We start from the raw sequence: 121,896 nt of genomic DNA, 5'->3' as shown, positions 1-121,896 counted from the left end.
GCAGTTGATTTCATTATCTCAGATATGCAAGTGGCTGCCACCTGCCTCTAGCCACTTTAGCCCTAGCTAATTTTTTAACGGGGGGAGAGGGAGATTTTAGGTGGAGAGCGGTAGTTGAGATTTCATCTTTGAATTCCACTCTCCGATTTTGTTCCCCTTTATGTATTCCCTTGTCTCAAAGCACTATTAGTTTTGTATTTTCAGAGCGCCCCCTGGCAACAGAGCAGCTTGGTCGGCTCCCGATCATTCTGGAGTCGCAAAGTACAGAAAGGGAGAAAAGTTCACATTCAGCTACGCAGAGTGTGGTTGGCCTGGATTGCTCAGGGACAGGTGAGTTACACTTGCCAGGGTTACAAACGAGCTTCAGGAGGAGGATCCGGTCCCTACATTAGCGTCGGTGGATGGGTAAGGAGGGGGGTGGGTGCTCAGGTCGGCCTTGGCAACTTGCCTGGGGTCTGGAAGTGCAGGGAGACATTTTAGCCCGGGCCGCCCACGGGCGCTCCTCTGACAGAGAAGAGGAGGAGGCGCGGCGTAGGGAAGGGAGGACCCACTAGGCGTCCCGTCCGGCCAGGAGTCGGAGCAAGGAGTCCTCCTGGGAGTTTCCAGCCCAGGCGGCCAGGACAGCGGTCACGCAGCAGCCAAGAGACGCGCGCAGTTGCTTCTCCATCCTCCTCCCAGCGCACTTAGGCCCACACCCCCGGGCGCCCCGCCCTCCGCGGCCTTATAGAAGGGGCCAGCACCTCGCGCGCCTCGGAGCGACAGGCTTCCCGGAGCCGACGGCGCGGCTGCCTGAAAGCCCAGGCGCCGCGGCCAGAGGAAAGAAGTGAGGCGGCGGCTACGCCCCGCATCATGGAGGGCAGCCCAGCCCTAGCCCCAGTCCGGGTGGACACCGACCTTCACCGCCGCCCGCGCCCCGTCCGCCAGCTCCCGCTGCTGCTCTCCGGGCGCCGTCCTCTCCTCACCTCGAAGCCAACATGAAGGAGACCCGGGGCGACGGGAGCGCCCCTTTCTGCACCCGCCTCAACCACTCCTACCCGGGCATGTGGGCGCCCGAGCGCTCCGCCGCGGCGCAGGGCAACCTCACGGGTTTCCGGGACCCCCGCGAGGACTGCGGCTCGGTGTCGGTAGCCTTCCCGATCACCATGTTGATCACCGGCTTCGTGGGCAACGCGCTGGCCATGCTGCTCGTGTCGCGGAGCTACCGGCGGCGGGAGAGCAAGCGCAAGAAGTCGTTCCTGCTGTGCATCGGCTGGCTAGCGCTCACGGACCTGGTCGGGCAACTGCTCACCAGCCCGGTGGTCATCGTCGTGTACCTGTCCAAGCAGCGCTGGGAGCATCTCGACCCGTCGGGGAGGCTGTGCACCTTCTTCGGTCTGACCATGACTGTCTTTGGGCTCTCCTCGCTCTTCATCGCCAGCGCCATGGCCGTCGAGCGGGCGCTGGCCATCCGGGCGCCACACTGGTACGCGAGCCACATGAAGACGCGCGCCACCCGCGTCGTGCTGCTCGGCGTGTGGCTGGCAGTGCTCGCCTTCGCCCTGTTGCCAGTGCTGGGCGTAGGCCAGTACACCATCCAGTGGCCAGGGACGTGGTGCTTCATTAGCACCGGGGGAGGGGGCAACGGGACTAGCCCTTCGCACAACTGGGGCAACCTCTTCTTCGCCTCCACCTTTGCCTTCCTGGGGCTCTCGGCGCTGGCCGTCACCTTCGCCTGTAACCTGGCCACCATTAAGGCCCTGGTGTCCCGCTGCCGGGCCAAGGCCACGGTGTCGCAGTCCGGTGCCCAGTGGGGTCGGATCACCACCGAGACGGCCATCCAGCTCATGGGGATCATGTGCGTGCTGTCGGTCTGCTGGTCGCCGTTGCTGGTACGTAGTTCCGGCGAGTGCGGAGGTCAGGGTGGGCGTGCGTGGCGGCGGGCAAAGGAAACCTCTGGATGTGGCAGCACCTGCAGGGTGTGTTTGCAACCACAGAGGACTGGAGAGGCCTCTGTCCCCCTACCTTGGTTGTGGCTTCAGAGTTGAGCTACTCATTTATTTGCTGAGCACCTTTCAAGTGCCAGGCATCGTATTAGGCTTTGTTTATGCACAACTGGAGACCACCGGGCTGCTCACATTCTAATCAGAGAGAGTAGGAGGATGCCCAGCTGTCATTTCAATGCACGTGCAGAGATACGGGTTTCTAATAGGTGCGGTGGGAGCAGAATGGCTATGACAACCGTAGCCTGGTGCTGTGCGTTTTCTCATTTCAAATATCTTTTGCAAGCCGAGGCGATTTTCAATCTGCGGAAGTACCCTACGTGCGGCAGCAGGCAGGCACAGCCGTCTCGCAGCTTCTGAGGCAGTGTGCACTTGCCCAGCAGAGCCCGGCTAACCTTTCTTGCAGGCTCACTCTTGACTGGAAACGGGAGAGGGAAGATAAATCTTGCTGCTGCAGCCTGCCTCGGCCCTTTGGAATGGTGCTGTACCCTCTAGGAGTGTTTGAACCGACATTCAGTCAGTGGGACCCCAAGGCCTGGGAATTCTCTGACCAGCCTTTGCTTGTCCTTGTGCCAAACATGCAGGGCTGTGGCAAGGCCAGTCCTGAGATAGGATGGTAGGAGTTTCTGTACTTTCTAGCTCCTCACAGAGGGGCAAAGCTTGGGAACAAGTGATGTTTACACTTGCTCCTTGTGTAACACCCAGTCTTACCTGGTACTTTCCAGATTTTCCTCTGTGGTACTTTTAGCTAGAGATTTCTGTGACTAAGTGTTGTTTAGAAATACCTGATGAATGGGTATTTGTTTAGGTTCCAAGCAGCCTGGCTTACTAAGGAGGTATTGCAGAAAGAGTGACCTGGTCATTGTGGCAGAGTTAGAGCAGATTATATATTGGACCTGGAAAGTTATTAGACAGTTGTGAAAAACTTCTGAGATCCATGGACACGGACTCTCCTATAGCTTTTCTTTTTGGTGATGAAGTATACATAACATGAAATTTACCATTTTTAAGTGTGCAATTCAGTGGTATTAGGTATATTGACATTGCTGTACACCGCATTTAGTTTGAAATTCCTTGTATTTAAAAACAGAAACTTGGTTCCTTTTTCCTTCCCACTCTCCCCTGCATTTGACAAAGCAGATATTCTAGAATACCTGTGTTTAACTGGTGTAGTATATTTAGAGCACAAGTCTCGGCTTCAAATCAGGGACATGCGGTGACAAGGAAAGTTATGTCAGGACCTAGCTGCTCATAAGTCACTGTGTGGTCACGGTTCTGCGTTCCAGGAGCTGGAACTCAGGCTGATGTCATCACCATGGCTTATCAAGACCAGCACCAATTTTAGGCATATTTACTTGTATGGTTGAGGAATGGGGTACATAGGTGGCCAAACGGAAAGGGGAAAGAGTTCTAAAAAATAAACATTTATTAATGTGGTAATTAACATAACTTTAAAGGCAAACAGAGTATCTGAATTTTTCACAGCTGTCATTTGAGCCTGAGTTTGCTCTTATCATACACTTTATATCTTTGAGTTTGCTCTTTGAGTTTGCTTTTATCACACACTTTATATCCAAAAAGAAATGCAATTAAATCATATGAAGAAAATGCTTACCTATATAGTTAACCAGATGCAGAGAAACTATGTAGTGTGTTTTCATTTCAAAATTTTGATTCTAATGCCACGGGCATGGTAGCCCTAAGAATTTAGATCAGTTTTGAAAGTTGTAAGCTAGGAGGGCAAAACTCACTCTCTTAAGAAAGACATATTTGGAACTAGTCCTATTTAATTTCTGCATTTAAAAAATGTTAATTGGTTTGCAACTTTTTATCAGACACTCTATTGATTTGGTTCTCATAAAAACAGTAAATTTAAAATGAAATAAATTCAACATGTAATCACATTAAAGAGGAGAAATTCATGGTTTCCAAAGTAGACATTTTAAACCAAAGGAAATGGTTCTGTCTTCTGTTTTGTGCACCATTGAAGTTAAACCTTCAAATATCTTCAGAAAGATCCGCAGTAAAAAGTTATTGCAGAGGAAAGAAATTGGCAAAACCACTTTCTTAATAGGTTAGGGAATTTAAGAATAAAAACACTAGAGCTTAGTGAATTGAATTTTTAATGTATTAATGTTGAACTGAGAGATCTTTTTTACACCTGTTTTTTTTACACCTGTTTTATAACTATAGAAAAATATAGATTCCTTATTAGCTTTTGTTGAGTTGGGCATAAGATACTGATCTAATTATTCAAACTCCTTACTTAAAAGGACCCTGAGTATATCTTATTTTGAAGACTATCACAACTATAATAATATTCAATGTTACTGTTGGAAAACTTAGCAGAGAAGAGATACCATAATAAGAAAACGTCCAACCTGCAACAAGTTTCTGCTACATAAATACTTAAATAGAGCTTTATCTATGGAGCAAACAAAACTTTTTTACTTTTTCTTTTTCCCAGAAACTTCACAAAATACAATGCAAGATGTGAAATTGAGAATAGAGTGGGAAATGATGTCTCTGTGATGGATGACCTACGATTCAGGGTTGCTTTATCTTTGTGTGTGGCATCAAATCCTACTGGAATCAACCAGTTGACTCAGCAATGCAATCTATTTGACTTTTTATTAGTATTTTATTTTTCTATGAACCAAATTCACCAAATAGTCCACTTATTAGACATGATAGCCAAGTTTCCAGAAACAGGAATCACCTCAAAGTATAATTCACCAAAAGCCATGAGTACATTTTGTGTTTGTGTAAACCTGATCACCCCCCGCAAACAGGTGGAATGTGGCTAACACTGTCACTCTCTTAAAAATAGTAAATATAAACTAATACTGTGAAAAGTGAGGCTTGAGGAACAAAGTTTATCTTCTATGACTTTGGAACTGGGTAAAAGCAGCCGTAGAAACTTTTGCCTTTAGTCTTGAGCCTGTGAATTCTGCTCAGTATCCACAAATGCAAATAGGGATGCTTCTGTTCAAGAAGATACTTTACAGCATGGATGTGACTTCTTTTAAATGTAAGGAATCACTGATGTATTTTGACAAATGAAACTTGCCTTAAATATACCACATATGATAAATATATGTGATAGATTATTTACAGAGGTAACCCGGTTTATAGTACAGAAAAGTATCATGGAATTGCTAATTTTCTCTGCCTGTAAATTTCTGCCTTATTTAGGATATTGCTTCAGGGACAATGATTGCACATGTGAATTGGCATTATAGGAAAAATCTTCTCTAATTTGTTTTTATGAGAGTTGAGATTATTCAGAATTCTTTACTTTTTTTGTTTAATACATTTTAGGTACTGTGGAAGGGATATTAAGTAGAAATATTGAAAACTGGTCAAAGAGCTATAATCTGTTCAGAGAAGCAGAATCCCCACGTTTATGAGTGAAACAATTAGAGAACAATGCAAGATCTGATGTAATTAGTGCCTTTGGTTCTGGAAGGAATGTCCATCTGAATTTAGCAGAGTAGACTTCAGGGAAGAGGAGGGATGGCAGAGCTTGACCTTGCAGCTGAGAGTGAGTGTGCCCAGAAACCAGAAAAGAGTGTGTCCACTAGAACCATGGGGAAAATGCTTTGAAAAAGTTTATGGAATCAGATTGAGGTTGTTAGGATGAACATGGGATGAGGACAGCGTTCTTTTGCCAGTAAACCATAGGACCTCTATTTTGGGTTTCTGAATAGGGAAGAGAGTTTTTAAAAGATTGATAGGGCTGTGGTGTGTGGATAGATTTGGGCTGGAAAATGGGAAAGAGAGATCAGTTATGAGTTGTTTTTGCAAGTCAGTTAGGGCTTTAGGGTAAAGATAGTGGGAAGAGATGAGTCAGAGAAGGAAAGGTAAAAGAGAACTAAAGTTATCAGAAATGGTTGATTTAAGGAGTGATTGACTGACAAATATTTCTTCTGAATCTATCCTCTTCATTGTGGTTAATATTTCACATCCATTATCCCACTTAACTGCATCCTGTAAGATTGTCACTATTTTCTACATCATTCAAAAAATGCAAGTATAAAGAATATTAGAACTAGATTTCATTTATTTTCAGTTTTTATTGTTGTTGATTTGTTTGTTTTTGCTTAGATAGAGGAAAGGAGTTCTAGCTCTAATAGTGGGCCCTGGGCAACTTATATATCTTCTTATTTGTGAAGTATGGAGGTAGAACAAATAGACATATAAGGTATTTTTCCCATTTATGTTATTCTCAAGTTCTCTTACTGGGAAGAATGATGGTTCGATGAACAGGAATGGGAAATTTGGAAAGGAGACTGGATAGCCAATTGGGTTTTTGTTTTGTTTTGTTTGGGGTTTTTTTGGTAAGAAAGGGCTCCTGAGTCACTGGGGTTTTAGACAGAGTACATATGGTGATGGTGGATTATCTAAATGATATATCTAGAAACCAATATAACTTGAAGATTAATGAGATAAATCAGGGCTTAAAAAAGGCAGATTTTTTATTTTAAGCATAGCAGAGAGTGCCAAGAATTAAACAGTTCTTAAGCCGTTCTATTTGAAGAAATTCAGATGGCCTAGAGTTGTAACATAATTGTGACTCATTGGCCTTTCTCTTTTGAAAAAGGTGTAAAGGTCAAGAAATCAATTATGAAAGTTTCCACGGGTTCAGTTTTCTGGGAATAACCTTCAGGAATATGTGCTGCACACATTTGTAACAGATGATGATTCCCCTTGGGGTGCTGAGGGGTGGTAGTGAGGGATTCCGGGTCATGTTTCAGTTTCCAGTTCTGGCCTTGCATTGTAGGGAAGCTGGGAGGGAAGTCTTCCCTTAAACTCATTACATTTGTGTAGTATTTTTTAAAAAGATTTTATTATTTGAGTAACAGAGAGCGGGGGAGGGTCAGAGGGAGAGAATCTCAAGCAGACTCTGTGCTAAGCATGGACACCAACACGGGGCTCCATCATGGGACCCCGAGATCATGAAGTGAGGACCCAAATGAGCCACCCAGGTGCCCCACATTTGTGTAATATTTTTTCTATTTCACCAGTGTTCCACATTTGTCTCACTCATGCCTTAAGTCTCAAAGGTCTACAACTGTAACATGTCAAAGTTTGACTACCCCATTTTCCTCAATTCCTTATCGTAGAGATAAGTAGGAAGTTAGTATTTCAATTCCCGCCATACTTCTTGAGGATTATTAAATGGCCTCTCAAGTAACCTTTTATCCTTAGAAAATTCCAACTTCCACAGATTAAAAAAGGTAACCAAAGGAGCCTGATTTTCCTTGGGGTTCCCCTTCTGTCTTGACCCCTAAGTATATGTCGATATTTTACTGTAAACATAGTAATTCATTCGTATGCAGAAATGCCAGTTGGACAGTGAATGACTTCTTTAGCAAGGTGAACACCACACTCACACACCTACACACACACACACACACACAGAAGTAGCATTATGGAGTGCCAAGAAATTCTCTGTGCTCTTTACTCAGAACTCTCGTCTCTCCATTTTTTCATTGGCTACTTCACCCTGCGGTCAACTGACAGCTGCTGAGCAGTCATCCTTCCTGGATTGCCCAAGGTGTCAAGTTAGAAATCACTTTATTGGAAAAGGCTTCCTTGATCCTCTCTAGACTTGGTTGGGTGCTCTGGCCCTTTGGTTCCATAGTACCTACCTTGCATTTCCCAGTCATAGTCTGAGTCACACTTCATTGGACATATTGGTTAATTGACCTCCTGAGGCGAGGTACAGTATCTATCTTGTGTCTTGTTCGTTTCCCTGAAATGGTCATAGTTACATGCCATACAAGGTATGCCCAATATATGGTTATTGTTTGAATATCTAAGCACCCAAATCAGAAGACACTACCTGGTCCTAGTTACATAAGCAATTAATTGTGTGACTTTAGACAATTTACTTGTTATCTTTGTGAACTATTTGCTTTTCTTTGGCAAAGTAGGAATAAAAATATCTACCCAGCCCATTTCATAGGACTGTAACAAAAACCAACATAAATCTATGTGAGAATAATTGAGAATATCCCTTTAATATTACAAATACTACTATGATGTTTTACTGGATAATACTGTTGATTTCTTGTGTTCAGATAGACCTTTCCCCCAGGAAACTGAAGAAAAGAGACAAGTGATGTTTCACAACTCTATTGGTTATAGTTCCCTGGGGGTAAAAGATGTGCGGTGCAGAATGGAACTTTTCAGAAAAAAAATACAATAAAAATGGTAAATCTCAAGTACATAAATTTTTACAAGGTATTATAATTCATCCCTCCTCCACTCCCCATGCCACCGTCTCTCTTCTGCATTTTGTCAGCTCTGGAATCCTTTCCCCTTTATGGCTGTCAGTTAATTAACTCTCTAAATCTAAAACATGCTAGGTTCCATCTCCCCTTTCCCTAAACCTGGAGGTGTAACTACTACCTCACCCTCTGAAGACCTCTGCCACAGGTCTAGAATGTGCCCTCTGTTTTTCCAGTCATACACTTCTTTGTATATTCTTCTCTGTCCTCACATAAATGTTTAGGTCGAATTAATTGTGCATGTCATTATTGTCGTTGGTCAGATTGTTCTGCAGACTTCTTAAGGGTAGATCTGGTGACTCAGTTGTCCTCATCTCTTCGCAGATGATCACTAATGTGAGGCTAAACAGAATTTCCACCACTGACTCAAAGCCTAAGATTGAATTTACATAATCCTTAAATGAGGCCCAAGTGTGAGAATTGCAGAGTTGTAAATTGTCTCACAATTTGACCAGGTCCTGACAAGACATTAATATTTTCTGTAGTCTACAAATAGCACAGAGTATGATTTTCCCATCCAGTGGCCCTCCTAGATGGTCTCTTGGGCAACATTCATAAGAAAGACATTTCATTGAGTGATTTTGGCACTTATTAAAAATGTATAATGTTATTTTACCAGTACCTATTTTTATGATAGGAAATTGAAGAACCATAAATCTAAAAATGAAAGATAGTGGCAGAGATGGAAGAGGAGGCTTGATTTTTCATGCTTTAACTCTGCTAGAAAGAAGGAAATTAGCTAATTTAGGTAAAAGTTATATAATAGAAGTAAAAATAACAGTACTATTTTTTTAAAATCTTGAAAATACAAAAATAGAAGGTCAAGTTAGAACTAGAAGCCTACTTAATTTAAGCAATTACTGAGCCTCCAAAAAGTCAAGTGTAATTTAAAAGATATAGTTTTCACAAATCTTTTGATATTTCTAAAAAAAAATGTTTGTTTCCTGAAAGTAGATTTGATCTTTTCCCCCTACTTTCTGAACTTTATAACTGTCATTTTCTGTGGTTGAGGATATGCTTCTATTGGTGTGACTCAGGAAAATTTGGAAAAAGAAATATGTTGTTAATGTGGAAAATGCTGAAAGAGAGATTGTAAAACATAAGAAGCATGTGGGGGAATTCACCAGATAGTAGGGTAGAGCTTTCACCATGGTCCTGATGTATAGAATTTCCCTGATAATGTCCTGCTGCCGACCACCGTGCATGGGTCTGGTAGAACACGAACATCTGCGTTCCTCTGCCTCAACAGTCTTAAGGCACGAGTGACAGTTAGTGATGAAATGCCCCCTGACTCGTGAGCACTCCTCTCTGATTCATTAGAACAGAAGAAGGTGACTCGAGAGCTAGGTGAGGGCCACAGAGAGAATAAGGCCCTGGGAAGCAAAAGACCGGAATTCTGGTGTAGGCTTTACCACCACATGATAGAAGTCACTTTATCTTTCTGGTTTTCCCTTCCTCATCAGTAAAATAAAACCATTATCAACTCTAACCTTCCTTTCAGCTCTGACTTCCTGTGGCTTGAAATAGATAAAACTGTCCCTCGTGGACATACTGTTTTAGATGCATGAGGGAAGACACCCAACAACTTCCTCGAAAGAGGCAGGGAAATGTATGCAAGTGGGCAAAGTATATCACACATTCTTTTATACGGTCATTCTATAAATATTTTTTGAGGGCTTTCTGTGTGCCTGCTATTCTGCTCACCCTGGTGGTACCGTAGTGACCAGGGCTGACTCATATGATTGTACGTGTTGAGCAGTTACGTAACTCTAGGGGGCACTGTTCACATTATATTCTAGGTGAATGACCCTTGTTAAGCAGTGTGCAATCTGTGCTATACAATTTTCTTTCATGAAGCTTTCAACCTCCTGAGGTAGCAGACAGTGAAGAAAAATCATTCCAATAAATAAATGTCACCAGTCTCATGGGTCATTACCACGGTTGCTCTCACTGCCACATGGTGCTGCTGGGGCAAATGGGCCTTGTCTGGGACCAAAGGCAATGCTACTGGTCTACTGCCATTCTGACACCCTGCTGGAGCATGTCTCTACCCAGGCTGTAGTAGGTCTGTGCTTGGGTGCCATTGTCAGAGAGCGCAGTAATTCACACCCGTAACTACAGCCATAAAGCTCAGCAGTAATTACCCAGAGGATAACCACAATGCTACGGTTTATGGACCCAGGGGGCAGCTGGCCTCAGGCCACATACTGTCTGGAACCAGCCTTCTTGGGTCTTTAGTCTCTGGGTTGTGCTCAGATCACCTCCTGACAAGTTTGCCTTTCCGTTCCAATGAACTTCCTTTTAAGACTTTCCATGTCTTGGGACACCTGGGTGGCTCAGTCGTTAAGCACCTGCCTTCGGCTCAGGGCGTGATCCCAGCGTTCTGGGATCAAGTCCCGCATCAGGCTTCTCTGCTGGGAGCTTGCTACTTCCTCTTCCACTCCCCCTGCTTGTGTTCCCTCTCTTGCTGGCTGTCTCTCTCTCTCTGTCAAATAAATAAATAAATAAAATCTTAAAAAAAAAAAAAAAAAAAAAAAAGACTCTCCATGTCTTTTCCCTTTACTGAATGTAGCCAAAGTCACTCTACTCCAAGTTTCTTAGCTTCAAATCTTGGGAGGAGAGGTTAGGTCTGCCAGCCCCTCCCCTTTTTTTTCCCAGAAAGCATGATGATTTACCTCTTCCTAAGTGATCAGGGGTGTGTACCAAGAGTGTTATGTGGATTTTCTTGTTATACCAATTTCTACTATGCCAACCTACTCATTCTACATTTACCAAAGTAATTGCTTCTTATTCTGTGAGGTCTGCTCCAATGTGACTTGCTCTGTCCACCTGAAGAGAGAAATGGGGGGTAGCTTCTGTATCCCCTTACATATATTACTAAAACAATAAGCATGTTATGAAGGCAAGAAAAAGGTCCTTTGGCAGAGTGTCGAAGAGGACTCTTTCTTCATCCCTTGGTGAGGTGTGGGGTGGCTAAGGAGGGTCTGCTGAGAAAATGTCACTTATGATGAATCTTGAGGGATGATGCTTTGAGGAAAAAAGAGCAGTGTCTGAAGTTATCAGTATGGGAAGGAGCGGAAGCATCAGAGGAATGGACAGAAGGCCAGTGGACATACTGGAGAGAGAGAGCCTTTAAGGTGAGGCCAGGGAGGCGGGTGGGGCCAACTATGCAGAACCCTGTGGGCTCTGTTTGGGCGTTTATATTTTCAACTTAAGTGTGATGGAAAACAACTAAAAGGTTTGTGTGTGGAAGTGAGTTGATCTGCTCTATGTATTAAGAAATATTGCTCCATTTTTGCTTCCTGAATTAGAGAGGCAGGGTGTCAGAGCCCACAAATACTAAGGTCAGATGGAGACGTAGAGTCATTAGTAAAGAAAATTTCTTTCCCCCAAGTGTTGCTTAGAACGAAGGGAGGGACATAGTTTGGCACAGAATGGAGAGGGGGCAGAGTCTGTGCAGGTGCATAGAGGAAAAAATAGAATCAGGTGTGCTAGGAATGGTAAGAAAGTCTGTTTTTACTGGGTGTTATACACAAATAATGACTCATGGAACATTGCATCAAAAACTGGGGATGTACAGTATGGTGACTAATATAACAAAATAAAAATTATTTAGAAAAAAGAAGTGTGGAAAATAAATCCAAGCTCCAAAAAAAGTCTGTTTTTATTGAAATATGTCTGAGAATATTAAGAAATGTTATGAGTCAGGGGCGCCTGGGTGGCACAGCGGTTAAGCGTCTGCCTTCGGCTCAGGGCGTGATCCCAGCGTTCTGGGATCGAGCCCCACATCAGTCTCCTCCGCTATGAGCCTGCTTTTTCCTCTCCCACTCCCCCTGCGGTGTTCACTCTCTCGCTGGCTGTCTCTATCTCTGTCGAATAAATAAATAAAAATCTTTAAAAAAAAAAAAGAAATGTTATGAGTCAAAAGGGATTGAGGGATGAGGGAGACAGAAGTGCTTTGGTAGATTCTCATGAAGATTAGAAATAGGAATTTATATTTCATCTTGGGCAAGTTGTATTGCTTTTCTACACTCCTGTTCCATATTTGTAAAATAAGAGGGTTCCCATTATAAAATCTCTTGGCTTATGAAGGTCATTTAGTAAAACAACTCATCTAATGTTTGACATCTTTCTAGAATATTCTTGGTGAGATAGTTTAAGCTTTGAACACCTTTACTTCCAGGAAATTTGTTGCTTTTCATAAGGCACTTAGAATTCTCTTAGAGCCAAATACTATGCTGGGTTCTATCTTACCAACAGTTGTTTGTTTTAATTTCTTACAGTTACCCTAAGAGGTAGGCATTACTGGCTCCAATTTACAGACAGTGAAGAAACGAAAGCTGAAAGAGGTTGTGATTCATTTAAGATAACAGAGCTAGTAAGTGGCCAAGCTGGGAGTCAAAGGACAAGCTCTTTTCTCCAAGCCATGGTGCCTCAGATAGCTCAATTCATCTTGAGTTGTTCTTTCTATTATAAAAACTTCAATTCCCTTTTGTTGGTTGAATTGGAGTATTGATGATGCTAGTTCTTGGTTTATAGGGAGCAATACTAAACTTAATTAGAAAATTTTTTAAGTTATATACTTCTGTTTTAGGTATCAAGGAGTTCCACTAAATTTATGAATGGCAAAATAGCATGAATATATCTAGACAATGTCAGGGGCAGAAGCCATGATGTATCAATTAATTTAAGTGACACTTTGTTGAATATCAGTTGTGTTCCAGGCACTGTGTTACAACCCGACGGAACGATGGCATGCCCTTTCCTCAAAGAAAGCATGGAATGTGTTGTCTGCTGAGTGATTCCCTAGAGAGACTTGAGGTTGTGACTAAAAAGGCATATTATTTTCCATTGTCAATTTTGAACATAGGATCAAAGTTGAGGACCATATAGAATTCATTTATCCATTTGCTCTCAGTGATTGTTGAGTATCTACTATGGGTTAGGCACGGTACTAGATGCTGAAACTATAGTAATGACATAGACTAGTTCTCTGCTCTCAAGGAACATGCATTCTAGTAGAAGAAGAAAGTCAATCCACAGATGCACTAGAAGTCAGATTGTGATAAACACTGCTAAGAAAATAAAGCAGCGTGATGTGATAGAGGAAGCCTAGGGAACTTTTGTAGATTGTCAGGGAACAATGCCTCTGAGAGGTAGCATTTAAGCTGAGACCTGAATGAAGGAAAGAACCAGGTATGGATGATCTACAGGAAGGGCGTTCTAGGCAGAGGGAACAGCAAAGGCCTCACCTGGTGTGTTGGAGGAAGAGAGAAGGAAGGCTCGAGCAGCTAAAGGCAAGTGAGAAGGAGGGAGCTGGAGTGCTGTAAATTGAGGTCAGAGACTGTGCTGGAGGCCAGACTGGATCAAGCCATGCTAAGGAGTTTTGATGTTTTTTAAGAGAATACTGGAAGGTTTGAATCATGGGAGTAACATTATTGGATTTATGTTTTTAAAAGATCCTGGGTTACAGAGAGGCAAGAGTAGGCACAGGGACACCAGAGAGAAGGTGCTGAAGTTGTCCAGGTGAGAGACGATGACGGGGGGGGGGGGGGGGGCTGGAGAAGTGGATGTATTCACACAAAGGGTTTTGAAGATAGAGTTTATAAGACATTCTGAAATGCCCTGTGACTCTGACAAGAAATAGGGTTCTCTCTTCCTCTCTGGGCCTCTGGTAGTAAGGTGGCTCTCTTTCCACAAAAGGCTTTCCCTTTGGCTCCTTAACAAGGAAGTGACTGCTGCAAGCTTACACAGCTAATAATGGGCAGAGTCAGGATTAAGTTCTATCTACTGGGTGCTATTTTTTCCCCAGAGACATAAATCAGAGTAGTCACCCAGAGAAAGAGAAGTAAGCAAGTTTGCTTATGAAATGATAGGATGTCATCAGAATCATGATCCCCAGAAGAAGATCCAGACCAAGCTAAGCTTAAAAGTAGAGAGAGAGACAGGGAGAGGATTGCTTGATTCACATAAATTGCAGGAGTGTCAAGGTTGGAGGTGGCCCTCTGGAAGACTAAAGCCAGGACTGTCTCTTTCTGTATCTTTGACTTCTTGCCATGTGTCAGAATTCCCAATTCAGGCTCTTCTTCTAAGGAATCAGTTTAAGACATAGCTTTGCAGCTCATTGGCCCAGTCCTATGTTATTTTGTTTCATTTTTAAGCTTTTGGTTAATAGGTTTATATTTACAGTCTGCATGTGGGGTTTTCATTTCGCTTTCATAGCAATACAATATTTTAGTGATTATGTCATCTCAAAGTACTGTTTCAACATCTTTCTTTCGTCTTTATTATAATTTTGTTTTGTTTTGCGAATACAAGAAACAGTCATACATGACATAAAGTCTCAGGACCCAGCTTCATCCTCGAAGACTAGTTTTGTTAGGCCACAATTAAAGATTTAGGCTCAGAGAATTGTCCAGAAGTGAGTGAAGAGGGTAATGTGAGGTTTACAATGGAACAGAGGTGGCCATATGAGGCTCTGAAAACTCACACGCTATTAACACTGTAGCGAGATGACCAGTGAAGAAAAGAGTTCTTTCTTGATTTTGCCATAAAGGGTGAGTTGTAGTCTGGGTTTGATGTTAATCTGGCAACTTTCTCTTTATTAATCGGTAGATGTGCTAACGGCCAACATGCTGGGTGGCAGATTTTGAATTTATTAATGGTAGTCATTTCCTCCAAGAATAGACCGAGGATTTGCCTAGATCCAGAAGTAAATTTCTAAATATTAGCTTTTGTTCTATAAAAGACATTAGGGAACATTTTGAATTTTTTTTTTCCAGTAGCATCTATTTCTAATTAAATTATGCTGTAGATCAGTTTCAGGAAGCATGGGAATATCTTCTGACTTCAGAGCTCCAGTCTCCTTCCTAAACTTGCTTCTTGGTCACAAACAACAGACTCTGACTCCAAGCACATGGGGCATATAGAAGAAGGATATCAAGGGCTCATGGGGCCTTTAAGAAGCTGGCGGGCCAGGTTTGGAAGACAGGCAGGGCCCAAGCTATTCTGGACGCTGAGCATCAGACCACACTGCCAAGGTCGTGCTGCAAGACGGTTTGCTGCATGCCACTGGGATGAATCCGCCATCTCAGAGCTCCCTTCTCTGTGCCGCTCTCTCAAGACTCAGAGTTCTGGGTGCAAACCTGACTGCTATAGCTTAGGATTTTTACCCCTTGGCTCTATCGAGAGGTCACCAGAAGAAGGATCAGGCACTCGCAGCATCTTGTGTTGGAGGTAGGAAGTGACAGTGGGAGGTTAAGTGCTGGGATTTCTCTCCCACTTAGAACATGCAGAAAAAGTTCTTCAAACTTGAGGTATTAGTAAGAACAAGTAAGGGTTCATTGTTACCATGGAATTCATTTTTAGAAACATTGTGACAGTAATGCTGTATATTTCAAGCCCTGCGTGTGCCTGCATGGATGTGTGTGCATGTGTGTGTGTGTGTGTGCCTGTCACTTACTGAATTGGAGTGGAAAGGAGACTGGGGGACAGGAAGCCGAAGAGATGCACAAAACAAAAAGACATATTTCCAGAACGCCTGCGACGTGCGAGTTCTTGAGAATTACTGTGTTAAACCCCTTATGATATTATCTAATTTAATCTTCACAACAGTTTATCACTGTGACGTTCTTCATCCATGTTTTTCGATTGCACATTCTAAGATTCCAAGGATTATACAACTTTCCCCAATTATACTCCTAGAAGTTAGTAGACACAAGGCTTTTTTGTGCTGTGTTTTGTTTCATATTGGTTGTCTCTACTTTTATTGGTTTACAAAAACACTGTCCTATTACTTCATTGAAATTGTAGAAAAAGGACAGATTGAATGAGAACAGTCAAAAAAATCACACAAATCGCCTGGGTCAGATAATCACAGGGATTAAGGATTTCCTGCAGAATCTCATTGATCCATTAACTCATTGGCCTTCTTAGGAGCTTGGGTTTCTAGAGAATACTGTGTAAATCCCTGTAGAAGGTGAGAATTTTCACTTGTCCTACAATAAACTCTTAAAAGGTTCCATTCAACACGATACCTACAATGTAGGAGGTGTTTTCCATAAAGGTGCGACATCAGTTGCATCCAGTGGTCTGTCTTTTCAGGCTTAGAACACTCACATACAGTGATAAAGTTTCACTAGGCAAACATTTTCCAGCTAGTACAATTCACAAATATTATTCTTTTCACTGAACTATTTATAAAACAAATAAAACTGTTTATTGAGTTCTTTTTGCTTAGTGGGAAAGTGTTTGACTACAGTCAAAATTAGAAAATTTGTTTGGACAGTTTTAAAACTTGCAGCATGATATAGTGCAATTGGGAGTCTTGCAAACCTGCTTTCATCTTTTTTTCCCTTATAATTGTGGAGAAGAGAAAGAGCCCTGGAAAAGAACTTCCGTGTGCTCACTGGGACTGTTTCACAAGGAATTCAGGCATTTTACTGTCTAGCACCCTCTCACCCAGATTAGAAGGCTTCAGATTCCTTAGTTTAATCCTTAGGATCCTGGATTTGGCCACACTTACTACTCATTTTCTACCCCTCTCCCAGCATCCTTACCTTCATTCATCAAGATCAATCTGCAGTTCCTAGGATGATTCACACAATTTCCCACTCAGCAGTAGGAACTCTGTCTTTCAAAACTCTCCAGAAGTATCTGCTATTTTAGGGGGCAGTGCTTCCCTGATCCTGGAGACAGATTTAAATGCCCTACTCTATACTCCATAGTGCCTGTGTATACCCTGATCACTTAATGATGCACAGTTGTATTTACAATTGTCATAATATTTATTATGGCAATGAAGACAATTGTCCACAGCAGACAAATGCTTACTTTACAGGAGGCACTGTGCTCAGCATTTCACAGACATAATCTCATTTCATTCTGTCAACAACACTCTGAAAGGATACTGCTCTCTCCTTTTTCAGATGAGGAAAGCAGTTTCGAGATGTTAAGTAACTTTCCCAGATCACACAGCTAACAAAAAACAGGGCTGACTTTCAAATCCAGATTTGTCTGATTTTATAGCCACTGTGATAAATGACTAAACTGTATGGCCTCCCTCTTGTTAATATTCATTTATTTGTCTGATTCACTGCACACTGTAAAGTGCTTAAGAACAGAGACTTTGCCTTATTAGTCTATAAATTGTCCTGGCCCATAGCAGCCACTCAATAAGTGATTATGGGACAAATGAAAAAAATGAAACTGTAATGAAGCGAAAAAGACACTAGATTTGGAATCAGAAAATCGATGTATAAATCCTGGCCTTTAAAGTTTTATGTATATTACATGGATTTCATCTTCATATAAATCCTTCAACGTGGATGATATCTCTTTATTTTATTTTACTTTACTTTCTCACTTGCTGGGGAAGCAACTTGCTTTAAGGTCCAGAGTTGTAAATGGTATTGAGCAAATCAAACCCAAGTATTTTTAATGCCAGAGCCACCAAGACAGCTGCGTCTCATGAATATTGTGTACTATTTATGACGTGCAACTTGTGAGCATTTTAGAAAATGTACCTTTTCCTTTATGTTTTACTTTTATTGTTTCCATGTTGTTGTTAGAAAGATTAAAAACTACCTTCAGGATAGACAAGAACGGGAGACACAATGTTGTTTTTGTAATGGAAGAGAGAAGTTAATTAGAAGCAGTGGGTGGAAGCATTAGAAACCACTACTCTAATGTCTGGTGTCCGAAGCAGAAAAAAACAAAAAAGGATGTTTAGGGAGGTGCCCTGAGGATAACAATGAAAAAATGAGGAATTTTAGCAACAATAGGGAAACAGTAAAAATAACAAAGAAAGGGGTAAACAATGCTTCAAAAGATGCTCAAAAGTTTCAGTGTAATTATTTTGCCCTCATTTGTTAAGAGAGATGATATAATATACTAGCTTCAGAGTAATTAAATATAACTGCAAATCCAGAGTTAGGGCAGCCTTCAGAGTCGGTTAATCCAGAATTTAGCATTGTCATCAAGGACCAAGGCTTGTCCTGTTTTTGGCAGTCTGCAGTGTTGACCTCATCCCATTGATAGCTGGTTCCCCTCAGGTTTTAGGATGGTCGGTAGTATAGCAACCTTCCCTCCACCTCGATACACAGATTCACTTTCCATGGTTTAAGTACACCGTGGTCCAGAAGCAGATGATCTCCTTCTGATGTATTATCAGGAGGTCAGTAGTAGCCTAACAATACGTCACAAGGCTTACATCATTGACCTCACTTCATCTCATCGTGTAGGCATTTTATCACCTCACATCATCACAAGAAGGGGGATACGTACAACAAGGTATTGTGAGACAGAGAGCCACATTGACATAACTTTTATTATAGTATGTAATTATAATTATATTTCATTATTAGTTATTGTAATCTCTTACTGTGCCTAATTTATAAATTAAACTTTATCATAGGTATGCATAAATAGGGAAAGCACTATATGTGGGGTTTGGTACTATATGTGGTTTCAGGTACTCACTGGGTATCTTGGAATGTATCCCCTGTTTATTATTGGAGACTAGTGTACATGCTTTCTAGTTCACTTCTAGCGGGAGTAAGAAGCTGTGTTTTTCTATGGCTCACTCCTAAAAATGTAGAAACTTTTCCCCAGATATCCTCAGGGAACGTCTTCTTGGATCTCATTGTCTAGTAGGGGGTCACATCATCATCATGGATCCAGACACATTCTAGTATTTAGTGATAAGGTCAGCTCTGGAGTACCTAGACTCCAATAAAAATACACGTACTGATAAGAAGGGGAGGTGGAAGAATGGATGTTGGGTAGGCAGCCAACAGTAGACACTGCATGATGAGACCTATGCAGTTTAATTGAAAGAATATAGTGAAGGACCCTCAAAAAGTATAAAGCCCTAGGGGTGCTTGGGTGGCTCAGTTGGTTAAGTGTCCGACTCTTGATTTCGACTCAGGTCATGATCTCAGGATTGTGAGATCAAGCCCTGCATTGGTTCCATGCTAAGTGTGGATCCTGCTTAAGATTTTCTCTCTCCTTCTCCCTCTGCTCCTCCCTCCCCGGTCATGCATACACGTGCACTCTCGCTCCCTCTATCTCTCTAAAAAAAAAAAAAAAAGTATAAAGCCCTAGACCTACATTGTCCATTGTGGTAACCACTAGCCACATGTGGTTATTGGAGACTTGAAATGTGATAACTCCAAATTGAGAATGTAAAATACACATCAGATTTTGAACATTATGTACAAAAAAGTAAAATATCTCAATAATTTTTATATTGCTTACATATTGAAATAGTATTTCAGATATATTTGGTAAATTAAAATATATTGCTAACATCAATTCTACATGGTTTTGTTTTGTTTGCTTCTTTTAAATGTAGTTACTATAAACCTTAAAAGGATACATGTGGCTCTTGTTTGTGGCTTGAATTATATTTCTTTTGGACAGAGCTGCATTAAGCCATCAAATTTCCAATTGTTTCAGCTGGAGAAACTATTTAAAAAAGTCTCTTTAGAGAAACAGACAAAAACAGAACTGCTCTGGTCCAGTGGGGTAAGGATCTGGAAATGCCAATAACAGCTATTCACCAATTCCTGCAAAAATGTTTTTGAAAATACTTACATCAAATATAGATTTTAAAATGAAATAATAAAGTCCCTAAGATAGTAAGAGGAATAATTTTATAATTACTTGCTTAAGATCTTCCCTAGGAAGCTAAATAGTGCAGTAAAAATACTTTTATGGAACTCACACATTAAGAAGAGAGGGAGCTGATGGATTCAGATGTTGGGATTTGGTTATTTTCTCTTAGAAACCTATAGTCTTCATAGGAATTTGGCTTCTGAGTCATGGGAAAAATTGATTTCTTCCTCATGTTTGCTTTCTTCTGGTTCCTATTAGTTACTGTGCTGTTGGACCAAATGGTATGAATCCAACTAAACCAACAGATGAGACGAAAGCAGCCTAAGGGTGCAAAACATGGAAGATGAACAGGTTACAAGTTTCCATTTTTCTACATCCCATGTAATGTGAATTCAGTCGTCTTTAAACTTTCCTCAAACCTGGTACAAAATTGTTTAAGTGCTAACTGTACTTTAAGTGATTTGGTAAAGTCTGATTTTCTGAAAACAAAAAACACAGTCTTTTCAGAAGAACAGTTTGAAAAATAAAGCTTATCATTTGTAATGTAAATAACACATGGCACTTGATAGTTTTCACGCGACACATACATGGTGCATGAAAGGGAGGAGTGATTGTGAAGGTGTATTACAAGGCTGCTACATAAATCTCAAGGAACAATGGGGTTAAAAAGGGAGCTGTATCTCTATGGACATAGCAAGTTACCATTTTGTGGTGTCATAGCCACATTCTTCCTAATTAGAATCCATGTACTTAGGAGACAATAGTGAGTGGATCTTTTATGCTTCCTTTTATTACACTTAAATCTGAAGAAGAAGAAGAAGAAGAAGAAGAAGAAGAAGAAGAAGAAGAAGAAGAAGAAGAAGAAGAAAAAAATAATATTGATATAGTACTTAGTATAAGTCAGTAAGTCTGAGTGTTTCACCATTTACTATATACCTTCATACCTGTTAATGCAGCAGAGCAGTGAGCTCAGTGGGCTGCAGGAATCCATGTTTTCAGTGCTGCTACTTGGTAGACCCAAAAGGAAAAAGGGTCAGCAGGAATGTTTGGTTGCAGTTTTTTCACACAAGCAGTAACAATGCAGGTTAAACTCAGTTAACACAATTCTCTTTCGAAAGGTTGAGGCGTTGGAGATTGACCATCCTGTCATGATTGGGAAATCACAGAATGTTCTTTTTAAAGTCAAAGAAAAAGTGATGCCAAAACATGACACCTTAAGCCCCTCCCGTGGTGGATCTGGCACTGCACAATTACTTAGCCCAGGTTTACAGTCAATACCACAAGTTAACTATAAAGAAAGCTGGTAAATTTTATGAGGATGTGTTTTGTATTAGAAAAAAGAAAATGAATTACGCATAATGTTAGGAAATTCCTATGCTGACACTGACTTGAAGCCTAACATTGGCAGAGAATTTTACAAGTAAATTAAACTATTATTGATGTGTTATCTGTTAGACTCTGAAGGGTATTTTAAATACTTATTATAATATACATATAAGATACAGTCTCATATTTGTGGGCAAGAATTCTATAAGCAAGGAACACTAGAATCCCATGTAACATTTTTATAATAATAAAAGAACTTTTGACTTACTATGTATTATAAATTGACGGCAAATAGCCTCGTTAAAGACGGTATTGATATGCATGTCTTATTTTGGTTTTGTCTTGAAGTATATTTCTGGAAAAACTGTTATTAAATATACAACAAGAATTTTCCCTTCTTATAGATTCAGTATGTTTTATTTCAAACATTTGCTGCTCTTGTTGATTCTACAGCCCAGCTCTCCAGCTTCCTCCAGGTTACTGCTGTAACTATAACATTCTACTTAAAATCATGAGTGATAAGAAGGTGTACTTAAAGTCCATTAGGACCTAAATTGAAGCTGTTATCCTGGCTAATTACAATAACAGAAACAACAAAAACAACAAAAAGACTTGAATAGGGATAAATATTTGTGGATTTGTACATTAGATAAAAATTCTAGAATCTGGTACCCCAAATGGGAGGTGGTACCCTTTCAACCATTCCTTCATTGGTTAATTCAAAAATATTTGTAAATCTACAATGTAATATATTCTGTGCTGGGTGCTTCCTCAGATACACCTAAAAGGACCGAAATAATCCCTACTCTTGTAACAATATTTATCTATGAAGAGAGACTGACATTAAAAACAAGCAGCAATATAAAATGTTTAGGGGTAATAAAGGAAGTAGAGAATTTGGGAAGTCCATATTAAAACTTATCCACTAGGCTTTTGGCAAGGGAAACATCAGATAAATTGACATTTCAAGTCTACACAAAAAATAAGTTGAAATTAGTCAAGTAGAGAAGGGAATAAGAGTTATAGACCTAGGGACCCAGATTTGTAAAAGTTCAGAAGCAAGATGAACTTTTAAAGAACTCAGAGAAGTTCAAGGTGATTGGAATATGGATGTGAGAGTAAAGAGTGGTGAGAATTTAGGCTAGTGAGCTCAGCAGGGGCTGAGTGGTGATGAGCCTTCAACGTTCATTTAAAGGCTTTACTCAGGGCAATGAGAACCTATTGAAGAACTTTTCAAAATGGAATAGCACAGTAAAATTTACGTTTTAGGAATATCCTTTGTAGGCAGCATGGAGGGGTCCAGAATGGAGGGTAACAAATGATGTAGTAGACTTTTGTGGTAGTTCAGACGAGAGATGGTGGTGGTCTGGGTTTAGGGTCAATGGGAGTGGAGATGCGAGAAATGATAGATTTAAAAACTATATTAGGAAGCTAATGGGAGACTTTGTGATTGATTGGACGTGAGGAATATGGATAATGAGGCAGAATGGATAGAGAAACGCAAGAGAGAGACTCAGGGAAATGAATCAAGATGAATCTAGCGTCACTCTTAGGTTTCTGTTTTAGAGAGCTGGGTTCACTGAACTAGGGAAGATTGGTGGAGATCAGCTTTGAAGCAGATAATAATGTCAGTTTTGAGCCTGTTGAATTTGATGTAAGGCATCTAGGCAGAGCTGTGCTATAGGCAGCCAGATCAGTCAGTCTGGGGCTTAAAGAGGTACAGCCTACAGTGCATAGATGGATTTGGAAGTCATGAGGGTAGAAGGGGTCATCCACTGAGTTTATGCACAGCAAGAAGGGGAGGCAACCTCCCATTATTTAAGATAGAACCCCAAAATGCTGACATTTTCAAGATAGGTAGAGAAACAGGAGCCATAAAAGAGACTGCGAGGGATCACCCAGAGAGGTAGCAGGGAAATTAGTAAGAAACTCAGGTCAAATGGCAACTTGAATATTTGGGAAATGGCAACCTGTATCTTTGGCAACCTGAATCTTAGGGAAGAGAATGTTTCAAGAAAGACTTTTAAGTGTCTAGTGGATTTTGAAACCTTGTTGGTGGCCTTGGGAACAGCACTTCTTGAGGATTTGTGGGCACTCAGGCCAGGCTGTAGTAGGTTAAAGAATAAATTTGAAGATAAGGAAGGTAGACAACTCTTTGGAGAATTCAACTGTAACTTGTGGAGCACTATATGTAGGGAGGTGAGAATTCTGCAGAAGATTTTATCTTCTCAAGATAGGAGAAATTTAGATATGTTATTATGATACTGGGAAAAAGCCAAAAGTTAAAGGTAAAAGAAGGAGATAATTGAAAAAAAAAAAAAAAGCCTTTGACATTCATGCTGGATAAGATTCAGTGCGCAGATCGAGCATTAGTCTTAGATAGGAGATGGGACACCTCTTCTATTTGAATAAGAAGCAAGGAGAAATGGTTAGCTACAGATGCCGAACTTGGTGGTAAGAAGGTGAGAGGCCCCTAGACAGCTTGTTTTCTCTGTGAGGTGAAGGACAGTGGAGAATGTATGAGATAGCTACTGCGGTGAATGAAAGAGAGAGAGACAGAGAGAGAGAGGTGACTAGGGAGTGAGACAAGGTTGGAAGGTTGGGGACCATGAATTGAGAGAGACCCCAATCTGCCCATATTCACCCAGTGTTCACCCCAAGTACAAGACGTGTCTGTGTGGATCCCCCTATGAGATCCAGTCCTCCCACAGCATAGCTCCAGAAGAGAGTGTCATTTGGACATGAGATCAAGTTAAATAAGAATTTATCATATTAGGTTAGAACCACAATCAGCCTGCATCACATACAAGTTGTGGTACAGGGAAGGAATCTTTTGCATATGGTGGCTGTACTGTCCATGAATCACAGAAGCCAGTAACTGATCACTAAACATCACATTCCCTTTAATAAGCCATAATGAATTGATGATTAAGTTAAATGCTTTGATCAATTACAGAGTATCCGACTGTTTACCTATTGGTTGTTAAATTATGCACACATCGACTACCTAAGAATTCAAACAGAAATGACCATGTGATGGTTCCAGGATGGATGGTGACACTAACATTTCACCAATAAACTATTTAATAGGTTATTGTTTATATTGAAGCTTCCAACTACTCTGCATTTAATGCTTCTTTTGTAAGTGTGCAAATAACATGTTTATTGTGGAGAATTTGGAAAACAAAGAAAAAATAGAGAAGAAAATAAAAATTGCCCTAATTCCCACCTGGAGATGTTTTTAAAATTGGATTATACTACATAATAAACATTTGTTTTTAGGTTTAACATTCCTGAATATTTCTTCACGTTATTAAATATTTTTCAAAAACGTCATTTTAAATGGCAGTGTTGAAATACATGTATATTATGCAAATCAGTGGATGTGCCATAATTTAAATTGTGCCCTGTGCTTTATTGTTAGCCTTTTTAGTTTTACTAATTTTCTTTAGAGGTGACTGTCTCTGCACACAAAAACTTAGCCCACATCTCTGATTCCTTCTTCAATCATTTAGCTACTCTTAAAAATTTATTTTTGAGTATAGTTGACATACAATGTTACATTAGTTTTAGGTGGATGACATAGTGATTGGACAAGTTTATAGGATACGCTATACTCACCACAAAAGTAGCTACCATCTGTCAGCATAAAACACCGTAATTGTCACTAACACTGTAGATCTCTGACTGCGTGATAGGATTCAGCGTTCGGGGTTTAAATGAAACTGTACTTTGGCAGAAAAAAGAAAACTATCTTAAATCTAAATATTTGCAAGGATGAATGTTCTTTAAACCTTGACAAAGACATATTTTCTAAACTTTCACTTGACACCTGAGATATAAAGTTTTGAAATGTAATAAAGATAGCCTTTCTGACATGTATATCACAAAGCTAACTTATCATCTATAATCCAAGGAATAAATACTTTTATATGGTAGGTTTTGCCTTGCCCCTTTCAGCGAGAATTTGAATACTTAGTTACTGATATTTTTTGACTTCTAATAGAAAGGTATCTATCTAGGCATAACATTTATAATGAGCTATACTGAGCCAAATTACACAGAATTTACAATTCATACTACTTGAAAGGAGATGGTAATTCTTATGTACCAAATAAAGTGGTGGCAGTTTGCAGGCTTCTTTACGATATGGAGGGATATGGAAGTCCCCTATGCAGCTACTGATGAATGGTTCTGCATTACCAAACATCTTTAAAGTTTAAGTTTTTTCTTCTAAAAAAACATTACTAGGTAGGAATTTAAGAAAAGCAGACATATAGATAATAAATTTATTTCCTAGTATTCCTCAAGCATCCACTGGTCTATTCCTGAACATCAGAGCATTCTCTTCTGGAAGCCTACGCAATAGTGCAGTAGCCCGGGGCTTGGGAAGAGGTAGTCTATATATCGAAGACCTTAATTATTCTCATCTCATTGTAATTTTTGCAACTGCATTACTAGATGGAGAAGATATTCGGTAAGCATGTATTAATCATGTTTTAGAGAAGGGAGAAATTAAGATCCAAAGTCAGGTAACCAGTCCCCAGCCTAGATGCAAAGCTGAACCAGATTTATGGTGGGTCTCTAACTCTTGGTCAGCGGGTTTGCCAATGTCAGCTACTTCTAAAAAAATCTTCCCAAAAAGCTTTATGAATCGAGGCCCTTGTACTATTCATTTATCCATTTTCTAACTTTGTAATTTTCCTCTCTCCTCTGTTTTCCAAAAGATACATTTGGGGTTTTCCTGAAGAGGAATTTTGTCTTTTGTTTGTATCTTTTACCTTTCGGTTTCTTTTCTTTCTCAAATTAAATCCTTATTCATTTTCCAGCTTTGCCGTAGAACTCATATAAGAAAAACCTTAACCATAGATATAGATATAGATATAGATATAGATATAGATATAGATATAGATATAGATATAGATATAGATATATACCATCAGCTCAGGGCGTGATCCCGGCGTTATGGGATCGAGCCCCACATCAGGCTCCTCCGCTATGAGCCTGCTTCTTCCTCTCCCACTCTCCCTGCTTGTGTTCCCTCTCTCGCTGGCTGTCTCTATCTCTGTCAAATAAATAAATAAAATCTTAAAAAAAAAAAAAAAAAGAGGCCTTCCGGACCAGCGCTTTTGTTTCCTAGTAAGTTTACTAAAGCATAGAGAGTAAGTGGCTTGCCTAAAATCACACACGGTGGCACTGCCAGCAGTCACTGTTTTGAAAAATTTTATAAAATTACATAATAGTAAAGATGAAATAACACGACTTCTAGTAATTTTTTTTAATGTTCATGAGCTGTTTATTTTCAGCTTTCAGATTAGATAAGGCAGGAGAAGCTTCCGAAACAGTAGAGCATAGAACGCTGAGATGATTTGGCAACTGGAGAACAGAGTTGTAACCAGACTGGAAAGACTGCAGTTATTTCTGAAATCTACAGTGGAGCTTCTTCCCATGATAATCCTTCAAATTATGTAATTAAGTGATTTAAAGGGCCCAGACTGGTTTCAGTGTATTATAATGTAGTGCATTTATCAAATGATAGAGGGAATTTCCCGTGGAGCAGGTTATTCTCCCTTAGCCTAACAACAGAGGATTATGAAAAACAAAGCATCATAGCTACAAATTGGCTGTGAGGAAAGTTCTCTTACACACTTACATGAGGAATAAACAGGAAATGCATAAAAGCTGCAAAATGGAGCCTAAAGGCAAGTAAACAATTTTATTTCCTCCCCCACAAGTTAATTTTTCTGGGTTTACTCATTTATCATCTTCAATCGATATTTATGACCTATAACTCAAGGTATTTTTGAATTAAGAAGTGAAGTACCAAAGACTTTTAAATGTGTAGTTATAAATCCTGCTGCAATAAAACAAAATCCAAATGCAGAATATTGAGAACTGTCTCCTTGATTAGTGCTTTGCACATTTAAAAGATCGTTATCACTGGAAAAGAGAGAGATCGGTTCTTTCCTTTAGGTGGGACAATGTGGTTGCCCTTGACCCTAGGCAGGGATGGAGAATTTAGGGGACGCTGATATAGTTGTGTACCTGGTTAGCATGGGTACAAAAAGAGCTCTCTACTCCTGCTGGTAACCAGGGAGAGGCAAGAGCCCTCGGAGAGTCACGGGGAGCCTGGGGGAGATGCCGGCAGAAGAGCTGCCTCTCAGGGCAACCAGAATTCATCTTACCATTCCCTTGACCAGATCACTGAGAGGCTGGTCAGAAGGAGCAATCATGCAGAGTATTCATGCATTTGCTAAAAAAGTCTTTTTTTTTGTTTATTCTTTTTTCCTTGTGTAAGCTATTGAATTGGACTATTAGGAAAAATCATTTCTACTAGAAATCTACAGTCATGTCAAAGGTTTTCTTTCAGTCTGAATGTCTGAAAAATATTTGCAAAAATTGTAATCGCTGTTTAGCTCCTTCAATATTGGGAAATCAACAGATGGATGTTAATTTGCGTTTATGTTCAAGATTAGATGGATTTGGGAGACCTATTTCCATCCCTGCTGCCATTTGGAAATGACAATATCATGCTTACAGCCTCTAATTCTAGTTATTGTCATATTTTGCATCCCGTGATTTCCGGGAAAAGCTAGAGTGTCTCTCCCCATGCGCCAGCTATTGCTTACAGAGCTTGGTTTTATAATTTCATAATCACTGTACTGTCCATAGTAAATTATGGGAAATTACAGAGGACTAATCAATGTAAGGCATATGAAACCTATATTAGCCTAATAATAATATAAGATTATTAGCCCCATAAGAACTAATTTTAAAATAATCAAGGAGGACCGTGTAAAATGACCGAAATCCCATTTTAATTAGCGATTTTAACTTTCCTGATTATAAAAAGTTGGAGAATTTCAATACTTTATTAAAAAAAAGAAAATGTTATTTGAGTTTGTTGGGGTTTTTTTTTAAGATTTTATTTATTTATTCAAGAGAGAAAGAAAGTGAGAGCATGTGAGTGGGAGGAGGAGCAGAAAGAGAGAGAGAATCTCAAGCAGATTCCATGCTGAGCGTGGAGCCTGATGCAGGGCTTGATCTCACGACCCTGTGATCATGATCTGAGAAGAAATCAAGAGTCACACGTGACCGACTGAGCTACCCAGACATCCCTAAGTGAGTTTTTAGATCATTCTAGGCCAGGCCCAGAGCACTTCCTGGAAGAGGGTAGGCAGTCAAATATATTTAACTGTTGAATGAGGTTAGGGTTTAAAAGAGCAAAATACAACCTTTCCAATAGCTTATAAAAGTGAGAAAAAAAGGGGCGCCTGGGTAGCGCAGTCGTTAAGCGCCTGCCTTCGGCTCAGGGAGTGATCCTGGCGTTTTGGGATCGAGTCCCACATCTGGCTCCTCCGCTGGGAGCCTGCTTCTTCCTCTCCCACTCCCCCTGCTGTGTTCCCTCTCTCGCTGGCTGTCTCTCTGTCACATAAATAAATAAATAAAATCTTTAAAAAAAAAAGTGAGAAAAAAGAATTAATAGACACATGTTTTTCTTAAAGGAAAACTATTGAAAATATGATTTTATACCTTTTAATCAAACACACTGAAATTTAATTGATGCTACTAGAATAACAAGAGTTCATTTTTACATGTTGCAAACTTAGAAATTGAGATTATTTATTTATTTTTTTTTTTTTAAAGATTTTATTTATTTATGTGACAGAGAGACAGCCAGCGAGAGAGGGAACACAGCAGAGGGAGTGGGAGAGGAAGAAGCAGGCTCACAGCGGAGGAGCCTGATGTGGGACTCGATCCTGGAACGCCAGGATCACGCCCTGAGCCGAAGGCAGACGCTTTTAACGACTGCGCTACCCAGGCGCCCCAGAAATTGAGATTATTTAAACAGGAGTTGGGATGAAGTTCACTTTTACTTAATGTTTAGGAAAAAAAAAAGTTTCCTAAGAAAGTGAACAAAGTAAACAAGCTTGCTGAGATGTATCTATGAGAGACGGTAAACCATTTTCAAACAAATTCCTCCCCATCCCCTCTCCACATCTGTTGAGAGTTCAATCTGTAGGTGTGTTAGTTTTCTTTCTTCCTTTCTCTCTTCCTTTTTCTTTTTTTCTTTCTTTCTTTCTTTCTTTCTTTCTTTCTTTCTTTCTTTCTTTCTTTCTTTCTTTCTTTCGTAGATGTGTTAGTTTTCTTTCTTCCTTTCTCTCTTCCTTTTTCTTTCTTTCTTAATTTCTTTCTTTCTTTCTTTCTTTCTTTCTTTCTTTCTTTCTTTCTTTCTTTCTTTCTTTCTTTCTTAGGTGTGTTAGTTTTCTACTGCAGTTCTCTAACAAATTTATTAACTTAGTGGTTTACACAAGACCAATTTCTCTTACAATTCTGTTATAAGCCTGACATGAATCTCACTGGGTTAATATCAAGGTGTCCCTGGGGCTCCATTCCTTTCTGGAGACTCTGAAGGAGAATCGGAGACTCATTTCCTTACCTTTTTCAGTTTCCAGAAGCCATCTCCATTCCTTAACTCATGGCTCCCTCTCTCTATGTTCAAAACCAGCAACGTTGTATCTCTCTGACTCCCTCTTTCTTACCACAGCTGGGTAAAATTCTCAGGTTTTCCAGAAAAATCTCCCCATCACAAGACCCTTACCGGGAATCACATCTGCAGAGTCCTTTTTGTCTCGCGTGATAACATCGTCCCAGGTTCTAAGAACTGAGACGTAGATCTCTGGCGGCCATGTGTGTACACAGGGAGAGGTAGCCTTCAGTTCACAGGACCATGAGCCCGCATCAGAAGATACTGATGTAGATTGACTTATTTTTTTAAAAATTGGTGTGTAATAAATCATATTTATTAATGAAAGCAATTATCATCAACTTCCTTTAAATAAAACTTTCATTAACTGAAATGCTTTTATGTACATACAGTTTTTAAAATAATTTACTGATGGTTTAATGTTAAGTTATTGTTTAATAGTAATAAATCCATTGCCTTCCACAAGTCTATGTATTTCACATAATTTAATGATAATAACAATATAGCTTTATATACACGAACTTATATTCTGTTTTCACCCAATTCTTAAATATACCACTATACAAATAAACCATATTTTATTAAGCTTTACTCCTAATGTTAGAGATTTATGTGTTTACAGTTTCTTACTAATGTAGATATTGATTCGCTGAACATTGACTTATTTATACAGCCATTTTTGCTTTTATTGAGTACATCCCTTGGAAAAAATTCCTTAAAAAAAATTGCAGAGTAAGAATATATGACTATCTGCAGGTTGTATACACATTCCCTTCTTCTTATTTGTTTATAGAACCATAATTTTGTTCAGGTATTGGGTGGTAAAGTGGTCAAGGACCATGGTTTAAGTCCTAGGGGATGAATTTGTGCTATAAGTGAAACCTGGAAATTTCTATGTCCTTTGCCAGTGATTGATTTAAGAATCTGTGGGTCAATTTTGTCCAAAAAGACCAAGCTGAAGTTCTTGTAGCTGGTGAGGGTTTGGTCAGAGCTGGAATTTAGTTCGGATGCTGAATCTGTGATGTGTTAACATCTGTACACACCATCTTGATGTCTATCAGAACTATAATCCAGGGGAGTGGTGGAGCTGAACTAGGATGAGGTTGGAACAAGAGCAAAAGGCATTGAAGAGGATGAGGCAAAAGAAAGATTCAAAGACAACTGACATGTTGGGCCAGGATGACTATACAAGAAGCAAGTGCCATTGTTGGGATTGTGGGTTTGTGGTCCAGGGTGTTCTGGATGTTTGGGGATGTTGACTTCAATTTAAGGTATATGACCTAAGGACAAACATCCAAGTAAGTGTGGGCCTCAAGAGAGACCTTGGGTTCAATGGAATGTACTGTGAGCAACAAATGCAAGCTCCATATATAATTTCAGATTTTCCAGTAGTGACATTTTTTAAAAAGTAAAAAAAAAGAAAGAGAAGGAAGCAATGCAGATTTCAGTAATATAGTTTATTTGATACAGTATACCAAAAATATTATAATTTCATTATATAGTCATTATATATTCCAACATCTTAATTTGTTCTGGCCATATTTCAAGTGCTTCATAGTCGTGTACAATTAGAAAGATGAATTTAGGAGCCAGTTATAAAGTCAGCACCTTTGTTTGCTTGCAAATGTGAACCTGTATGTGTTTGGCTTATTTCTGTTTTTTTGTTTGTTTGTTTGTTTGTTTTCTGGTTGCTGTTGTAACACTGCAATGAACAGTCATATATACAGCTCCTCGTGCAGGAAGTGAGGATGGTATGTTCCTAGGCATAGGACGGCTGGCTGATGAAATCACGCTCAATTTATTCTCCAAGGTGGTTGCTCCAGTTCGCATGACAGCTAGTGGCATGTAGAAGAGTCCTTCTTGCTCCACCCCCATACTAACATTTGGAAAAGTCTCATGTCTTCATTTTTGTCAAACTAGTGGGTGTAAAATGGTTTCTTGTTTTCTCATAATTTGCATTTTTCTAATTATTAATGAGCTTGAATACCTTTTCAGAGGTGTATGAACCTTCATTTTTTCCCTCTTCTATAGAAATCACAAACATTTATTCATTCAAATATAAATATATTTATATTATACATATGTCACATATTCATATATGTGTTATATATTTATTCACAAATATTTTTGAGCACTATCTAATAAGTATTGTTCTAGGTATTGGGAATTGTACTCGTGGGGGGGAAAAGAGTCCCAAATCTTGCCTTCCAGGGGGTTACATTCTAGTGTGTGTATATGGTGACGAGGAAGAGACAAAAACAACAAAACAAGTGAAGCGTATGTCAAGTGTTGTTAGTGAACCTCGGTTAAGTCCGGCTCAGCCATTTTACGTCAAGGCTTAATTTGGCTTCTGCAGTTGTAAAAAGGAGATGGTAAAAATACCATCTTCATTGTTTATTCAATGCCTATGGAGAATTTGACACAGCCCTGGCAAATAGTAAGGATTCAGAAAATGCTAATAATAAGTATTATTTTCCCCTTTTTTGCTTTTTTTTCTGAAATTTCTTCTCAGAACTACTAAAGTTTAAGGTTAAACATGTTTTGGTTTGTGGAAGTGTTGGTTTTCATCAGGGCATCAACCTATGGATAATTTCAGCGACAAGACAGAGGACTTTAGCTAATTTTGAGATGTGTTTTTGAGATTTTAAGCTTCTTAAAGCCCAAGAACCTGAGAATGTGTACTTTTTAAAAATCTGCATCATGTCAAATGCCAAAAATGTGGGAAAATCTGTAGGAATGCCTTGTATTCATTCAGGGCTGTGTCCTGTGAATGTAAATTTTGCCTGAATTAATCATTTCAATCTCACAACCAATTTACTGTAAACCCTGTGCAAAGTACTGTAGAGGAGGTGCGTGTGACCTTGTTAATCTTTGGAACAATTATTTGTCCCTCTTTCTTAGATAATGATGTTGAAAATGATCTTCAATCAGACATCAGTTGAGCACTGCAAGACTCACACTGAAAAGCTGAAAGAATGCAACTTCTTCCTAATAGCTGTTCGCCTGGCTTCACTGAACCAGATCTTGGATCCCTGGGTTTATCTGCTGCTAAGAAAGATCCTTCTTCGAAAGTTTTGTCAGGTAGCAAATGCTGTCTCCAGCTGCTCTAATGATGGACAGAAAGGGCAGCCTATCTCATTATCCAATGAAATAATACAGACAGGAGCATGAAAGAGAACACCTAATCAACTTGCATGTTCACAGCTTTTGGCAAAAAGTAGCCATAAACCTTACTGTGAATTTAGGCATCTCTGGCATGCCACTGTTTATGCATTGAAGGAGAAGTTTGATATAAGGCTAAATGGTCTCAGAAGCATAGATAATCCCCTATGTGCCAAAAGTATTGAAACACAAACAAAGGAAAATATATTATTAACAGTCTAGTGTTTTTGGGTCTCTGCCATTGGAGCTGAATATGTGATTATTTATGAGATGAAAACACTTTTTTTATAAATGATCTTGGTCTGTGGTGGGGATGGAGTGGGGAAAGTTAATATTCCAGTATACTGAGTACATGGGGGATTGAATCCATAGAGCATGAGAAATAGGCAAAAATTTGTTTTTGTTCCAAGATCTTGGTCTTCTATATTCTCTTTCTTTCTCTCCATGTCACTCTTTTCCCCTTACATTTTTTTAAAAAGTTGCATTAGGATTAAAAAAAAACACAAAAAGTTGCATTAGGATAAAAATATATCCATAATATTCAGTGGTACTGATGTAAATATTGCTCATAAATTATGCATAAATAATCTGCTGAACTTATGAAGTTTAAAATTTTGGTTGTGTTGGTAATTAGTTTTACTCATTACCTAAATAAGAGCCAATTCCATTTATTTGAAATGTGACAGGATTTGTGGCTATCCAAATTACTATATGTTCTTCTTTTTGAATACATTCTTTAATTCCTAAAAGCCTGGATAAGATTCATGAATCTGATCTTGAGAGTCAGTAAAGTGATTTTTCAAAATACTATTTAAGAACTGATTTGAGAACTAAAGATAGGTACTATGGTTAATTATCTTCCCTGATCGTTCCACCAAATGTATTCTCTAATCTTCTGGATATTTAAATACTAACTCTGTTTCCAGGACCAATAAATATTTTGAACGTTCCATAAAGATTTTCCATAGTTTGGCCTATTTATAGGATAAGAAAATTAATAGTATTGACCCCTCACAGCACTGTCTCTGTTCTGTCTTCAAAGTAGCTCTATATCTAAATATTTATTATTAACATGTTTTTCTTATACTCTACATGTGTACAAACCTTGATAGCTAAGCTTGATATCTTTTTGGCACAAGTAGATTATTACACTAAGTTTTGAGAGCAGCCCTTAAAAGAAAACCTCCCCAACAAATATAGCAATCGTTTAAGTGAGACCTATACAAAATGCTCTTTGTATCCTTTGGAGCATTCAGTTTGCAAACTCATTCACATCTTCTCACGAAGATTTTAATTTACAGCTTACCTTATTACATTCCTAGTTTTAAAAAATTTGAGATTTATTTTATACTTCTTCATAGTAACTCCTTTTTTCCCTGTGTTTAGTAGGCATTTGAGGAATAATTGATTTTAATGGGTATGATATATCTATTTGATTAATATATAAACCATCCTGGGTCAGGCAGGAATAATCAATTTATTATTATTATTATGAATAACCATGTCAAACTGAGTGGATAAACAAGATCTGCTGAGAGTGCTTATGTAATTCATGATGGTTCCACTAGCCTGCATTTTAGAAAATATAATGGTATATAACCTAATACTAAAGCCCTGTTATAAAATCTCTTTACACTATAGAATTAGATTATCCCACAGGTCACTCATGAAGAATTAGACAAAACTACCTCCTTTTTCCAGAAAAAAGAGCGCACTTAAGTGATGTTACAGTAAAGAGGCTTTACCTCTTGAATGGTCCTCTGGTCCCAGGTCATAATCAGACAGGCACACACACAGTATGGATTTAAATGGTACGAGTGTGTTTGGGTTTTCCCTGCCAACACCTAGTACAACACTTGAAATGTAGGAAAAGTTCAGTATTTATTCAATGAATGAATGAATGAATGGCTGCCAAAACCGAGGGTGCATTGGTGAGGTGCCTGCCTTATGATCGAAAGACCACATGCCTTTATAGTCCTTCAAGCTGATAATGTGAATGATTTCTGCTTATTTAATTACAGAAATATGAATTTATCTTCAAATGTGTAGTAGCATATTGCTGTACAACAGAGTGTTTTATCTGTATCAATAATTTAAGGGACTGACACTTCCAAATTGTAATGGAGATTACTGTCCAAGAAGTGCCACTTTTCATCAAAGCACAGAAATACATGAAGACAAAACAACCTGAAACTTATCCTTAAGTACAAAATAAATTTCTTCCCAGGTTTACATGGCAGGACTGGACAAATGGCAGTTTTTCAACAAGGTGGAAAAGGAATTGGAGAAGGAAAAAGTATGTAAATGGCATGTGCTTTGTTATCCAGGCAGCCATTTGTTCATCCAGGGCAAATCTGATAAGAAAATCTGATAAGTCCCACTTGATTCCAGCCTTTGGATGATAGTTGAAGTTAGATTTCAGAGGTGTTGTGCAGAGGCCCTAGATATGGTCAGGAAGTGGGCATCTGAAGTCACTGCAGAAGAATCTGTGTTTCCAAGTTTAAGTTTATTGGCCTTTAAATTCATTCTCACACACTTTGTGTATCTATTCATAGATCTAAGCAGGAAAAGAATATGTGCACATAAATTATGATGATTCTTAACTTGACAGTATTGGTTTAAAAAAATAGAGGCCTAGAAAACCACATGGGAAGAAGTGAGTGAGTGAGTGAGTGAGTACAACGTAGAAATTAAGGTACAATCAGCTACTGTAGATTTTACAGGTCGGGGCTGATTTCCTAAATAATGAATTTTTGCAGCTGAGCTGTGTCATAGAAGAGAAGGATGACGTGCTATCCAATAAGAATGTTTTACTTTTCAAAGAAAATTGGTGCAGCGGATATCTCAAAACTACTTAAAATAGAAGAAACAAAATGTGTTATCTTAAGATTTAGCAAATTTGCTTAATGCTGTATATATACCAAGATATTTTAAGTAGATGTGTTTAATCATGACAGATTTAAATGGCTATGAAACAAAATGTGCACATCTATTTCTACTTAACACTTCTTATTATATAAAAGATCTCTCGACTGTTATAGAATAAAATTGTGGAAGCTCGTGTAAGTTAACTGTAAGAGACCCTGGGACCATGCTGGCATTGAGATCAACTAGAAACTCTCAAGACAAAACAGTATTTTTCAAAGGTGGTCAATCTGTGACAATATTCTAATAATAGATTTTCAAGTGAATTAGACCTTTTATTTACTGATACTTTTTATATATCTGTTGGCTTTGAGTCCAAATTTTTGATTAGCTTTCAATCTTTCCACGTCAACAATCACTTAATGGTTCTTTTGTATTGGGATTAAATTAGAGACAAAAAGTAGAAAAAAATTTATCGTTGGAATCTTAAGTACATATATTCCTGCTTATTTTTAAATACTTAAACCCCAAAAGCTTCTCTTGAAATAAACAGGATACCGGAAGATGAGTGACACAGAAAGACCTCAGAGTATTTATTCCTGCGAACATACTAAAAGCTTAATGTGGAAAAATTTAAATTTCTATCATTTACCCATGTGAAAAGTTTAGACCAACACCCATGCCAAATCTTCAGAGATATTGTTTATTGCTGGTTTTGTGCTCACATATGTCTCAAAATCTGCTAAAATTGAGGTTTAAATAAATGTGCACAATTGTTCAATGAGCGAGATTATATCATTTTAAAAATGAAGACTAATACTGTGGCTACGTCCTGAGGACTGTTATCTGGGTTACATAAAATTCTGGTAAGAGGTGGCATACACCTGTGCTGTTTCCTAACATAGACTGTGATAGAGCCAATTTACAAAATTTGAAAATCAACCTAAAACTCACACTCACATTTGTTAAAGAGCTGTTATCAGTTCAGTATTTTAAGACAACTAACTGGTGGTGATCTCATATGAAGCATGAAACAGAGAATTAGGGAAAATGTTAAAATTAAAACTCCATTAATTGGCATCATTTATATAGATACTGATCTCATAAGGAAGTTCGTATTCAGTGGACTTACTCCCACCCAAAAGGTTTCAATTTTATGAGGAATTCGTATCTATGGTTACCAAGTAAAATCGTTTACATGCCTTCTTCCCCGAATGCCTTTTTTGGATTGTGTCCACCTTGAGTAAAACTAAGAAAGTAGATAGAATACTGCAGAGTGACCTTGTTCTCAAAGTGACAAAGGGAAAACTGAACACTATTCCTCTCTCAGAAAGACTTCCACAAGTCTAGAATTAAGGAATGTTTTTCACAAGGAGATCAACAACTCATGTTAAAGTCAGATGGAAAGATATCTTCAAACACGCTACTTACATTTTCTTTCTCACTTGTCTCTCTTTCCTACTCTTTTAAGGAACAAAAGAGCACAGAATTTTTATTTTATATAGTCTCTATTTTATGATTCCTAAACTGAAGACTCTATTTAAAGGTTTATAATTTACACAAGTTGAATTGTAAACCATTACATGATGATACCATAAACTGAGTACATTTTGATTCTCTGGAAAAACAATTCAATCAGATATACAGCATATTCATTTGTATACCACTCATTTTCTTTATTGAGAATCGAAATTCTTTCACTTTCAGATGTTTTAAATCAATCAGTTTAATATCAACAATCTAAATATTTACTGGATTACATATTTCTTTATTAGGAACGAGACTGTGACCCCAAAACCCTTGCCTCCAACCTGTTTATTCATTTTCTCAACAGAGAGAAAGTAACAGAAATATTTACTGTTGGTAAAACTGGGATTGTTTTTAAGAGGAAAGAGAATAGCTTCATATTTCTAGCATGCTTATGCCTTACTATATGAAACAGATCAGAGTCTGTTTTTTTAGTAAGTCTGCTTTGATGGGACGATTTTATTATGGGAGTAAAGATAGGAAGGAAAGAGATCATCATGAGAAACAAAATCAGGCTTTTCAAGCTTTTTGAGCATTGTGGAGATGATTCTACCTCTGAAGTTATTTTCAAAAGTGCAGCTCTTAAATTCTTTTGCCAATTGCTTTAGAAACAGAATATTTTGGCCTCTTAATGAAAGTGAATCAGATATCTAGACAAAAGGTAGTCAATTACCAAACTTCAATAGTTATTTGAAAATAGTTTCTTTATATATTTTTCTGTTTGTGTAGAAGTCAAAGCTGTAATGTTAAACAGAGAAAAATGCATATGACTTACTGATACACTCCAACGTTCTTTCAACTTTTGAAAAGGTACTTATGTGGAGTAGGCAAGGGAAGGGGGTGTAGCGAATATAAAGAAAGACATGGAGGGAACCTTGTACATTTGCAACTTGTTAAAATTCTTCACCCTTTTAGGCCATTCCACAGAATCAAAGAGAGGAAGGGACCACATTTATTTTTATGCATGGGAGTGTCAGTAGGGCAAAGAAAGGAGTGGTCAGTATTCTTTTCTGCAAGAGCAAGTGTTAAGTTCACTCAAGTCATCACTGACTGCTAAATTCTCTTCCTTCCATATATATATATGGAATTTGTATGAAATATTTTACTTTCTCCCTCTTCTTTTGCCAAATGTGTATATACGAATAGCATAAAGTTGAACATTTCTTTATACAAACAACTTAAAAATAGGCACTGATTATCTTCATCTGTTTACAATAAATGAGTGTAAGTCCTATATGTGGTATATTTAAGGGAGAACTGAAATCACTGGCACTTTAATCAATAATATAGAGCTCAGCATAGAAAGCATGTGTTTCTCCATCTTTCCTATTCAGCCTCTTATCCCTACACACTTGGTCAAGTGGAAAGGTATACTTTTGTCATCTCTGTGTAAAGTTTTTTTGGAGTTATCCTAAGCATAGTTAAACACATATTCCAGTATATTTTAAAGGCTGGTCTTCAGGATTGTGGAGACAAAGAGTAAAAGAGACTTTGAAAACTACATCTAAATTTTGATGGCATTCGAGTCATAGCTAGTCTGTGTATTTAATAAATGTATGTTTTTCATGTTGTGTTTGTCAATGGAAAATAAAGCTGAATGTTCTGAAATGTTCCTGTCTTTTTTTCCTGATGCCAACTCATGTCAGGAATATTTTACTTATAATTGTGTTAAATATTTTGCTGAAATCCTATTTGACACGCTTTGTCAGATAACAGCACAATGGAATAGTCAACAGCATTATGCTATCTGGATGATTATACATTTTGTTTTACATTGCATAATTGTGTACTGTACAAATTTTTACTGATATGCTTAGATCTGCGGTGCTCTTTTTCCGATTTTCAACATGATATATCTATTCATGTTATAATCCCAGATTTTTTGCTTTTAATACAAAAGCACATTTATAAATTATTCTCAATTTAGTTCATCTCTTTTGTAGATTCTAGTGTAATCTTTAGGCAACCAATCAAGGAATGTCTTTGCTTGTAGTCACTCCCTTTGATAGATTCGTACCTGGGTATTGGTGTGAGCAGATTACTGGCAGAGACACATTTTGGGCTGCCCCAATACCCTGTTCTATGTGCTCATTCAGGTCAATCTACCTCTTCTTCTTTAGTGAAAGGAGACAGGCTGCTAAGCCGAGCTCAATAAAAGTAGCACATCACGATAGCCCCTCTTCCTCCTAAGAGAAGGTATTTACGGAGAGCTCTGACCATGGCTTCTCCACGAGGTCCTAGGTTCCCAACCAGCTTTTATGGTCTCTGTGGTCTTTGCTCTGCCTCATCAGGTAAACATCATGGTGGTACCTTCTTGTAGACGAGAAATGCCACCACGATGTTGTTGAACCTACATACCATAAAATGAAGCACTGCCCAGTTTCAAGTCCTTAGACATCCTTAGATATTCTTGGGGCTTGTTGTGCTCAGCCAGACCAGTTTCGAGCAAATCCAGTTTGGAGGTTGGATACTTAGAATCTAAGCCAGTCCTCCAGGCTTGTTCTTTCCGTTGACATGTATTCGTTGTTGTACTTACTATGTGCCAAGCATTCTGGCAGGTGTTAAGACACAAGGATTTTTTTCTAAAAAATAAGCTTTCAATGAATGTATAATCTGGTAGGGAATAGGAAATAATTTGATCAGAGCTGTATTAGAGTAAGCATATAGGGGAGGCGACGCTAAAATAGGAAATCATTTCCTGTAGAAGATGACAGTTAACCTGCATTTTGGAGAAAGGAATGGGTGTTAGTTGGAGAGGGGAGGGCATTTTAGGATAGTTTTTCACTTCACACTGTCCCAAATTATCATTTCCAAGGCATTCAAACTGACTAATTTCTAGTGGCCCTGTGAGAAGTATAGGTCTAAATAGGACATATATCTATAACCTCTCAGAATGGGCCAAAGTGGCATGGCCTTGGGGCAGAATTTCTCCACCTCAGCCCCTTGGAATATTGGGCCAAATAATTCTTTATTATGGGGGCTGTCCTATGCATTGTAGGCTGTTTAACAGTATCCCCGGCCTCTACCAAGAGTAGAGTAATACTTCCCTAGCTGTGACGATCAGAAAAATGTTCCCAGACATTGCCAAATATACTGTGGGGGACCTAACTGCTCCCAGTTGAGACCCTCTGCCTTAGGGCAAGGGCCATGGCCATTGAGAGGGTGCTATGTGTCTGAGGGTTTGCAGGACAAGGCCATCTGTGGGATCTTGGATGTGAAAGGCACCATTCTGGCATTTCCTGAAGCGGCTGGCGCTAGACTGCCAGTGTGTGTCTGACTGCACAAAAATGTGGCGTTACCACTACAACAATGCCCGGATCATCACGGGCCCTGATCCACTTCCGTAACCACATAAACCTATTCACAAATGAGGAGGTACAGTTTCTTAGAAAGTATCATCTTTCTATTGATGTCTCCAATCCCTATTTTGTTCTTGATAAGAGGCCGTGGGGTTATATGTCTCTCAAAGGGATATCTAAAGGGAATGAGTCCATTTCTCCCAGGATGTTTAAAGATCTGTTATATTTCCTCTTAAGTTCGCATTTCTTCCTTTTTTTTTTTTTTAAGATTTTATTTATTTATTTGAGAGAAAAAGAGAGAGAGAGTGCAGGAGTTGGGGGGGGGGAGCAGATGGAGAGGCAGACTCCCAACTGAGCAGGGAGCCCTATGCGGGGCTCCATCCCAGGACCCTGAGATCATGACCTGAGCTAAAGGCAGACGCCCAACGGACTGAGCCACCCAGGGGCCCTTAAGTTCTCATTTCTAAGCTAGGTGCCTTAGTAGGAGAGAACTAACTTACCAAACTCTGTCTTTTATGGGATTTTGGCATATTTGGTCTGTGTACCAGAACTGCATGCAGCAGCTTTATTTAATCTGAAAGATGATTTTTATCAAGGAGCAGTCCAACTCTGGGCAAATGTCTCTTTACTGGCCCGTGTTTTTCTGAGCTTATGCCAGTCTGTAGTGCCTCAAGTATAGAGCTATTACCACACATTTTGAAGACAAAGTTCAACTCATGATCTCTGTAACTAACACTTAAGGCTCTGGTTTCTATGAAATGGGAAGCTGAAAAACGTAAACCCCAAATCTGACCCAAATTTAGAACAAGGATACTCATTGATCTACTATAAATTTCTGAGGCCAAGTAAGAAAGGTCTATGGATAATCAGTGTTTATGCCTAACATTCTTATGCAGTTTTTAAAAGAAGGCCTGGTATATAATATGCAAGGTTGTTTGAATTTGACTTTGAAAAGAACATTGGAAAAACATAATTCTGAAACAATTACCACCAATTGGGGTCTTTTCAAATTCGATTTAACTAGAACATACCTGATAGAACACCGGCTTTTAGTCACTTTGGGCTCAGAGACCCCTCTGGTCATCAGAGGAAAGGCATGGATCCCCTCCTCACAAAAAGCACAGACAATTTTTACACAGCGTCAGAGACTGTACCGCCCTCCTGAATTCTGTCTGTGGACGTCTTGGAAATTTACGGACACAGGTTAGGAATTCTCACTGTGAGAGAGTCTTTATGATTCAAGGAACCTCACAACTTTCCATGTTCGGTTAGGAAGCTGAAATCTAAACCGGGAGCTAAGTCAGCACAATTACTTCCCTGCGGATGCCAGAATTCCCTGACATCGCATTATACGCCCGTAGTAGTAAAGCAACAATCAGCGACAGAATTATTAAAAGAGGAGCTGCAATCATGTAAAAAAAAAAAATGCCATCTCTTGGGGAAAAGAACGGTGACTAACATAATATAATAAAAAATGATTAAATAAAAAAAAATAAAAAAAATTAAAAAAAAAAAAAAGACAAGAACACAATCCCAACCAGAAGAGGGGCAGCATAGGCTACTCACCAACAACAGGTCGAAAGTAAAAGTACGATATATTCTTTTAATTACAAGTAATTCAGTGGTGCATTTGCCTTACAACAAACAGCTCGTTTCAGTTTTCCCTTGTGCTGAGCCAGCAACAGAGATTTAAAACAAAGCTATTTAAAAGTCAATTAAAAAAAAAATCACCCTGCCTGAAGAATGCGATGTCCTGCACACAAAAAACCTAAATGGTTAGAATGTAAGTTTCTGTTACTTTCTGTTACATAACTTTATGTTATGTTACATGTGTATATGGATACATACAAATGTACACCTCTGCATGTTCTATGTCTTTGCCTTCAATTTAGAAGGAAGGCAGCAGGGACGACCTTACTGATTGATTCTTTCAGTGAGAATGCAAGGCATACACTTACAGATCTTGTTACAAATGTAAAATTAATGATGCTTTACGCCAACACTTAAAGCTATTAGTAAAATGCTGTATTGATGTTTATAGTTTGTGTTTCTCTACAGGGAAAAGTCTGGAGCAATTAATGACATTTGTCTTTGCATTTTTCTAGCCTTATTGAGGAAGATGGAAATGAGATCTTAAAGCACTGAAGTATTTGTCTATCGGAAACAACTCTTTTATACCAAACCATCCTACTTTCTGGATGCGTGTACATGAATTGGACAGCTGTTTGAGGTGTGCATAAAATTGCAAGCCGATTTTCATGAATCAGTGGTTTGGAGTCTTCCCCCTCAGAAGATCCATGAAAAGCCATTTTTAGAGGAAAAGCTATTTGTTATTTTCAACATTCCTTGATGATTTAAACATTTTTTTTGCCTGCATTTTTAAGAATTGTGGTGACAAAATTAATTTTTAGTTCAAAACTTTTGGAGAAATAATGTTGATTTATTACCAAGCTCTGACAAGGAACCACTGCCTTAAATGTTGTGCTGCCCTAATTGGATATGCATGGCCCTTATCCCAGATTTTCTCCTCATCGTGGCAATTTGGAATATTCCTCTTACTATGCCTTCAGCAGATTTGTCATTGAAAGCTGAAATACTTTGTTAATTAGATTACTTAACACTGACTGCTCCTAAGATATTATACATTTAAAATATTTTAAAGCATTTTTTAATGAAATCATTTCTTCAAAATGCTCTATAAAATTTTTGGGGTCATAATGAAAGAGAAAAATTTCCAACATTGGGAAAGGAGTTAGAACACTTATGTCCAATTATATGATTTGCTGTTCACTGGTTATTTGTCCTTAGCAATTCAGTAAACCTCTCTGCGCTTGAATTTTTTCATCAGCACAAAATTATTAGGATTAAATAAGACAATGAGGGTAAGGACGCTTTTGAAAGCACTGTACAAGTAGTTGATGGTTAATTTATTTTATTATTATTCACCTCATTGCTGGAACAACATTGAAAATTAATTATAATATTCTTATCTTAAGCAACTATCGCACAGTCTTGCTAATTTAGTATTGGGCATTCGGCAGAACATATAAGTGATATTTGAAGACAGGTTCTGGTCCCACAAAGGGTGTGTGTGTTTGGAAAACATACATAGCTTCTTTTAAATTTAGTTGCCTCATCTGTACGATCAGGGTTGGTCTATCTGTGTGGTATCTTCTAACTGAAAAACATGATTCTCCAGTCTCTCTGGAATGTCATGCAGCTAATCTTGTCAACTAAACACAGACAAGATTTTTTTTCTTTTGAATCTTGAAAAACAGCTCATAGGAAACCTCTAGGAGACAGAGATAGCAAGGCCCATAAAATTTCTATTGCTTTTTTCTCTAAAAAGAATTTTTAGGTTCCTGTTCTCCCTCTCCTTTGAAATTGTTCTCTTTCCTCAACCATATCACGAGATCCTTGAATATAGAGGCTGTGTCTTCTACTCGTTAAGGTCTGTTGCCTGCTTTCCCTTTGCTTCTCATTCAAACTTCCAAATCCTAGTTTTTGTTGTTATGTGATGGATCTTATTTACTTCTTATTTTTGGCTCAGTAAATATCACAAAGAGTAGGTCATGTAGATTTTCATACATTTGGGGGTGTGTGTGTGTGTGTGTGTGTGTGTGTGTGTGTGTGGGTATCTCTTTGTGTGTGTGTGTCTGTGATGTCCGTTATATATCAAATGTGTATTCCTTTAAAAAAAGTTTATTAAGTTTTTTATTTTAATTCCAGTGTAGTTAACATACAGTGTTGTATTAGTTTCCAGTGTACAATGTAGTGATTCAACACTTCTACACATTACGCAGTGCTCATCGTAAATTTACTCTTTAATCCCCATCTCCTGTTTCACCCATCCGCCCACAGTCTCCCCTCTGAGAACCATCAGTTTGTCCTCTATAGTTAAGAGTCTGTTTCTTGATTTGTCTCTCTTCTTTTTTTCCCTTTGTTTTTGTTTTCATGTGTTTCGTTTCCACTTATGACTAAAATCATATGGTGTTTGTCTTTCTCTGACTGACTTATTTTACTTAGCATTATACTCTCTGGCTCTACTCATATTGTTGCAAATGGCAAGATTTCATTCTTTTTTATGGCTGAATACTATTCCCATTGTGTATATAGACCCCATCTTCTTTATCCAGTCATCTGTCGATGGACACTTGGGCTGCTTCCATAATTAGGCTGCTGTAAATAATGTTGCATTAAACATAGCAGTGCATATATCCTTTTGAATTGGTGTTTTGTATTCTTTGGGTAAATACCTAGTAATGGAATCACTGGATCATATGGTAATTCTATTTTTAATTTTTTGAGGAACCTCCATACTGTCTTCAACAGTGGCTGCGCCAGTTTGAATTTCCACCAACAATGCAAAGGTTCCTTTTTCTCCACATCCTCCCCGACCCTTGTTTCTTACGTTGTTGATTTTAGCCATTCTGACAGGAGTGAAGTGGTGTCTCATTGTGGTTTTGATTTGTCTCTCCCCCATGATGAGTGACATTGAGCATCCTTTCATGTGTCTGTCGGCCATCTGGATGTCTTTTTTGGAGAAATGTCTGTTCATGTCTTCTGCCCATTTTTTAATTGGATTATTTGGTTTTTGAGTGTCGAAATGTGTATTTATTTTCTTAAATACATTGTGTTTTTAAATCACACTGTTATGTGCATCCCTTTAAAAGGTCAGATAGTGTAAAGAGGCTCTGTTCTCGGTCTAGCCGGGCCCTCGGCACTCTGCTTTACAGAAGTCACTTTCAGCTTCTTATTCAACATTTCTTCTAGCGTATACAACCATATTTCTAAATAACATCCTTGTGTTGCTATCTCTTACTTCATCAACTTTAGACATTGTATGTTGATTTATTTTGCTGGATTTAGCTCTCTCCTCACACATCTTCCCATTACAGTTATAACACAATTTTTATTAAATCAGTTTTCAGTGTTTGCGTTTTTCTGACAAGGCAGATAGCCCTCGCTGCTGAATCATAGTACTGTGATCACATTTCCTTTCTGGGACACATTTTTCTTTTTCCTAGAGTTAAGAACTTATTGAGTTAAACTTGCTTATTAGCTTTCTTTGTGTCAAAAACTAAACCTTAAAGTTTTCGACGTGCCCAAGCCTGTGTGGTCATTGGAATCCTGGGTTTCTTGCCATTGATCCTTTCGCCTCTTTTTTATTAGATACCATGTTTTCTAGATCCTGTGTTTGGAATTATTTCTTGAATTATTCACTCATTTTGAACACACCTGCTTTAAAACGGGCTTTTTAATAGAAAAGAAAAAGGAATCAAACTCCTAGAAAAGGAAAGAGAATGGTTTTAAGTAAGTATAAACACTAATAATAATGGTGATAATAACAATAGTGGCAACTATTTTTTTTTATGAGCAACTATATTTTATGAGCAACTATATTTTGTCATCAAATTCTCATGCCAATACCACAAGGCAGGTGTTATTATCACCACTCTCCAGATGAAAAGGCTGGGGCTCAGGGAGGATAAATCACTCCACCAAGTCCACCAGCTAGTGAGAAAGTGAAGCTGGGGTTCTCACCTGCTGCCAGGTCAGAATAAACTTGGCCAGTAATCCCTGAACAAAGAATTGCTACCGTGATTATTTCCTGTAGCTTCAGGTTTACCTTGGAGGGCTCCACGAAGGCCCCGTGAAAGAAAGGTTTTAACTATCACGATGCCTGGGCATTTTCAAACAGCCACAGACAATCTTGGGCAGTAGTGGGGGAGGCAGCTTTTCCAACATTACTGATTAGAATCAGCTAACAAGATTCTTAGCAAAAATCTGAAAGTCCATATGCCCAACCTGGGCATGTGCACAATCCTGCAAACATTCTGACCCTTCCTTATTAGAGATGGAATTGCTCCTGCAGTGGACGGAGTATCAGCTGCCTGGCAGCAGATGGTTGCACAGAAAGGCTGCTTTTCCACTTCCTGTCCAGGCCTGTGGGTTCTGCAGACTGCCAGTTTATCACGATTTAAGTTACTAAGTATACATCTCGGTGAGCCCCTTTGTCTTTGTTTCTTTTTTGTTGTGGTTTTTCTTTCCACACTTCTCCTGCTTATAAGGTAGCTCAGGAGAAGCCTTACTGAGAAGCTGAAAGGCAGTAAGTACTTTCGCTTCCTAATTATAGGGGGCCTCCTGGAAGAATATGTACAATTCAAGATGGAAGAGAGGGAGAACAGGCCTTTGTCAGGAGTGAAACCATTCTGCTTATCATCTCCCCTGCTTAATTTTGAGGTTTGCTCAAACTTCTTCCTGCAAAATATAGTGCAGTTCCAGAGTGGAGAAGATTTTGTCTTTAAGAAAAAGAAAGACTGCCCCCTGTTTTTGAGTCTTCCTTCCCTTGCTGCTAGCAGGCAAAATCTATTTGGTATATCTGACATTTTATTCATTCAGCAGTATTCGCTTCAACTAGCTGCTCTGATTTCCACAGAACTGGTCAGACTGATTAGAAAGGGTGCAGAATATTTTGCTCAAGGGAATAAAACCTTGACATCTCCAAAACTTGAATTCTGTTATCAGGAAATGGATTCAAATGGCAACCCACCAACAGCTGTATAACTTGACAAATCGATACATCTTGGAGTTTATCTTTGGCCTAGTTTTGCATATTATCTCTACTATTTCAACATAATTACAGTAGTCAACAATTCTCAGGCATCTCAGGGATCAATTAACATTATTCAGAATGGGCTCAACCCAATTACATGTAAATCTTTACTTAAATTTTTTTTTTACTAATTGGTGGTTAATTAAACCAAATCAAATGAATCAATGCTTAGGGCAAATGTTTGAAGGGTAAATTCCCATTTGTCTGCCGTCTTTTATGTAATTTGCATGAGAAATGGAGCCTGGAGATTTTCAGATAGTTTGTTATTAATATAATTCAAAAAATAATGTAGTAATTTATGGACCTCATTTCATGAGAGTAAGTTTTAATATGAGAATGCATTTAAAAAATTAAAATAACAATGAATGATTACATACATTACTTGAAGTTCCTTAATGGGGGACAGCATTCTCCATTTCACTGGATGAAGAATGATCCTCTCAAACTTAGGGGATCTTTCTCAATTGCCCAAGACAACCATTTGAAAGGGAGAGAGGGATGTTCTTGGAGAAAGGCAAGAGACAACTAAAATGTCAGCTAGATAAGTAGGATACTCATTAGGAGATGAGTATCCTATCTATGGGGACCAGGGTGGCTCAATTGGTTATGCCTCGACTTTTGGTTCTGGCTGAGATCATGATCTTATGTGTCATGAGACTGAGCCTGGCATCTGGCTTGAGGATTCTCTCCCTCTGCCCTTCCCACCACTTGCACGTGTGTGCTTTCTCTCTCTAAATAAAGAAGTAAGTAAATCAATAAATAAATCTTAAAAAAAAAAAAGAAGAAGAAGATAAGTATTGTGGTCAGATTACTAGCAAGGGTATCAAAGTATGTGTTTTGGGTACGCCTGGGTGGCTCAATCGGTTAAGCATCTGCCTTCAGCTCAGGTCATGATCCCAGCATCATGGGATCCAGTCCTACATGCTGCTCCTTGCTCAGCAGGGAGCCTACTTCTCCCTCTACCTGCTTCTCCCCCTGCCTGCCACTCCCCCTGCTTGTGCTCTCTGACAAATAAATAAATAAAATCTTTGAGAAAAAAAGAAAGAAAGCATGTGTTTTTGAGTCAGACCTGGGATCGAACTTTGGTTTAATACCTATGGAACTTGCAAGTAATTCCTTAAACTCTTTATGATTTTTGTATATGAAGAATTGGGATTTTTGCACTTACTGCATAGAGTAGCTATGAGAATTAAATATGTAAATATTCCAGAAGAGTGATGGGTACAATACATATGTAGGGGGCATTGTTATTGGTGTTGTATCAGTAGTGATAATAGTAGCCACAGTAGCAAATCAATTGCTTGAGGAGTCCATAAACCATACTGTAAAGTGGCAAAAGACATCCTGATGTCTGTACTCATTCCTTAATATTATTTTGGGAGACCAAAACATAGAGCATTGTGTTTGAGAAGATGGGAACCAAAAAAGAAGACTACATTTGGTGACACAGCCGTGTTCTGTTAATTTATTAGAGGACTAACCTTAATCAAATTAACTTAACTTTTTGAGGTGCCTGGGTGGCTCAGTCGGGTAAGCGTCTGACTCTTGATTTCGGCTCAGGTCATGATCTCAGGGTCCTGGGATGGAGCCCTGAGTCTGGCTCTGCACTCAGCAGGGAGTCTGCTTGAGGATTCTCTCTCCCTCTCCCTGTCCCTCTCCCCTTGCATTCTCTCTCTCTCTAAAATAAATAAATACATCTAAAAAAATTAAGCTTTCTAAACCTTAGTTCTTCAGCTACAAATGAGGATAATAATTTTACCTAAAGTTAACAGATCATTTTGCAGAATGAAATGATTCATGCAAATGCTTACCTAGTACCTGACACATTAATAAGACTCAATAAACGGTTAGTTATTATAAATTATTGTTATTAATATTAAAAGGAAGCTCAGAAGACTTAAGTTGACTCAGTTTTTGAGGCTGAATGCCCTCACAAACATACAAATTTTATCCAACCTTCTCAAGTCTTAGGGTGAGAAAATAAGGATGTGGGTCAACTTCATAGGAAGAGGAAGAACTTAGAAGAAACAGCAAAATAAAGAAATTTAAGTTTTCTTTATGGCTTAGTGTATGTCTTTGTGAGATAAGGAAATGGTTCCAGTAGTACAGAAGAGGTTTTGTGGTTTATTTATTTATTTATTTATTTATTTATTTATTCTCCAGTTTTACTGAGATATAATTGTCATAGAACTTTGTATTCATTTAAGCTGTACAACATAATGACCTGACACACACACACACACACACACACATTGCAAAATGATCTCCACAAGTCTAGTTCACATCCATCAGCTCACATACTTACAATTTTTTCTTATAATAAGAACTTTTAAGATTTACTCTCTTAGCAACTTTCAAATATACCATACAGTATTGTTAACTATAATCATCACGCCGTACGTTACATTCCCAGGACTTAGTTATCTTATAACTGGAAGTTTGTACCTTTTGACCATCTTTACCTATTTCCTCCACACTCAACCCTGCCCCCCACCTCTTACAACCACCAATCTGTTATCTGTTTTATGAGCTTGGTATTTTCAGATTCTATATATACATGATATCATACAGTATTTGTATTATTTTACTTAGCATAATGTTTGCAAGGCGAGTTGTTGCAAGTGGCAAGCTTTCTTTCTTTTCATGGATGAATAAACTCCATCCCATTATATATATGGAAACAACACTTAGGTGGTTTCCATGTCTTGGCTGTTATAATTAACACTACCATGAACACGGGGGTGCAGATATCTCTTTGACATAGTGCTTTTGTTTCCTTCAGATATATACCCAGAAGTGGAATTGCTAGATCATATGGTAGTTCCATTTTTAATTTTTTGAGGAACCCAGAAGAGGTATTTTGAAAAGTCCCCACGATAACATCGTCAAGTGAAATCCAGTAAAAATAAATAATAAAGCATACAAGCAGAAAGGTGAATCTGAGTATGGTAGTTCTTGTCCGATCTGGTAGAAGCAGTGAATGCTTTCTTACCACTATCTAATGTAGATTAGTTTGACATATGTCTGCCACCTCAATTTCCTGACCTATTAAGGACCATGAGGTAATAATTTCTAGTTTATAGGGTAACTGTAAATACTAGAAGAGATAAGGTAGGTAAACCACTTGGTATTGTTGCCCTTAAAAATAAAACAGTCATTTTACTGGCAAAAATTGATTTATTTGAGAATAGCAGAAAATTGCAATTCAGGGCCAGCAAATTATGGCAAAAACCATAGGCTAGTCCAACAAAAGAGGTGAATGTTATTTTATGGAGAAGGAGGCAGTTGGGAGGGGATTCTTTGAACAAAACTCCATTGGAGAAAGGCAAGATTCAGGGCGATGACAGTTTCTCATTATCTGAGTTGCTGGGGTAGTCAATTCTTGTAGGAGATGCAATGCACATTTTTTCCTGTTGGGGCCTGTGACCGATGATTCTTTCCTGTTGACCTCTCTTCTGTTGGCATCTGTAATAGACAGTTCTTGACCTTGAGTGGTATGGCATGAGAGTTCCCCTTTCTGTCCTTCCTACTCCTTTTTGTGTGGAGTATAATGGAGTGGATACTCCATTATAGTATAAATTTTCACAGTATACACACCATGTTCCATCATCATCATCATCATTTAATGTACAAAATCCTCATAAATTTACTAAGGCCCAGAGAGAAGAATAATTTATTTCTGGGTACCTTCAGGGTATTTGTTTTTCTCTAGTTATAAAGTCAGTAGAAAATAGAACTGCCAGAGAACTTTTGGACTGTGATGCGGTGGAGAAAACACACAATAAAAAAAGTTTAAATTAGGATGGAGGTGTTCTTTTTCCTCTTAGTACTTGGATTGAGAACAATAACAACTTGGTCATTAGTACCATTACTTCTTCGGTGATGACTGTATATATAAGAAAGAAACGAGGATCAAACTATTTGTATTGGATATTGATAGATTTTGATCACTGATGAATAATTCGCTGGATTTATTTTGTCACTGATGCATCTTTAATGAAACCCTACCATGTGGATCTAGGTGCTGGCGAGCCTGATGTTTATCAGATTCCAGATTTAAGATTCTCTGATCCTTCAAAGCGAAGTATCAATTTTCATTCATTACATTTAGGACTTACATATTTTTCTCAAGCAGTGGAGAAGAACACAAAGACCAAAGGAAAATTCCCAATACTCCGCTACTCAAAGTTAACCACTGTAAATGTTTTGATTAATATTCTTTCAAATATTTGTCTTTACAAGTTTCTCCTCAACCCTAGCTTCATGAAGAATTATGGTGAGATTCTCTCAAATGTTTGAAGGAGTATCACATGAAATATGAAATAATATGTCTTGTAGGGTGAACTAAGATTTACGGGAAGTAGCTACAGAGAGAAGGATTTTTGACCCATAGGTGGAAAGGCCTATCTTAGAGAGTAATGAGTTTCCTACGGCTGCAAATGTTCAGACGAAAACTAGGGAACCACTAGGGAGTTTGCTGTAGAAGCAGGAACTCCAAATATCCTTTGAAAGTCTTCTTCCAACTCAAGATTCTATGATTTTATGCATCAAACTAGTTGTAAATTGGTTACAGTATTTGAAATGGCGTAAAAAGATGGCTGAATTAAGCTGTTGAACTTAGTGCTCTGCTTTAAACCTCTTTTTTTTTTTAAAGATTTTATTTATTTATTCGACAGGATAGAGACAGCCAGCAAGAGAGGGAACACAAGCAGGGGGAGTGGGAGAGGAAGAAGCAGCCTCATAGTGGAGGAGCCTGATGTGGGGCTCGATCCCACAACGCCGGGATCACGCCCTGAGCCGAAGGCAGACACTTAACTGCTGTGCCACCCAGGTGCCCCTGCTTTAAACCTCTTTTTAGTTGATAGTCTGTCTCATATGACACTAGTTGAATTGTTGTTGGATCTAATCTCAAAGCTAGCCTTCAGGGTCTCTATGCTCATCTTATCAGTTTATAGCTTTTTTGGAAAATTTTGCTAGAAAAACAGCAAAAATATTATCAAAAAGGGCTACTTCAATTATTTTCCAATTAAATCAGAATATCTGGTGGCCTTTAATATCAAGGACTTTATTAGCTGGGGTATCTGATAGTCCTTACTGACTGTAAAAGGCTACCAAGAATATGAATTTGGTTAAACTCAGCTTATTATCCACTCCGATCATGTTTTACTATGTATAAAGCATATATTTTAGGAGAATAAACCAGGACGAATAAGATTTATCAAGTTTTTGTACATTACCAACTCTATTTCGTTTAAGTTTCATGACCAAGAGAAAAGAGAAATATACGTTAGACTATAGACACAAATGATTCAGTAAATGTTTAAGGAGGGCTTTAAAATTTGAAATAAGTCTAAGGAACCAATACTATTACATAAATAGGGAGGGTTTTGTTTGTTTTTTTAATCAATAGGGGATTATTCTTCAAGAAAGACATTTTTTCATTTCACTGAGTGGGGCAAGTTTTCCAGTTAAATTAAGCCTAAAGAAAACATGTTACTTATTTATACAACATGATCCTTTAAAGTGTTAGAAATAGTTACCTCTCTTTAGAAGCACAGAATCAGATGCTGACATCCTTGCTGCAAGCGTTGAAATTGTTGGCGTCAGTCATTGCTCTCTGAAGGACAAGGCAAGCCACTGCAGTCTGAGATGCTTCAACATCATCAGTGGGAAGGCAGCACTGGGGGGCCTTATGGAAGAGTCTGGTGATTTGAAGACATAGATTTGCAACTGGTTCTTGACTTACTAGCCGTGTGAATGGGCAGTTTTTAAATCTCTTTCTGACCTGGTTTACTCTTTATAAATCGGAGATAATGTTACCTATATCACGAGTTAGTGAAAGGAAATAATATATGTACAAAGCACAGTAGAAACTCAATCATTTATAGCCACTATTAACATTAAATAGCCTTACTTGCCTTTGCAAAAAGACATTAATATCACCTTCAGGAGTAACATTAGTTGTAAATGTGATAACTTAGTATCTAATAATCAACAGTTGTAGAATTCTTTGATAATTTCTAAGGCATTTTAGTATCTGTAGTTTTATTTGATCAAATTGTTCAAATAGGGAAGGAAGTATTGTGATTATTCAAATTTTATTGATAAACAACTAAGATTAGGTGGGTACAACTCCCAGTTGTAAGTGAGTAAGTTGTGGGGATGTAATGGATAGCATGGTGACTACAGTTAATAATACTGTATTGCATACTTGAAAGTTGCTAGACAGTAGATCTCAAAAATTCTCATCACAGGAAAAAAAATTTGTAACTATGCATGGTGGTAGATGTTAACTGGACTTCCCGTTGTGATCATTTCACAACATATACAAATATCAAATCATTATGTTGTGCACCTGAAACTAATATAATGGTATATGCTAATTATATCTGAAAAAGAAAAAAAAAAGGACTAGGTATAGTGTTCAGACTTAGGGGTTAAACTTCAGCTCTCTACTTGGCCTAGGAGCAAGTTTCTTCCCCTTCTGAGCCTCGGTGTTCTCCTTTGGAGAGTGGATATAGCAGTGGTGTCCTCGGAAAATTTTGGTGTTTTCCCAGTGGGCACTGAATGCTTCACGTATTCAAAGCTCTCAGTAAGCTGGTCCCAACCTACTTTTCCAGTGTTATAGACAAGATCCCAGCCTTTCGGAAATCCTTTCCTCAAACACATTATGCACTTCCATAATTCTGTTCCTACTCTTTTCTTTGCTTGAATGTTCTTCTTAATTGAGAAAATCCTACTCTTCATATGGCCCACTGTAATTAGACCTACTTAAGAATTCTTTGCCAATGCCTGATTTGGAATTAACAACTGCCCCCTTGTGCATCCATAATAACTTATTTATGCCTCTGTGATTATTTCTCACTGTTTGACTTGTATGAGAGTCAGCTGCACATGTTTCTAGCTCCCCCACTAGGCTCTTAGTTCCTTGAATGAGAGACCACATCTTTTTAATCTTAGTGCCCCAGACCCTCCCATTTCCTCTCCTCCCCACAGCCTCCGAGCCAGTGAAGACTGAAATATAGACACATAGTAGATGTAGAAATATCTTTTAAATTTACTTTAATGACTGCAGTACAAATAGTATGAATAAAAAATGTGAGATGTCCAAGAAGGGGTTTTAGTTGAAAATTTTAAGGCTTACAGAACTCATCACAATGCTAGATATATAGTATATACTTCAGCAAATAGTTGTTAACTACAGTTAGACTGAAATTAGAGATGACGGCGCCCAAACTTTGGGCATACATGTCACTCAAAATGCCTCGTATCCCTTCCCAGTGAAGGTCCCTTGGTGCCATCACTGAACAACATATTAAATTGGATGTAGTATTAAATTATTAATTTAAAAGTATTAAATTAGTCTCATTGAATGCAACACTTTTTACACTCACGTTAAGGTTCTAAGGTAACGTGAAGGGAGAATCTCGTCTATGTTGATTCCTCTGTCTGTAGGACGGCCTTAGGTAGGGGATGGGCCGTCACGAGGTGATCTCTCAGGCTGGCAGAGAGGAGGGCAGCTGTGGTTAACAGGATGATCTGAGGAGCAGAACTGCCTTTGGCCACAAGGTCTGAATAACTGGAGCTTGGGATCCCACAAGCATTTTCCTGCTCTTTCAGCAGCACCACTGTGGAGTCAGAGGCTGATAGAGTGGAAAAACACTTCCCTTCCAAGAACTGAGAACATTCAAGAGAAACAAATTCTGTCCACCTCCTTTTGACATGTAAGCAAACTGAACGGAGAACTATCAGCACAGCTCCCAGGTTTTGATAGGTTAACACTTGAAAACGCTTTTTTGCTTCCCGTCAGGTGCTCCTATCACTGGACCACAGCTTCCCCATTCGTTCTAGCTATCTCACTCAATCTTCCATTCACTCACTCAGCCCCGCTCTGTCTGCCATTACTGTGCTGGGCCACACAGGGATACAAAGCGCCCTCCAGGAGCAGAGCATGCAACTTAACACATTTCAAAGACTGAAAAACTCAAAAGCACCCCTGAGCAGCCTCCCCAAGTCATTCTGGAAGACTCCCTTCTGAGCCCTAGAGAGCCTGCAGATGGTGCTTCCACTAATGCTCCTGGCAAGAGGAGAGTCCAACGTGTCCACTATTTTAGTAAGTTACAAAACATAGATTTCTGCCTACAGCAGTTCACTTTTCAGTGTGTAGTGAATTTCTAAGAAAGCAAGCAGAGTGGTAGGGTCCTCTAGCCCTGGTACCAAGAGCCCCCGTCGCAGAGGCGTGGCCACCAGCATCCCAAGTGCAGGCAGGTGCGTAACAGAGCAAACCAAAGACTGGGGGATCTTTCTTGGTCTCTCTAGACCCTTTAAGAAGGACATCACCTGTTATAACTTGTGCTTTTAGGGGGAATAAATATCAAGATGGGGCCAGGATACAGAAAAGTAAATGAATTAAAGATAAATGTGTTCCACTGTGCAGTAAAGGGAGGACGAGGTTTTTAAGAGATTATCTGGAGGTGGGAAGAAAGCAAGCTCATCCCGCTCTACTAGCCACATTCAGTGTTAGAAGAGGGAGGAATTTGACATCCAAGAGCCTCAATGTACTTTTACTGAATTCAGAGGAAAAGTAAGGTCAATGGAATTTATTTTCAAGTATCTAATGGAATTAGTCTCAAAGAGTTCTGCCCAAGTAATGTAGTTATTTATGTTGTGAGTCTCAGACATATTTTTGCTATAATACTCAATTCAGTCTCAGTGATCATTCATCAGATGCTTCCAAGATGCCAGTCGCTGTGCTAAGTGCTTAAAAGCTGTACTTCTTCTTCTTGTTTCTCTGAGGGAGATTCATAGCAGGGGCTGAGGATTTCAAATCATATTTCCTTATTTTCTTGAGCCCTAAAGGAAATCAAGTGAAAGAATGGCTTGTTTCCCTGCTCTCTTTTCTGACTTTAAGTTAGGCTATTTCCACTTCAGAGCACAGTAGAGAGGAGGTCATATTTTGATATTTTACTCCTGGGTGTGTCTAAACAACTGATTACATAGAATCCTACTGCTGGAAGAGACAGTAGAGACCATTGAGTCAAGAGGATTTTAATTGGATTCAACAGAGCCCTATCTGCAGAAGCTGCTCTCTGTGTGTGTGTGTGTGTGTGTGTGTGTGTGTGTGTGTGTGTGTGTAAAGTGGACTTAGGGACAAGGGTGATCGGTTGGACCTTGAACAACACAAGGCCAGTATTAGTATAGCCTGGGCTCAAGATCTCCTTTCTATCTGTCGTGTATATCAGGCTTCTAATTGGAATTTCATTTAAAGAAATAGTTCTGCTTTTAAAAGGACACTGTTTCTTCTACACCCTGCTCTCCACACTTCTGACACCAAACATGTGGGCTTTCCCCACACCAACCAATCTTCAACAACAGCTGGATGTCCTACAATTCAATTATTCAGAGTTCGTGCAGACCCCCAGGTTAAGGGCTCAGTCTGTCAGACACCCCCCTGCTTCAGTTGCCAATTACAAGTCCAGGCCTCCTGGACTTCTGACCAACAGGCCATATAGCAGAGGTTCCCAGGACCCTCATCTTGCGTTCAGGAATTTGCATGAATGGCTCACAGAACTCAGGAAAACAGCTTACTTACTAGATACCAGTTTATTATAAAAGGATACAACTCAGAAACAGCCAGATGGAAGAGATGCATAGGACAAGGTGTGCAGAAGGGGAGTAAGATCGTCTGTGTCCTCTCTGGGTACACCTGCTTCCCAGCACCTCAGTGTGTTCACCAGTCTGGAAGCCCTCTGAACCCTCTATGTTAGGGGTTTTTTATGCCTAGGTTTTAATGCCTAGGCATGATTGATCATTGGCCATTAGTGATTGACTCATCTCCAGTCCCTCTTTTCCCCCCAGAGGTTTTAATGCCTAGGCATGATTGATCATTGGCCATTAGTGATTGACTCATCTCCAGTCCCTCTCTTCCCCCCAGAGGTCAGTGGGTGGGATTGAAAGTTCCAATCCTCTAATCATATGGTTAGTTCCCTTGGCAACCAAACTCCCATCTTAGGGGCTTTCCAAACTTCACCTCATTAACACAAACTCAGATGGGGCTGAAAGGGGCTTCTTATGAATAAACAAAAGATGCTCTTTCACCTCTATCCTTCTGGAGCTTTTTCAAGAACTAGAGACAAAGCCCAAATATTATAACAACACCTTTATCACTCAGAACTATCTCAGGAGGTGGGGATGAAGACCAAAACATATATATACTTTTTATATCACAATATCATGGTATTCGAAAATTGTAAGAACATAAACCACAAATTTCCTTCAACCGAGACTGAGTTGAAGCGACTTGTCCAAGGTCACACAATTTCCTAGAGACAGAGCCAAGACAAGTACTCATACCTTCTTCCCAAGCTAATTTCAACCTTGGTGTTTTGTTTTGTGTTTTTTTAAGATTTTATTTATTTGACAGAGAGAGACAGAGCACAAGCAAGGGGAGAAGCAGCAGAGAGAGAGGGAGCGGCAGGCTCCGCGCTGAGCAGGGCACCTTATGCGGGCTCCACCCCAGGACCCTGGGATCATGGCCTGAGCCAAAGGCAAATGCTTAACCGACTGAGCCAGCCAGGCGCCCCTCAACCTTGGTGGTTTTCTGACAGCCATCTAGACGGCTGGTTAGAAGCGGGGGTTCTGGAGCCGCACACTTGGGTTCAAATCATAGTTCAACTACTTACCAGCTGTGTGACTGTAGGTAGAGTACCTCCCTCTCTGTACCTCAGTATCTTAATCTGTAGTCAAGATATTAGTAGACTCTTCCTCTCAGACTGTAATGAGCATTCAAAGAGCTAAAATATGCATTTAGAAAAGTGCTTGGTTATTTACTTAAAAAATTATGTGTTGAACTATTATTCTTTTTTAAAGATTTTGAAAATCTCTCCTGATCCTAGAGTACCCACCATAAGATCTAAAATCCTAGAACTAGTGTTTTTTTAAGCAAGGACATGGAAGACTCCTTTTAGAAAGTAAATGCATTTTCTGGGTAAAAATAACCCAGTAAAGCACCGCCACTTTCTAATATCCCAGAAACAATATTTCTGTTAGCTCTAGCCACTTAGTAGGGCCTTACAAGAATGAGACATAGAATAGTTAAGCTTTAGTGATGAATCTGGGATGAGATTTCTTTATAGAAATCTTAAGGAAAGGGTGAAAGCTGAAAAGGGGATAAATCTGGAAGGAGGGTACTAGTATCATAAAACACGCCTGAAATAAATTGGCCCCTTTCAAAATTCTCTTCTGTGCCCACATCAGAGACTGAGGCACAGAACGAGCCTCCGTAGAGTCCCTGGAAAGGATTGGTGCCAGGGTCTCCTTGAGCTCCCTTCCTATGCATTTCTCTCCTCCCTTCTCATTCCATACACATTCGCTATTCCCTCACCTTCTGGCTCAGGTAATATATTGAAGATAGCAGTGAAACGGGAGAGAAATCAAGTAAGTTTATAAGGAAAGACTGAGAGTTTGGAGAGGGAACAGGAGAGAGGATGTCCCACCAGTTGGTCTTGCTGATAGGAGCTGCAGGGGGTTGGGGTTTTTGAGAAAGGAGCAGGGAGCAGAAGTCCAGCATCCATCAGGCAGGTTGCTCTTCTCCCACATGTTCCCTTGTACTGTCAGCTCTAAAGTGTGGGACCACAGCCAAGGCCCACTTTCATGTCCTTGTAGAGTATCTCACTTTTCAACATCCTATTAGAGAAGGCACGTTCCAATGGTGAGAGTAAGTGAGAGAGAGACACACACAAGGAGGGAGAATGACAGAGACAGAGAAAGAGCAGAGTTGAGGTGACTTTTATTTCTAATCACATGGCAGCTCCAGGTCACTTAGATATGAATCAGAAGGGAGTCTATGAAATGAATCCCTCCCCAGAAGGCAATTCTCTCTTATTTATTTATTTGTTTGTTTGTTTGTTTATTATTTGTTTATTATCTACCTGCCCAGCATGGGGCTCGAACTCACAACCCTGCGATCAAGAGTCATGTGCTCTACCCACTGAGCCAGTGAGGTGCCCCAGAAGGCCATTCTTAACAATGAAATTCTAATAACCTGCTTTTGTTTGAGCAAGAAGTTCAATCTCACCCTCGCTATCTGTGAAATAGAATTCTAATCGTTGTTATTCTCTTCAGGTAGACACTTCTCAGATAATCCAGTGTTTTTATTACTATGAACCTCCCTGTGATAAGCAAGACTGTGGCCTGGCACACCATAGTTAGTGAAATACTTTGGTTCCATTACTGATGATATGTCTTTAGTAATTCAGAATATACGACAATATTGTGTAGGTCCAGAGTCATTTTTACGACCATTGATAATTGTGCAATGCTGTGAAAATGAATTCTGCCATGTGAAATGTCTGGAGGCTTAACTCCAGCTTAAAGGGAATTTGCTGCACACAACATTTAGATTTCGATCAGCGAGTGACATATTCTAACTGCCTCTTCTAACGTAGTTAATAAATTTATTTTTATTTTCAGTGTCTGTCCACATGTTTCTCATATGCTGGTTACAAAAGAAACAGCTGCAAATTAGCCACATACTCGTTCCCAATGGTATTCTTTTAGCCTAAATACTTGAATACATGTAGCTCATAAAAACTCAAACATTATACAAACAAAATTCTTCTACAGAATCATGAAATTGAGATATTAGGGAGAAGAATTTAATGTGCAAAGGAGTCACTTTTTAAAGGTAATTATCTCAGAAAGTTGAAAACAAAGTTCCTCTCCCAGTGAAACATAAGTGAGTACACCAAAATGATGTTAATAACATTGATAACACTTTGACATAACATATTTATTTCATTTGATTGTCTCAACTTGTCTATGAAAGGAAATGGAGCCAGTGTTATCATTATCCCCACATCATAAAGTAATTGAGATTTATAAAATTTAAGCAAGCTTGTCCAGGTTTAAAGTGAATTAAGATTGAAGTCCAGCTTTTATGATCGATTTCGGAGCTGTGTTGTAGACCCAGTATGGGGAGAGAGCAGATTTGTATTACATGTGGTCTGATGCTATGCCACTTCTCTTTGACCATCCAGAAATCCTGTACACATCTGGGGAAAATTACATGCAAACAATCTGAAGTCATCTTCAACATGACCTATGTTAGGGTCCCCCAAACCAGTCTCCTTATGTCAAATCCTAAAGCCTCAAGGATTGTACATGTTTGGTAATCGATTTATTGTAAGCTAGACACGAGGAAGACACTATTGCTTTCCTTATATCAGTATGGTTTTTCTGTATTACTTTAGGTGATTTCTTGAAAACTGCCTAGAATTTGTTCTAGCTGATGGGATGCTTTATCACTGTGTTAGGTTTTGGTTAGATGCAAAAAACCAAACCAAAAACAAAAAAAACAAAAAACAAAAATGACAATGGCTAAAAGAAGATAGAAGGGCATTTCTCTCCAACTTATATAAATTCTGCATGTAGGCTGATCTGGCCATTCCTGATCATCAGAGATGGATGCTATTGTTAGCCATTCTTAATGCACTGCCTCATGGTCCAATACAGCTGCTTGAGGTCCAACCATTACTCTGCCTCTGTTCAGAGAAAGGAGGAAGAAGTAAATAAAAAAGAGTGTTCGTCTTCCCTTTGTGGAGATTTCCCAGAAGTGTCGTCACTTTTCCCTTATATATAATTGGCCAGAATTTGGTCACACAGCCACAGCTAACAGGGAGAGAGTTGGAAATGCAGTGTTTTAATCGGAGCTCAGCTAATAATAAGGGTTCTGTTCTAAAGAGGGAGAGAAAGGATACTAGAAAGCAACTGGCCATCTCTGCCATAGTCAAAACATAGTTCCTTATTTTATGTACCATTTCTATTATTGAAATCTATTTCACATATAACAGTGTGTAAATTTAAGGTGTACAACATGTTAATTGGGGTGGAAATTAACACCTCTATCCCATCGCTTAATTATCATTTCTTTTTACTGGTTGGAATAAACTCTAGTCTCTTAGCAAACTTGATGATCGTAACACAATATTGTTGTCTGTAGTCACTATACTGTGCATTAGATCTCTAGGACTAATTTACTACTTGTTGCCAGTTGGTACCCTTAAACAACATCTGTGCTGTACCTCTAACCCCCTTCCCCAGGTCAACCACCATTCTACTCTCTGTTTCTGGGAGTTTGGCTTTTTCAGATTCCATGTATAAATGATCCCGCATCGTATTTGTCTGTCTGACTTACCTCACTTAAGCAGTATGTCGTCATGGTCCATCCACGCTGTACCAATGCAGGATGTTCTTTCCCATAGTTGTATTCCATGACATTTTAAATGTCTTTTCTGTATTTTATGTCAGAAAATCTGTTAAGTTTTTGCCTAAGGATCATAGTTATTGTGTTATTACATACTATATTACAGTATTACTAAGAACAAGAGAAGCTACATAATAAATGATTGGCTAAATTATTTTGTATTTAAACAACCGACTTTCAAACTATTTTTATAGAAGATCTGGATTCCTAATGGCCAAATTGTGACTAATGGGACTTTCATCATTTTTCTTCGTTCTTGTCACTTAAAGAAATGAGAATGCATTGAGGAGTTAGACTTCTCGTAACAATTAGATATGCACACAACATAATGAATACTATTTAATTATATACAGTTTATGACATTTTTACTGGTAATGAGTCAAGATGTTCTTTTAATGCCTTGCACAGTGTCTTACACATAAAAGATAGGTAATCAATGAACGCTAAATTGAATTGACCTCCACTACTCGGTTGAATCTATTTGCCTGAGAGATAAAAGACCCTTGATAGCTTCTGCTAGCAATCAATCACTAGTCTAATGACTGGCTCTGATTTAATCTGATTGTACTGGATGGCTGTGGGTTATTGCTGAGGACAGACGGAAGCGCAGGGAATCAAGTCCCTTCCTGGCTATGTAAGCATTTTGCCTTAGACAGTGATCACACCTGCAGCTTCAGGGACTAGGAATCCTCCAGAATACTGAAGTGCATAGACATCAGTCAAATCAGCTCTGCCCTGGAGGATAAGGATTAATTTATCATGAAATTCATTACTCAGCGCAATTACCATATTTATCATCGTCTTTAATCTTAATCCTTCTCAACTATTGATTTGGTAATATACTATAAGAGCGCATTTGATTATTTTCTTTTTATCTGTCCTGTGATTGACCTTTTAAAGCATGGACATAAAATTGCAGTAAGACCCTCCACTGACTGTCTCTGATTATAAGTTATACAATAGAACAAAAGTTATACCCATTATAAGGTTTAATTTGTTTTTAGACACATACACCTAACTTGTTTGGAATTAGGATGGCCTTCTATTAGTTATCTTGGTCAGTGTTGCATTTTCCTTCCTGGTCACCTTTAAAATGCTTTGAACTGAAAAACAAAAAGCTCATAATCAGATTTCTGAAGGTAGTCACCACATTTATGTAGTGCTATGGGCATTAAGAGTCTCTACTTTTGTTGATGACTAGTATGAAAATTGTACAGTGTGCAACTTAGGTATTTTTAAAATTCTTTTTTACAAATTTTGTACAGAGAACAAAAATTCATCACAAATCCATGTTCTCTGATGGCTGAGGCAGGGGCTGGGAGGTGAGGCAGTAGAGGATGGGTTCTTCCACTTACAGTTGAAGGAGTGTTGTCCATCTTTTTCCTCACTTTGTGTTAACTCAGTGTCTTTGAGGGAAATGTTCTTGCTTCATGGTTTCTCCCACTTCCCCCTTCCCTTACCCAAGATAGAATCTGTGTGAGGGAGAAAGCTTATGTCCTCTCAATGGGGCAGATAAGGAGAGGCCACTTGTCTACACATAGCCTTGATCCCGTCTCTTGGGTCCTCCCCATTCTCCCTAGAGGTGACTTTGGTTTTTCCGTTGCGGGATAGCTGCTGGTATCTGGTTGACTCAGGGCTAGTGAATCTGGTGAACTGTTTCCTCAGAATATTTTGAGCATTGGGGTCCTACTTTGCTGACCTGGCTGCATTGTTTTCTTACTGGCATAGTAGACCCTCAAGGCTCTGCCACTTCCTTCCTCTGGACACTGGCTTCGGCTGTCTAACCCCTAGGAACAACCATGGCCCTAAACAAGGCAGCTCCATAGTAGTCCCTCAGGCATTCAGCTTTCCTTTCTCTTCTATGAACCCCAGGGAGACTCCAGGGGGCCTTCTCCACCATGTGAAGGCTGGGGACACTCAGAATGATGATGGCCTCCTCTCTGCCATTCCCCTTCTCTGGAAGTGTCCACACATATGTACCAGGCCAACATGTGAAGCTGTGTCCTCAAAAGCTCAAAGCCATTCCTTCTTTCCATTTGGGGTTTCTGTTTTTTCTGTCATCCTTCCACTTCTGGGGTTTGATGCTGAGACAGGTGTGGAGCAGTAAGGACATTGTCCCCTCCTCCCAGCCCTAGATGGGCTTTTGTCTGCAGTGGTCCCTCCACACATTTCCTCCTTCTCATTGGCACTCGCTTGCCCATTTCTCTGGGGCTATAATGACAGCCCATACACGCTGTATATCCAGTAACAACAAGTTCTCATTACTCAACCCAACAATTATGGGCATTAAGAGGTTTCTGGCCAGCTCAGGTTCTCCATGATGATAATCCCTGCAGTGCAGGATCTTTTGGAAACGAGGCTCAGGTTAGAGACTGCTGGGGATAGGGCTATATCCTCCTGGTTCTGAGAGCCAGGAAACTCCTATGTGGAACAAATCAACCAAATTCAGTGGGGCACAGAGCAGCCAGGATGGTGCAGGAAAGGGTTAGTCTCTAGTGTACTGTCTTGTTGACACCAATCAATTGTTCTTCCTTTTGCACGGTTTACCTTAAACAGAGAAGGAGTGCATAGAAGATAAAGGCAAGCTGTGAATTTGACCAGGTGTGCATGGTTATCACTAAGATTAAAAAAATAATCTCCCTTCTTTATATGTAGTGCATTGTAAATCAGCCAGCAAATACTAACTCGTGCCATTCTGCATCAGACATCCTTCTGGGCCCTTTGGAGTTAGAGAATATTTACAACACAGTCCCTGATTTTAAAGCTAGCATCTTGTTGGAAAGATCATTCATTCATTCAGCAAATATATATTGATTGAGTTCCTCCTTTGTGCCAGGCACTGCGGTTTACGGGCGTAAGGCAGAAATAAAATGGATAGGGACCTTGCTTCCATGGAGCTTATAATCAGGTAATATTACATTCAGTAAGTGACTCTGGCTATAACCAACTATCCCCAGTTCTAGCCATATGGAGTTCCTTTCCTTTCCTATCAAACAAAAGAATTCAAGCACATTCTGGGTTTCCTCCACAGTCTGCGCTCTGGCGCAGTCCCTCCTGAACCCTCTCATGATTCCAGGCGTCCTTCACGTCCCGCCGTCACTTGGCAGGGATCGCTTGCTCTGGACTGGCTCTCTGCATTCTTGTTGGTCCCTTTGGCTTTTCTCTGTCCCGCCAGTTGTCCTCTCCCTGCAGTGTTCACCTCCAGACTGTCTGTGAGCCTCTCCCTTCCTTCTCTGAAGTCTCACGCACGCACGTGAAGCTCTTCTTTATAAGAATCTACTGAGAGCTTCATCTGAGGATGGGGTTAGTGGAGAGGGAGGTAGTAAAAAAAACAAACAAACTAGAATTTAAAACCAGAGATAACTACTCCTTAATGTGCATTGCTGTTCACAGAGGGACCCCATCTATCTTAACTCTGCGGGTGTTTCTCGTGTGGGTCACACTCAGACTTTCTTTCAAAGTCCCAGGACTCTGCTGTAAGCCCCCACACCTGCTCTGGCTTTCAAGCAATCCCTCCCCACAAAAAGAGGAAGCCAAACATTGTTTTACCTCCCAGAAACACCACTCTGTCCACCAGGAAGACAGCCCTTTACAGTGGTCTACAGAGCAACTCTGTGCCTCTGTCTTAATCCTTCCCTCCGCGGCCATGGGCTTCGCCTTTCCAAAACCCGAAAGGTTCATTTAAGTATTTTCCCAAACCTAAGTAACTGAATTCCCCCAAAGATAAATTCCACTGCTACCTTCGTATCACAGAAATGCCTTCACTTTGTCATGTTCTGCTCACAAGTAATGGGAGGCCAGGAATGATGTGAGGGCATATTATGTAGCAGCCCCTCTCATGGGGGCTGATACCAGAAGGATGAAGGAAATCTTCTGGAGGAAGAAGGAGCTCGATGGTGGGAGGCAGGCATATGGGGAAAGGCATTTCGTACACAGGGAATAGCACGTGCAAAATCCTCAAGTTTCCAGGAGGCACAACATTCAAAGAACAGCAAGGCAGGTACTGGTGAGGCATGGAGAAGGAAAGAGAGAAACGAATTAAGTCTGAGAGGTGGACAAGAGCCTTGAATGTCATAAAATTGATTTTGACCTTTATATTGAAAATCATTGAAAAATAACAAGCAAATAACAGCAATTTTATGAAGCACGCGTGTAGGCATATTTGTGAACGTATGTGTATAACGACAAAGTTTTCTTTATCAGCATCTGTGTGGAGAATGCCTTAGCTAATGATATCGGGGGCATATGCTAGATGTTAAATGAGCAGGAATAGTGGTATGTGTTATTAGACATCAAAAATTTCCTCCCAAAGCCCCAGGAAGAAGGAATACTGCAGCCCAGTCACAAATTATGTCCCCAAAGTGGGAGGCAAAATATAATACTGTAATAAATTATCTAACAGGTCTGTGTGATTATACACATTTCTGTAAAAGTTCCTGGTAGGATAATCTCATGGAGGGAAAGTTTCTCCCAAGATGACATCAAAGGCAGATATAGGGTAAAACTAATGAAACTTAAGCTTCAAAGCCCATCCTTTACGCAGGTCTCTTGGACTCTGGGCTCATAGTCATTTTATTTTATTTTACTTTTAAAAATTTTTTATTTTTATTTATTTATTTTTTTGATGTCAAGTTCGATGATTCATTAGTTGCATATAACACCCAGTGCACCATGCAATACGTGCCTTCCTCACTACCCATCATCGGCCTATCCCATTCCCCCACCCCCCTCCCCTCTGTAGCCCTCAGTTTGTTTCTCATAGTCCATAGTCTCTCACGCTTCATTCCCCCTTCTGATTTATTAAAGAAAGTTGTTCCTTGATCCACTTCTGTCTGGTATGGTACCCAGGCATTCATGGAGAAAATGAGATCTGAACTAGCCTTTGAAGGAAAATTAAGTTTTGTATATGCCAAGAGGAATGAGAGCTCATTTGGGGTGAGGAGGACCTTAGGGACAGGATATAGGGTGAACTGGGAGGCAGTGAGTTGATTAATCAATGGAATCGGATTCTCCAACTCATCGTCTAGGGTGTCCATAGGGCCATTGTGGAGTTATTTAGGTTCTTTGGGATATAAGAAATGAAGTACCTCTCAGGTTAGCTCAAGAAGGGGAGGTTTATTGTAATGGAATATTACAGACAGGAATATGTAGTCTGGGGTTGGAGGATAGAACAGGATCCAGAGACTCAACACGTGGAATAAACAGAATTTCACACTAGTTTCTGAACAACATTGGACCTAGCTATTTTCTACCTGCTTGTCTGTGTTTCCATTACCAACTGCCGAGTCTCTCTCTGCTGTCAATGTAAGTTCTTAACTTCATAATTTTTGCTTGCTTACAATATCTGCTTCTTTGTGGCTATGGTCCTGCTCTGGTCTTCATTTTCTTAACATTTCAAAATTCAGATTCTCTGAGAGGAAATGTCTGCCATGTCAGTTCACTGTTCCTTGACTAACAAGGTCATAGATCAATGGCTAGCCTATGGCGTGGGTTTGTATACCTTTTCCCATTGGGTGTGCCTGGAGTGTATAGAATCTTTATACAAAATATGGCAGCCCGGGCTGCCCTGTCAGCAGGGGTTGTGCAGAGGAATTTCCCTTACACGCATCTGTAGGCACGACTGCCATAATGAATGGCATGTTCAGTATAGCTGAAATAGTACTAGCTAATACTTCTTGAAAGTTTCCTCTTTGTCCCAGTGTCCGGTCCAATTCTAAGCACTTCCTATATATTAACAATCTTACATGGTAGTAACTGCCATCGTCCCCATTTAGCTGACGAGGATACTGATGCCAACCAGCTCAAGTTACTTGCTCAGGATCACACTGCCAGTAACCAGTGGAATCTGGATTCTAGCCAGGTAGGAGTTTTAAAGTCCACCGTATTCCGCAACATATGTGAGATTTTACCCGAGATTTTAGGAGGGCTGGTTTGTAACAGAGATTAGAGCCCGAGAAATCACTTAGGCGACTTACGTGGGTAGCAGAGATGCAGTGGGTGGACACCAAAGGAGGAACTAAAAAAATGCAGAATGGATAGGAGAGAGGGGACTTCTCAGACATGCACATGAAAACAAGAGTCACTTGGATTTGATGATAAGTTGGAACAGGGGTTTTGAAGTAAATATTCAAGGGGAACATTATACACGCCCTCCTAATGAAAACACAAGTTGGAGAATACATTTAAAATTTCTTAGCAGTGGAAAAACGACTGACTATTTGAAAGTATAGTATCTAAAGACTTTATCAGGTGCTGTGGGAGAAACTGTCTCTGCCTCTAGATATCCCCCACAGAAGGCTGCTTAGACTAGCTTATTGGGAAACTCTGGTTTTTCTAATTTAGGTCAGAATTTTGAAGGGAAAACTTGCCCCCCTTACTTTGTACATGGAACAAAGAAAATTTCTGGGTGAGCTATCCCTTCACTGTTGATATTCAAGCTTCTCAGAGCCCCGGGGGGAGGCAGACGGGAGGGCAAGTATGCGAGGCACTGTAATAGCTGTGGCAGAGGTGTGAACAATATCCCGTGACAGCCAGAGCCTAAAGCACCTGTTGCTGTCTGTGGGGTCTGCGTCACCCCTCTCAGCAGCCGATTTTGAACCTACACCCTTTCTTCCTGCAACAGGTTGCCGGCTACCCATCATCCGTTTGTAATTCCAAAAATTGCGTCCAGGTCTTAGGCTTCTTTGAGTGGCTAACAGTCCCGCCTTCCCAGTAGCTGCTCGGCTCTAGCCAATCTTAGGTCTTCTTGTCCACACCCTAAACCTCTTGATGAAAACACGAACCCCTCCTAAATCACTTTTATTTCCCTTCTCTTGAATTTTTAGGGTGTTTACCCTCTGTTTTATTGTGAGGAAAACAGTGTTAACTGTATTTAAGGTATATTCTCTTCAGAAAATATTTTAATGTTTTAAAAATGAGAAAAGATAGAACACCTTCAAAAGACCTGGTTAAAGCAAAGTATTAGAGGCCACCTAGCCTCGTTACAGTGTCATTTCTGTTAGTCAGGGAGGCTGTGAAAACCCCGAAGATGAAGTTCTACCGAGGAGAAGGTTGTAAGACATTGCAGCCATCAGTGTCGTCCCAGCTGCTCGGAATCTCATAGAGAGGGGTCTGTCTCCTTTGTTCCTCTGAGAAAAGAGCAGAAAAAGAAGGAAAGTTTTGAAGAGTAAGAAGGGAGAACTGTTTCTTCTTGGTAGTGTGAAATAGCAGGATGCGGGGTAGACATAGCGAAGACCAGCATGTGTGTAATGATCATACATGATGCGCCAGCTGTATGCATTTCCTTAGAATTTTGCTGAAGGGGCTGTATCTATCTTTATTTCTTATACAAAATAATTCAGTACTTGATTTTTTTTAATCAGAGAGCAATATTTTTACAGCCAGGTAAGGAATTAAGAGCCAAAGGTCTAGTTTCCAGTCCTGGTTCTAGGTCTACACTTGAGCAAGTCACTTTACGGAGCTTTAATTTTTTTTCACTTATGAAAGGGAAATAATATCAACCTACTTAGAGACACTCTATGTAAATCATTCATTTTAACATCAAATAGTAATTAAGCTGCATTGTGGAAGCCTCTGGTCTAGTCACTGCAGGGGCATCTATTAAACAGAAGCTGATAAAAATCTCAGTCGTAGTGGGGCTCATTGATTAGTATAATGGGCCAGACAGGCTTGCTTTCTGCTTGGTTGCTTGGTTGCTTGCTCTCCCCTTCCCTTCCCTTCCCTTCCCTTCCCTTCCCTTCCCTTCCCTTCCCTTCCCTTCCCTTCCCTTCCCTTCCCTTCCTTTCCCTTCCCTTCCCTTCCTCCTTTCTTTCTTGCTTTCTTGCTTTTTTAAACAGTTATTTGCTGAATAGCTATTATATACTATAGGGGTATTTATAAGTAGATCAAATCTGCAAATTAATTATTGGGATTCATGATGGAACAGAAACAAGGAAGCTGAAATTTTGGTGGGACTTTGCTGCAAACCTTCTCTGTGACTATAAGAAGTAATATTAGCTCATATCCTTAGCCGTACATTAGAGAGTTGGACTGTGTGATCTCTTTAGCTTTAAAATGTGCAGTTTATTCCCACAGGGATGACCACTATGGTGACCAAGAACTCTCTCGGTATCAGGATATGTGTTGCAAATTCCAACAAATAAGATGATGGCAAAAGACATTTTGCCATCATCTTATTTGCTGGACTGTGATTATATGCCATTTTCTGTCATTTTCTTGTTATTTCAATAGATTCCCCGCTATGTTATACCAAGATAGGAATCAAGAAGTGCATAATACATATTATTGTCTGGATCCGGTAAAACTCATTTGATATCAGAAGCCTAGATTTGCATTTCAACATTCTAAAATTATCTCTATTTTCCCCTCTCAAGTAGGTAAAATTCTGTCCCTATTGACTTATGTGTTTTACTTATTACTTTGACCAATGACTCCCTTTTTATATATCATAAAAATAGAAAATTTGGAAAAAAATGAATTTAGTTCATCCCCCATCAGAATAATTTATTCATTCTAGATTAATGAAGTTTTATTATATTTATATAAGAAGAGAAGGACAATCTTATAAATAATAGATCTTAATATACATTACAAGTGTATCTAGCCCAAATATTACAGTACCAGAGACGACAATAAATACTACAAGTTTCCAGGACACTAGTTTTACTGTCATGGGAGTGGGAGACAGGGAGGCAGTATGGATTGTAGTTAGCATGTATTCTGGAACCTGACTCCCTGCATTTGAATCCAAACTCTGCCCCATGCTGCTGGGTGACCCTGAACAAGTTACTTAACCTCTCTGTGTCTCAGTTTTCTCATTTGTCAAGAGAAGATGATAATAGTGCCAACTTCAAAGAATAAAATTCATTAATATTTGTAAAATGTTTAGAACAGTGCCTGAAAAATGGAAAGTACTTTATAATTTGGGGCTATTATATAGGAGAGAGTTGAACGGAGAGGAAGTAGGAGTAGCAGATGTAGTGCATAGAGAAGCTGGGGTTAAAAAGGCAGGTGAGAAACTGGATCGCACGCACAGGAAGGGGAAAAGGTCAGGCAGTCAAGCACAGGTGTGTCTGTGTCTTTTATTTCTCAGGCTAAGGGAAGTCTATGAATATTTGAAGGTGAATGGAACAAAGCCAGTGAACAGAAAGATGGAAGAAGGGAGGGATGGCTGTGCGGGTGGGATGATCTGTAACAAGGACACAGGTAATTAGAGGTGATAGGAGGTAAGCACTTTTCGAACAGTTTTCTGTGTCCCTCAGAAAGCCAGCCAGCCAGGCTTTATAAAATGTTATGGATCTGGCATTAAAATTCTGAGGAAAACAGTGCAGACTCCCATACCCCTCAGCTGTTCAGGATTAGGCAGTGGATGGGGAGATTTAGTGAGCTAATGTGGGGTGAGTGTCTCATCAGAGGACACGCTCATGATATGCTAAAGAGGAACTGCAGCCCTGGAGTTCAGCTGGGTTAGTCTGGAAGGAGCCTCACAGACAGAGGCAGGCTGGCTCCGGGAACACAGGCCAAACCACAGAGGGCCCCACGGCTGCCCACAAGCCGTGGCAGTAGATGAAACAACGAGGCTGTGTTCAGGGGTCTGTGGGGTGGCCACTTACACATCAATGCTTTTAGCACAATTTCCACAGGAAAATAATGTGGCCCAAAGAGGCAAATTCAAATTGAAGATCACGCACAGACACACACACACAGAGTCTTTTCTATCTTAACTGGAATCTTTAAAAGATATGCTGTAATATGGCTTAGAAAACATAAAGTTGCTTTAACCGAAATCTTTGGGCTCTCATATCCAGAGAGGACCAGCGTCGTTAGCAGGTGGGGTATCAGGCATATTTGGTAATTTGGGAAGAACACACAGAGCTATGAGCTTCGCTGAAACAAGAGGAAGAGGACTTGTCTTGAGCAGGAAAATCCTTTTTTTAATTAATTTTTAAATTTTTTGACATTTTCCTGAATTAATTAATTAGCTAATTAATCAATTATGTTCAGTTAGCCAGCAGGAACGGCTTGGGCAGCATAAAGGACACCATCTTCGTGGTGACGAGGGGCAGAATGTGTAAGGGAGGCACATCGGGGGCTGTTCATCCTACACTCTCAGGAAGACCCATACTTGAGTGTGGATGACAACCAGCGTATGAAAGGGTAAAGCATTAAAAAAGTTTGGCATTGCCTGATGTCGAGTGCGTTCTATATAGGGTTTTGACCCTTTCTCTCTTCCACCCAAGCTAATTCTTTTTTTTAAATATCCCTTCTCGATATAGATGAAAAGTTTCGTCCCTAGCTAAAGAGATCCTAGGCATCAGTAGCAGGAGTGAAGATTATTTTCAACAGGACATCCTTTCCAGAGTTCTCCAACCTAGGCACAGAGCAGCCTCCTCCATTCCCACCAGCTAAACTTAACTTGCTAAATAGGTGGCTGGTAGTGTATCCCGCACAACTGGAGTCCGACCCAGACCCCCTCAGATACCGTAGAGCGGCTCTGTGTGCCCATTCCCACCTTCTGCTTGTTTCGCTGCTATCTGCTCACACTATGACCTTGAGAGGCTCACACAAGGGCAGAGCCAGAAGGGCCTAGGAGTTTTGTTCCCCCCAAAGGAGCAATGACTGATGGATGTGGGAGTAGAGAAGCCCACACCCCTTGTTTATAAGTGAAACAAACTTTGACATATAATTTATACTCCAGAGTTTCCCAAAGGTTCAGACAGAGGCTGGAATCACTTAAAATTTCACTCCTGCTGGGCTTCTCCTTCTGTGTCCTACTTTCCCACTTCCTTACTCATTTTTGTTTTTTGTTTTTTGGGTTTTTTTTTTTTTTGGAGCACATTCTTAATAAGTCACTTGCATACAAATCTTTGTCTTAGGTTCTACTCTGGGAGTACTCAGCCTAAGACAGACCTCACTTATTCATTCAGTCGGTCAGTCAGTCATTCAAAATTGTGCACTGAGTGCCTAAGTGCTTTCTTCCCAGTCCTGGGAAGAAGAGCAATATATAGTTAGTTAAAATGTAACAATAGATATGCTCAAGGGAAATGTGGGGGAATATAGAAACTACCCATTTCTAAGCCAAGGAAAACTTTTAATATATGAACATATTATCACACTTGAAAAAGTGACATACATATAGTAGGTTCTTGTGGGTGCTGAAAATTGAATCAGTTCTTATCTCATAATGTTGACCATTAAGGAGAGCCAGTCATTTACTTGGAAATCAACTTATTCACAAACATTTATTGGGCTCCTACTGCAAATTAGAGTTTGAGAAACTGATGGACTAAGTATAATTTGAATAATGCATACAATGTTATAGTAATACAATAAAAAATACTTTCCCAAGAAAATGAAAGGCTGGGTCTTGGAGGATAAGCAGAATGAATTCTGGACAGAGTAGAGAGAGGCATTTTAGAAAGGCAAGAGCAAACTCTGCAGTAATCAGGTGTGAAAAAGCATTGGCAGGTCTCAGAGTGCATAGTTTAGGGACTGAAGCAAGGCCCAAGAAGGAGAGAGGCAGGAGATGAGAGATTAACTTGGAGATACAGGTTGGAGCCACTCAGCTGTGGCTTTGGTACTCCAGGACTTTATCCTGTAGCAATGAGGAACATTCAAAGATATTTAGGATTGCCAAGGTTTGCCTTAGAAATAATATGAGGGGCACCTGGGTGGCTCAATCGGTTAAGTGTGGGACTCGATTTTAGCTTAGGTCATGATCTCGGGGTTTTGGGGTGGAGCCTTGTGTTGGACTCCCACTCACTGTGGAGTCTGCTTGAGATTCTCTCTCTCTCCCTCTGCCTCTGCCCCTTCACCTGCTTGCATGTTCTTGATCTCTGTCTCTCAATTAAAAAAAAAAGAAAAAAGAAAAAAAAAAAAGAAAGAATATGAAAGATGTATTCAAGAGGAGAAAGACTTGGGTCAGAACATTAATTAGTTAAAATTGTTCCTAGGTTAAATCATAAATAATTTCCAATATTCAACCATTGCTGATCCAACAAAAATGTCAGTTTCATATAGTTCAAACTGATTGGCTAGCCAGGAAGAACAGGGGTGAGAAGCCTAACAATAACACAAAGACTGCAGGGAAGGCATAAAATAAAAGAGACACATAGGAGAGAAAATTGGCATGAAATGAACGCTCCACCAGCAGTGGGGCCAGAGTTCGCTGCAGAATATTAGGTGTGACAGTAAAGCAGACTTTCCTGAGAATGATGGAGTGAATCAAGGAGTGTTTGTCAGGAAAATAGGGCCCATTGGAGGAGCGGTTTAGAGGGTGCAATAGGGAACCGTACCATGCTTCCCAACTCTCGGCTCCGTCCCATGTTACCTTGCAGTGCCTCATTTCCTCAGTTCTGTCTTTTTAAAGATTTTACTTTTAAGTAATCTCTACACCCAATTGTGAGGCTCAAATTTACAGCCCTGAGATTAGGAGTCACATGCTCCATTGACTAAGCCGGCCAGGCGCCCCTTCAGTTCCTTCTTTTTCTGCTACTTGACTTTGGACAGACATATGATAACCAGATTCTTACAGTTATATCTGCCCCTCAAGTTAAGCCAACAGATAATGCAACCCCACGTGCTTCGTTAAAGCACGCCTGCAAACAATAAGCTAAGTAGCGTGATGGCAGGAAGAGGAAAACCCAGCGGTGCTCTAGTGCAGCTAACCCAATCTAACCAGATTTTTCCTTACCAGGGGCACGCAGGGCATTCTGAAAGTCTCGGAGAAGAGAAAATCCTGGGTTTTTTTTTCCCCTACTCTGACCTCAACTCTGACCACTCTTCCAGAGCCACAATATTTCTTTTTTTTTAAATTTAAATTCAATTAGCCAACATACAGTACATCATTAGTTTCAGACGTAGTGCTCAATATTTCTATTAAAAGCGCCACTGAACTTCTTCTGTTTGTGCTGAAACAGATATCGGCCAAAGAGTAATTGGTGCTGCAAAGAAGACATGCCATTTCATTGTCCTTCAAATGACACTGCTTTCCTAAAACAGAAATTATCTATTTGCTTAACGCAGGAATTGGAGACCTACACGTCTGTCTGGACAGCTTATATCATTTATGCCACTTGAAATGGGCATGGGCCTGCTGTTGAAAATGATCTTAACTAACGTTTGAGAAAAAAAAAATACTCTCGGTATCCAATAAAAAAGACTGATGAAGGAAAAAGTGACTTTCATTTCTTTCTGCTTTTTCTTGTAACACTTTTTTGTGAGAATTTAATTTCATTTTGCTACTTCTTATAAGAGAATTAGTGAGAAATGTATACAGAAGAAATATTTTTTCCTAGTATTTTTATTGGATCCAATGAATTTAAGCTATTATTTGGAGAATATTGTTCAGGTATGGGCCTCAGACAATTACACAGCATTGTTCATTTGTGCCACAGATACTGACTGTCCATGACCTATGTGCCAGGCACCGTGACAGCTGCCGGAGACAGAGTGGTGGGCAAAACTAGGCATGCTCCCTGAGCTCATGAAACTTGTAGTCTAGAGATAACAACAAATATTAAACAAATAATCACAAAAATAACTTTGTTTCCAAACCACAATGAGCTCCTGAAAAGAAAATAGTAGGTATCATAGTGGGGGACCAGTCCTAGTCAACAGGATATTCTCTGAAGAAGTGATATTCCAAGTTGAGACCTGACGGACAAGTAGGCATCAGCCAGGTGATGAGGGAATTGGAAGAGAACTCTAGGCAGAGGAAGCTTCAAGTGCAAAGGCCCTGAGGCAGGAAGAAGGATGATACTGTTCATGATGTGCATAGATGGCTAGTGTGGCCTGAGCAAACAAAGCCGGAGTGGCAGCAGAGGCTAGATCAAACAGAACCTTTGAGGTCATGTTAAGAATTCTGGTCTTTATCCTAAGAGCAACAGAAAGTCACTGAAAGCTAAAAAGTGGTAGAATTGGATTTACCTACACCAATCATTTAAAGCCAGTAAGTTTTTATTCAGTATTTAACAAGTGCTGTGATAACTGCTCTAGGCATTTAGAAGTCCTATTAGGCGTGGTCTCTACCCTTATGTAATATCTGGTGTGAAATTGTAAGAGGAAATAGAGGGTGGGTCGGAGCTTGGAGGCAGAAATGAGATAGTCCTGGGAAGATAAGATCTAACACATCTTTATTTAGCTGGCTATGGCCAATGCAAGTTGATGTATAGAGTTTTGGTTCTGCTTTTCTTTAAAAATGTTCAAGGAAGAGTCATCTAACAAAAGGAGTCCTCATCAATAATCTGTCCACTGAAACCCTCTGTCTGTTCACAGATCAGGCACCACACAAACAGCTATGCCTCCAGCTCCACCTCCTTACCCCAGCAGTGCTCCTCAACCTTGATGTGGAGTGACCAGTTGGAAAGGTGAGATTTAGAAGCTGTCCAGATTGACAGCATAGCCTTCCCCCATCTCTGTTCTGATCTGCCTTCATGCTACAAGGATGGAATATCTCTAAGAACTTACGTGCAAATTCGGCACACAGGACCAGGTTCCTTCGAGGAGTTGTCTTCACACTTCACTTAGATTTCCTCCAACTAAGATTCTCAGGCTGGCTCCAGGCTGATCTTACGACCAGTCAGTTCTCATGCAGTAAAAGAAGCTGCAAGTCACTGATTTTTCATACAAAGAACAGTGTCCAGGAGTATTTTAAGGCTAAGCTACCCTGTTTTGATTTGACATCAGAACTCAGCGTACTCCTCACACGGTCAGCACACTCTTGCTTGCCCTTTGCCTGGACCTGCTTTGTAGAAAACGGGTACTTCCATGCAGGGACACTCCAGATAGCAGAACATGATGCCGAACATGATGTGTAGTCGGTCGTATTAAATTTCAAGCATTAGCTTCCTGCCTCAAACACCTTATTTCAGTATTTCTGTTACTGACTGTAGGGTTAAAGGGTCGTCTGCATATTACTGCACTGTGTAATCTTTTTTGCTTTAATGAAAGAAGGTGAGACGTTTTCAGTATTTTTTTTCAAACATAGCACCCTTGGCTTTTCAGACAAGTTGAACTCTCCATTGTAATGGACAGTCAGCGTGTTCATTGTACTTCATTCCCTGGGTGAGGCCGGGCACGGTGACTCTGCTAGTCCGTGGAAGGTGTTAAGACGGATGTGGACATTTCAGCAGCTCAATGTCTTTGGCCATTTATTCTCCCATGACTGAAGTAACTGAAAGATAATCACTTCCGTTCCTCAGGGGAAGATCAAAATGTGTTTTTCAATAGAGATACAGTGTGCAACAATGTCTACAGGATACCAATAAGCTGGTTGATTCTGGAACATAGCTTAAAAGTCACGGGGCCAATAAAATTTTTATTCAACTCACCTTTACGGTCTTACATCTTTCCCTTAAATATCTGCATGTAATACACCTATTCTGGGCACTTTTTTTTTTTTTTTTTTTTTTTGCTGTAAACACAGATTTCCTTGGAAAACAAATGAAGGGAAGTGAAGGGAAGCACCCAATCCCCATTTCTTTATTGGGAGGCTCACTCTAATTTCATTTGTAATTTTTTAAAATAAATCCTTTTGTCCTTTCCCTTCATTATGAAAATAAGCCAGGCTCTCTATAGAAACTTTGCAAAAGAAAGAAAATTAGAAAGAAAAGAAGCTTCCTAAATTTTACTTCCACTACTCAAGAAAAACTTGTCATTATTTTAGTAAATTTCTTTTTCATCTTTTTCGCTGGCACTTTCCTTGATTTTGTTTTACATGCTTAGGATAATATTATATGTGCATTATTGTATCTTGTTTTTATCTAATTTAACATAAAATAAACATTCCCCAAACTATTTACAAATTATTTAAAAAGTAATTTTAATATTTGTATAAGACTCTATTAAAAGGATACATTATAGTTTACTAATCATAATTTGTGTTCAAGTTTGGCACCACAGTGAATGGAAATATATTGTTACCTAAAGACAGAAATGCAGTTAAAAAATATTTGTGATTTTTTTATCTTAAGTTTACTTCTTTAAGAAATAAATAATATGTAAATTTTTAATATTCTTCAAAGATGCATATAGTGTGACTGCTTTCCAGGAAACTATAGAGATTGAAAATTTCATTAGCAATGTTGGAAAATTTCTGCTTTGCTTCATCCTAACCAGCACTGTATATTTTTTTTAACACACACACACACACACACACACACACACACACACACACACTTCATTGGTTTGATGGGAGAAAAATTGTATTTCATAGTTATTTCAATTTGCTTTCTTCCTTTTATCTCTCGAGGGTATAGTTATGCAGTGATTGGGGCTTGTTTTTATGGCAAGTTTATTTGACCATTCAATGTGTCTACAACTGATACAGCATCATGATTTGATTATTCTACTGGACTACAAACTTGGAAACCAGAAAAATTACTCATAAGAAAGCATATACTTAGCATAATTAAATAATCCAGAAGCTTTAGTGATCCAAATCCCAGAGTTACTTAAATTGCTTTTATTTACAAAACCATATGTGTAATTACTTCAAACAAGAATGTTTCGATGTCTAAGACATATGTATTTCTCACTTACACCTTCTCCTCACACCATACAAAAAAAGTACCCCTACCCATGCTTATTACATCTTTCTCTCTCTATTCTAACAGATGATGAAAGAACGGAGCTGACTTTTTATTGAAATTCCTGCTTCCCTGAGTTTGTGTATTTCTTCCTACCTGAGAAGGAGAATTTATGTTTGATTTGGATTGTTTCTTCATTTTCATGTTTTTAAAAAATTTAATGTTTTTTCTTGCCAGTAATACCCACTGAAACCAGGTTTATTATAATTTGTGCCTCTGAGTATTAAATTGGCTCCTGGGATTGGGTTTTGAGTACATATCTAAGAAGTTGGGCATGATTTCACAGATAATGAATGACTGGTGAAAAAGTGAGAAAAAAAACCCCATTTTCCAGGAGTTTTCCCCCAACTTCCAACCTTTGCCTGAATCTTAACCAATCTTAACCATAATCATTTTATGGTAGTTTTGATTTTATAATATGAGTTTGAAAAAATTAGTATAAGTTTGCAATAGTGAAAAGTCAACATTTTGAGAGCAAGAATTCAATTAATAGGGCATAAACTTTAATGAGACAGAAGAGGGTGCCAGATGGAGGCAGGAGGGCACCATGACAAAAGATATCTATGCTAAATGTGCGATGAATGTATTGGAGATGTTGTGTCCCTCTGGGCTAAGCTTGGAACTAAACATCTTTATGTCTATATTCTGGTTATGTGTCACTGGGTAACTCCACATTCAACATAAGTGTTATTCGTCTTTGAAGACCGAAAGAAGTGGATGCAGCTAAGGGCTTTCCTGAAGTGTCACAGGAGACAGTACTGAGGCTAAATGATTCACGGTGGTGGTAGAGCAATAAAAAATCCAGGCACAGCCCTCTGATTTACCACTCTCCACTCAGGATTTCTTAAAAATTTCTTCCCTGGTGTCATACAAAAAGGCAAAATTAGTAAGTGACATAGTTATTCAATATCAAGTTTCGTTACTTTTTATGAAATAAAGGAATCTATTTTGTCTGAATTGAAATGAGACATTCTATGAACTTTTAACAAATACTTTTGAGTCATTGGATATCTTTCAGCTCATGTCCTTACCCGTTTGTAAATTCAACCAATCTTTCTTTCTCTTGCCTTTCTTCCCACCCCTGCACCTTCCTCCTTCCTTTTCCTCTCCTCATTCACTTAACTCAACACATATTTATTGAGTGTCCTTCCTTAAGCACTGTACCAAGGGCCATGCTGTCACCTACAAGGATATCTTAGGAAGACATGATAATAGGGTATCAGTAGTTTTGCCATAGGAGCCTGCACTGACTCCATTGTCATCTCTGTCAACTAGATTAAACCAAAATAGTGAGTCATTCCTTTAAATAGTTGAACCAGTTGTGGATTAGCTGTAAACCACAATTATTTTCACTCAAACTTGTATTTTAAATGGCTTTATGTAACTCACACCGCGATGATGCTGCACACAATCCCTTTATTCATATTTAAATTCAATGAATTTTATTGAGCAAGTGGAATTTGCCAACAATCGTAAGAATGCCAATGCTTCTGTTACTGCTATCTGCCCATCATCCATCTACATGGGGGTCTAGTTGTCATATATTTTTTATTTTATTTTTACAAAAGAGAACCAAGGCTACAGAGGGCTTGCCCAATGTCACATGGCTAATATAAGTAGGAATTCAGATCCAGCATAAGTTCGTTGATTCCAGGTTTATTGTTCTTCCTATAGTACGGTGGGGATGTGAGGTCTGTTTCAGTGATATTGCATTTATAAGACAATGTAATGGAGTAATAGAAGCATGGGTTTTAAAATGAAACTTGGATTTAAATCTGGCTGTGCCACTCACTAGCTCCGTGACCTTGAGAAATTTAATTAATTTCATTGAATCTCAATGAATGAATCTATAAACTAAAGATAATAATACTTACCTGTATGTTTATTGTGCTAATGTATGTAAAGTGAGTCTAACATAGTAGATATACTCAATAAGTATTAACTGCAATTAATTCTTCATCCAGACGTATCTCCAGCTATATAATATGAGTTCTCCATTTCAACTATAAACTGGCTTCCTGATTGTGCAGGTTTACATGTCATGGACAGAATCAACTTCAAATCTCTTGATGCTATTCCTGTTTATAATACTTCATGATTATTTTTCCCCATGCAAAACCTACCCATCTCCCACATGTGCAAATTTCACCTTGTCCTTGGGTCTTGAACAAGTAAACTATCTTTTTTCTCTTCTTACCTCTATGCCACTCCGAAGGTACACAGTGCTCATTGCGATAATTATTGTGTTATTCTTCAAATATTTTCATTATGTATGTCTTCTTCCCTTAGCAAAAACTCTATTTCATGGTGGACAGGACCCTTTTCTTATATTTTCTTTATAAGTCTCTTAGCACTAGTGCAGTATTTGATACCAAGGAAGCCAAGGAAGATGCTCCTTATTTGGTAAATTCTCAACAGAGGTAACATTTATATATAATATTAGCAGTTGCCAATTTAAATGAATGTGCTAGAAAGCCCTTCATTTCCATGTTGTTATTCAACTTGGGAGATTTTATGTCAAACGTTCCTGATTTAAAAATGCTAATCCAGACAGAATAATCACCTGCAGGTTTGAAAAATAATGGCTATTTGGTAAAGATATTTCTCACGCAATAAGGAATGATCTTTGTCCAATTAGTTTGAAATCTGATGGAAGATGATATATGTCACTATAAAATATTTCTGATGCTTTCAGTTTTAACCCACAGAAATGTATCCATTCCATACAAAATCCACTCAAAATAATAAGTGCTGTAACATATGTTCTCAAATATTCTGGATCATGATTCATCAACACACTGATTTTTAACAAGTGCTTTCATCTTCATCTTTTAAATTATCTTCCATAAACATGGATTCTCATAATTTATGTAATGAGGTTACATTGAGAATAGAACTAGCTCTCAAAATAAAATAAATTTCTCCCAAAAAGAGGTACATGTGGAGAAATGGGGCTTGATCTACAGTTTTATTCTAATTATAGCGCCTACTGTAAAGCTCTATGAAATACATATGCAAAAAAATCCGTGATATTAATATGCCTTGCAGCTGAGGTGTATAGACCTGGTTCCTGACTACATATAATATATTCTGTGTAATTTTAGACCTGTGACTTTTGTGTTGGAAGAATGAACTCCTGCCTACTCCCACCTCCGTCCTGTTGCAGATTTCATACAGCACCACCGCAAGCCAGTGTGAAACAAACAAACAAACAAACAAACAAAAACAAACACCCAGCTATGCTGCTCCCAGGAGAGGTTGGGCCGGGGTATCGCAAGAAGGAATGGCACATTAAGGAATGGCATACAGGGAATATTATGTTTAGAAGATTAGGCTTCCATGAGAAGCTACATTTATCCAAATTCTCCCAAGGACGGAGGAGAAAATTAGAGTCATTATCTTTTATATGTAAATGTGTATATAACCTATAAGTGGACTTTGGCCCATGAAGTATATGAAAATTCAGACAGAGTTGAATTATTCCACATTTGCACTGTCTACAAGAATGAGTTTGAAAAATTAAATAAATAATAAAACCCAGGTTATAAAGGAACATATAAACTATTTAAGAAAACATTTTTTTCCAACATCTTCAGTAGTTGGACGCACACTCAAAAGAAACCTATTGTTAAGGTAATTATCCAGGTACCCTAAGGATCTGTATAAGATATACCTTGCTTGATATACTTTTAGTAATTATGAATACTTAAATGTTTAATTGCTATCTTAAAAATATTTGTGCTCATATTTTTCATTAATCCAGGCTTTTACTGAATATTTTGTTAATTCAAAATATCTCTAAGCTAATCCCATGGATAAAAGTGTTTCTCCATTTCATTCTAGGGCTTTATTTTTTTATTATCTGAAGTGCATTTTTATGTAAAAATAATTTGTACAAAATGTATTTTTAAGAGCTTTTATAGTTTGTTTTAACAAAATTCTCAACCATATTGTAAGCTCCTTGTGGGCAGGACCCATGTTTTATGTATCTCTTGTACCTACAGAGCCTAGAAGAGTACTAAGCTCACAGAAATTACTCAATAAAAACTTGACAGAGAGGCTAAGTGGTCAGACTGCAATCTGTGTGAGCAATGCTTAAGACAACTAGGGACGCACACTATGGGTAAGGGTGGAAAATTGTTTCTCTATTTACTTTTCCTCTTTGATATCATGCCATTTAAAAAAAATTAATTCCAGTATAGTGAACATACAGTGTTATATTAGTTTCAGGGGTACAATGTAGTGATTCAGCAATTCTGTACATTACTCGGTGCTCATCGTAAGTGTACTCTAATCCCCTTCACCTGTTTCACCCGTCCCCCCACCTCTCCCTCTGGTAACCACCAGTTTGTTCTCTATAGTTAAGAGTCTGTGTTATGCCATTTTGTCTAGACTTTCAATTTGAGTGGCACAAGGGAGTCTTTTTTATACTTCTTGAAGAAAATAACTATAAATATTTATTGAGTATGGGATGATTACACACCCAGAAAACACAATGCCATTAAAAATACAAGATTAAGCCAACCAGAGACTACTAAGAGAAATGCAGGGATAAAGCAGAGGGATGTAAATTTGTTACAAGCTTGAACAAAGTTTGATTCAGTAACATGTGCTCCAGAAATACTTGCTGATTGCTGCGGTGGTGGCAGTGGGTGTGCTGCTGGTGCTGAGGGAATGTCATACTAAGAGAATAAGCAGGGAACGGGGAAAAGATAATATATTCTTAATAAGACTTTGGAACAAATGAAAACAAACAATTGAGGTAACCTCTTTTCTGTATATCTAGCCATTCTTCAAGTTCTATTAAATCTACAAGTATTTCTTAATTCTGTCTATCTATCTTCACTGCCGTGGTCTAAATCTGGTCTCCATCCTTTCCCATCTGAATTACCCCAGTAAACTTGCATCCTACATCTGGTCTTGGACCCTTCAATTATCCTTCACATCTGCTGCCACTGTGATATTTTGCTATTAAGATGAAAATCTGTTCATGGTATTTTCTTTCTTAACATCCTTAATATTTTCCTATGGCCTTCAGGATAAAGTTAAAACAACTTAGTCTGTAGGGCTTTCTACAATCTAGTCTCCACTGAGCTTCTGGTGTCCCCTTCCACGGCTGCCTTGTTTTCCAGCAAGGCCCACAGCCATCCCATGCCTTTGTGCTTCCCACGTGTTGTTCCTTCTATGCTGGATACTCCCTTCTCTTTTTTATGTGATTAAACCTAACTCATCTCTCATGAGTTTCAGCTCAAGTATCACATCTTTCAAGAAATCTTCATGATAAAACATCCATCTGTGCTGTAATTTGTTGGCTGATTTACCCATTTTCTTTGCATGGCCAAGGCAGGGATAATGTTTCTCATCTCTGTGTCTGTTGTGTGACATAGACTTGGCATTCAACAAGTCCTTGCTGGTGAAAGAAAGAACAGAAAGAAGATGTGCAACAATGAGCTATGAGTTTGAGCAAAAGCAATAATTCAGGATAATTCAAGACCCAAACTGTCCATATGTTACTTAAAGCAGGCAGTTAGCCACACTTTCTGAATAACCATTCAAACCTTGGCTTTCCAGTCACAGAACTAGTTTTATATTTACATTTGGCGTTGGCAGAGATTCTGTGGAGGTTACAGACAAAGCTGAAAAAGAGTGCCACAATCTTATCTCACTTGGCAAAAGTTTAAATGGAATCTTAGAAACTCAAGGAGAAAAAACAAACTGAAATATTGCTCTCCAACCTGATCGAGCATTTCTTCAAAGGCAGACTAGTGTAGTCTTATAGAGGCAGCTGAGGATTTAAAGTTGGACAGTACCAGGTTTGAATCCTGACTGACACTAGGTAATCGTGCGACCTTGAAGATTCTATATTTAATCTTCCTTAGCCTCAGTTTCATTATTTGTAAAACAGAGTAAGTAACACCAATCTTGTAGGGTTGCTGAAAAGATTAGAGATGACATGTGTGAGGCCATTATTCTTAAGACCTCTGCAAGTTCCCAGAAGTAAAAGACAGCCCAAAGAAAGCCATTTACAGGATACCTCAATTTTGAGTAAGCGGCTGGAATTTGGATCTGAGAGAGGAATCATGTGAGCGCAAAAGCAGCGCATAGGCATAATAGGGCCCCCCCAAATTTTGCTATAAGCCCTTTGCAAATGTCCAATTGTACTTTAAAGAGTTAACTAGAATTACCAGCTGCTGAACCAATGGGATTTCCTCTGCAGCTGCCAGCAAGACTATTCCTGCAAAAAATGAGAAGGTGGTTTTGAAATAAAACTCACACATAAGTACTCCTCTCATTAAAGAGGAAATAGCCTGAGCCTAGAGCCCCCATTAATATTCAGAGCAAGATGTGGATTATGGGATAGTAAGGAGCATAAGAGAAGTAGCAGAGTTGCCAGTAAAGGCTACATCATCTGGGCCTATTTCAGTTGGTGTCTGGACTGCATCATGGTACCACAGCCAGTTGGTATTAAGAAAGACTGCCTCCCGGGCCACCTGTTCATGAAATAAGGAGTGAGGTCCCTATAGGGCAAATAGATTAGGGTTACAGAACCCAGTTGTACTCCTCTTAACTCATCACACAATTACTGCCATGTTGCAAACCCCCCCATTGATATCACATGGGGAAATGATAGGTGCTGTAAGTGAACCCAGAGATTTGGTGTAGCATTTCCCAAACTTAACTAATTATACTGATCATCTGAAGTTTGTTAAACAGAAAATCCAGGTCCTTTCTCTGGAGGTTATGAGTCAGAAAGTCTGGCATGGGACATATGGTTTTGTATTTTTTAAAATAAGCTCCTCCGGATGAGTCTCTTCATTAGACAGGCTTGACAACATTGATATAGTCCAACGGTTCGGTTCTCAAAGTATTATCCTCAGACCAGCAGCAGTAGTATCACCTGGGAATTTATTAGAAATGGAAATTCTTCGGTCCCATTCAGATCTACTGAATTGGAAACTCTGGGGCTGGAACCCAGAGATGTGTTTTAGAAGCCCTCCAGCTGATTCTCACACACGTGAAAGTTCGAGAACTACATATATCAAATGTGGCCCAGAGAGTTGGAAGCTGGGGGTGTAGTGGTAGTAGGAAATATGTCTAGTCCAAATTTTTCTAGGACTTGGAAAGTCATGGTTTCAGTTCAGGTGCTGACTGCTGGTAGTGCCTTGATATTACTACCCCCTTTTTCTATTTTCTGAGCAGTAGTTTGTTTTTGTGGATCTCATTTGGTTTCCCAAATGCCGAAAGCCATGTCCCCCTCTCCTTCCTGATAGCAAAGGTACTTCGTTATTTATTTTCTTACTTGAAATCCTTCTGTTGCTTAGCTCCCACCTTAAAGACATTGGTTGAATGCCCAGTTGACTCTATTTATGATTGATGCTCGTAGTTCTATCAAAATGTTTTTCACTATTAGTATGTACCCACCGAGCTACTACAATATTTTTAAAGGAAAAAGTATAAGACGAAGACAAACTGTCTTGCTCTCCTTCTAAGTTTCACTATTTTTCATCCTTTGGAAGGCCGATGCAATGCTTAGAGATATTGTCCATTTTAAAAATAGCCATCATTTTGAAGGATAACTCCTGAGATCACTGCTAACATGGAAATATTCTCATTTAATATACAGAAGCAGGAATAAAAAAAAAGAGAGAGAGAGAATCACTAACGAGCCAGTGAGACTATTTGCTGGCAGAGCAGTGAATGAGATGTATTAGTTTGCTAGGCTTCCATATCAAAGAGCCACTGACTAGGGGGCTTAAACAACAGACATTTATTTCTTGTAGTTTTGGAGACTGGAAGTTCAACATCAAGGAGTTGGTAGGGTTACTTCCTTCCATGAGCTTCAGGGAGAATCTGTTCCATGCTACTCTCTTAGTTTCTGGTGGTTTGCTAACGATCTTTGGCATTCTCTGGCTTGTAGACATATCACCCCACATAGTGTTCCCCTTATGTGCGTGTCTTATGTCCTATTTTCTTCTTTTTGTAAGAACACCAGTCACAGTGGTCCAGTCTATTGCAGTATGACATCTTGTTAACTAATTGGGTCTGTAGTGGCCCTATTTTCAAATAAGGTCACATTCTGAGATACTGGGGGTTAGGACTTCAACATACAAATTTGATTAGAGGTGAAGGAGACAATTCAACCCCTAACAGATGTGTTGGTTGATTTAGGGAGAAAGCCACATGTAAACTCCAAAATTATAAGACCTTAAATGGTGTTGCTTCTGGATTTAATGGGTTTAGGGATTGAATAAAAATCTCAATGATGCATGCCAACCCTGGCTCCAATTAGGAAAGATAATTCAAAAGTGAGCATATTTCTGACACTGACATATCTGGAAGTTCTTCCAGTAAATAAACAATACAAAGCTCATAAACAAGTGTTAAGAAAGATATTTGTGTTGTTTGTATCGGATTATAAATGATCAAATTAGACTAAAGTCAAATTGCTCTATTTATGTTGGAAAGAGTGGGAGATTGTAGGAGTTCCTGTACTTAAGTTATCAACTCAGGTTGATTTCACTTCTTTGAACAGTCAGATGTCTTCCCTGGTAGTTTCCAAATAAAAGCAATAAACTCACCTAGAGGTTGAAGTTTTAAGGCAAGCTAGTTGCTACCCATTTAAAAGAGGGTAATTAAGGGGGACCTGGGTGGCTCAGTCGGTTGAGCGTTCAACTCTTGATTTCGGCTCAGGTTGTGATCTCGGGGTCATGAAATCTGTGTGGTGTCAGGTTCCACTCAGAGTGGAGTCTGCTTGAGAGTCTCTCTCTGCCTCTGCCCTTCCCCCTGCTTGCACATGTGTGCTCTCTCTCTCTCTCTCAAAATAAATAAATAAAATCTCTAAAGAAAAAAGAAAAAGAAAAAGGAGGACAATTAAGGATGTACGAAGTCATTTGAAGGAAGCATTTGAATGGGCATATGATGCTATGAGTGAGCACTGAGGGCCACAGTAGTCTAGCTGATGCATCCTTGAGCTAGATTTGCATATTTGGAGGTTTTTAATTACAATTTTGTGCGTGTACATAGACTAGCCTTCAAAAGAGCATAACAGGCAATTGTACCCTCTTTGATCTGCTAATTAAAGTCTCATCTTGGACTGAGGGTCAACTGCCTCTCCTAGTCTTTTTAATGTCAAGGTCCAACATGTTGACACCAATTAATGATGGAACTTTAGAGGCCTCTAAAAGGCTATCCATGATCACATTGAACATTGTTTGGCCTTTGTTTCTGATGCACATATTGTTAATCTGATCCTGACTTAAAGGTTTTGCCAATAAAATTCCATTGGCTGTTCTTTTTTATTCCATCACTATATTTACATACTGTACCCCCCGTACTTTTTAAAAAGCAAAATAGTGGTTCACAAGGCATGTACTTATGTTCCAAGGAAGTGATGCAATTGCTTTTGGCAAAGTAATGAAACTTTCAGCATAGTTCTAAAGTTCTCTTTGTATCAACACTTCTGGCTGTTTTCAGTTAGAGTGGAGATTTTGCCAACAACTGGCCGTTACTAATCTGGTTCACAGCTGAATAAATCATTTTCTTGAAACGGTTCCCCATCAAAACCTAATTATAAATGCTTATAATTACCCAGGGTATCTGTCTATATGCTAATGGTTGTAGGAAATAGAGGAACAGCATTGATATGACCCATTTGACAACACCCACCACACACTTAATAATCTCACCTTTCACATTTCAGACTAAACTATAAAAGAAACGAGCCTTCTTTAAGGTGGAGATAACGGTCCAAACCTGTAGACGTTCTCCTCTCAGGCGAGGATGGAAACAGAAACTGGTGGTGGCATAAACAGGAAAAGTTTAGTTAAGACCACTCTTAGCTTGGGCATTGGGAAATTCCTCTGTCTCTTAGGTTTACATTAGATATCTGGTTATTTGACTGAAAAATAAATGTATAATTGTGTGTAGAAAGGAGATCAGTGGCCCTAAAATATGTTTCTGTAACAATTCCAGTGATGAATGCATGATAAAATCAACAGAACTTAAAGTCTTTCGAGCACGAGGTTCTGCTTTGCGAACCAATGACCAATTTCTCATGATGCATTTTTTAAAGATTTTATTTATTTGAGAGAGAGTGTGAGACAGAGAGAGTGTGTGTGTGTGAGAGACAGAGAGAGAGAGAGCGAGAGCACGAGTGGGGAAAGGGACAGAGGGAGAGGAGAAGTAGGCTCCCCATTGAGCAGGGAGCCCGACACAGGGCTTGATCCCAGGACCCTGAGATCATGACTTAAGCCAAAGGCAGTTGCTTAGCTGACTGAGCCACCCAGGTGCCCCAATTTCTCATACTACTGGAAGAGTTACAAGAAGTTTTTATATCTCTGTCACTACCGGGGAAAGAGGAAAAGGACAGGATAACTACAAGTGCTTCCAATCTCTGCTGATAGAACAATATCAGATCATTCAGAGAAGGAAATGCCTCCACCCCATTTTAGAATTGTTCTCAATAAAGATTTTTCTTCCTTTTCCTTCCTCCCTTCTTCCCTCTGCCTGTCTTCCTTCCTTTCCTCCCTTCCCTCCTTCCGCCCCTCCTCCTTCCTTCCTTCCTCCCTTCTTTCTTTCTTCAAATATTTATTAAATTATTGAGATCCACTTGATGGTGTTACTTGGGAATAGGAGTTAGAGAATGATGTGAATCTATATAATGCAAAGGGAAAGGAAAAGAAACATTTTTAAAATTTATAATATACAAGTGCTTTATTCACTATCCCATACAACACTCACCACCATCCCACGAGATTGTTACTGTAAACTTCTTATTTTAGAGGGGAGAAACTTGAGGCCCATCTCTAGAGTAGGGCTTGATTAACTTACTTTCCCAAAGTCTGTAACTTTAGATGATGGAATTCCTATTCAAACCCAGGCTTGCTTGCCTACAGATTTTGTGTTTTCACTGTAACCTTCAAGATGTTCCACTTCCCATCTATGTGAACTTGGTAAATGACTTAAAAGCTTAAAGCTACAGTTCATCGTCTGCACCAAAGATCTTAACACCGTTTTGCAGGATCGCTGTAGGGCTTGATATGAAGACAGTACAAAAGGTGCCTGTACATTTTTAAGAGTCATGCAGACACCCCGCTCTAGCACCCCCTGTTCTGAGCCCAGGGAACACCCTGCCGAACTATCATGGTACTTACACCACCCCTCCAACTCTGGACAGATCCATAAAAGTCTTCTCTGAAGACTAACCAGAAGACCTGTCCAGCTTAGCCGACCTGACCAGCTAGAGGCGCCCTCTCTGTTGTCCTGGGTTCTGGTGAAAGTGGTACCCCCTTGCCCTTCTCCATCTAAGGCTCAAAATACTACACTAGAGCTTTAGTCTTCTAAATCAATTCTTACGAAAACACAGCTATTTTAATGAATGATTTCATAAGAGCACTTTGTGATAGTGGAGTGGGAGGAGGGGGCAGAGAGCATCAGGTACACAGAAAGGGACAGAGAGGTGGCTCGTGACTCGGGAGAAGCTTGCAGGGAGAGAAGGGGAAGTGAGAGCATACGTGGCGGCTCCCCCGCCCCTCATTTCTGCAGATTCTTGATTCAGTCCTTCCTACATGGATATATCCTTCTAGATTTTTAGTCTATTTGCTGCTACCCTTCTCAAAAATGCCCATTGTCATTGAACATCATCTAGGATTTGGTGTCCCGCTAGGAACTTGACAAATTGTCCTAGCACACTTACGCTATTGTCTCCTTTTTACCGCTGAGAAAAAGAGGGACCAGAGAGCAGGCAAAATGCAAAAAACGATGAAAAACAGGTCCATTTGAATGCAGACCTCCCTATTTTCTGCCGACTCTACTGTCATACTTCCCTAATTTGGAAATTCGTCTTTTCCTTCACCTAAAGAATGTGAAGGAAGCTTTACAAGGCAAGAAAACAACATTATACATTAGCAGCAGCAGCGACAACAATAAAATCCCAAATCTTCGTTTCTTAAAACAACAAAGGTTCTTCACTTAGCTCGCCCGTTTGAGCGTTCGGCGTGCAGACCGGGCTGCGGGTCATCCTCATGCGAGGCTCGGCTAAGCGAGGCTTCCAGCATCCTGGAGCCCGCGGCCGCGGAGCGGAGAGCGGGAGAGCGCGGAGCGGCACCCGCATACTTCTAGAGCAAGTAGCAGGCCGTGCGGTGGAAGAGGGTGAGGACGATAATCCTACCACGAGCCGAGAAAAAGGAGAAGTGGAAGTACTAGTGAGCAGCGCTAATACATACCCCAGAATCTCAACAGGAAGGATAGAATAAAAATGAAGAAACTAGCCGCAGAAGTACTGAGCTTAGAAAGCAAGGTCCTTTTCGGCTCATTTTTTGACTCCAAGCCCTGCTTATTTTAAGTCTTTTTTATGTGTTGACTTACTTGCGCAGTGGGAGGTATTCAGCGACTGGAGCCATTTTAAATATGGGGAGATACAGGCTTATTTTTAGCAAAGCTGAAAAAACAGGTTGGTCATGGAAATTACCCAGTGTAGATTTAACAGCATATGGTTCACAATTGCTAGAAATTGTTGCTTTAGTAAGTGGAAAATTTTTCATATGCAGGGTGTTAACACAGCACATCTCTGGAAAAAATGGAAGAGTGTTTTGGTATTTTGCGGAGAACAGATGTATTTGGAGTGCTTGTAGAATTTGGTGCCCTTTTCAGATGAAATGAAGTTATGGATTTGTGAACTGAAAATCTGTATACTCTCCAGGTTATTAATTATGTCCAGCACCTTCTTTTTTAAATTTTTATTTATTCATTTGTTTCAGAGAAAGAGAAACATGAGCTGGGGGGTGGGTGGTCTGAGAGGGAGGGAAAGGGAGAATCTTCAGCACACTCTGGCCCAGCACAGGACCTGATGTCACGACCCTGAGATCATGACCTGAGCAGAAACCAAGAGTCCCACGCTCGATGGACTGAACCACCCAGGCTCCCCTATTAAGGCACATTCTAATTAAAAATCATTAGACTGGCAAAAGTTTCTACTTTCAGGATTCTGTAAAACCTACATTGATCTTGAATTAATAAAGCTAGGAAGTGTGATGCATGTAAAGGTCTTTGAGGAAGGCAGACTTCATATCCCCATCCTGAAGTTATATCCTGTAAGAGCCTTAGTTATTTTCCAAATTTTTAAGGTTATTTCTCATCTGTTAATGGGGGGCATATTAATAAGTACGTGTGACAAGTGCTACCATAAAATATATCTCTATCTCCAAAATATATCTTGATACTATTCACTATTCTTCATCTCAAATACTCCAAATTCATGCAAAACTTGTCTCTCAGCTAGCCACCATTGATAGCCTCCTAATGATTTTTCTTCTTTCTCCAGCCCATTCATTACTCAGTAGACAAAGGGATCTTTCTCACCCGAGGACTTTTACACATGCTGTCCCACTTTTTTCCCATTTCTGCATTTTTGCTCTGTTTCTTTCTTTGGTTAATGGTTTAACTTCTTTCTTAAAGCAGCCTTTCTTAAACTTCCTACCTCTAGCTGCTTCCTCTTATTATTTGCTACCTTAGCTCCTTTGTTTCCTTCACAGTGTCTATCCTAATTTATAATTGTGTTTTCTTCTTTGTTTACTTCTTTCTTTGTTTTCCATACTTGAATATGAGTTTTACAAGAGCAGAGACTGGCTTGATCTTGTCCATCCTTGTCTTTACGAAACACAGAGCCTGGCAGGTGCCAAAGAAATGAGCGAAGGTGTGATGCGCGAAGGGATTGTTGTGAAGAGGAAGTGAGATAATGGAGCGTGTCTGTAAGCACCTACGTGGCGCTCAGTAAACATCCGTATTCTGTCCCTTTTCTTTACCAGGGCTGCCCCATCAATCTACACCTCTTCTCTACATCTCCCTGCTTGAGGTACACTGGTGTGATTCCCTATCACATAGAAATGTCCTAGAAGTTTAAACTAAAAGGTAAAAAATAGTGAAATAGAGGGAACAGAAGAGGTTGCTCTTGGCTTTGGTACATCTGTGCTTTTGTGGTTATATGCTGACACCCTCACATGACCTTTCCTGTGCTGAATTTGGAGGTTTGTAATCAGCTAAACACATTTATTTCTCACTATCTTTCCCTCTAGGTCATGCGGGGCCTCTGAATTTGTCTTGAGCAGTGGTATTGCAAATTATTTGACTATTTTATTGTGATTTTTTCTTATTATTTAAAAAATGAGTGGAAAATGAAAATATAAATATGCATACACTAGTGAAGAAAAGGTCAGGGTGAGAATACGATTAAGGCAAAGGTGAAAACAATCAAGCATGTAATGGATGGTTAACGTTTAGTTGTTTTGGACACATGTCTTTACAAAAGAAAAGAATAAATTTAAAGAACAGCATGAAGTGCTAGACTTTATTATCAAGTATTATGCCTAAAAGGTGAGGGATAATTATGAAATTTATATCAGTTCCTCTCTGTGGAACCGAATTCCCCTCTAAAATCCATCTCTTGCGTATTTGACCTTCTTATGTATTTTTAGTCTGATTTTGTCTGAAAGTAGCAGATTGCTCAGGGAGCATCCTCCTTTTCTCCTCTGGAAGATGGACAGACCTACTCCCTGAGTTTACTTGTAAGAACTTATGACGCAGTGAGGTGAAAAAACTAGTCCCACAAGCCTGCCTCAGTGCTTCCTCCCCAGTTGCCTGAATACTTTTAGAGGCTAGGTCTGCAGGCAAAGAGACCAGTATTTATTTGAAAGTAACCTTTCATAGTTTGGGACTACTCTTCATTTATACATGGTGTCTGTTTTGGGATGGGAAATATTTACCAGTGGACAGCCAACAGTTCTAGATGCAGAAGAAGAAACACCCTTACGGCATCTTTTGCATTGATTTCTTCTTGGTTAATTAATCCCTCCATTGGCTACAGGGTGTTTACTTCAGTCTGTTTTTGTTGTTGTTGTTGTTTGTTTTTTTAGAAGACTAAAGATCAACTAGAGGAGACGACAACTTGTGTTTCTAAAACAATGCTCCTTTAATGAATCAGGTCCAGAAGAATTTCTCTGACTCTCCTGCAAGCCTGACTTGCTCCTTAACGCTTGCCGAATTGTTCTGGAATATGCCTCTGCACTTTGACACATTCACTCTTTAGATTTGGTGTGTCCGGAGGTCACTGAACTTGGCCAAGTTCTTAATATTGCTTTGGATTTGCAGAATAAATTTTGGAGTTCTGCCCATATTTCCTAGCATTTCATCTCCCACAAGCCTATCCCTACTTTTCTTCCATTACCCACTGCCCTAAAGGCAATTACCATCCTCATTGCATGAGCCTTATTCCAAGTTCTCAGCAGCCACACGTGACTAGTGGTTACCTGCTAGTACAGAAAGTTCTGTTGAACAGTGCTGCTCTCGAGTCTCCATATCTTCCCTAGACTTCCCACCAGTTTCTCTCAACAGATGACTACCTGATCAAAATATGAGCAGCCCGGATTGGAATGTATCAATGACCACACAACTCAAGCTAAGTCTTAGTACAAATGTCCTTGACATTTTTCTCTTTTCAGTTAATGGTGCATATCGTTGTTTTCCAAACTCTTTCACAAGGCTTACAAAATCCATCCTGACCTTTACCATTTGTCTAACTTCACCATTCCTTTCCCTTGAACTGTACTCTTCTGAACTACTTTACATTTCTTGACTCCAATTTTAAACTTGCCATTCCTTGTCTGGAATATTCCTCCCTTCTCATCAACGTCTCAGGTATTTTCTGGTGCTGTGGAACACTTTAAAAGGAGGTGCTCAATGCCTTTGGACAACTTAGAGATGTGTGGCTAATTTAATGTCACTTGACTATTCATATCATTCAACATCAGAAAGCAATTTAGGGCATAGGGAGAATGTGGAACCGTATTTTGTACATGGAAAATTATGAAATGCCAAAATTTTAAGTGAAGAGGTCTCAACCCTAGGGACTTAAACTGTTCCAAGTGTTTTGTAAGGAACAGACATTTTGTGTCTTTATTTGTGGGCATGTGTGCGCGGGTGCATGTGTGTGTGTGTGTGTGTGTGTGTGTGTGTGTGTAACTCACTCCCATCGCTAAAAACTTTTCTCTTAACCCCTATACCCCGCACTTAAAGAGACAATGCCGGAGTTCTGTGGATAAGATGCAAACTACATCTGAATCTATTCCAATATTTAACTCTAAGACAGTATTTCAATACTAGCCGAGCCTTTGAGAAGCATGCTGTAAACATCCTTGCCGATCTTTTGTGATCTCTATCTAGAGGAAACATTTGGGAAGGAGAACCATCCACAGCAAGAGTAGGGCTGTCAGGAGCAGCACAGACACCTGACTCCTACTGGTTAAGAGCATTTAATGGCGAAGCCAAATTATAGCAAAGAATGTCACAGAGTTGGAGTGCCTGCCCTGAAGATATGTCCTAGTACTAAAATATGTTAGTACTAACATTTGAATGGCTATCAAATGTGAGCTTGCACCTCACCTATATTGTCTCTTCATTGCCTCCTTGTCTCCATGTTTGGGGTACAGAGACTGAGGACAATGATCTCTGCAGGAAACGTTTATGACAGAAGTACAAGGATCTTTTTCCGACATGTTTACTCAAGACTGGAGAATTTACCCTGATGCACATGTTTCAGATTGATTAGAAAATGGAAACAAAATTTAGATTCATAATATACTTATAGTTGCAATTATTATGCTGAAAATGCAGTAGCTGTAACAAAGATTTCACAAATCCCATTCAGTAGATCCCAATTTGACCAAAATTAGCATATTCATCTTAATTTTCAGACACTGAACCAAGAATTCATAATCTTAAATAAGCCAAGAATGTAGACTGACTTGAGAAATCACTCACAATTCAGATTAAATGCCTCTGATCATTTTTCTTTCTCAGTTCATGCAAGGTCTGCTTCAGTAAAACATGCTTATCTGTTTCTGTGTAATTAAAAAATATCCTGTACAGGAATGAAGTACGTAAAAAAAACAATCAGATACACTAGCTAAACTATTGCATAGGGAAGTTGTGCCAGTTTGCATTCTCAGTGATTAGATTATGTCTCTCCACTTTCTTTAAGTATTACAAAAATGAGTGTAAATTAGCATGCAGCTATTTTCAAATTAATGGTAACACATAAAGCTCAATGTTCAATTTCGCAGGGAGTGCTGGTTTTGCATAACAGCTATTACTGGATCCCCCAGGCAGTAAAGCATGGGCCAGGCTCTGTCTCAGGCATTACAGGAAAAGCCTATTATTACCCTCACTATGTCCAGGGCCCCGATGAAATCCATGATTGCGTTCTCTGGCACTTACATTATGTTTTGATTACTATGAAATATTTAAAAAAATATTTTGTTTCTTAGGATTCTCAAGCACAGTCACCCATCCTATCAAAACAAAACAAGCCATAGCATGTATGAATATAAATTTTTAGAACGCATATACACAGATAAATAAACACAAGTGTATGGCATGTAACTGTTTCTAAATGACATCATGCTGCTTCTCTTAGGTGCCCCTACTCCACACTGATGTAAGCAATTCACGACCCCATCAGCTTTAATGAGTCCCAGCAATGAGGCCGAAGCTCAACAATCCCAGTCTCCAGCTGTGCGAGAGACCGTGGTTGTGTATTGTCTAAGGCACAACTTGAATGAGTTTGCTAAACAAATGATGTTCCCCTTTAAACTTTAGAAGGCTAGAGAAAATAAATTTGTTGAGCATTTACTTCAGCTTAAATATGGTGCTCGATATATTGACATGTGATATCATGTTTCATTCTAACCGTGGCCCTGAGAGTCACAATTCTTATCCCCATTTTTATCAATGAGGAAACTAAGTCACATGGCAGATAACCGACTTGCTCAAGAACAGACTACCGAGGCAAAGAAGCAAACCCAGGTTCAGGACCCCGGAGTTTATTCCTTTTCTAATTTATCATGCAATTTCTGGTCACTGAAACTCTTCCTATGTTGTTCTACTCGGAATGAAAACGTCTCAAGGACATACAGGGGCAAATCAACGAACGAAAGTAAAATGTAGCAGGACCTGAAACAGAAGACCTGTGACCACGCACGCCTGATTCCTGAAGCAAAACTAGTCAAGGCCCCAGGCAAGGGCACTGGGACTCAGGTCTGGGCCTCTGTCTTACTGGAGGTAGGAACGTCACACAGCGAGACCAGAAGTCCAGGTGCCCAGGCTGTGCCTGTGGGGTTGGCTCCTGGCCAGATCTCCACGAACGCCTGAACCCGTACCACAGGACATGCGATCTTCCAAGGGCCATTACAGGTTTTCGCCATGCACTTCCATAAGCCGAGTCCTTTAAAAGATAAAGAGAGCTTTCTGTGGAGAAGGAACTGCTGCTTTGTGATGTCTCTTTTTAATTTAACATGAAGCAAAAGGTGACAATGCAGACCTGGATCTGCTCAGTCTCACCAGGGGATGAGAGCGTTGATGCTTTGTAAAAAACAAGATTCTTATGCCAAATCAAGTCAGATTAGATTGTATAAGATCTGTTGTCCCATGACTCTGAGTCCTTGGAAAGCATCCCAGTTTCTACTATTAGAGTCCCCCTCTCTGGTTTTTGTATGCACGGGCACACACCTGGTGGGCAGAGACGCAGTCTGAATTTGAGATCAGGCATTTTGTAGTAAAGGCCACATCCCACGCAAGAGCAAAATCTCTCATGTGCTGCTTTTCACAAAACTGCAAAGCTGTAAGGACAGCATTAACTGAGAGATCCGCAGCAGGGTGTGGGGTGCATTTTCGAAGATCAGCTTTTGTGTCTCATTGTTATCAGTTTTTCCAGGTTAGAAAGGCTGTGTTTGATTTGTTTTTCAGCTCAGAAAATACGAAAATTGTATTGTAGAGAGATACAATAGATAACAGGGACTTTGAAGTCAGGCATCCCGGATTTGAATATAATCTCAGCCACTGGCCCACTGTATGTCATTTAAGCTTTGTGAGTTTGGGGGTTTTCATCTGCAAAAGTACCTCAAAGAGGTAATGTAAAGGATAAATTAGATAAAGCACCAAGTATATAGTTAGGACTAAAAAATCAGTACCTGTTAATATGCCAGGACAATCTTTGTAGTTGTAGAGATTTTAATATTAATCGATATGCCATGCATGGTGTTAGTTCCCTTATATATATTATCTGTAATTTGTGTAACAACCACAGCCAGAAACCATGACTACATAGATGTTTCTCATTACATTGTGTTAAATGGATTGGAGAAAAAAAGAGTCCAGGGGCGCCTGGCTGGCTCAGTCAATTAAGTGTCTGCCTTCAGCTCTGGTCATGATCCCAGGGTCCTGGGATCGAGCCCCGCATCAGGCTCCCTGCTCGGTAGGGATCCTGCATTCCCTCTCCTTTTGCCCCTCTCCCCTGCTTGTGTTCTCTTTTGCTATCTCTCTCTCTCAAATAAATAAATAAAAAATTTTTAAAAAAGAAAAAGTCTAGAGACACAGGAATAATCAAGGGGCTATTAGACTGGTTCGGATGGGGAGTTCTCATGAAGATGGCGGTAGTGAACAGAAGGAAAACCCACTTAGGATTTGGCATTTGGAGAACAAATGTTGGCGGTGATGGCAAGGAATAGCAAGGACTTAAATGATGAGCCTTTTTATTTAATCTCTCTGACTAAAATCCACTGATGATAGAGCACTGACTTGGCAGGATATTCAAATGAAGAGGCAAGACTGTAAAAAGACATATCCAAAAATGACAGGCTAGGTAGCATTTGTCTTCTTCATTCAGTACCAGCAGATATTTTTTTGAGCACCCGCTGTGTTTCAGATACAGTGGCAGGTATTTGGTGCTGTATAGTAAGACTTGGAATACATAATAAAACTTGACCGACTCAAAGATATGCAGAGAAATTATAAGCAGACTTATCTGGATGGTTTGGTTGTAAATAACAACAACAAAAAGCACCTCACACTGGTTTTAAAAAAGGACATTTATTGGTGAAATAATTGAAGAGTCTAGGATCTTGGTGCTTAGATAACATATGGACAATCTGGGTTTTTCTCGATTTTTTGCTCTGCCTTCATCGGCGTTGGTTTTATTCACAGAAGGGTCCTCTTTTCATGGTGGCAAGATGACCAGCAAAAGCTTCAGACTGTCATCCTTACTAGACAGGCAACTCCAGTAGGAAAAAAAAAATGCTTCAACTTCTCTCAGCTTCTTAATAGTTCTAGCAAATATTGGCGATGGAGATATTCGCCCGGTGTTTGGATCATATTTCCCTTCTTGAGCTAATTCCTGTGGCCTGGGGTTTGCCCTAGTGAACCTTATGGACCTGAAGAAAAGAAAGTTACTCCAAATAGAATGGTTGAAATGTTATTACCAGAATTAAGAAGGATGAATTTGGTGATCAAAAATTACAAGTGTTAATCACACTATCCAATTGATTCAAGCAAGGTCCCCTTTTGTTGCAAATAACAGAAATCAGTCTTGAACTAGCTTAAACCAAGATGGAATTTGTTATAAAACCTCATAGAATCCAAGAGCAAGGAATGTAATAAGACCTTACAAGAAACTGAAATGAGGAAATAAAATTAATTGGCATTACAGCTGCTTCCTCCATCTCTCTCTCTCTCTTTCTCTTTCTCTCTTTTTCTCTCTCTCTACTGATCTATCTCTCTATCTTTGTAATCATGTTTTAATCTTTATTTTTCTCTTCACAACTTCTGTATTTGGGCTTTCTCTCATTCTTCAGTCAAATGTCTCTTTCTCAGTGCACATGAGAGTTTATCTCACAATAAACTCTTCTGGAGTTTATATCTCCTTGGTTTCGACCACTCAAAAAAAAAGAAAAAAGAAAAAAATAGAAAAACAGTTACCTTATCTCACTCTCAATTCAAAATTTGTGAAACAAAATCCTATTTGTGGGACTTGGATCTGATGACCACTCTGGTCCAACCAAGTGTGGCACACAGCCTGGATTAAGCCCACCCCTGCATAAAGGATGAGTTCTTTGAAAAAAGAAGCTATTGCAATGTGGATAAAATACCAAAAGCAGTCTATACAACAACAACACCAACTTTACTGTAAGAAGATCTTGTTCTTGCTCTAAAAATCATCTTCATCTTCTGGACCTTAGTAAATATGCAAAGTGATAATCACATAACAGTATAAAAAAATGGCCAGGCAGCACCTCCAATAACGAAACCCAGCATGAAATCAATGCTGCATGTTTGGCAGCCTGGCCAGATATGTCAGGAGGATATACAGCAAGAAAAAAACCCAATAACTACTTACTTACTTAATTACTGGTAAGTTGCAAGTTGTGGAGAAAAAGTTAATCCATTCTAAAGAATGACTATTCACTTCCCACAGAATTTTCTACCATATCGTCAGGGGTTAACGAAGCAGAGAGATGAGGTAGAGCTGCTTCCCTCAAAGATTCACAGAAGACTTAGGGAGACAGACAAGTAAATCAATGATTGAAAAATAGCTATGATAGGTGCTCCAAGAGGGTATCTCAGAATGTTCCTGAATTTCAGAGGAGCAAACATCCTGCTTCACGGAGTGTTTACTAGGTTACTAGGGCTGCCGTAACAAAATACCATGGAATGGATAAATCATCCAACAGAAATTCACCTTTTCACAGTTCTGGAGGTGAGACTTCCAAGATGGCAAATTTGCTTTTTCCTGTGGCTTCTGTCCTTGGCTTGCCAGCAGCCACCTTCTTGCTACGTCCTCACATGGTCTTTTCGCAGTGTGAGTGTATTCTGTGTGCCCAAATCTCCTCTTCTTATAAGTACGCCAGTCAGACTGGGTTAACCCTAAAGACCTCATTTAACCTAAATCATTTCTGTAAACCCCCCTATCTCCAAACACAGTGGCATTCTGAGGTACTGAGGGTTAGGGCCGTAACTTATGAATGTGGGGCTGGGGGAATGCAGTTCAGTTCATAACAGAGAGAATGACACACTTTCCAGAAGAGCAGTATCTGCTGCAGTCTTAAAGGATAAGGTAGGAAAGAATATACCTCTGCAGGAACTAAGGTATAAAAGCAACAGTGAGCATGACTTAGCTATGGAATTTTAGGTAGTTTGGTATGGGTAAAACTTAGGATACATATGAGAGGTTGGAAACTGGTAAAAGATGAAGTTGTACATGTACTTAGGGATTGAATTATAAGAGGTATTTTATATTATATAAATATAAATATATTTTACATTTATGTAAGAGGTATATTTCATGGGGGTGGGGTTAAATTATGGTAACAAATATGTCTCAAAATGTAATACACATTTTTGTATTCAAACATAACAAAACACACAAAAGTTTATTTCTCCCTCTAATGATAGTCCAGTGTGCATGTTACAGATCCACTAGGAACACTTTTTCACACAGTGGTTCGGGGGCCAGATTCCTTTCATGTTAAGGGTCTCAACCATGTGTCAAGGCTGGGGTGCTATGTCCAGCACTTTCTCTTTAAGGTCTGAACCAGCAAGTAGCTTTTGCTGAGAACTAGTCAAATGACCTCTTCTGGTTGCAGGGTTATGGAGGTTATGATATCATAAGGGAGGTTGCAAATAAAAGACTTTCATGGCATAATTCCATTATGGAAACATTTTATACATAGGAGCTCTATCAGTCTTATAAGTCACACTGAACAATCTGGGTTTTAGGCTCTCTGCTCTCCGTGTTCGACAGACACTGCATCTTCTAGTGCAGTGCCAGCCGCGTCCCAGAGACCCGATGCTAAAGGTCGAAGAAAACGAATTTGGCCTTATTGGGCACCTGGTCACCAGGGCTGCTTTTAACTCTGGCAAAGCGGATATTGTCACCATCAGTGACTCCCTCATTGACTTCAACTACATGGTCTACATGTTCCAGGATGGTCCCACTCATGGCAAATTTCACAGCACAGTCAAGGCTGAGAATGGGAAACTTGTCATCGATGGAAAGCCCAACTCCATCTTCCAGGAGCGAGATCCTACCAACATTAGATGGGCGATGCTGGTGCTAAGTATGTTGTAGAGTCCACTGGGTTCTTCACCATGATGGAGAAGGCGGGGCTCACTTGAAGAGTGGGGCCAGGAGAGTCCTCATCTCTGCCCCTTCTGCTGATGCCCCCATATTTGTGATGGGTGTGAATCATGAGAAGTATGACAACTCCTTCAAGATGGTGCAGCAATGCCTCCTGCACCATCAACTGCTTGGCCCCTCTGGTCAAGGTCATCCATGACAACATCAGCATTGTGGAGGGACTCATGGCCACAGATCATGCCATCACTGCCACCCAGAAGACCTGCCTTTGGGAAGCTGTGGTGTGATGGCCCAGGAGCTGCCCAGAACATCATCTCTGCTTCTACTGGCACTTCAAGGCTGTAGGCAAGGTAATCTCTGAGCTGAATGGGAAGCTCACTGGCATGGCCTTCTGTGACCCCACTGCCAATGTGTCAGTCGTGGATCTGACCTGCCACCTGGAGAAAGTTGCCAAATACAATGACATCAAGAAGGTGGTGAAGCAGGGATCAGACGACCCCCTCAAGGGCATCCTGGGCTATACTGAAGACCAGGTTGTCTGTAGCAGTGACTTTAACAGTGACACCTGCTCTTCCTCCTTCAATGCTGGGGCTGGCATTGCTCTCAATGACCACTTTGTCAAGCTCATTTCCTGTTGTGACAATGAGTGGGGCTACAGCAGCCAGGTGGTGAATGTTATGGTCCACATGACCTCCAAGGAATAAGAGTCCTCTAGACCACCAGCACCAGTGAGAGAAAGAGGAAGAGAGAGGTCTTCAGCTGCTGGGGATTTCTTGCCCCATCTCCTCCCCCAATACACTGAGAATCTCCCAACTTCCACAGTTTCCACTCCAGACTCTCTGACGGAGGGGAGGGGAGCCCTACCTTGTCATGTACCATCAATAAAGTACATCAATGAAGTATACTGCATCCAACAAAAAGAAGAAGAAGAAGAAGAAGAAGAAGAAGAAGAAGAAGAAGAAGAAGAAGAAGCAGCAGCAGCAGAGGAGGAAGAAGAAGAAGAAGAAGAAGAAGAAGAAGAAGAAGAAGAAGAAGAAGAAGAAGAAGAAGAAGAAGAAGAAGAAGAATCTGAGTTTTATACTGAGAAAGAGGGCATGACTTTGGGAGTTTTAACAGGAATGACATGACTAAATTTTTATTTTATTTTTTATTTATTTTTCCTTTTTTCAAGCTTTTAAATTTCAATTTTAAAATGTAATGCTGGTAGCACCATAAAGAAAGGACTTGTGGGGCAATATTAGAAGCAGATATAATATTAAGAAGGCTATTTTGTCAATTCTGGCAAGTGGTTCTGAATTAAGCAGTGCCAGTAGGAATGGAGAAGATGGGTCAGAGTCCAATGATATTTTAGAGATAGATTCATCATGACTCCTGACTGATTTCTTATGAAGAGAGAAAAGGAGGAAAATTCTAGGTAACTTGTGATTTCTGGCTTGGGTGAATGAGGAGATTTCAGTAACATTAAACAAGGAGGAATGGGTGCAGAAAAGGTTCAGTTTGAAACATACTGAGTTTGAGACTTCTGTGGGATCTCCAAATGGCAGTATCCAATGAGTTTTTGTATATATAAATTACATTTTTCAGGAGAGAATATGAGGCTTAAAATAGATTTTATGGTTATTACAGTAATGATGAGAGGTAGTTGAAAGTACTTATGAAAGGGGTCATCCGTAATAATCATAGATTTATGTAATGATATAGGAATGTTGATTTCCAATTCCACTTTAAACCAAAAAAGGGTTTTAGGTAAAAAAAAAAAAAAGAAAAAAAGTCTAAATAATGCCAAGTTATGAAATCAGTAGGTTATCTACTTCATAGTATTTAATGGCAAAAAGAAAACAAAAAGTTCCTGCCAAATATCAGATTCAAATACCATAAGAAGATAATCATCATAAAACAGAAAATCATTACAAGTAAGGGGGTGTTTTCTGAACTTGAGAAGTCTTCATGCATGAGTACTGCCATTATTACCTGTACAGTCAATGAAGTACAGATTTAATTAAGAACCCTATGTTCTCATAAGTATCCATCAAGCTTGTTGACAAAACTAGAGGCAGCCAATTTTGTCCTTCCTGGCAAATAACCAGCTCCTTTCTGGAAACCCTGAATCATTTATATTTATATTTTCATTAACTTGTTCACTTAAGGATCATCTCAATGTAATTATTAGTGATTAAAGATGATCATGTGACCCCTGAGTGAAAAATATGAATCAAAGACCCCAATAAAAGATCCCATTTAGGTAATTTTTGTTGTTGTTGTTGTTTAAGATTTTATTTATTTATTTGAGAGAGAGAGAACACAGAGGGAGAAGGAGAGGGAGAAGCAGACTCCCCACTGAGCAGGGAGCCAGATGTAGGGCTCCATCCCAGGACCCTGAGATCATGACCTGAGCTGAAGGCAGACGCTTAACCAACTGAGCCACCCAGGCGCCCCATAAGTGATTGTTAAAAACTGCCAAATAAACGACTAAATAATAACCAGATGTTAGAAAATGCTTGAAATTTCTTTAAATGATATTACCAAATTCAGGAAATGAAAATGTAAGGTGTTTTTTAAAGTATGGCACCGTCATTGGGTACTTCCCCAAATAACAGTATTTCCTTTCAGTCAGGATCATTAGGAGAATTTTGTAAATCATCACCGTAATTTTAGTAAGGGTCACTTACAAATCATACCTGAGTTTAATTGTACTGAGAAATTCTACAGGGATTTGACTTTAGCCCTGTCTAATCTGGTGCTCAGGCTCAAGTGTGATGTTTGGGCACTGATTCATATTTGATGTATTACCTTTTCATCCCCTTCTGAGGTCTGATTTCTACTTTTATTTCTATATCACAAAGTGTTTTAAAGAAGCCTTTTCCTAAAATGCATCCAGATCCTCCCTCATTCTTTTTAAAAGAGGAGGGATATACATAGTATCTCAAAATAGATATCTATAATCCAGACTGCAGAGTCTTTTCATTATAGAATTTGAGTTTGGCTCCAAAATGTCATCTTTTACCTCAAAGTTAAAAGCTGATAACCTTGAATAAGGGTTAACTCTTACCTGATTTTGATAGGAATGAAATTATAGAACTAACTTGCTATTCTTTGGAATAATATAAAAGTGAAATGTACCTGAAATCAAAACTATCCAATTGCTTTATATGATGCATACATATAATAACTTTTATATGCATAAATATAATTAACTTTCATGTCTTTAAAAGTGTCCTTCGGTTGCATGTTTTATATTTAATTAACCACGTAAAATAATAAAGAAGCATCATGGATTTCTTTAGTGGACATAGAGAGTCACTAAGCTATGTAAATAGGCTTTCTGGGGGGAAGTTCAACTTCCAATTGAACTGGAGATACCTAAAAGGCAATCTCAAGTACATCCACATTTGCAAGATCATCACCTAATTATTCCTTTTGATGTTCTCCAGAAATTTAACTGATCCCTTTTGCACAACATACTGGTTGTGGGTTATGTGGCTTAAATTATATCCACATGCTAAGGACTTTCAAGTCTCTCTGCTCTTCAGACTTCCCACCTCCACAGCCAACACCTGGTTGGACATCACTGTCATCTTAATTTCACTCATAACCGGCTTCACAAAGCGTGTTTCTTCCCTGGGGCTCCCCATGCCCTGGCCGCCAACCTGAGAATCATCTGGATGCCCCTCCTGTCGTTATAGTCACATGTGCCAATTCTGCCTCTATTTAATGTCCTCAAATCTGTCCATTTGTCTCTTTCCTCATTGCAGATAAATTAGTTCAAGCACCCTTATCTCATGGCTTACTCTAATGCTTTCTTGCTGCCCCCAGCCTTGTTCCTCCCACCAACCCTCAGCTTCGCTCACCAAATCTATTCACTGTGTAACCAAAGTGACCGCTTCTCCACGTCAGTTCCCCGTGCTGCAGCCAGAGAGATATTTCCAAAGCATAGAAATAGTCTTGGCACTTTTCTGTCTAGAAGTTTAAGAAATTCTCATTTCTCCCAGAATAAAGTCCAAACTTACTAGCACCACATATATGATCCTTAGTAATTAGGGCCCTTTATATCTCTATTCTATTATTTATTTAGCTCCGAAATATACCAGCCCCCTCTACAGGATTTTGGACTTTCTTGAGTGTTGTCCCCACCTCAAACCCTCCACCCACTGCCTTATCTTCTACTCTCTTTCAGGACTTAGCCTTAATTTTATTCCCCTAGTGACTCTTTTCCTGACCAACCAAGGTTGGGTTTTATATTCTTCCCATGTATTCCATCAGCACTCCGTTCTTACCCCAACGTTCTACTTCTCACATCATATTTTCATAATCAGTTTATTTAACTCTCTTCATGCACTTCAAGCTCCTTAAAGTCCTCATTGGGGGCAGGAACTGTTCTTTCTTTCTTTCGTTCCTTTTTTTTTTTTAACCAGTGTCTCCGCAACGTCTAGCACCAGCTTCGAAATATAGTAAGCACTTAGTTAATATTCACTGATTGCATAAATGGAAACTAAATAGATGTTCTTTAGAAGTGACACGTGCATACATTTGATCATTGGCTGTAAACATGATTCCATCTTAGTAAGGACTCCTTTACTAGTTTGTAACTGACACCAAAGTGGGCCCAGGGGAATCTAGGAGCAACAAGAAGCAAAGAAAGCAAGGGCTTAGGGTAAGAGTTTCTAAACAGAATTGCGGGTAGGCATCAAGAGCAAACTGCCTTCAAATCTAGGACTTAGGTTGGCTCTAGTGCCTAATATACAACCTTGACTTATTGGTGCTGAATAAAGAACGCTTTGAAGATGAAAGAGAGATGGTTAGTCTCAGGGTCAATGGACAAATTACAGTTGCTTTGTTTTTCCTTGGTTCAAAACCAGCTCCTAGGAAATATCCGTGCTCCACACATTTTCCCCAAATCCCTCTTCTACTCACTAGAAGTGACCTTCGGCAGGTTACTCAATTTCTTTTTTTTTTTCAGATGGAAAAACAAAGATAATAACACCTGTTCATTACTGCCAGGAATAAATCATATAAGGAAATTGCCCCAAACAATAACTGGAATAAGTGTAGTTTTTTACCTTGTATCAAAAAATGTGACTTTAGAAAATTGCTGATGGAGCAAGCAAGTGGAGAATCTGACCATGGAAGTTTGAGAAAATGGAGGGAAAAACAAGAAAGGTTTCTTCTGGTTCTTTTCTGTGCCAGCATGTGGGAAAACATCAGTAATGTCCTCCTAAGTACTAAGAATAGAAAATGTGCGACAATGCGTAGCAGCTGACTCATGTTTTTCTTCAGGCTTTCATTGTGCATTTGGAAGTGTCTAGGAATAAAGTATGACCTGTGTTTCCTGTGCTCTGATGACCTAGGTTGCCTGCGATCCAAGGGACCAAACCCATGTGAGTCCCGTAAAGTACTCAGGGTCTGGTCATTGCACACAGCACCTTTATTAGTTGTGCTCTCTTGTGTAATAAATCTGGCATGCTGAGAGAACATGCGTGCTGCATTGTAAGTGCTAACTTAAGTTGTTAGAGTTATGACATTAGAAGATAGTTCACACCAAGTAAGTGATGTTTATTGTATAGTTTATTGAAAAAAAGTTACATGGTCTATCGAAAACACTGCGTTATAGGCATCTTTGCTGACGCTAAATAGAAACTACATCAGCTTATACCAATTCTAGCCCTGAATTTCCAACTGCCACAAGTGAGTTTCACCTACTGTCCCTCCTCACCCAAAACTCATGTATTTATAAGCATAATCTTCCTCTCTATATTACACTGAGACCAATTACAGTCTCTAACCCTACTTTCCATGTTTTAAATGATACCTACCTCCTACATGATTTGAATCAGTTTTGATCTCTACTAGTTTTAAGTCCTTTTATTTTGCTTTTTTAATGTTCAATTAGCCAACATATAGTACATCATTAGTTTTTGATGTACTGTTCAATGATTCATTAGTTGCGTGTAACGCCCAGCACTCATCACAACGCGTGCCCTCCTTAATATCCATCAGCACTGCAAATTTATCACACATGGATCTGTTCTCAAAAAACTTGATGCTTTCACATCCTAACCCCAACCATGCTGAGCTTCTCACTTCTTGAAAGACCATGTATCTCTGTGACTTCGTGTAATCCCTTTTCTTAGCTTGTCTTCCATCCCTTTCAAACTGGCAAACTCTAATTCCTAGTTCTATTAACCCCTCTTCTGTAGTTTTCTCTGAATTTTTTGGTAGTTACCACTTTCCATACCATCTCTTTGCTCCCGTGGATCACTGAACTTAACAATACCATTGAAAGTATCTGTGTATGAATATTCTGAACTCCTAAAGGCTAGAAGCAGGTCACATTTATATTGGTATCCCTAGAAGAAGCCAATATATCTCTAAAAATATTTTTGAAAGAGCACCCAATTCTTTATAAAATATTGTAAAAGCAAACACAAACCATAAAACTGAGCCAAAACAACAGAAAAGAAATGTGTTAAAAATAAAACTTTTACACAGAATTTTCATATTAATAGAACCTGGAATTTTGCCTTAATAGGAGTGTCTGCCTGACAGATTCAACTGATTTTTCAAAGTCGTACATGACAATTCAGTGTACAAGTTTTATCTTTAGTACATTTCTTTTTTTTTTCTTTTGGCCCTTGCGCTGCCCTTAGTTTTGGTGTCAGTCAGGTCACCCAGCTAGTAACCAGACCACTTTTATTAGAGAATCCTGTATCTAGTGAATAAGAAATAAGATCTATCTATTAAACCATCTGAGGTAATAATTAATAATAATAATAATTATTATTATTATTATTTAGGCTAAAATCATGCCAAATGATGGAAAAATAATTTTTTTATAGTTTCTGCTTATAATAATAACTGAGCAGAAAGAGTAGGCAAAAGGAAATGAGAAATGCCCCTGCTTAGTCTAAATTAAACTACCTAGGTGAAAATTAGAGGAGGAAGTAAAGCAATATTTAGATTTGCTTGTGTATTTAAATATGTGCAAATAAAACTTCATCTTTGATGTCACCTACAGTGAGAAATTTCTGAAATTAGCTCCCAGAGCCTCTTATTAACCCATTTCTGTCTTTAACGTACTTCCTTCCAACGTTTTTATTCTTTTTCTCAGACCTCCTAGATGCTTTCTTACACTTGACTTTAGGATCCAGGGATCTTGTTGGGCTCATAGTAGACAGTCTTCTCTCTTTATCTCTGGTTTAAAATATAAACCACATGTTTATATAAAGCACATTGGGGATCAACAAGTATCTTAAAGAGCCAAGAAGAGAAAGTTGAAAGCTGCTAGGTCAGAGGAGGTCAATTTGAGGAAGCAATCATTGTGACAGCTGACATTACAGCTTGTAATAGGCTTGGCCAGCTGTTTCTTATGGAAGTTTTGTTTCTGTTGTTATGGTTGCTTCTGCCAGGACAGGAGGTCTGGAGAATGTTTTAGAAAGCGTGCTTTTCATAATTCAAATGATAAATCATCTTATGTAACTATTAACTTTATTTATATCTTCACACTGATGTAGGAGCATTCTCTGGATAATATTACATGTATTGCCCGTATTCCCATATCTATGGAGATATCTAATTGTCCCTACAGTTAGGCCACAAACTTTTTTATTGTTCAATATTTTAAAAACCCTATGCTGGTGATGATGAGCCAATTTTGCTGATGTGGGAATGAAGCAGGGAGAGACCGAGTTTCTTAAGAGCAAATGGAGTTAATGTGAAGCTGCAGAGTCAGGGGACATAGAAGATTAAAAGAAACTCAGCTTTGCCAAACTAAGTCTCCTTAACAGAGGTAGCTGAATTCCTGAAGCGAAGCCAGTCACTTTGAGATATGTGTCTTATTTATGGTGCAACGTTTTCACAATGATGTATATTACTCATGTGTATGTGCAGAGACACAAGACAGTGAGACAAAAAAAGGAGAATTCAATAGGCCAGTTTGTTGGGTAGCTTTGGTACAAGTCTTGGTTGCGATCGTTTTGACTTGTGGATAGTTTACTGTGTGGTCTGAGGTCCCCCTTCCCAGGTCATAAGGAGTTAAGTTTTCTAATTTTTATCTGTGCTTCTGATGAACTCGGGTAATAAAATTCTGTTCTTAAGTCACAGAGACACATATGGATCATTTAGTAGACACAATACGGCCCTGAAAGAGAGTCAATAAAGATTTTTTTCTTCCCTGATTTTCTATCAGAATTGAATTGAATCCTCTGATAAGGCAGGATAGCACCATAATGTTGGGTAAACTGATGAACATTTCTAAGCCTCACTTTTCTCCTCTGTAGCAAGGGGGTAAGGATCCTTGGTCTACAGGATTGTCAGGAAAATAAAATGAGAATATATGTGAAGAGGTTAACACAAGGACAGTGTATAAAAGTTTTCAATAAATGGAGCTGTTACTATCGCCGTGAGAACGATGAAATCTTTGAAGATTTTATTCTCAGCAACTAGAGACATCCTGTTCTTCCATGTGCCTGTCGTTTATGTGCTTAGAGCATCCTTGAACTTCTCAATCAGCTACCATGAAAGAGACTGCCCCACCGACTGCCAACGGCTTGCAGGGTTGTTACCATTTTGGAGGCTATGGCAGCAAATCAAAAAGTTAATACTTCCCTAACTTCTGAGTTCAAAAAACAAAACAAAACAGAACTCTGCCATTATCACTTCTGAAGTCATTATTTCCAAGAACACTTAAGCACCGAAAGAAAAAGTATACAATGAGTCTAGCTATTAAAACTGGGTGGTTGTGACTTTTCTTACTCCCAGTGTTTGCTCAAGGACCAGATTGTTGCCAATGGATGAACAAGTAGAGTCTTTGCTTCTTAAGCAGTCATTCCCTCCTTTCATGTTCATAGCACCTGTTCATTTGGCATTTGTTATGTGCTGGTCCCAGGCAAATAAAAATGAATCTGAGATCATCTCTGCCCTGCAAAAAAACCATTGCATTGTTTAATGATATATATTTGGGAAAATACTGCAAATATATAAATTTATTTCAGCAAACATTGAGAAGAACATTTTTCAAAGCACAGTACTATGTGGGGAAGATAGTCAAAGGCATGATGTTTTCCTAGTAAGTTAGAGGATGGGGAAGATTCAATTAAAATCCAGGAAAATTAGTGATAGCAGCCACAGCAAGGAATAAATAAAGTGTTATGAGCGTTCAGAGAAGATACAATTTATTCCTATCATAGATGAACCTGCAAGCCTTCTTGAGGCAAAGGAAACTGCTTCGGTTCTTGAAGGATGAAAATTGGTTTATTCACTCATCCATCAAGCATTTATGAAACCATTTGTAAGTGCTAGGTACTATAATATGTATCAGAGTTAGAAGATACAGTTTTGCCCTTCAGAAGCTCATGGTCTAATTATGGAAAAGAGAGACATGTAAGTGAATAATTACAATTAGTGGATTTATAATATTAAAGTATTAGTAATATACTAATTAGATTCTAATCTAATTTAGTCTTGTTACTGAAGGAGACCCTGATTCTACCTAAGGTCTACAATCCTGATTCTACCTAAGGTCTACAATCGTGTGTGTCTATGCGTATGTGTGTGTAGATGGGGGATCTGAAAAGTCTTCATAAGGAAGACGTTTGAGTTAAGTCAGCAAGGTGCCCTGGGGACTGGGGACACAGGAGCATTCCAGGTAAAGAAGGAAGGAAAACTGCAAAGAAAGTGTCTGTTTTCCAAAGAAGACATACAGATGACCAACAGACACATGAAAGGATGCTCAACATCGCTCATCGTCAGGGAAAGACAAATCAAAACTACAATGAGATACTACCTCACACCAGTCAGAACAATTAAAATTAACAACACAGGATATAACAGGTGTTGGTGAGGATGCAGAGAAAGAGAAACCCTCTCACACTGTTAGTGGGAATGCACACTGGTGCAGCCACTTGGGAGAACAATTTGGAGTTTCCTCAAAAAGTTAAAAATAAAACTACCCTACAATCCAGCAATTGCATTACAATGTATTTACACAAAGGATACAAAAATACGAATTCAATGGCATACATGAACCCTGATGTTTATAACAGCATTATCAACAATAGCCAAATCATGGAAAAAGCCCAGATGTCCACTGACTGATGAATGGATAAAGAAGATGTGGTGTATATATCCACTAGAATAGTACTCAGCAATAAAGAGAATGAAACCTCCCATTTACAACAACATGGATGGAGCTAGAGAGTATCATGCTAAGTGAAGTAAGTCGGTCAGAAAAACACATATACCATATGATTTCATTCATATGTGAAATTTAAGAAACAAAACAAACAAATATGGTGAGGGGAGTGAAGAGAGGAAAACCAAGAGACAGACTCATAACTATAGAGAACAAACTGATGGTTACCAGAGGGGAGGTGGATGGGGGGTGGGGGAAATAGGTGACAAGGATTAAGGAAGGCACTTGTGATGAGCACTGGGTGTTGTATGGAAATGTTGGATCACTAAATTCTATGCTTGAAACGAATATTCCACTGTATGTTAACTAACTGGAATTTAAATAAAAACTTCAACAGAAAAGAGAGTGTCTGAGTATAGCATGAGATGGGGAATGAGATCTGGGTGTGGGAATGAGTGTGTGAATTGTGATTTAGACATGAAAGATAAGAAGCAAAAACTCAGGTAGGGACCAGATCATGAAAGCCTTTGTACTAACCCACAGGAAGTCCCTGAGGTGGCAGTGAGCTCAGTGGCTGGAAGCTGCTGTGGGCGTCTGGGTCAACACGCTCTAGCTGGGTTCAATGCTGCAGGCTTCAGATTCCCCTTACCCACTCCCAGCCAGCTATGTCGAGAATATCCAGCTATGTTGAGAATATATACACTCCCGATTTCAGAAGCCCTGAAGCCAAAGTCCACTGGCATTTCTTGACATACTTTGGGAACATAAAATAACACTTTATTCAGTTTGGAACTGTTTGCTTCATCTTTAGATATAAATGTAATTTAGGTCCAAAAATCAGAGACATAAAATAGGACTATATAGCTGGAAGCGCAGTTTAAACTGATAAGAGATTTCTATTTTTTGAGCAATAATTCAGGAATGGTTTCCTCTACCTTGAGTTGCTCAAAATAACTAACTTCCTTTGTTCTTGGAACATTAGCATATTTGTCCCTATTTCATTTACTCATTCACTAAACTTCCCCATTGGTAGAAGTCTTACTGCAAATACTGTTTATTTTTCCCTTTCTACTGGAGTTTTCAAAGATCCAATAAATTATGGGAGATAAATTACAAGTTGAAAGTATTGCTTATTTGTCCATCTAGTTACTAGTAACATAAGAAGCAGTGGAGATAAGTGCCCTTCCTTAAAAACTTCTGGAAACTTGGTAAAGAATTACCTTTGCATCTGTTTCCCAGTTCACCACTCTGACCTAAACACCATTTAGAAAAACTGGCTTAGGGTGAAAGCAATGTCATTTCATACAGAGTGATGTGTGTCACAAGTATTCAATTAACCAGGGTGGCCAAAGACAAAGTTAATTATTTGGTCAATATTTTACTAGGTTTTTCATTTATTACCCAATTAATTTTTAATTACTATTTTCTATTCTCTCCACATCTGATGTTTTATAGAATGTGCTTAAATTGTAAGGTCAACCGCAAAAGTTAACCCAAAGATTAAATCATATTTTATCAGAAACCTGTACCTGGCCTGATTCTTGTAAGGCATGCTTGCAATAAAAGAAAAAAAAAAAAAGATGACTTTAGGAAAAAGAACCACTTTTTTTTTTTTACCCTTAGTTGCTTTCAAATTGCTTTTTATAAAACTACACTGAGATGTGACGAAGGGATAAGCTTTTACATTTTGAAGGTAAAAGGGGCCTCTGAAAATGGACTTCACATGAAAAGTGCTGAATCAAAGCACAGCTATGTCTATTAGTCTTTATTAGTACTTTATTTCATAGCTTTGGATTAGTCATTAAATATAATAAAAATCATTAATAAAATAAAATAAAATAAAAATACCAAAGGACTTATATGTTTTCTACGACAGAACAGAGCATTCTATACAAGGCCAGTTTACAAAGCTCTAGTTTACAGCTATCTTGAGGAATGGAGTTCCACAAAACCTGTGGTCTAGGGACTTTCTCAGTTCAAAGCCACTAGCAGTTTTGCTTAAATCAAATCTTAGAATTGGACTCCCTAGTTCCCACATTGTTACTATGTGTGTTTTTGAAAAAAACAAACAAACAAACAAACAAACAAACAGTATCAGGTGTACAATAGAGGGATTCAACAATTCCATACATTACTCAGTGCTCATCTGGATTAGGGTACTCTTAATCCCCTTCACCTATTTCACCCATCTCCCCACCCACCTCCCCTCTGGGAACCATCTGTTCTCTATAGTCAAGAGTCTTTTCTGGTTTCTCTCTCTCTCTTTTATTCCTTTGTTCATCTGTTTTGTTTCTTAAATTCCATATATGAGTAAATCATATGGTATTTGCCTTTCTCTGACTGACTTATTTCACTTAGCATTATACCCTCTAGGTCCCTCCATGTTGTTGCAAATGGCAAGATTTCATTCTTTTTTATGGCTGAGTAATATTCCATTGTAGACATATACTGCATTTCTTTTTTCCACACATCTATTGATGGACACTTGGTTTGCTTCCATATCTTGGCTATTGTAAATAGTGTTGCAATAAATATAATAATGTTACATTATCTTTTCAAATCAGTGTTTTCATTTTCTTTGGGTAAATACCCATTAGTAGAATTATTGGATCATATGGTAATTCTATTTTTAAGGTTTTGAAGAACTTCATACTGTTTTCCACAGTGCTGTACCAGTTTGCATTCCCACCAACACTGCAGGAGGGTTCCTTTTTCCTCCACATCCCTGACAACAATTGTTGTTTCTTATGGTTTTGATTTTAGCCATTCTGACAGGTATGAGGTAATACCTCATTGTGGTTTTGATTTAGTTTCCCTGATGATGACTGATGTTGAACATCTTTTCATGTGTCTGTTGGCCATCTCTATGCCTTCTTTGGAAAGATGTCTGTTCATGTCTTCTGCCCATTTCGAATTGAATTATTTGCTTTCTTGGTGTGGAGTTGTATAAGTTCTTCATATATTTTGGATATTAATCTCTTACTGGGTATATCATTTGCAAATATCTTCTCCCATTCAGTGGGTTGTCTTTTTGTTTCCTTGATGGTTTCCTTTGCTGTACAAAAGCTTTTTATTTTGGTGTAGTCCCAATAGTTTAATTTTGTTTTTGTTTCCCTTGCCAAAGTCTCTCCACATCTTTTAAAACAGATCCTACTACATTAGTAATTGCAGTTAGACATATTTTTTAAATTTTAATTCCATTAGAGTTAACATACAGTGTTAAATTAGTTTCAGGTGTACAATAGAGGGATTCAACAATTCTATACATTACTCAGTGCTCACCATGGTAAGAGTACTCTTAATCCCCTTCAGCTATTTCAGTCATCACCCAACTCCTCTCTGGTAACCATCTGTTTGTTCTTTACAGTTAAGAGTCTTTTCTGGTTTGTCTCTTTTTTTTCCCTTTGTTCATTTGTTTTGGTTCTTAAATTCCACATGTGAGTGAATTCATATGGTATTTGTTTTTCTCTGCCTCCTTCATGGTTGACAGCCTCTAGGAATCCAGTACAGGTCTCTTCACCTTTTTTATTTGACATGCTATTTTTTAAATAATCTCATCTACTTCTCTTTCATTTCCATTATTCCTAAGCAAACTTCATATGTTCCTGCTGCCATAAGCTTCCACTGCTAATGTCACCATGATAGTACTCACTAGGTTGAGTACTTGTGGCTTATTCCATGTCAGATTCCTTCATCTAGATTAATAGTCAAGAACAGAGTTGCAGTCTCTTTCATTTTTGTATCTCTAGTATCTAGTCCAGTGGCAGCATGTAGCAAGCCATATATATATATATATATATATATATATATATATATATATATACACATTTGTTCATTCATTATATATATTTAATGAATGAACAAATGTAAAATGATAGGAATAGCATTTTATATAGCTGAGAAGATACATGAAGTATCACAAGAAAAGCCTGCATACTCTGGAGGAAAAGCATTATACAAATTCAGGGTATTAGTGTGTATGATGTCATTTAATCAATGGTGTTTTAGCAGCAATGTCCACAATAGCCAAACTGTGGAAGGAGCCGAGATGCCCTTCAAAAGACAAATGGATAAAGAAGATGTGGTCCATATATACAATGGAATATTACGCAGCCATCAGAAAGGATGATAACCCAACATTTGCATCAACATTGACGGAACTGGAGATTATGCTAAGTGAAATAAGTCAAGCAGAGAAAGACAATTATCATATGTTTTCACTTATTTGTGGAACATAAGGAATAGCAGGGAGATCATTAGAAGAAGGAAGGGAAAAACGAAGGGAGGGAAATCAGAGGGGGAGGCAAACCATGAGACTATGGAATCTGGGAGACAAACTGAGAGTTTGGATCATCTCATTTAATAATAGGTATAAATGTTACCTTTTACAGAAGAAGTAAATGAGGATCAGAGAGATTATGCAACTTGCTCAAGGTCCTACGGACTCAAGTCACAAGTCATTTATCACCCTTCCCTAAAAATTGTTTTTTAATCATTACGCTATTCTACTTTGCCCTGGCTTCTTCCCAGGAGTTTTGAAAGGATCAAATGAGATAATCTAGGTAAGAACATTCTATACTTTTAAAAACTTTACCCGTTCAACAAATATTTAGTTAGCACTTAGCACATTCTTTGTTCTGTAGTAGATACCAAAGGAAAAAAAGATGAATTATAAAGTCAGCATCTGGAAGATCTTGAAATCCTGTACAGAGACATAAATACCTATAAAAGACAGTAACACAGTAGTGACTGCTTTTTCCCTTGGCTTGGAGTCAGGGAAGACATCACAAAAGAGATGCCATTGAACTCTAATATATGAAAAGATGGCTAGGAGTTTTCCAGGTAGCGACTGTCCAAAGCAGTGGAAGCAGCAGGAGCAAAGGCAGAGGAGGTAAAACACATGATATATAGGAAATGGTAAGTCAGCCCTTACAGCAAAGTACAGGATGTGGGGCAGCATGCAGCAGGAGATAAAGTCAGAAAGAAGTGTAAGTTACAGGCAGATTATAAAGGACTTGGGAGTTTTGGGTTCTTTTATTGGGTTAATGGTTAGCATAGAAATGTTCTAACTAGGCAAGTACTATGATGCTTACAATAAGAATAGTAATAATGATAATTAATTCTATAACACTGATTATGGATAATATTTATAGAACACTTAATTTGTGTCAATAACTACATTAATACATGCCTGATTTACTTAATCTTCACAGTCACCCTATGAGGTAGGCGCTGTTTTTACTCCATACACTATGCTCTCAGTCACACTCCCAAACTGTCACAACAGGGGTGGCTTCAGAATGTCAGCACAGTAGGAGATGAGGTGAGATAATCCTACTGGTAGGGATGAGGGGCTAGGAGATTGGCTGTTTTGTTTTGTTTTCTGAATATGCATTTACAGAGCAAACACATTAGTTCTTAATTTATTTGCGATGGTTCAAGAGGACTCTGGTAGAGGTTGGGAGGTTAAAGTCTTTCCTTCCAAAGCTTTCTCAGGGTGCCATCACTGTGAGGCGCTATCAAACAAGAGGGTAGATTTACTGGGCATTGTTACCAATTGTGAGCACCTGCAGCACTCCACAGAGCTAATGGAGGACACTAAAGGCATTGAAGTGCTCACAGTAACATGGTTGGTCCAAACCTACGACAGGCTTTGAAGCATGGACAACTTATTTATGCATGTGCTCTTGTGTCTTGAAATCACCACTGACCATAGCTGTCTGTTTATAATTTTTTATTTAAATTCAATTTAGTTAACATATACTGTATTATCAGTTTCAGTGATTTATCAAGTGCATATAACACCCAGTGCTCATTACATCAAGTGCCCTCCTTAATGCCCATCACCCAATTATCCCATCCCCTCACCCACCTCCCCTCCAGCAATCCTCAGTTTGTTCTCTATAGTGAAGAGTCTTTTAGGGTTTGCCTCCTTCTCTGTTTTCATCTTATATTATTTTTCCTTCCCTTCTCTTATGTTCATCTTAAATTCCACATATGAATGAAATTATATGGTATTTGTCTTTCTCTGACTAATTTTGCTTAGTATAATACCCTCTAGTTCCACCCATGTTGTTGCAAATGGCAAGATTTCATTCTTTTTGATGGCGGGGTAATATTCCATTATAGATATACTGTATCTTCTTTATCCATTCATCTGCCAATGGACATCTGGGCTCTTTCCATAGTTTAGCTATTGTGTACATTGCTGCTATGAACATTGGGGTGCAGGTGCCCCTTCGAATCATTGTTTGTATCCATTCTGCTGACCACAGTTTTGCACAACAGCAGACACAGGATGCATTTAGTCATGCGTTTCTCATATGCGAAGTAGTAGGCACTTTTAACTCCAGACTTTTTACTGCCACTCCAAACCAAAATAAATCTTATGGGCAAAAACAGCCTTTGTTCCATGTAGAAAATATTCTGCCAGTGAGAATCTATGTATTACACATGCACTATAGGGAGGCTGGGTATGAGTTAGTCACTTTGGAATTCCTAGCCTCACAGCTCCACTTCTTTCTCCACACCAGGAAACAAGCTGTGCTGGGTCATATATCTAATGAATGTCCTTTGGGACAGGCAGAGGGTATTTGTCAGAGACCCAGAAACTTCCTCCAGGGACATCCTTCTCTGTCCATATATTTACTTGGACAATAACGTGGACTTGACAACTACACAGATCCTGTTGTTTAGGCCTGCACAGATATGTGTTGTTAGCAAGAAACCACATGAAATAAATGATGACCCAGATTTGGTAACAAAGAAACAATGCCCTGGGGCTGGGCACATATTGAGTGCCTGTCAGACACATACTTCTGACAATTCCTCGTTTGTACATTCGGAAGTGTGCACATGTTTTTCTGGGTATATCCCTATCTCTGCCACTAAATTGTATGCCCACTGAAGGCAAAACTTTTCTATTTTTTAAAAATTCCTTGTACTTAAAATAGTACTTACAACATAATAGACTCTTCATAAAACTCTTTCACTCATTTGTAAAAAAAATATTGAGCACCTATCATTTATTTGCAATTCAAATAAATAAGTGAATGAGTGAATGAGTGAGTGAAAGCAAAAGCAGATAAAGAGCTAACAATAATTGCAGTGTCTATAACTAAACTTTACCAGCTTCCTTAATCATCTCTGTCACCAGTGTACCTGTAAGAGTTAGCCTTGTATAGAACTTGTGTTGAGTCAACAACATACAAAAGTTGTGAGGATTCTTGATTTCTCCTTTAGTGCTTCTTGTCCTTCTCTCTCTAACCACAACCTAATGCTCAGTTAAAATATGAACAACAGATGTCGAATTCAGGATCCTTGTTTCAGAGCATAGAACAGAAGCTAACAGTTACTTTGCTTTTAGCATATGTTCTTTCACAAGTTATTTAATTCTTAAAATAACTATCTGAAGTGGTGGTATCATCCCTATTTTACATCTATAAGGAAACTAAATTCACAGATCTCTTAAGAAACAGAGGCAGCTTTTTTCCTGTTTTGTATAATTGTTCATATATGTGCTTTCCCCTCTTAACTAGGGTTGTTGAAAAAGGTTTTCTTAACCAAAAAAACCCCTCAATCCTTGGCTTTGTGTCTATCTCTAAAATTCCCGCATTAGTTATACTTTGGGCTATGGACATTGATACTATATGTCAACATGCAAACATAATCTGGGGGAAAAACAAAGTAAACCATAATTAATCATTAACACCTTGTTCAGTTTGGTTTCCGAGATTTCCTTTAGCAAGCAGAACCCCGAGAAAGTGAAGTCTTGGTCCAAATTATTTTGAAGCTCTGCCCAGTCACAGCGAGCCTTTGGAGTCCTAATGAGCGTATTGCAGGAGGCGTAGAAATCCGCCAGTACTCCATTCTCTAGCACATTGAGAGGGCTGTCATTAAAAATACAAAATTGACCAAAAGATTGGAGAAGTGCACATGAGAAGCTTAGTGTGGAGTAGAAAATGGATCCTCAACCTCTGAAGTTCCTCCAGCGACTCTTAGTCTGTTTCCCGAACATTCACTTTACATTGTCACTTGTATTCTTTGAAAAACTTGGAGCGGTTTGTACACACAACAGAGAAATTGAAACAAATGTCAGGATTAATCTTAGCCCCAGGAATTGCCACAATCAACAGAGCCTCTGGAAAGGACAAAGAGGTGACCGTGAGCCAGCCTTGCCCCAGTAAGGTGTAGGGCTCCTTTGTCATTTGTAAAGATACATCTTACCACCCTCACCTGGTAGAATTCAAAATTTCTGATGAGATGTTTAAGGTCACTTTGGATATCCACCCTAATCTATTAAAATACTTAAAAAAAAAAAAAACTTCAACATTTTATGTGAAACTTCCTTTGCAACTTTTCTGGCTTCTATTTTTCTCTCTACTGCATGGAGTATAAAATAGTGCTTCCATTAAATGTAGACTCAGCAAGCAATAGCCTTATCCTCCATTCATTTTCTTTAACATATCAGCTATAGCAAAACTCAAAGTGAAAAATAAGTATTTTTCTTCAATAAAAGCAGAGATTAAAAATGTGTATTTAACTGCCTGAATTTTAGTTACTGTAAATGATAGAATGGCTGAATGATTTCCTGCCTGAATTGAAATGATAGCTAGTCATTTAAATTCATACAAGTCAACATACCAGACAGGTGCTGAAAATCTAAATGGTGTTCTACCTAGGTAAATATGTTCTGTAAGATATGTTTTCCACTCTCTGTGTTTATTGACCAGCTGTGTTCCCGAATTTCTCAGCTCCTCTTGGGTTACTGGAAGGAAAAGATATTTCATGATAGGTTCTGAGAATTAGGAAAAATGAAGGAGTGGGTTCTTTATAGCATGACCCAAAAGACCATCACCGGAATGTACAGACTGGAGAAATATTCCAGGAAGAACTGGCTAAATTATTCCTTTGTCACCATTTCAGAATTCAAGATTGCTTTGGGTTGGGTTAGATCCCTGCAGCCTAGATTTGCAGGACAGAATTGAGGCTGTGGTTCAAATGATTAGAGAAATAAATTGTGATGGGGCTGGCAGGTGGAGGAATGGAGATAGGGATGTGGAACCCATGTTTTACAGATGGCCTCCTTGAACAGAATGTAGTATTATTCCAAATGAGCCCAGAGAGCAGTTCCAGGCTGTGTTATTTATGATTCACCTTACTGAAAATCGGGGCCTCTGTTTTTATTTCTGGATAAATTTCCAAGACACTATGCCTGTTTCATTGATACAGATATTTTAAACTTAAGGGTAACAGCAAAATTGTCCCTTTTTCTCTGTTTCTTTTGCTTGGGCATTTGTGTCCCATGTATCTGGTATTTAAGGCAGTCAACCTATATATTAGCTATTATCATTTGTTTCAGGATCTAAAATAAGAAGTGCACTACAAATTGGAAGCCTATGTTCATGCTCAAAACCCAACCACAGAATCAGCATGCTAGTGTTGTCAGAAGCCATAGGACAGTCCATTCTAATGTCTTCTCGTTCTTGATGAGGGAGAGAGAGGACCCAGAATTTTAAAGGGACTTGTCCAAAACTATAAAAAACATTTAAGTACAGGGCACTGAGATTCTTTTTTTTTTTTTTTTTAAGATTTTATTTATTTATTTGACAGAGATAGAGACAGCCAGCGAGAGAGGGAACACAAGCAGGGGGAGTGGGAGAGGAAGAAGCAGGCTCATAGCGGAGGAGTCTGATGTGGGGCTCGATCCCATAACGCTGGGATCACGCCCTGAGCTGAAGGCAGACGCTTAACCACTGTGCCACCCAGGTGCCCCGGGCACTGAGATTCTGATCCTATAATTCAAGTCCAGAATGATCAATACATACTCAAAATACTTAAGATGCTAGACAGTAAAGGTAAATTCTTGTTTGGGAACAAAGTGAACAACTTCCAAACTAGATTGGCTTTGAGTTTTGGCAGAAATTGACCAAATGAACAATTATATTCAAGGCTCTTAATAACTAACACTCAAAAACTGTTAAGTTTATTCTTTTAGAGACTGTTAGCAAGTTGGCAGAAGACAATCAGGCTCTCCAAACTAAACTGATACAACCTGACTCCAAATTTGAGGATCCTAACCAGTATGCTATATCGTATCCATATCTTCTCCTTCTCAGTTATTTTTTAAAATAATAATTCTTTTGAGATCTTTGGAATTCTTAATCAGTATACTTTCTTTCCAAACTCTCCATTTGTGCATTTGTTCAACTCATTTATTCAACAGACATATAGATGTTATCACATACCAGGATGCAAAGATGTACATAGCAACTTTTCTCCTGAGAGTTCGTAGCTTCATGAAGAGAACATAGATTGTAACAGAAAATTACAATTCAAATATCTGAGATTGAAGTTCATATACCCTTCAGAATCATCTGCACAGTTCTGTGATTTTCTCTAATAATGCAGATTACAATGTGCTCTTAGGTCAGTGCTCCTCACACTAAACTCAGGAGGTGGGAGAATAAACAAAGGTCCCAAAGAGGCTAAAATGATGTCAGTAAATCTCAGGGATCATATCTGTCTTGTTCACCACTGTGACTTGCACATACGTTCCTGACATACACCGGGGGCTCAATGAACATCTGACTGAAAGGGTGAACATAGCCAACAAATGCCAAAACTGGGCCTTATAAACAGGTGTCCTAATCTTGAGTCAGGATTTATTCTGTTGCATCCATTTGCTATATCAGCTGTGAGCATTACCTCTCTTTGCTCTTCAGAGCAAGGGCTCTCATCTATCTTGAGTCCCATCTACTTGAGATAAAGCATTCCAATTAATTCAT

General features: G+C 39.1%; 1 protein-coding gene and 1 pseudogene across 6 annotated transcripts; both read left to right on the top strand.

Moving 5' to 3' along the window:
- The first annotated feature begins 358 nt into the window (after positions 1-358).
- On the top strand, positions 359-82,083 carry PTGER3 (prostaglandin E receptor 3). Of its 6 annotated transcripts, XR_006780436.2 has the most exons (5): positions 371-1,868; positions 32,607-32,786; positions 42,664-42,788; positions 75,712-75,803; positions 78,051-82,083. XR_006780436.2 is itself a non-coding variant. In XM_045802023.2 (4 exons), exons 1-4 carry the CDS (start codon positions 975-977, stop codon positions 78,052-78,054), a joined length of 1,170 nt encoding a protein of 389 aa, XP_045657979.1. In that variant the 5' UTR covers positions 375-974; the 3' UTR covers positions 78,055-82,083. The 6 variants fall into 6 exon arrangements, 5 of the variants coding, with proteins under 5 accessions (XP_087722126.1, XP_045657980.1, XP_087722125.1 ...); XM_045802023.2 differs by lacking the exon at positions 42,664-42,788 and having other exon boundaries at positions 375-1,868; XM_087866001.1 differs by lacking the exons at positions 42,664-42,788; positions 78,051-82,083 and adding an exon at positions 76,441-77,368 and having other exon boundaries at positions 834-1,868.
- Positions 82,084-100,692: 18,609 nt separating this feature from the next.
- Positions 100,693-101,687, top strand: LOC123794978 (glyceraldehyde-3-phosphate dehydrogenase pseudogene; annotated as a pseudogene).
- The last annotated feature ends 20,209 nt before the right edge of the window (positions 101,688-121,896 follow it).

This window comes from Ursus americanus, chromosome 12 (assembly GCF_024610735.1).
Source record: "Ursus americanus isolate L20-20 chromosome 12, mUrsAme1.1.p, whole genome shotgun sequence".
NCBI lineage: Eukaryota > Metazoa > Chordata > Mammalia > Carnivora > Ursidae > Ursus > Ursus americanus.
This window is presented reverse-complemented; position numbering and strand designations above follow the sequence as displayed.

Coding starts and splice junctions, on each gene's coding strand:
- PTGER3 (XM_087866001.1), top strand. CDS start 975: ATGAAGGAGACCCGGGGCGACGGGAGCGCCCCTTTCTGCACCCGCCTC. Junction 1,869..32,606: donor TCTGCTGGTCGCCGTTGCTG/GTACGTAGTTCC, acceptor CCTCTTTCTTAG/ATAATGATGTTGAAAATGAT. Junction 75,804..76,440: donor TGGAGTGACCAGTTGGAAAG/GTGAGATTTAGA, acceptor TTGGCTTTTCAG/ACAAGTTGAACTCTCCATTG.